The sequence below is a fragment of the Euprymna scolopes genome, chromosome 9 (genome assembly GCF_053919585.1).
Source record: "Euprymna scolopes isolate OS-2025 chromosome 9, ASM5391958v1, whole genome shotgun sequence".
Classification (NCBI taxonomy): Eukaryota; Metazoa; Mollusca; class Cephalopoda; order Sepiida; family Sepiolidae; genus Euprymna; species Euprymna scolopes.
Genome location: NC_136490.1, coordinates 159811841 through 159954596, shown reverse-complemented (window position 1 = coordinate 159954596; position 142756 = coordinate 159811841). Strand labels below are relative to the sequence as shown.

Below are 142756 nucleotides of genomic sequence, written 5' to 3'. Positions count from 1 at the left end.
TTATTCATAATTTCCTAGGCTACTCTATTTATTCATAATTTCCTTGGCTACTCTATTTATTCATAATTTCCTAGGCTACTCTATTTATTCATAATTTCCTAGGCTACTCTATTTATTCATAATTTCCTAGGCTACTCTATTTATTCATAATTTCCTAGGCTACTCTATTTATTCATAATTTCCTTGGCTACTCTATTTATTCATAATTTCCTAGGCTACTCTATTTATTCATAATTTCCTAGGCTACTCTATTTATTCATAATTTCCTAGGCTACTCTATTTATTCATAATTTCCTAGGCTACTCTATTTATTCATAATTTCCTAGGCTACTCTATTTATTCATAATTTCCTAGGCTACTCTATTTATTCATAATTTCCTAGGCTACTCTATTACTTCCTAATTTCCTAGGCTACTCTATTTATTCATAATTTCCTAGGCTACTCTATTTATTCATAATTTCCTAGGCTACTCTATTTATTCATAATTTCCTAGGCTACTCTATTTATTCATAATTTCCTAGGCTACTCTATTTATTCATAATTTCCTAGGCTACTCTATTTATTCATAATTTCCTAGGCTACTCTATTTATTCATAATTTCCTAGGCTACTCTATTTATTCATAATTTCCTAGGCTACTCTATTTATTCATAATTTCCTAGGCTACTCTATTTATTGATAATTTCCTAGGCTACTCTATTTATTCATAATTTCCTAGGCTACTCTATTTATTCATAATTTCCTAGGCTACTCTATTTATTCATAATTTCCTAGGCTACTCTATTTATTCATAATTTCCTAGGCTACTCTATTTATTCATAATTTCCTAGGCTACTCTATTTATTCATAATTTCCTAGGCTACTCTATTTATTCATAATTTCCTAGGCTACTCTATTTATTCATAATTTCCTAGGCTACTCTATTTATTCATAATTTCCTAGGCTACTCTATTTATTCATAATTTCCTAGGCTACTCTATTTATTCATAATTTCCTAGGCTACTCTATTTATTCATAATTTCCTAGGCTACTCTATTTATTCATAATTTCCTAGGCTACTCTATTTATTCATAATTTCCTAGGCTACTCTATTTGTTCATAATTTCCTAGGCTACTCTATTTATTCATAATTTCCTAGGCTACTCTATTTATTCATAATTTCCTAGGCTACTCTATTTATTCATGATTTCCTAGGCTACTCTATTTATTCATAATTTCCTAGGCTACTCTATTCATTCATTATTTCCTAGGCTACTCTATTTATTCATAATTTCCTAGGCTACTCTATTTATTCATAATTTCCTTGGCTACTCTATTTATTTATAATTTCCTAGGCTACTCTATTCATTCATAATTTCCTATGCTACTCTATTTATTCATAATTTCCTAGGCTACTCTATTTATTCATAATTTCCTAGGCTACTCTATTTATTCATAATTTCCTAGGCTACTCTATTTATTCATAATTTCCTAGGCTACTCTATTTATTCATAATTTCCTAGGCTACTCTATTTATTCATAATTTCCTAGGCTACTCTATTTATTCATAATTTCCTAGGCTACTCTATTTATTCATAATTTCCTAGGCTACTCTATTTATTCATAATTTCCTAGGCTACTCTATTTATTCATAATTTTCCTAGGCTACTCTATTTATTCATAATTTCCTAGGCTACTCTATTTATTCATAATTTCCTAGGCTACTCTATTTATTCATAATTTCCTAGGCTACTCTATTTATTCATAATTTCCTAGGCTACTCTATTTATTCATAATTTCCTAGGCTACTCTATTTATTCATAATTTCCTAGGCTACTCTATTTATTCATAATTTCCTTGGCTACTCTATTTATTCATAATTTCCTAGGCTACTCTATTTATTCATAATTTCCTAGGCTACTCTATTTATTCATAATTTCCTAGGCTACTCTATTTATTCATAATTTCCTAGGCTACTCTATTTATTCATAATTTCCTAGGCTACTCTATTTATTCATAATTTCCTAGGCTACTCTATTACTTCCTAATTTCCTAGGCTACTCTATTTATTCATAATTTCCTAGGCTACTCTATTTATTCATAATTTCCTAGGCTACTCTATTTATTCATAATTTCCTAGGCTACTCTATTTATTCATAATTTCCTAGGCTACTCTATTTATTCATAATTTCCTAGGCTACTCTATTACTTCCTAATTTCCTAGGCTACTCTATTTATTCATAATTTCCTAGGCTACTCTATTTATTCATAATTTCCTAGGCTACTCTATTTATTCATAATTTCCTAGGCTACTCTATTTATTCATAATTTCCTAGGCTACTCTATTTATTCATAATTTCCTAGGCTACTCTATTTATTCATAATTTCCTAGGCTACTCTATTTATTCATAATTTCCTAGGCTACTCTATTTATTCATAATTTCCTAGGCTACTCTATTTATTCATAATTTCCTAGGCTACTCTATTTATTCATAATTTCCTAGGCTACTCTATTTATTCATAATTTCCTAGGCTACTCTATTTATTCATAATTTCCTAGGCTACTCTATTTATTCATAATTTCCTAGGTTACTCTATTTATTCATAATTTCCTAGGCTACTCTATTTATAATTTCCTAGGCTACTCTATTTATTCATAATTTCCTAGGCTACTCTATTTATTCATAATTTCCTAGGCTACTCTATTTATTCATAATTTCCTAGGCTACTCTATTTATTCATAATTTCCTAGGCTACTCTATTTATTCATAATTTCCTTGGCTACTCTATTTATTCATAATTTCCTAGGCTACTCTATTTATTCATAATTTCCTAGGCTACTCTATTTATTCATAATTTCCTAGGCTACTCTATTTATTCATAATTTCCTAGGCTACTCTATTTATTCATAATTTCCTTGGCTACTCTATTTATTCATAATTTCCTAGGCTACTCTATTTATTCATAATTTCCTAGGCTACTCTATTTATTCATAATTTCCTAGGCTACTCTATTTATTCATAATTTCCTAGGCTACTCTATTTATTCATAATTTCCTAGGCTACTCTATTTATTCATAATTTCCTAGGCTACTCTATTTATTCATAATTTCCTAGGCTACTCTATTACTTCCTAATTTCCTAGGCTACTCTATTTATTCATAATTTCCTAGGCTACTCTATTTATTCATAATTTCCTAGGCTACTCTATTTATTCATAATTTCCTAGGCTACTCTATTTATTCATAATTTCCTAGGCTACTCTATTTATTCATAATTTCCTAGGCTACTCTATTTATTCATAATTTCCTAGGCTACTCTATTTATTCATAATTTCCTAGGCTACTCTATTTATTCATAATTTCCTAGGCTACTCTATTTATTCATAATTTCCTAGGCTACTCTATTTATTCATAATTTCCTAGGCTACTCTATTTATTCATAATTTCCTAGGCTACTCTATTTATTCATAATTTCCTAGGCTACTCTATTTATTCATAATTTCCTAGGCTACTCTATTTATTCATAATTTCCTAGGCTACTCTATTTATTCATAATTTCCTAGGCTACTCTATTTATTCATAATTTCCTAGGCTACTCTATTTATTCATAATTTCCTAGGCTACTCTATTTATTCATAATTTCCTAGGCTACTCTATTTATTCATAATTTCCTAGGCTACTCTATTTATTCATAATTTCCTAGGCTACTCTATTTATTCATAATTTCCTAGGCTACTCTATTTATTCATAATTTCCTAGGCTACTCTATTTATTCATAATTTCCTAGGCTACTCTATTTATTCATAATTTCCTAGGCTACTCTATTTATTCATAATTTCCTAGGCTACTCTATTTATTCATAATTTCCTAGGCTACTCTATTTATTCATAATTTCCTAGGCTACTCTATTTATTCATGATTTCCTAGGCTACTCTATTTATTCATAATTTCCTAGGCTACTCTATTCATTCATTATTTCCAAGGCTACTCTATTTATTCATAATTTCCTAGGCTACTCTATTTATTCATAATTTCCTTGACTACTCTATTTATTTATAATTTCCTAGGCTACTCTATTTATTCATAATTTCCTAGGCTACTCTATTTATTCATAATTTCCTAGGCTACTCTATTTATTCATAATTTCCTAGGCTACTCTATTTATTCATAATTTCCTAGGCTACTCTATTTATTCATAATTTCCTAGGCTACTCTATTTATTCATAATTTCCTAGGCTACTCTATTTATTCATAATTTCCTAGGCTACTCTATTTATTCATAATTTCCTAGGCTACTCTATTTATTCATAATTTCCTAGGCTACTCTATTTATTCATAATTTCCTAGGCTACTCTATTTATTCATAATTTCCTAGGCTACTCTATTTATTCATAATTTCCTAGGCTACTCTATTTATTCATAATTTCCTAGGCTACTCTATTTATTCATAATTTCCTAGGCTACTCTATTTATTCATAATTTCCTAGGCTACTCTATTTATTCATAATTTCCTAGGCTACTCTATTTATTCATTATTTCCTAGGCTACACTATTTATTCATAATTTCCTAGGCTACTCTATTTATTCATAATTTCCTTGGCTACTCTATTTATTTATAATTTCCTAGGCTACTCTATTTATTCATAATTTCCTAGGCTACTCTATTTATTCATAATTTCCTAGGCTACTCTATTCATAATTTCCTAGGCTACTCTATTTATTCATAATTTCCTAGGCTACTCTATTTATTCATAATTTCCTAGGCTACTCTATTTATTCATAATTTCCTAGGCTACTCTATTTATTCATAATTTCCTAGGCTACTCTATTTATTCATAATTTCCTAGGCTACTCTATTTATTCATACTTTCCTAGGCTACTCTATTTTTTTCATAATTTCCTAGGCTACTCTATTTATTCATAATTTCCTAGGCTACTCTATTTATTCATAATTTCCTAGGCTACTCTATTTATTCATAATTTCCTAGGCTACTCTATTTATTCATAATTTCCTAGGCTACTCTATTTATTCATAATTTCCTAGGCTACTTTATTTATTCATAATTTCCTAGGCTACTCTATTTATTCATAATTTCCTAGGCTACTCTATTTATTCATAATTTCCTAGGCTACTCTATTTATTCATAATTTCCTAGGCTACTCTATTTATTCATAATTTCCTAGGCTACTCTATTTATTCATAATTTCCTAGGCTACTCTATTTATTCATAATTTCCTAGGCTACTCTATTTATTCAGAATTTCCTAGGCTACTCTATTTATTCATAATTTCCTAGGCTACTCTATTTATTCATACTTTCCTAGGCTACTCTATTTATTCATAATTTCCTAGGCTACTCTATTTATTCATAATTTCCTAGGCTACTCTATTTATTCATAATTTCCTAGGCTACTCTATTTATTCATAATTTCCTAGGCTACTCTATTTATTCATAATTTCCTAGGCTACTCTATTTATAATTTCCTAGGCTACTCTATTTATTCATAATTTCCTAGGCTACTCTATTTATTCATAATTTCCTAGGCTACTCTATTTATTCATAATTTCCTAGGCTACTCTATTTATTCATAATTTCCTAGGCTACTCTATTTATTCATAATTTCCTTGGCTACTCTATTTATTCATAATTTCCTAGGCTACTCTATTTATTCATAATTTCCTAGGCTACTCTATTTATTCATAATTTCCTAGGCTACTCTATTTATTCATAATTTCCTAGGCTACTCTATTTATTCATAATTTCCTTGGCTACTCTATTTATTCATAATTTCCTAGGCTACTCTATTTATTCATAATTTCCTAGGCTACTCTATTTATTCATAATTTCCTAGGCTACTCTATTTATTCATAATTTCCTAGGCTACTCTATTTATTCATAATTTCCTAGGCTACTCTATTTATTCATAATTTCCTAGGCTACTCTATTTATTCATAATTTCCTAGGCTACTCTATTACTTCCTAATTTCCTAGGCTACTCTATTTATTCATAATTTCCTAGGCTACTCTATTTATTCATAATTTCCTAGGCTACTCTATTTATTCATAATTTCCTAGGCTACTCTATTTATTCATAATTTCCTAGGCTACTCTATTTATTCATAATTTCCTAGGCTACTCTATTACTTCCTAATTTCCTAGGCTACTCTATTTATTCATAATTTCCTAGGCTACTCTATTTATTCATAATTTCCTAGGCTACTCTATTTATTCATAATTTCCTAGGCTACTCTATTTATTCATAATTTCCTAGGCTACTCTATTTATTCATAATTTCCTAGGCTACTCTATTTATTCATAATTTCCTAGGCTACTCTATTTATTCATAATTTCCTAGGCTACTCTATTTATTCATAATTTCCTAGGCTACTCTATTTATTCATAATTTCCTAGGCTACTCTATTTATTCATAATTTCCTAGGCTACTCTATTTATTCATAATTTCCTAGGCTACTCTATTTATTCATAATTTCCTAGGCTACTCTATTTATTCATAATTTCCTAGGCTACTCTATTTATTCATAATTTCCTAGGTTACTCTATTTATTCATAATTTCCTAGGCTACTCTATTTATAATTTCCTAGGCTACTCTATTTATTCATAATTTCCTAGGCTACTCTATTTATTCATAATTTCCTAGGCTACTCTATTTATTCATAATTTCCTAGGCTACTCTATTTATTCATAATTTCCTAGGCTACTCTATTTATTCATAATTTCCTTGGCTACTCTATTTATTCATAATTTCCTAGGCTACTCTATTTATTCATAATTTCCTAGGCTACTCTATTTATTCATAATTTCCTAGGCTACTCTATTTATTCATAATTTCCTAGGCTACTCTATTTATTCATAATTTCCTTGGCTACTCTATTTATTCATAATTTCCTAGGCTACTCTATTTATTCATAATTTCCTAGGCTACTCTATTTATTCATAATTTCCTAGGCTACTCTATTTATTCATAATTTCCTAGGCTACTCTATTTATTCATAATTTCCTAGGCTACTCTATTTATTCATAATTTCCTAGGCTACTCTATTTATTCATAATTTCCTAGGCTACTCTATTACTTCCTAATTTCCTAGGCTACTCTATTTATTCATAATTTCCTAGGCTACTCTATTTATTCATAATTTCCTAGGCTACTCTATTTATTCATAATTTCCTAGGCTACTCTATTTATTCATAATTTCCTAGGCTACTCTATTTATTCATAATTTCCTAGGCTACTCTATTTATTCATAATTTCCTAGGCTACTCTATTTATTCATAATTTCCTAGGCTACTCTATTTATTCATAATTTCCTATGCTACTCTATTTATTCATAATTTCCTAGGCTACTCTATTTATTCATAATTTCCTAGGCTACTCTATTTATTCATAATTTCCTAGGCTACTCTATTTATTCATAATTTCCTAGGCTACTCTATTTATTCATGATTTCCTAGGCTACTCTATTTATTCATAATTTCCTAGGCTACTCTATTCATTCATTATTTCCTAGGCTACTCTATTTATTCATAATTTCCTAGGCTACTCTATTTATTCATAATTTCCTAGGCTACTCTATTTATTCATAATTTCCTAGGCTACTCTATTTATTCATAATTTCCTAGGCTACTCTATTTATTCATGATTTCCTAGGCTACTCTATTTATTCATAATTTCCTAGGCTACTCTATTCATTCATTATTTCCTAGGCTACTCTATTTATTCATAATTTCCTAGGCTACTCTATTTATTCATAATTTCCTTGGCTACTCTATTTATTTATAATTTCCTAGGCTACTCTATTTATTCATAATTTCCTAGGCTACTCTATTTATTCATAATTTCCTAGGCTACTCTATTTATTCATAATTTCCTAGGCTACTCTATTTATTCATAATTTCCTAGGCTACTCTATTTATTCATAATTTCCTAGGCTACTCTATTTATTCATAATTTCCTAGGCTACTCTATTTATTCATAATTTCCTAGGCTACTCTATTTATTCATAATTTCCTAGGCTACTCTATTTATTCATAATTTCCTAGGCTACTCTATTTATTCATAATTTCCTAGGCTACTCTATTTATTCATAATTTCCTAGGCTACTCTATTTATTCATAATTTCCTAGGCTACTCTATTTATTCATAATTTCCTAGGCTACTCTATTTATTCATAATTTCCTAGGCTACTCTATTTATTCATAATTTCCTAGGCTACTCTATTTATTCATAATTTCCTAGGCTACTCTATTTATTCATAATTTCCTAGGCTACTCTATTTATTCATAATTTCCTAGGCTACTCTATTTATTCATAATTTCCTAGGCTACTCTATTTATTCATAATTTCCTAGGCTACTCTATTTATTCATAATTTCCTAGGCTACTCTATTTATTCATAATTTCCTAGGCTACTCTATTTATTCATAATTTCCTAGGCTACTCTATTTATTCATAATTTCCTAGGCTACTCTATTTATTCATAATTTCCTAGGCTACTCTATTTATTCATAATTTTCTAGGCTACTCTATTTATTCATAATTTCCTAGGCTACTCTATTTATTCATAATTTCCTAGGCTACTCTATTTATTCATAATTTCCTAGGCTACTCTATTTATTCATAATTTCCTAGGCTACTCTATTTATAATTTCCTAGGCTACTCTATTTATTCATAATTTCCTAGGCTACTCTATTTATTCATAATTTCCTAGGCTACTCTATTTATTCATAATTTCCTAGGCTACTCTATTTATTCATAATTTCCTAGGCTACTCTATTTATTCATAATTTCCTTGGCTACTCTATTTATTCATAATTTCCTAGGCTACTCTATTTATTCATAATTTCCTAGGCTACTCTATTTATTCATAATTTCCTAGGCTACTCTATTTATTCATAATTTCCTAGGCTACTCTATTTATTCATAATTTCCTTGGCTACTCTATTTATTCATAATTTCCTAGGCTACTCTATTTATTCATAATTTCCTAGGCTACTCTATTTATTCATAATTTCCTAGGCTACTCTATTTATTCATAATTTCCTAGGCTACTCTATTTATTCATAATTTCCTAGGCTACTCTATTTATTCATAATTTCCTAGGCTACTCTATTTATTCATAATTTCCTAGGCTACTCTATTACTTCCTAATTTCCTAGGCTACTCTATTTATTCATAATTTCCTAGGCTACTCTATTTATTCATAATTTCCTAGGCTACTCTATTTATTCATAATTTCCTAGGCTACTCTATTTATTCATAATTTCCTAGGCTACTCTATTTATTCATAATTTCCTAGGCTACTCTATTTATTCATAATTTCCTAGGCTACTCTATTTATTCATAATTTCCTAGGCTACTCTATTTATTCATAATTTCCTAGGCTACTCTATTTATTCATAATTTCCTAGGCTACTCTATTTATTCATAATTTCCTAGGCTACTCTATTTATTCATAATTTCCTAGGCTACTCTATTTATTCATAATTTCCTAGGCTACTCTATTTATTCATGATTTCCTAGGCTACTCTATTCATTCATAATTTCCTAGGCTACTCTATTCATTCATTATTTCCTAGGCTACTCTATTTATTCATAATTTCCTAGGCTACTCTATTTATTCATAATTTCCTAGGCTACTCTATTTATTCATAATTTCCTAGGCTACTCTATTTATTCATAATTTCCTAGGCTACTCTATTTATTCATAATTTCCTAGGCTACTCTATTTATTCATAATTTCCTAGGCTACTCTATTCATTCATTATTTCCTAGGCTACTCTATTTATTCATAATTTCCTAGGCTACTCTATTTATTCATAATTTCCTTGGCTACTCTATTTATTTATAATTTCCTAGGCTACTCTATTTATTCATAATTTCCTAGGCTACTCTATTTATTCATAATTTCCTAGGCTACTCTATTTATTCATAATTTCCTAGGCTACTCTATTTATTCATAATTTCCTAGGCTACTCTATTTATTCATAATTTCCTAGGCTACTCTATTTATTCATAATTTCCTAGGCTACTCTATTTATTCATAATTTCCTAGGCTACTCTATTTATTCATAATTTCCTAGGCTACTCTATTTATTCATAATTTCCTAGGCTACTCTATTTATTCATAATTTCCTAGGCTACTCTATTTATTCATAATTTCCTAGGCTACTCTATTTATTCATAATTTCCTAGGCTACTCTATTTATTCATAATTTCCTAGGCTACTCTATTTATTCATAATTTCCTAGGCTACTCTATTTATTCATAATTTCCTAGGCTACTCTATTTATTCATAATTTCCTAGGCTACTCTATTTATTCATAATTTCCTAGGCTACTCTATTTATTCATAATTTCCTAGGCTACTCTATTTATTCATAATTTCCTAGGCTACTCTATTTATTCATAATTTCCTAGGCTACTCTATTTATTCATAATTTCCTAGGCTACTCTATTTATTCATAATTTCCTAGGCTACTCTATTTATTCATAATTTCCTAGGCTACTCTATTTATTCATAATTTCCTAGGCTACTCTATTTATTCATAATTTTCTAGGCTACTCTATTTATTCATAATTTCCTAGGCTACTCTATTTATTCATAATTTCCTAGGCTACTCTATTACTTCCTTATTTCCTAGGCTACTCTATTTATTCATAATTTCCTAGGCTACTCTATTTATTCATAATTTCCTAGGCTACTCTATTTATTCATAATTTCCTAGGCTACTCTATTTATTCATAATTTCCTAGGCTACTCTATTTATTCATAATTTCCTAGGCTACTCTATTTATTCATAATTTCCTAGGCTACTCTATTTATTCATACTTTCCTAGGCTACTCTATTTATTCATAATTTCCTAGGCTACTCTATTTATTCATAATTTCCTAGTCTACTCTATTTATTCATAATTTCCTAGGCTACTCTATTTATTCATAATTTCCTAGGCTACTCTATTTATTCATAATTTCCTAGGCTACTCTATTTATTCATAATTTCCTAGGCTACTCTATTTATTCATAATTTCCTAGGCTACTCTATTTATTCATAATTTCCTAGGCTACTCTATTTATTCATAATTTCCTAGGCTACTCTATTTATTCATAATTTCCTAGGCTACTCTATTTATTCATAATTTCCTAGGCTACTCTATTTATTCATAATTTCCTAGGCTACTCTATTTATTCATAATTTCCTAGGCTACTCTATTTATTCATAATTTTCTAGGCTACTCTATTTATTCATAATTTCCTAGGCTACTCTATTTATTCATAATTTCCTAGGCTACTCTATTTATTCATAATTTCCTAGGCTACTCTATTTATTCATAATTTCCTAGGCTACTCTATTTATTCATAATTTCCTAGGCTACTCTATTTATTCATAATTTCCTAGGCTACTCTATTTATTCATAATTTCCTAGGCTACTCTATTTATTCATAATTTCCTAGGCTACTCTATTTATTCATAATTTCCTAGGCTACTCTATTTATTCATAATTTCCTAGGCTACTCTATTTATTCATAATTTCCTAGGCTACTCTATTTATTCATAATTTCCTAGGCTACTCTATTTATTCATAATTTCCTAGGCTACTCTATTTATTCATACTTTCCTAGGCTACTCTATTTATTCATAATTTCCTAGGCTACTCTATTTATTCATAATTTCCTAGGCTACTCTATTTATTCATAATTTCCCAGGCTACTCTATTTATTCATAATTTCCTAGGCTACTCTATTTATTCATAATTTCCTAGGCTACTCTATTTATTCATAATTTCCTAGGCTACTCTATTTATTCATAATTTCCTAGGCTACTCTATTTATTCATAATTTCCTAGGCTACTCTATTTATTCATAATTTCCTAGGCTACTCTATTTATTCATAATTTCCTAGGCTACTCTATTTATTCATAATTTCCTAGGCTACTCTATTTATTCATAATTTCCTAGGCTACTCTATTTATTCATAATTTCCTAGGCTACTCTATTTATTCATGATTTCCTAGGCTACTCTATTTATTCATAATTTCCTAGGCTACTCTATTTATTCATTATTTCCTAGGCTACACTATTTATTCATAATTTCCTAGGCTACTCTATTTATTCATAATTTCCTTGGCTACTCTATTTATTTATAATTTCCTAGGCTACTCTATTTATTCATAATTTCCTAGGCTACTCTATTTATTCATAATTTCCTAGGCTACTCTATTTATAATTTCCTAGGCTACTCTATTTATTCATAATTTCCTAGGCTACTCTATTTATTCATAATTTCCTAGGCTACTCTATTTATTCATAATTTCCTAGGCTACTCTATTTATTCATAATTTCCTAGGCTACTCTATTTATTCATAATTTCCTAGGCTACTCTATTTATTCATAATTTCCTAGGCTACTCTATTTATTCATAATTTCCTAGGCTACTCTATTTATTCATAATTTCCTAGGCTACTCTATTTATTCATAATTTCCTAGGCTACTCTATTTATTCATAATTTCCTAGGCTACTCTATTTATTCATAATTTCCTAGGCTACTCTATTTATTCATAATTTCCTAGGCTACTCTATTTATTCATAATTTCCTAGGCTACTCTATTTATTCATAATTTCCTAGGCTACTCTATTTATTCATAATTTCCTAGGCTACTCTATTTATTCATAATTTCCTAGGCTACTCTATTTATTCATAATTTCCTAGGCTACTCTATTTATTCATAATTTCCTAGGCTACTCTATTTATTCATAATTTCCTAGGCTACTCTATTTATTCATAATTTCCTAGGCTACTCTATTTATTCATAATTTCCTAGGCTACTCTATTTATTCATAATTTCCTAGGCTACTCTATTTATTCATAATTTCCTAGGCTACTCTATTTATTCATAATTTCCTAGGCTACTCTATTTATTCATAATTTCCTAGGCTACTCTATTTATTCATAATTTCCTAGGCTACTCTATTTATTCATAATTTCCTAGGCTACTCTATTTATTCATAATTTCCTAGGCTACTCTATTTATTCATAATTTCCTAGGCTACTCTATTTATTCATAATTTCCTAGGCTACTCTATTACTTCCTAATTTTCTAGGCTACTCTATTTATTCATAATTTCCTAGGCTACTCTATTTATTCGTAATTTCCTAGGCTACTCTATTTATTCATAATTTCCTAGGCTACTCTATTTATTCATAATTTCCTAGGCTACTCTATTTATTCATAATTTCCTAGGCTACTCTATTTATTCATAATTTCCTAGGCTACTCTATTTATTCATAATTTCCTAGGCTACTCTATTTATTCATAATTTCCTAGGCTACTCTATTTATTCATAATTTCCTAGGCTACTCTATTTATTCATAATTTCCTAGGCTACTCTATTTATTCATAATTTCCTAGGCTACTCTATTTATTCATAATTTCCTAGGCTACTCTATTTATTCATAATTTCCTAGGCTACTCTATTTATTCATAATTTCCTAGGCTACTCTATTTATTCATAATTTCCTAGGCTACTCTATTTATTCATAATTTCCTAGGCTACTCTATTTATTCATAATTTCCTAGGCTACTCTATTTATTCATAATTTCCTAGGCTACTCTATTTATTCATAATTTCCTAGGCTACTCTATTTATTCATAATTTCCTAGGCTACTCTATTTATTCATAATTTCCTAGGCTACTCTATTTATTCATAATTTCCTAGGCTACTCTATTTATTCATAATTTTCTAGGCTACTCTATTTATTCATAATTTCCTAGGCTACTCTATTTATTCATAATTTCCTAGGCTACTCTATTTATTCATAATTTCCTAGGCTACTCTATTTATTCATAATTTCCTAGGCTACTCTATTTATTCATAATTTCCTAGGCTACTCTATTTATTCATAATTTCCTAGGCTACTCTATTTATTCATAATTTCCTAGGCTACTCTATTTATTCATAATTTCCTAGGCTACTCTATTTATTCATAATTTCCTAGGCTACTCTATTTATTCATAATTTCCTAGGCTACTCTATTTATTCATAATTTCCTAGGCTACTCTATTTATTCATAATTTCCTAGGCTACTCTATTTATTCATAATTTCCTAGGCTACTCTATTTATTCATACTTTCCTAGGCTACTCTATTTATTCATAATTTCCTAGGCTACTCTATTTATTCATAATTTCCTAGGCTACTCTATTTATTCATAATTTCCTAGGCTACTCTATTTATTCATAATTTCCTAGGCTACTCTATTTATTCATAATATCCTAGGCTACTCTATTTATTCATAATTTCCTAGGCTACTCTATTTATTCATAATTTCCTAGGCTACTCTATTTATTCATAATTTCCTAGGCTACTCTATTTATTCATAATTTCCTAGGCTACTCTATTTATTCATGATTTCCTAGGCTACTCTATTTATTCATAATTTCCTAGGCTACTCTATTCATTCATTATTTCCTAGGCTACTCTATTTATTCATAATTTCCTAGGCTACTCTATTTATTCATAATTTCCTAGGCTACTCTATTTATTTATAATTTCCTAGGCTACTCTATTTATTCATAATTTCCTAGGCTACTCTATTTATTCATAATTTCCTAGGCTACTCTATTTATTCATAATTTCCTAGGCTACTCTATTTATTCATAATTTCCTAGGCTACTCTATTTATTCATAATTTCCTAGGCTACTCTATTTATTCATAATTTCCTAGGCTACTCTATTTATTCATAATTTCCTAGGCTAGGAGGATATTCCGTTGAGTTTTGACAGGCCATCACCCAGGATAAAAAGGCCCATCAAGTTGTTTACACACCAGACAGGAAGGGGTAAGCATGGTGCAAACCTTCCTCCTCTGGTGGTGCCACTCCAGCCATAACAGCCCAACTAGTATCAACCATCAGACCTTGATAGAAATGCTCTTGGCTCTCTATCTGCATTATGTGCACCAACTAAAAAAAGAAAAAATAAGAGGCTTAAAAGCTCAGTCCTGGGATGTTGCATCTTCTTGAACAATACCGCTCCAGAAGATATCTCACTACTGATGCAATTCTCTATCTATATAAAAGCCAAGTACGTCCAAGGATGGAATACTGTTGCCATATCTGGGCAGGAGCTACTAAAAACAGCCTATCCTGCCTTGACAAAGTACAAAATAGACTTCGTGGCTTAGTCGGGGATGCCCTTTTCTGCACCCTGCAACCTCTCTCCCACAGAAGAGACGCTGCGAGCCTATCCTTGTTTTATCGTTATTTCCATGGCAGGTGCTCGTCTGAACTCCAATCTCTGGTCCCTCCTCGCCAATCTTTCACGAAAAACACCCGTCTAGCTGAATCCACTATGTAAAATTTCCCCCACTCTATATCTGTGCCTAAATCAAAACGCGGATTCCATGAACAAAGCTTCTTTCTTAGAACTGCACGCCTGTGGAACTCTGTTCCATCTGCCTGCTTCCCACCGGACTACAACTTGGATGTCTTCAAGTCCAACATTAACAAATTCCTAATGAACTGCCCCCACTTCATCAAATCTCCACACTAACGTAATGTACTTGCAATAACCATTATCCCTGAGTGGCTTCCGGGCCTTGATAAGTGGTGATCACTGTGTAAAAAAATAAAAAAATAAAAAATATGTAAAAACAAAATCTTTAATCTAATAGATTCAACACACTCTATACCAATTTCCAGCCCCTTGCATTGGAATTTTAGGAAGATTTCCAGGAAATGCGCTTTAATGCTCTTGTACTCCCTTAATGAAAATGCCTCCAACCCACATGACTAGCAGTAAAATCGCACCTCTTCACTTAGATGTCCATAGATACTGCAAAATTTTCTACTCTAATAGCTTCTTATATCAAACTATGTGTCTTTGGAATTCTTTTTCCTGTTTCCCTGACGCTATTATCCTACAGAAATTTAAATGTAATGTCAACCGACATCTCACTGCTAAAATCTCCACAGTCCCCTGTTTGCCACAATCCCAAATAATAGACTCTTACATTTCAAATTGCAGTTTGACTTGTTTGTGATGAAAAAGAGTAATATATATATATATATATATATATATATATATATATATATATATATATATATATATATATATATATATATATATATATATATATATATAAAATAACAATTAAAATTAAATTTACCAAAATGATCCAAGATGGTAACACTAAAGTATATTATAAATATTTAAGAATTAATATTTATAAAGTAATCTCGACCAGATGTAAAAGCTTGATAAAACCAAATAGGAGATAGAGCTTATGTTAAAAAAACGCTTTGAAAAAGAGTTAAAAACATATTTAATCTGAAAAGGAAACACTTAATAAGTGGATAGTCCTTAATCTGCGGTGTTTCGAAGAAATACTTTCCTTCTCATCAGAGGGTAGAAATTAGCAAAATACGGGATCGGATTTTGCATACAAAAGTATTTGATGAAACTGCAAGTAAGTCAAAGATCTTACTTGATAACAAAAAGTGAAGCAGAGGGAATAGGGTGAAGGAAAAGGTGATTTCACGTGAATGGATAGTCTGGTGAAAGGTAAAGTATCCAATGACACAATCCGATCCCGTATTTTGCTAATTCCTACACTCTGATAAGAAGGAAAGTATTTCTTTGAAACTGAGGATTAAGGACTATCCACTTATTAAGTGTTTCCTTTTCAGATTAAATATGTTTTTAACTCTTTTTCAAAGTGTTCTTTAACATATTTTATTAACTATTTGCTCTTATATATATATATATATATATATATATATATATATATATATATATATATATATATATATATATATATAAAATTATTACTATTATTATTTTAATATCTACAGACATTCGTATTTCATCTTTTCAAGAATTAGCAGTGCAGGGAGGTTACAATTACAGCTGATTGGGAGATCCAAACCTAGCCACAAAGCCATCTCTGACTGTATTAGCAAGGAACAAACCACACGGCCAATGTTAACTACAAGAAATTCAGTTGAAATTAACATTTATATTAAAGCGTAAATGTCAAAGCCGAGCAAGAGTGATTTTATGATTATAACATCATGATCTGCGCATGTAAGTTTAAGTGACCGACTTTAATTTAACATGAAAGTACTCAACAATAAGAACCGAGTTCTTAAATGTGCTGACATAATTATAATTTATTTTAATACCTACAGACACTAGTGTTTCGCCCTTTCGGGAATCATCAATGTGGGGAGTAACGATTACAGTCAGTTGGGATATATATATATATATATATATATATATATATATATATATATATTTGTCTTACAAACCAAAAATATAATTTAATAAGCCTGAAGAGTCCTAGAGTGGATGAAACTCGGAATATTCAGTGTAGCTTAATCGCCATATATATTTTATAAATCATTATATATATATATATATATATATATATATATATATATATACTCCTATAAATTCGTTTTACTTTTGTGTGTATTGATATTCATATTAAAAACCCTCTTTTCTGGAAAAAGAAAATACAATTTTCTTATATATGGGTTGTGGAATTGCATTCACTAGCAAAAGATCTAGCTAATTTGCATATTCTTTTAAACATTCATTTTGATTAATTCCCTATTAGTTTTTTTCGGTTTTCTTATGGGATGATCATCTTTAGTTAACTATTACGTGTAATTATATTCATGCAGATATTCTACATGATTTATACTTGCATAATATTTGCGTAAAAAATTTACAGTAAACACAAAATTGTTTCCATATATATTTATGTATACGTATATATTTTTGTTTACTCTATAAAAAGTGAACGTGTCTGTGTATCTGTGTGTGTGTCTGCGTGTGTGTGTGTACATTTTCCTACGCTATAACTTTGTCAATTTTCAGTCTACAGACTCGAAATTTGATATACAGGGTACTGAGATTTGGGAAAATCTTTGTGATCGGTTTTCGAACAGAAATTTGGCTGTTAAGGGGTCAAAGTTCAACGATTTGACCTTTGAGAACTCTACCAAACTCCTCCGCAAATTTTGGGTATAAACAATTGAAATTTTAAGGGGAAATGTTAAGGGGTCAAAGTTCAACGATTGCACAAACTCCTCCGACAATTTTTGGTCTAAACATTTGAAATTTTAGATATAGGTTCCTTGGACATGAATCTAACTTAATAACTTGATTTGAGCCCAAAACAATAAATTTTAATGGGTCATAATAGGGGTCAAAGTTAAAAAAAAATTTGAGCTCTGCAGTCTCTACCAAATTACTCAGATAATTTCTGTTCTAAACATTTGAAATTTTACATAAAGTGTATTAAGAGATAGGGGAAGCCTTTTAATTGATTTCGGTCGAAAATTTTTAGTTACCAATATATTAATGTATGTATGTATGTTTGCATGTCTGCCTAAAACTTTCGACACAGGCGACGGGTTTTTACAAGATCAGTATCGTTTTGAAGTGCGACCTTTCAGATGACAAATATCGAAAAATTGGCTAAAAACATTAATATCTTCACCTTCAACTGGGCACTTTTCTATGGGGTGGGGATCGCTTTCTTCGGCAATATTTTCGAAAGTCATCCTCTCCTTTCGATTGTCTAGCGTTAATTTAAGCCTACGTCACTTTCGGTTTGGCAGTGGTCGTAACTGCAAAGACGTCAGGTTTTTTTCCCCATTGTTTTCCTCCTTTGTGGTACGGGTTCGAGCCTGCCTTCTACTACCACTTCTTTTTTTTTTTTGCTCAACATACACATCCAAACACTCGGGCAATGCTGGGCTGAAAAGCTAGTATCTATATATATACATACTAACAGTTCAGTCCGGCGTTGCTCGGGCCCTATGTTAATAACTTTATATGCATACTAGCATTTCAAGCCGGCGTTGCCGTTGTTTGGAGGTGTATGTTGAACACAAAAAAAGTAGTAGAAAGGCAGGCTCGAACCCGTACGGCGAAGGAGGAAAAAGGCGGGGTGAATAAACCTGACATATTTGCTGTTACGACAACCGCCAAACCGGAAGTGACGTAGGTTTAAATAATGTTCATCCAGCCCTTAAGTTTATGGTAGACAAGGAAACGAATTCTACTCTTCCGTTTTTGGATGTTTTTGTGTCCAAGACATCCTCGTGTTTTCTTACTCCTGTTTATTGTAAACCAACCTTTACCGGTCTCTATATGCGTTGGGACTCTTTTTGTCCTACAAACCAAAAATACAATTTAATTAAGACTTTAGCACATAGGGCCTTGATGATTTGTTCTAAAGTTAATCTTGATGACGAGCTTAAATTTATTACTAAAGCCCTTTGTAACAATGGTTATCCCTTCGATATTGTTGAAACTACTATTAATAAGAAAGTTTCCAATTTTATAAACCTAAAGAAATTGTAGTTAATAGATGTCCTGTTTACCTACGTCTACCTTGGCTAGGTAACATCAGCGACCGATTTGCTAAGCAAATTTCTTTGTCTCTGCAACGGTGTCATTTTGCATCGAATTCACGTGTTGTTTTTTTCAACCAGACCTATGTTGTCGTCCATTTGCAATAATTCTATTATTTATTTATTTAAATGTAGTTGCAGTGCGCACTATATACTACTATAAGATTAGATTTCCGTTTGAAACAACATGTACCAGCAAAGATTCGTTATGCAAATATTTCACCCTCGGATATTCTGAATAATACCTATGGTTCTGCGATTTGCGACCACCTTATAAATAACCATGCGTATGCTACGACTTTCAGTGCTGACAAGTTTATGATCTTGAGTAAGTCGCACTCGCCCTTTCATTTGAAAATTCTAGAGACTATTTTTATTAAGTCTTTGAAAGATTTTCTCTTTGCAAGCAAAAAGAAAATCTTTTAGAACTTAATTTAGTCTCTATGTAATAATTTTTCCCCCGCTTATTTTTCGTTTTTTTTTTTCCTCTCCCCACCATATTCATTACCTTTTTTTTTTTTATCGTATTTTCCTCGATTTAGCGAGGAACGAAACCTGGTTAGCTAGCCTTTATTTTTATTTTTTATTTAAAAAACTTTTTAAAAATCATTATGTTGATTGGTCTGTATTTAGCCATTATATACATATATATTACATTAAATTTAGCTTAAATTTGCAGTTTTTGAAAAAATTACAAGTGCGGACTTTTTTTTTTGCTAGCACTGTATATATATATATATATATATATATATATATATATATATAGTCAGGTCATGTCATATGTTACTGATACCATGTAACCCAGTACTACTTGCCTCATGGTCAGGTCACCGGCGACTAAACTGGTTCCCCCACCAAACTTGTTTGGTGAGGAGGGTGGCTAGTCTCCCTGAAGGATTAAAAGCAAGACCTTTCAAAGGGCGAATGGACCGTGTGTGTTTGTGTGTATGTATGCGTGTGCTGGGGTGGAGAAGCAAATGTCTGATTAAAAAAAAACATAAAGCGGGAGACCAGTACCCGCATTAAGCTGGTCTGCAGTTTAATTTGTTGCTGGCTATTTTGCTCTTGCTTGTTGCTGGATCTCAACATTTTGAACTGAGAGAGAGACTTAGCTGCCGTACAAAGCTAAGACTCTGTAACATCATCTGTGTATAGATACTTCCTCAGGCATTTGTCTATTAAATGGTTCTGTGGCGATGGAAGTCATTTTTGGGCTCATGGACTTTAAGTGTCTGAGGGAGTGGCACTCGTCTTAAAGACGTTGCAATCATCATATATATATATGTGTGTGTGTGTGTGTATGTGTGTGTGTGTATATATATATATATATATATATATATATATATATATATATATATGCACACACACACGCACACAAACGCGATTCATCAATGTTTGAAATTTTAAAATACCTACCTTATTTTTATACTTGCTTTGCGAGATTTTCATTCAACTGGACATATCTTTATTCGTGCGGTAACATTTTTCAAAGGTTCCTATTTACAATGCCTCCCCACGGGACAGAGTTAGACATCAGGGTCGTTTTTTTAACGTGGAGAAAAGGAACAAAAATTAAAAATTGTCTCAGTCGTGAAGGACTTCTCCACTGACAGAGAACAAGAAATTGAAGTGCAGCATCTGAAGAAGCGGACAACGATATAAGGGAGATAATTATCGTAAATAACTGAGTGACCTCCCTTGTACCGCAAACTCGACACCCGCCATTTTGTCAATTCTATCACAACATTGATCAGCTTTTATCTTGTTATCTGTAATAGACTTCCAAAGTTTAGTTTTTATCATTTCATTAAAGATTTAATGTGCTGTTCATTACTTTTTCTTTGTTTTTATTGACAAAGGGAACCAATCGACGGAATTGTACTTTTAAAAACGACAAAAATAACGGCGGCTTTATTCTTTGTTTGGTAAGTCTTCGCTATTTATTTATTAAAAAAAAAAAAATCTTTAAAAACTAAAAATATTTGGTACTACTACAGTTTATCGCCGAGAATGGAGACGCCATTTTTTCGGACACCTGTCGTCAAAGGGAGAAATCAGTATTTTAAACTATGAACGAAGCATGATAATGATAATGATAATAATAAAAAAATGAAACTAAATAATAATTACTTCCGGAAAGAAGTAATTACTACGTGCCCAGGCCCAGCGTAGTATAAATATCCCCAACCTCCACATCTTAAGAACGGCTTTCGGAATAAACACCCTCAACCTCGAAAGCCATTCTTAACAACAAGGAGGTTGGGCGTATTTATACTACGCCGGGGCACGTAGTAATTAATTCTTTCCGGAAGTAATCATTATTTAATTACATGTTTATTATTATTTATTATTTATTTCATGCCTCGGTCATAGTTCCTATTTACAATGCCTCCCCACGGGACAGAGTTAGACACCAGGGTCGTTTTTTTAATGTGGAGAAAAGGAACAAAAATAAAAATTGTCTCAGTCGTGAAGGATTTCTCCTCCACTGACAGAGAACAAGAAATTGAAGTGTAGATCTGAAGGACAGATACTACACTTTGATCTTGACCCGAAGGCCAAATCCATGACATTATAGTTTAAAATACTGATTTCTCCCTCTTATTTTGACGACAGAAAAATGGCATCTCTATTTGCAGCAATAAACTGTAGTAGTACCAACTATTTTTTTAAGCATTAACTTTTTCATTCTTCGTTGTTAATGTGTTTCTGTTCTATTTTCTTTAGAATAGCCCCCCCCCCTGTTTGTCATCTGTTTTGGATCATAATACACCACGTTGCCAAAATAATTGTTTCTTTTATTCAGAAATTAATTTCAAATTTACATTTTAAAGGCTTTAAAATTACATTCGAATCACCTATGGACGCTTACACACCTATTATATATATATGGTGACTGCCACTTCTTTACAGAAGACGGCCAACCCTCACGATACGATGGCGTGTGAGTGAGTCCGCATATGATTCCACATAGCGCCACCCGGCCTGCACAGTTTGCCGCATATTCTGCAGGATAACCTTGTTGGTGACCGCCCCCCTCCCTCCCGTGCTCCCAGTTCATGTCCCGCGTAGGCCTGCCTTTGACAGGCACACCCTGCCGCATATCCCGCACGAGTACGCGGGGTCGAGATCAAAGTTCTCTGTATCCTCTCGCTTTCGTAAGGCTCGCTTTATAGTGGCGTGCTCAACTCTCAAAACCTCAAAATTCTCACATCCCGCGTAGACGTAGTGCCTCCAACTTTCCCGGTCTTCAGCCATCTCTTCCCACCTTGTTATTTCTATGCCAAGTGCCCGCAGGTTTCCCTTAACTACATCTTTGTACCTTTTCCGAGGTTTGTGATTGGGTCGTTTGCCACATTCAAGCTCCCCATAGAACAATTGCTTAGGTATCCTATAATCCTCCATTCTCACTACGTGACCCGCCCATCGAGTCTGGTTTCTAAAGACTCGAGCCTCTATGCTGAATGTGCTCGCCTTCTTGAGCACCTCTTCATCGGACAAGAGAGCTTGTTTGGTGACATTAAATATCCTGCGTAGGCATGTCTGGTGGAATCTTTCCAGAGCCTTGATATGACAGCGATATGTCGTCCATGTTTCCGAGGCATATAGGAGGACAGTTAGTACACAAGTCTCGTATACCTTTATCTTTGTTTTGAAGGTCAGGGCTCTATCTGCCCACACTCGTTTTTCGAGATTACCAAAGGCCTTACTTGCCTTATTGATCCTTCCTAAGATTTCCTTATCAAGGGTTCCGTCGCTCCGTACTGCCAAGATATACAAAGTCATCAACGGTGCCCAGTTTCGTTCCATTTACACAGATGACCGGTTCCTCGTAGCGGCTGTTTGGAGCTGGGGTGAACATTACCTTGGTTTTCTCCAGGCTAATTGTGAGGCCAAAGGCAGTGCACGCCCTGGAGAAGCGGTCCATGATGCCCTGCATATCTTCTGCCGTGTGTGCGACGAAGTCTACATCGTCAGCATACAGCAGCTCTCTGACAATTGAGTGAAATGTTTTCGATCTGGCCCTGAAACGAGTAAGGTTGAATAACTTGCCCGTTGTCCGAAATCGAAAGAGCACTCCCGTTTCACAGTTTCTAAATGCGAACGCGAGTGTTGTTGCGAAATAGATTGAGAACAAGCTTGGAGCTAGAATATCTCCCTGTTTAACCCCGTTGTCGATGGCAATGCCCTCTGAAACTGTGCGTTTAGCTGGAGACGCACTTTCATGTTTTCATGCAGTTGTCTGATCATATTTACGAAACCAGGTGGACATCCATGTTTCCCCAATATTATCCACAGGGCAGTTCGGTTTACAGTGTCGAAGGCTTTTTTCAGATCTACAAATACCTGGTATAGAGCTAGCCTTTGTTCTTTGCATTTTTCCTGTATCTGACGGACTGAGAAGATCATGTCCATTGTGCCACGCCCGGGTCTGAACCCACTTTGGGCTTCGGGCAGTACTGAGGGGCAAATATATTCATTTAGTCTGTTTAGTAGGAGTCGGGCAAATACCTTACCGACTAGCTCTAACAGACTTATACCCCTGTAGTTCCCACATAGGACTTTTTGTCCTTTTCCCTTATACAGTGGGATTAGTATCGCGTCGATCCAATCTTGGGGTACAGGAGACCCAGACCAGACCTTGGATATCAATCGGTGTACTTCAGCTGTAATTTGATTGCCCCCATATCGGAGAATCTCGACAGAAATGCCGTCCAGCCCCGGCGACTTTCCCGTATTTATCTCGCTAATAGCTTTGCTGATATCATGTTGAGTCGGGTGAGCCAGCATCTTTTGTCTGATTTCCTGCTGTGGCAGATTCCTGATGACTTCCTCATCAATAGTTGAGGGGTTGTCGAACAGATCTCTGAAGTGTTCTGTCCAGCACTGCATGATTTTGTCCGGGCTCCTATTTAGCGACGCCCCATCCTTTGATCTGAGGGGAACCATCACTGAGGATTGAGGCCCAAATACCTGTCTGATAAGGTGGTACATAGTTTTTGCATCTTTGCTATCCAACGCCAGTTGCACCTGGTTGGATATGTTCTTCCACCATTTATTCTTCATGCTTCGTATGTTGCGTTGTAGCGATGCTTTCGCTTCCTTGAACTCCTGCTTTAGTCTCGGCCGGTCCCTTTTGGGCGCTTCGAGCATTTTCTGGAGTGCATTATTTTTTTGCTCTATAAGTTCATTGATTATGGCATCATTTTCGTCGAACCAATCTTGATTCTTTTGTTTCACGACACCTAGTACTTCACAGCTGACACTGTGTACGGTCGACTTAAATTTCTCCCATGAACCATCGTAGTCCGCACTTCCGAGAGCGACTTGTAGTTCTTTCTGCACGGCCTTGGACTTTAGCTTACCTGTGGCTAGTCTTTTGGGTGGCTGCGCACCTTGTGACCGGAATCTTCTCCTAATGTGGAGTTTCAGCTTGGCTCTAACAAGCATGTGATCCGTTCCACAGTCCGCACCCCTCATCACGCGAACCTTGCAGACATCCTGAATGTCTCTTCTTCTGGTGATAACATAGTCCAGGATATGACCGTGTCCAGAGCGAGGATGAAACCATGTCGCTTTATGGGCGGCCTTTTGCTGTGAGAACGTATTGCATATCACCAGCTCAAATTCAGAGCAAAGCTGTAAGAGGTGAAATCCATTCCTATTTGTCTTACCCGTACCATATTTTCCCAACGGTGACCAAATCTCATGGTCATTTCCCACTCTAGCATTGAAATCCCCCAGCAGTATTATTTTATCCGCTTTCGGGGTTGAACATAGGGCTGCTCGTAACTCCTGGTAAAATGTAATGGTGTCTTTTTCGTCCCTGCAGAGCGTGGGAGCGTAGATGGAATATACGCTACCGAAACGATTTCTCCCTATGGGTGCTCTAAGGTACATAATCCTATCAGACAGCGCGCATGGCTGTTCTAATCCTTTAACTAATTCGGTTCGGATGGCAAACCCCACCCTACCGACCCTCCTTTCCCCCTCCGGTTTTCCCTTCCAGAAGAAAGTGTATCCACCTCCCACTTCGGTTAGCTGATCTTCACCACTCAGGCGGGTTTCAGCCAGAGCAGCGATATCAATCCTATACCGCTTAAGTTCCTTCGCGACGATAGCCGTTCGTCGCTCAGGGTTAGAAGAAAAAATATCGTGGTCAATAAGTGTTTGGACGTTCCAGGTCGATATCATGAGTCTTTGTTTGTTCTTTTGGGTATTTTTCCTGCTTTAAGGAACAGCCACCAACCGCAGTAAGCTGGCCAGCTCGGAGATGAACAGGCAATTTTTGGGTCACCTTTTCTAGACCCCTCCCTATAGAGAGGGTGAGCAGTGCTGTCCTCAAAAGGGCTGCTCAGACACTCAAGACCTCGCCGAAGCAAGCTGCTGTTCATTCAACTAAACAACGACGTTAGATGGGTCGAGAGTCGCACACGTGTGGAGTCATGACTGTCCACTTCCAGCTTGTTAGGCCTGTGGACGTCGCCATTTGTCAATCGCCATGTGACTTTGTAGAGGGTTGTCTGTACAGAAGATTACCGTGTTTTACGCTTGTACGACACGTAGAACACGCTCTTTCTCCACTAAGCCAATAACCAGTGACAGGCTAAGCAAGATGACTGATTGGCGGAGTGGAGTGCAGGTTTACTTTCAGAGTGTCCTTCTCCTAGACAGATGGCCTAACAAGACCTACGGGTCCATCTCTCCGGGTGGGCTTAACCAGCGCCTGGGCACCAAGCCAGGGATTTCCACGGCCCCGCACGGCAAAATTTTTTTTTTTTTTTTTTTTTTTTTTATTATTTACACATATACACATATGTACATAATAGCAATGGTGCTAGTTGGCCGTTGACCCCCCAAAGAAGGGTTCATCCGCCCTTTGAAAGGTCTTGTTTTTATTGTTTTTAATCCTTCAGGGAGACTAGCCACCCTCCTCACCAGACAAGCTGGTGGGGGAACCGGTTTAGTCGCCGGTGGCCCGACCATGTGGCAGGTAGTACTGGGTTACATGGTACCAGTAGCATATAGCATGACCTGACATAATTATATATATATATATATATATATATATATATATATATGTATATGTATATGCATTAGCAATAGAGACAACAAAACGAAAAAGTGGCCCAGAAATAAATACATAACAAATAACTGTTACCAAAGGCAAGATAAATTACTCTTTCACCTACCTGGATAAGATCTTTTGTGTTTAAACTTATTTTAAAATGTTTATTTCCTTTGATTTAAGTAGTGTCGAGTGCTTAAGTTTGAACGAGGACAAAATGGTTGATATGAGACGGTCATCTGAGGATTCTCAATAATCGCTAAAAAATCGAAAACTAAACAAAATGCTGATAAGAAATCACATAATAAATGTCACGGTGATATATACATATATATATATATATATATATATATATATATATATATTTTTTTTTTACCACTTTTTTGTATATACTGCGAAATACTCACGTGTGAGTTTGTTTGTTGTTTTTTTTTTTAGGAATCGCAGGAATCTGTCTGACTCTGAAACAAATATTGCCCACACAAGAAAATTCACCATATTTTATACCCCAGAGGCATACATGTATGAAAATGAGTTGTCTCGCTTTTGGTCCAATTGTGCACGTGCCACCATACTGTTCATCTTGTCACATTGTCTACATCCTTCCTGATCTCTGATCACAGCATGTGTAAGGTCGTGCTGGTAATCTTTGGCGTGTGCTTCATCGCACAGACTTTTCTGAGGTTCTGTCTATTTCATGTTGTGTGTCGGCCAGACAGTGTGATATACCCAGTATCATCTGAAGTCTCGTCATCTGCTCCGCCTGATGGAATGATATTTTTCTGTGGTCCTTTACATAATGCAGGATGCCATCGACAATAATGGCTTGCAGGATAATCACCTGTTATCCTTCCTTTTTGGAATTTGGACATGCATCGATAACAAAGTGGCTTGACCCATACTGGGTCACCCAGATGATACTGGTTTTGTGTTGAGGCCAGTGACGTGGACACTGGATCATATTCCTTATCCTAACCTAATATTTTTAGATCTCATTAGCAGGTGCAGTTCTTGATTATGTATCGTCCTTAGGCACAACTTTGTACCAATACATTGCTTCCTGACCAGAGCACCTCTTTCTAGCTGCAATGCATTTAATATGACGGCGGCATCATTCTGCTATGCCATTGCCTGCTGGCATGTAGGCACACCAAAACCACAGGCGCACTTGCCAGTTAGCAGAAAACTCCCTGAATTCCCTACTAGTGAATGCAGTGTTGCTGTCAGCAGTTCCTGCAGTGGGCCACGCTCAAAGAATATTGATTTGAGATGCTGAATAATATTTCTGCTATCACAACAATGGTCGCTAAATGTTGCAATTGGTGACTGTCAAGAAGTGTTTGTTGTTAGAGTGGGTTATATCTATTTCAAGCCTTTGCCAATTAGCTTTCATCACTAATCTCCATTTTGTCCAATGGACTGGGGCTGGATTAATTGTGTGACATTCTTCACATGCTCTAATAACTGACCGCGCATCAGCTTTGGTAATCGTTAGGCAAACCCGCTGGGCAAAATACATTGTACTTCGGATGCCTGGATGTCCGTGTCCATGATCTGGCTACTTGTCATTTCATCATTCCTTGTGACATAGGTACAGGCTTAGTCACAGATTTCATCCTCTTAAGCCATCTTTGTGATACCCAGATTGTGGGGTTCGTCAAGTTCTGGCTCAACAATATCAAAGCAACATCAATGAACAGTCCATACTCTTCTACCAGCAACTTTATCATCTCTGGAGCAACCTTTCACTGGTGGACTTTGTGCATACTCTGATCTTTCTGGTGAGCACGTCCATTCTTTTCAACCCGTCTACAATAGACATTACTGTCATATTCCAGTAAACGTTTTAGGTTAAACCTTCCTTAAGCTACAATGCCGAAATAGCTTGTGTTTGAGTGTTTTTGTTGTCTCTTACTTCTTCCCCCTTCTCTTTCTTTTGAAATGGACACAGAAACACAAGAAAATCTTCTGTCTTTTATGCCCCCCTCCCATGCAAATGAGTACAGGTCTCGCTTTCAGTCCAGTCGAGTATGTGTAGTGCCATGTCTGCATTGACCGTTATTCTAAAGTAATACAATAACACAAAATAAAACATTATTATCTGAACGTTTATTAAAATAAAATTAAGAAAAATTTGCTTTCCCAAAAAAAAAAAAAAAAACCCACTTTCCAATAATAACTGTCCAAAACTTAAAAATCATACATTTTCATATAATGACAAATTTCATTTCAGAATTTTCTTAATTCAAAAGAAAACCTCATTCTCTCCAACGGTTTACTTTGGTAAGCGCAACTGCTATTGAACAACAAGCATTTCATTGCTTCAACATCATAAATCATAAATGGACAAAATATATAAAGCTTCCAGAAACCATTGTAATTGTGTAATAACCGCAGCTAAGAGTAGGTCTGTTGAGATGATTAGAAAATGCAAGTCACAGAAATTAGCAACTCTTGATTTCTGGAAAATTTATAATATTGTATTGAGCAATAGACAACAATCATTCCATCCACCATGTTTGCATCTCAGCTGATAAAACTCAACTTCTTGCCTAATCATCCTTAAATTCTACAAACCATTCTCTTTCTCTCTTTAATTACCCACTACACGTGGAAACCACACCAGAGAATCAGATCATCACCCCTGGATGTTATTTAAAACCTTGACACCTTTGAAGCATATGGACCAGGTCCTTATAGTAATAAAGAAATGCTCCACTGAGCTAGCCCCTATCCTCTCATACTCTATAACAAATGCCTTGCTGAATCTTGCTTTCTTGATAAGTGGAAAATTGCCTCTGTGGTTCCAGTTTTTAAGCACTCTGGATTAATCGATAAAATTATTGTGCCGTATGTTTCCTTCTGCACTTGACTGAAGTCTTTGAATCAGTAATTAATCTAGTGATAGTCCACCACCTTGTTTTTCTGACCAGCAATAAAGATTTAGTCAATCCTGCAGACTTTGTGTCATCTCTGAATGCGTATACTATACACTAGATAAGGCAGATGAAGATATGGTTGCAGTACTTGGTATATCAAAGCCTTTGACAAAGTTTGGCATGAAATTCTTTTCAGGAAAAAATATTTGTATGCTATTACTGGATAAATATTTAATATAATCAAATGCTTCTTAGCTAAAATAAAGAACAAAGTAATTATTTAAGCAGGGTTGCAGAGTCGGAGTCAGATAGCGTCGGAGGTTTTAGCTGGAGTCAGTTGGAGTTGAATTTTTTTATCCGACTCCGACTCGTTAAGTCCAAGAAATTTATTTTGTTACATGGTTTTCCTAGTTGCACAATTTAGCAGTTTTTGTATAGTTTTGCTTTTATTTTTGGAGATATATTTTGTACTGTACTGAAATGCTTCTACTTCAAGATATTTTAGTCCATCGGATCACTGCAAATCCTGTCTGGACAGCTGTTTTTGTTTTGGTTTTGATGTCACACAGGATCAATGACAATTCTGTCTTTGAGTGAGATCACTATGGATTACATCAGATAATAATCTGAAAGTTGTCCAGTTTCTAAATCAAATGGAATTTGGCAATTGGATTAGACCGGGATCGATCCAGAATTACCCCATTATCTCCAAAAAACGGGCCTAAATCAACAAGAAGCAACTCATGCTACTATAAACCCTTTATAGCTTTTTCCTGTTTTTCTTTTGATCCCCTTTCCATTAAGGCAATATTATCTTTTCAAAAATTTCTTCTCTGATGAGAAGCATTTAGCTTCGAAATGCCATGGCCTAAAGAGGTTTCCCTATCCCTAAATATTGTATTCCCTTCTGAACTGATAGCATAATAAAATTTCATTGTAAATTTTTTATCCCTTTGTTAACTTATTCTATAAAGCTTGTTGAGTTTATATGTGAGTATATTTATCATACAAGTGAATGTTAAACGTAAAAATAATATACCTGAAAAGTAATTATAAAATGCTGAATAGGTGTGGGAGGCTGGTATATGGATCTGCAGAATTTCCATATAAGAGTCAAAGAGTGGGAGTCAAAGATATCAAAGGAATTGGAGTCGGCATCCTAGGTATTCTAGGAGTCAGACTTTTACCATCTGACCCCACAACTCTGCATTAGAGGCTTGCTTCGCTTGTCTGAAAATAGATAGACTACGAGGACATGCAGATTTTAATCAGGGTTCGACCCATTATGTCAGACGAAAAAGGAGACTTGATGATATTGACTGCATAGCCAGTTCAATCTGGTACAAACCCTGCTACAACTGGTGCATGTGTTGTGAGAAAGTTTCAATCGGATATTGCTCATATTGTGATGTTTGGGTTTCCACTTAATGGTACCCAAACGAAATTTGTTGAGTCATTCAACAACGAAAGGCTACACATCTTCACACTGCCTCAAACAGATATTTGTCCTCACCAAATCTTTCTCAACAAAATGACCTGGATGCTAGAGAAATGCTTAGTTTTCATTCTCTCAAACAGGTGAACCGCCCATGGAGCAACGAACGATGAATTACAACTAGTCAAAATGGATGCTTGGCCCAAATAATCTCACAAGCTATTGTGCCAATATCAATGTAGAAGGTTAAAATGGGTTGGTAAAGGTACACAGCTTTAGGTGTCAAAAGAGTAATTATATCATCTCCTAGTGTTCACGAAATGAAGAGCTAGTCTCTCCCCAAATGATTTAAAGAAATTTCTCCCGTGTTATTGAAGTTCTGATTAATGAGTGCAAACATTAATACATTTACGAGATTTGTGGTTTGTTGTGACTGTGTGAATCCTTTGAGTCTACAGAAGATGGAAATCATCTCTATATTAATAAAATAGCGTGTGTGTTATTTATTTTGTGTGGCATGCTTACATCCGAGTGACTGTCATTTAATTGTTATGGACTTCCAATTCTTGTAATAAATAATTTTATAAGTTTTTGGTTTCAATTATAGCTGATGGCACTCAAGTTATTAATTTTTTATAAATAATTTTACTGAGAGTTCTTCACCAGTTTTGTTTTCAGTTTTGATTATAGCTGATGGTACTCCAGTAATCTATTTTTTTTTATAAATAATTTTATCAAGAATTCTTCAGAATTTTGGTTTCAATTCGATTATAGATGAAGGAACTCAAGTTATATATATATATATATATATATATATATATATATATACTTTATTTTTTTTATAAGTTTTGGTTTTGGTTTCGATTCAAGTCATATGGATATATTTTTTAATTTTTGAAATCACAACTTTATAACATAAAAATCGATAGATCATTAACTCTATAATAATATATACGAAATCTGCAAGAATTAAAAGATCATATTTAAGCGTGCTTTACGAGCGGGCTTTGCTGTGCGTCCCTGCTAGCTTGTATAAATACATTTGCAGTTTTAACAAAAAAGCTACAATAATATCAGAGCGTCTCCATATATGCTGAACATCTACAGAATGCCAACATCAATATATTACATATGAATGAGTTCCCTGTGGAATTTCCACAGGCCCCGCTAGTAACACATGATGGCAACATTTTTGGTTGTCATTGGACAATCACACGCACAATGGATGATGGAGATCCCATAAAAACTGATATTCTACTCCTAATCGTGAACAGTTGGCAATTAAGCTTTGACCTACGTATTGGTATCAACACAATCAAACTGCTTGGTGGAGTCAACGTCAACAAGTTTGATGAACTCCCATTTTCAACAATGAGTCATCGTATTCGCACTGCAATCAAAATGTAATCAAATAAAAAGTAATTTCTGATTCACTTGGATTCAAGTTTCAAGATGGAAATAAAGTATTTTTAATTCATTTGCACTTTTAAACCAAAAGAAAAACTAAAATTTTCCATTACGCCCCTATTATAATAAAGAACCAAATATTTAATCTATTTATATATATCTATGAAAATGAGAATATATGTGTGTGAGGACAACTCTCAACTTATATGCTCAACAAACTTTTGAAATTTGGTATATAGGATATTCAGACACGTGGAAAAGTTTTTAACCAGTTTTCATGTGAAAAAAAGGTCTCCTCAAGCCATTCAGTTCAGGTTACAAACAGGGCACCCCAATCTATTACTGGACGGCAACTTTTAGAAAAAGTAAAAAGCCATTGACAGTAAGGAAGTTATAGAAAAATATGAATAAAAGCAAAATTAAATAGTGGCAGGCTGGCACCCAGGATAAAAAGGCTCCTACACCAGTCACGAAAAGGCAAATAATGGTATAAAACTTTTCTATCTCTGGAAGTGGAACTCCAACCATGACAGAGGTCAACCAGGGTCGGCCATCAGGCCTTAATAATTGCTGAGAATAAGGTGTTGCTGTTTTGTTACCACTAGTCAAAGTTTGAAAAGTGGAGCAAAACATTAAATCAATTCCTGGCATAGAAAATAAAAGAAACTGACCTCCATGAATATATATATATACTAGCAGATGAACCTGGCGCTGCCCAGTATTAAACATAACATTAAATTCCTTTAAAAAAAATAAAGTGAAAAAAACCCCAAAAAACGGAAATAAACTGAGACATGTGCATGCAAGTATTATGTTTTTCTAAACGGTTCACTTCTTGTTAGTAAAAAAAAAAATACTCAAGCTGAGATCAAAATCCAAGCCTAAAGACAGTGAGTCAAGTATGATAACCATTAGGCCAGCTTGCCACAATGTTTAAAAAGTGCCTGCAAACCTACTTCTTCTTAACATGAGAAAGATATCATCTGAACGATTCACGCATGTGCAGTCATGAAACAGTTTACAAACAGATAAAAATCCAATGATCCCCAAGTACCAATTTTTCAATTTTTAACCCTTAGTAGCCCTTTTTTCTGGATGAAAACTGATTAAAACGTTTTCCACGTGTCTGAATATCCTATATAATAAATTTCAAGTCTGTAGATCCAGAATTTATTGAGATGTGTCCTCATACGCACATATTCTCACTTTTATATGCACAGACATGACAGAAACGAATAGACATTCATAGAAACAGTTTATTTCAATAAACAGAATTTCTAGAACAAAATCAAAAATTAATGGACAGAAATTTAAAAACTAATACTTGGTTGACATTCCCTTTGCTGTTTTAATGCAAGGATCCTTATGGCATTGATTAGTTGACAAATATCATCTTAAGGAATTTCTTGCCATGTCTGACACAATAATGCTAAAAGTTCAGACTTAGAAGATGGCTTCCTGTGATTTTTGCAAAGATTCCGGTCTAATATGCCGCAAAGATTTTCAATTGGGTTTGTATCTGGGGACTGACTTGACCATGGATATTTATTAATCTCATTTTGGCTCAACTAATGTGTCACCCGCGCAGAATGATAAGGAGCTGTCTTCCATAAATAGGTTGGTTCATTTTACCACTTGAGAATATTGGTAGGAGTCTTTCATGTAATATTGAAACATATTTAGCAGACTTAATGTTTCGTTTGCACTCTACCAGGTCTGAGCGACCATCACTGCAAATTGCATCCGATACCATAACCGAGAAATCCTCATGTTTCAGTGTTGATTGCAGTCTTTTTAAGTCAAACTTTTGCTGAAGGAGCCTCCATACCCATACCCTCCCACTGTCAAGAAATGATACAAATTATGACTCATCACAGAAAATGATATTGGTCCAAAAGGTCATAGGTCACTCCATCATCTCACAAGCCCAATCTTTTCTGTGCTTGATATTGGCAGGACGAACAAGAGGTTTCCTTTTCACAGCTCTACCATAGAAGCCCAACTTGTGAACATACCTGACAGCTGTTCTGAGACTGGCACCAGCTTGTGTTGCAATGTCAGACATTTTGCACTGAGGATCCTCTTCAACATATCTTTTCACAAGACGCAAGGTTCTTTGCGAGGGCGTGAGATAACCTGAGTGAGGCTTTGTGCACTCTTTGTTTTCTCTTGTGAATTGTATGATCACTCTATGAACAGTAGAAAGGAGTATTGAAAAATTTCCTGGTATTGTGAGTTGACTAAGACCATCTTCATGTTGACCCATGATTCGTCCTTGCATAAATTCTGATAGGTCTGATGCTCCTTTGGTTCATAGCATGCTTCAGTATTGTTAGATGCAATTTTCATGAGATACTCTAAGTTATTTCAGCATTATTCTTATCTGAAATGTAAATAAGCATATATTAATCTTAGGAAAAATATTTATTTATGTGTCTATATATATATATATATATATATATATATATATATATATATATATATATATATATATATATATATATATATATATACCTCATATAAAAATCAAGTGTTGGGTTCAGAAAGGAGTTTCTTGATTTCTGGGAAGTTACTGAAGTAAAATACAAACAAAAGAGAAATATAAGTTTTTGAATACTTACTAGTGGTCTTTCTATAAATGGGTGATAACTTGACACGAGGATGCTTTGCCCATACAAGTAAACTCTGATCAAATATTTCAAATAACATTGTATCCAAAGAAACTGAAGATCCCCTTGGCATGGCTACATACTGGCTCATACAAGAAATGGTGCAACTTCTAGTGATGTTTCTCTCAATAAATGGCACTAAGCTGAAGACTCCACCTCATGAAGAAATCAAGTGTTGACACTAGGAAGGGACCTTTAATTTATGAGAATTTACTGTCATAAATTTTGTATATATATATATATATATATATATATGTTAAATACAGACCAAAAAGCATAATGAATTTAAAAAATAAAAAATGAAAATAAAGGTTAGCTAACCAGGTTTCGTTCCTCACTTATCAAAGCTAAATCGAGGAAAATACGATTTAAAACAAACAAAAAAGTCATGAATATGGCGGGGGTAGGAAAAAACCCAGAAATAAACGGGGGAAAAATTACATAGAGACTAAATTACGTTCTAAAAGATTTTCTTTTTGCTTGCAAAGAGAAGGTCTCAAAGACTTAATAAAAAAGGTTTCTAAAATTTTCAAGTGATAGGGAGAGTGTGACTTACTAAGGATCATAAACATGTCAGCACTGAAATTCGTGGCACACGCATGGTTATTTATAAGATGGTCGCAAATCGCAGAACCATAGGTATTATTCAGAACATCCGAGGGTGAAAAATTTGCATAATGAATCTTTGAAGGCACATGCTGTTTCAAACGGAAATCTAATCTTTGCGATGTTTGCCCAACATAGTGCGCACTGCAACTACATTTAAATAAATAAGTAATAGAATTATTATGGTGGTGGTGGGGGGGGAAGAACATCTTTGCGAATAGACAGCAACATAGGCCTAGTTGAAAAAACAACATGCGGGTTCGATGCAAAATAACACCGTTGCACAGACAAAGAAATTTGCTTAGCAAATCGGTCACTGATGTTACCTAGCCAAGGTAGACGTAGGTACACAGGACATCTATTAGCTATAATTTCTTTGGGTTTATGAAAATTGGAAACTTTCTTATTGATAGTAGTTTCAACAATATCCAAGAGGTAACCATTATTACAAAGGGTCTTAGTGATAAATTTGAATTCGTCATCCAAATTAACTTGAGAACAAATCATCAAGGCCCTATGTGCTTAAGTTTTGATTAAATTATATTTTTGGTTTATAGGGCAAAAAGAGTTCCAACACGTATAGAGACCTGTAAACAGAAGTAAGAAAACACGAGGATGTCTTGGATGCAAAAACATCCAAAAAACGGAAAATTAGAATTCGTTTTCTTGTCTACCGTAAACTTAAGGGCTGGATGAACGTTATTAAGGGACACAAAAAAAGCATCCGCATTTGTCTCGTTGTCAAATAAGCAGAAAGTGTCGTCAGCGTAATGAAAATAAATGTCTGGTTTATGCAAACCAGACAATAGACCCACTTCATGAAAAACCACAAAGATATTAGCCAACGCTGGTCCCAATGGGGAACCCATGGCCACACCATCCATCTGTCTGTATATAATATCGTTGAAACTGAATTCTACCAACATGGTGGCGAATTTCATCAATTCTACAAAAAATATTTTCTGGTAAACAATTAACAGAACAATACGAATTTATGAAAATATTTAACCCTTTATTCGCTTTCCTCCATTTTTAATCAAATCAATCAGTCTCCTATCAACAGAGGATGTTAATGTATGCACTTGCTGAGGTGTGATTTCAGAAGATACCTTCTTGATTCTCTCCCAAATGTCTTTTTTACTATGGAATTGATGCCCGTTTTCGTAAACCTTCCTCTTCAAAATCGACCAGAGGTTCTCTATCGGATTCAAATCCAGGCTCTGAGGTGGCCAGTCCATCAGACGTTCACCAGAGATCCCCTTGTCTGAAAGCCAAGCTTTTGTGAACCGAGAAGCATGGCTTGGAACATTGTCTTGTTGCATAATTAGATTCTGGTTGAGAGCATCATTTTGTGAATTCCACCAGGGCAATAAATTTGCTTCCAAAAACTTGCAGTAGTTCACAGAATTCATTTTGACACAGTCAGGGACAAGAAAAGGACCAACAATATCACTTCCAATAATACCAGCCCAAATCATCACTCCTCTCTGTTGACGTCTGAATCGCAAGCGTGGGCTATTGCCTTTAAGAAGCCATCCCTTGGCCCAACCGTCGGGCCGTCGAGGGTTGCTCTGGCCTCGTCAGTTCAGAGAACATTTTGAAAATTGTTTTTCAAATATTTAGTGGCCCATGCTAGTCGCTTCTGACAGTTTATATTACTCAAAGGAGGACATTTTGTCTGTGTTCTCTGGTCGGCTATCTGTTTCAAAATCCGATTTCGGGTCCTTTTAGAGATGCCAGACACTCCTGCATGGTCGAAAATAGCTTTGCTTGTGCTGTGTGAGTTTGCTAGCAAACTCTTCTTGATTTTTCTAATATCTCGTGGTGAAGCCACCTTTGAGCTACCACTTTTATGCTTTTTTCTTCCATCTTTGTCGTCAATGACGAAATGTTTCACAGTTCGATGATCTTGTTTAAAAATTTTAGAAAATCCAATGTAGATTTTTTTGCAGAAAGAAATGTAACAATTTCACCCTTCTCCCTATCTGTCAACATCTTTCCTTTAGCCATTATCAATAAATTAAGATTACCTGCATAAACTTTTGGCTCACCTGAAAAGTGGAAAATGTCGAACTATTATTAAATTCTGGCTTTTATCGTAAAATGTAGTGATGGAATGAACCAGAATGGCAACCAGCAAATGATGGAAGAATCCAAAATGAAAAATAAAGCAAAATTAATAAAGAAATTGAGAAAAAATAAGTCTACAAATTCTTTTTACCCCCCCCCACTGTATGTATATATATATATATATCAAATAGAAAATTAAAATTTTGCAAAATGAATGCAAACTAGATTAAAAATTCGAACATTTATTGTTTGATACATATTGACTCATCTATTTTTAGATTTTGATTCTTCTGCATTCGTCCTCATACATGCTTTTCCACGTGGTATATCCTTTGAACTTATATACCTATATATTATTTTCTAAATATAGGACTTCCTCCTTATAAAGTTTTCAATTAATGTGCTGACCAACAAAATTATAGCCAACCAATTACTGTTCATTTTGCTAACTATTTTACTGCTGAGAAGAGCTATTCTTTGAAACTTTGTAGATTAAAGAAATTTTCATTATGTATCCTTTGTATTGAACAACATATGTTTTAATTTCTTATCCACTTTGTATTAATTTTGCAAAATTTAAATTTTCCATTTTATGCAAATGCTTTATCTCGGGATAAAATATATATATGCATCAGTTTTTCTAGCATATCTCTCTCATATATATATATATATATATATATATATATATATATATATATATATATATATATACAGTCCTGGTCAAAATCATAAGACCAAAATGAAAGTAAGTGTTTACGCATATTATCGAATTTTTAATCAGACAAATGGTTGAAACCATTGCCAAAAGGGAAAATATGATAAAAAAAAAATGAAATCTGCTTCATGAAAACCTTAACCCTGATCTAATAATTTTTTTTTAAAAAACAAACATTTTCACCTGGTCAAAATAATAAGACCACTGATAATTTATCTAACAAAAGGCAATTATAAATTACTAAAAAGGGTCTCATTATTTAGTCTAGCCTCCATTATTACGAATTACTTGCTGGAAAATCCAATTTCTTCCACACAGATGTGGACATTCAGTCCTGATAGAAGCATTTTCTAGCATCGAAATGTACTTCAATGATGTCTGCTGGCCTTTCTCTACTTGCAACTTTAGGGTCCCAGCTGACGAGAAAGCACCCCAGATCATTAAAGACCCTCCTCCACTATGCCGAGTTGAAAAAGTCACTTTGGGCAAATTTTTATCATGCCAATAGTGTTGAAATCCATCTGGACCATCTAGATTAAACTTTTTCTCATTGGAGAAAATTACATTTTCCCACTTTTCTTCATCCCAAGTCTGGTATTTGGCAGCATATTTAAGTCGGTTAGTTTTGTGCTGTTCAAGAAGACGTGTTTTCTGCAGTCACTTTAAATGATTGAAACCCTTCCTTTTCAGATGCCTTCTGATGGTTTTAGGACTACATTCTGCTGCTGTTTGGCTTTTCAATCAACTTGAGCTCATACTGGAGTTTTTTTTTAAACTTCTGATACGCCGATCCAGTGATGGGGTTATTTTTTTTGGTCGACCTGGACCCTTTTGTGGCCATATGGGTCTGGATTTCTTAAAAAATTTGTGATGACCGTTTTGCTACGATTCACTTCATTTGCAATGGATCTATGGGGGAGTCCACCCCTATTAAGCTCAATGATCCTTCCTCTCTCAAACTCTGATAATGGTTTCCCTTTTGCCATTTATAATTTAGTAAGATGTTTTTTATCCACTAACAAGTTGCTTTTAGTAACATAGAAAGCTTTTCGTATTCATTTTTTCAAATCTAGCCGATTTTATTAAAGTGGTCTTATCATTTTGACCAGGTGAAAATGTTTGTTTTTTAAAAAATAATTATTAGATCAGGGTTAAGGTTTCGAATGAAGCTGATTTCATTTTTTCCATCATATTTTCCCTTTTGGCAATGGTTTCAACCATTTGTTTAGTTAAAAATTCGATAATATGCATAAACGCGTACTTTCTTAAGTGATCTTATGATTTTGACCAGGACTGTATATATATATATATATATATATATATATATATATATATATATTTTGTGTACAGAAAGTTGTTAGTTGAGACAGATCATTGGTACCGTCGGTTTCAAGCCCGAAAATAAGGCCCGTTTAAGGTATCCTTATCAAGCTCTCTTCAGCCAATATTCGTCCCTACGAGACGAAGACGAATATTGGCTGAAGAGAGCTTGATAAGGATACCTTAAACGGGCCTTATTATCGGGCTTGAAACCGACGGTACCAATGATCTGTCTCAACTAACAACTTTCTGTACACAAAATATAAGTACGCTCTTAAAATTTGGATTTTCCTTTTAATTGAGCACTCTGCTGGAATTCTTTTTCCAAAAAAAACTAATCATATATATATATATATATATATATATATATATATATATATATGAGAGAGATATGCTAGAAAAACTGATGCATTGAGTTTTGGTTTGTTTTAATCAGAAAAAAATGAGTTCGAAAAATCAATTTTTGAAAAGACATGAATTAGTTTTTTCTACTGCATCTCTCTCTCTTTCCACCTAACAACAAATATTTCTTGCTTTTACCATAGTCTATGCAATCAAACCATTAAAAAAAGAGAAATCGCATTCGTTAAAAATTAGGTGAAATTCATTAAATGTGAGTATGTAGCATTTCAACATAATCAGTTTTTATTGCATCCAGTTCATAAAAAACTTTGTACACATAAACATTGGACGGACATCACTTTTAATGAGATGTAATTATTAAGGTTTTTATGAAGACTGTAATTTCAAAAATTACTCAAATACGCAATCTAATCATCCATCCACCCCCTCAACATTTTTTTTTCTGCCCCTGGTGTGCATGTACTCTCAAGACTTGACATTGTTTTTAAATAGTCATAGAAATTGATCCATTGGATTATTTGAATATTACTAATATTATTAGTGGAATTCACTCTATGTGGGTTGAACCGACTTCCTTGAAAAAGGAAGGGTCTAGGAAATATTCACAAAAGTTGCATGTGTATTCTGGTTATAGGAGATATGTTTTACCAGTTCTTGCAGGGAAGTGTTGATGTCCTGCATACAGAGCCTGGTATTCCTACATGATCATCCATCTAATAATGACCAGGCTCAACGTTACTTAACTTTGGTGATCTAACGAGAACCGTTGTGTCAATATGATTATGTCGATATTGTATGCTATCAATTGTCCATGAATTTAAACTTAGTTTCATTTGACGTCATATCAACTCTTTTCAGATTATTTAATATCGAATTTAAAAACTTTGGGAAATATTTTTATGCCTAAAATATTTTTTCATGGTTAAAATTTCGATGTACTTCATTTCATGTTGTAATTTTTTAATATTTGATTAAGTTTGTATTTTATTTGTCAAATTTAAATTTTTCTTATTTGGTTTATCACATTTCAGTTTACCATTTTCATTGGTCTGTCATACTCTGAAATGGAATTTTTGTTAGTCTGTCACACTCCAGTTTAAAATAGGATTTTTGTGTCTGTCTTACATTAATTTTCATAAGTCTGTCATACACTACTTTGAAATAAAATTCTTGTTGGTTTGAAATAGCATTTTCATTGGTCTTTCATACTCTAGTTCGAAATATCATTTTCATTAGTGTGGCATACACCAGTTTGAAATAGCATTTTCAATGGTCTGTCATATTTCAGATTAAAATAGCATTTTCATTGGTTTGTCATACTTCTTTTTAACATAGCATTTTCATTGGTTTGTCATATTCCAGTTAAGAATAGCATTCTCATGGGTCTGTCATACTCCATATTTATTGGTTTGTCAGACTCAATTTTGATATAGCATTTTCATTGCTGTGTCATACTAGAATTTGCAATAGCATTTTCTTTGGTCTGTCATAGCATTTTTTATATTACTATTTTATTATGTTATGTAATGTTCAAGTTTTTCTTATTATTTTGTTATTTATTTATTAATTTTGTATTCTTAATCCTCTTTCTCTTATACTAGCCTGGGTGCCCGGCATTGTCCGGGTGTTTGGAGGTGTGTGTTGAGCCAAAAGAAACCCAAAAAACAAAAATGTGATAGCAGGCAGGCAGGCTCGAACCCGTACCGCGAAGGAGGAAAAGTATGTGAAAAAAAAAAAAAACTGTGACATCTTTGCTGTTGCGCCCATCGCCAAACCGGAAGTGACAAATGTTTAAATTAAGGCTAGTCAATCAAAAAAAGGGGATGACTTAAAAAAAATATTGGCAAGAAAAGTGCCCAGTTGAGGAGGAAGGAATTAATGTTTTTAGCCAATTTTTTGATATTTGTCATCCGAAGGGTTGAGCTTCAAAAGGATACCGATCTTGTGAAAATCCGTCGCTTATGTTGAAAGTTTTTGCGAGACATGCAAACATACATACATTTAAACAGACAGGTGAGATTTATATTATAAATTACTGCTACTACTGCTTCTGTCATTCCTCTCCATCTCAATTCACCTTTTCTTTCATCATCTAAAACATTGTGTACAAACAACCAAGCATGATTACCAGAGTTTTAGTATTATACTAAATCACCCATGAACCATCGGATCAGTATTAGTATTATTTAGTGTTTCCTTTTCAAATTGAATATGTTTTTACCTCTTTTTCAAAGTGTTTTTTAACAGATTTTATTAACTATTTGCTCTTATATATATACTAGCGAGGGGTACTCGGCGTTGCCCGGGTGTTTGTAGGTGTGTGTGGTTTTGGGTAAATCAATAGGGGGGGGTGTTAAAATAAAAAATGTTTTGGTAGGTAAGTATGTGGATCAAACCCGAACCCTTGAGGCAAAGTTGGAAATTAAAGTGTGAAAAAAAAAAGAGTGTGATGTTAACCATTGGGCCACAGTGAGATGGTAACGGAAACATGTTTGAATTTATTTAATTACTTGGATTTGGCAGGTGTACGTTTTAATGACTTAATGAGGTGAACTTTTGACTGCGGGCTAGCATTTCATTTAGTGCGGGAATGCTTTTTTTTTTTTTATTTACCCAAGATGTTGGGGGTAGGAGGTAACAGCTCCCCTTGTCCAAATTGAATAGCAATTGTTTGATATATGGAAAATATTTCCACATTGATCAAAGCTGGTTGCTTTCGGATATTTCCACCGATAGACGGAAAATACCGCCAGAATTAGTGTCGTTTTTATTATAGAAAAAAGACTAATCCACATGCGGCGAGCGACAAATGTTGAATATTTATCTTCCCAAAGTCGAGCAAATTAAATAGGCAGGCGAGCTCTGTTGTTAGCTCTGAGATGTTACGATTTATATGTTATATAAAAAGTTTTAAAAAGTTGTGAACCGACCGACCGCTTCTCTGAAAAAAGCCTTTTGTAGACATACAGAAAAAGCGAACACACATACACACATATTTTCGCTTTTTTTATATATATATATATATATATATATATATATATATATATATATATATATATATATAGGGAATATTTTTCTTTTAAGTATATATTGTTAAATATGACGGGGACAAGTTATCTCTTTATTAGTTTGTTTGAATTCTTTCTAATTTCTGCGTTTTGTAATTTTGAGCAAAAACTGACTGTTGTATCTGCCATATTCGTTTATATTCGTTTATATCCCTAATAATTTCGGATCTGTCTGGATCCATCTTCAGGGTTGCTGATCAAGTAAAAAACCTGGTGTTTAGTTATTTATAAGTAGTTTTGATGGGAATCACATGATAGTAAGGAACAACTGAGGATGTACTAAAATGTGAATAATTATTTTTAATAAATAAATATTTTTTAAGATCCATAAATATTTGGTGTGTGTTGTGGCACCTTAACACATTCATCAGTATGGGTGATGAAACTCTAGCACTGATCAAACCTCAGATGCAAATATCACCAGATTCTTACAGCAAGGTTTTTGTGACAATCTGACTTCAAATGTGAGAGAAACAAGTTTGATATTTTTATTTATAATCACAAATAGTTAAAAAAAAATATAAAAATTAAATAATTTTTTTTTCATATAGTTTTAATGGTTAAAAAACCTCCAAGACTATATATATATATATATATATATATATATATATATATATATATATATATATATATATATATATAAAATGTAAGTCTTTCTTTTTTAAATTCTTTTTTGACTATTGATGGTTAAGTTTTATTAGTTTATGGGGAAACTTCAAGAGAGACTATGCATAAATCGACATGTAGTCATCGAAGATAGGTGCAACAAATTTTACAGAACAAGAGTTTTGTCAACTCTTCCGTATGGATCAAAAACATGGAATATATACGATAGTTGTTAGATATTTGCTCACCTCACCTTTGCCCTCGACACAAGGAAAGAAAACAATTAGAAATCACAAGATCACCTTTAAACTTCAACGTAAATTTTATTAAAGTAAAAAAAATCCAAATTGCAAAAGATGTGTCATCTTTAGCTATCTGCCGGACAGGGCTGGTAACACCCTGAATGGGTAGTAATTTATGGTTTATCTTCGCGTAATGCAGGATACAAAACTCCATGCTGTTTGAAAAATAGCTGCAACAGGTCGATGAGTTGATGCCTTCCAAAGATGAATGACGCGAATCCGGTAGACCTCATGAAGTTCACTGTGAATAACTGTCGGAATGGCGGACAAAGGACAGGTCAAAATGTAGACCTTAATTTCGTCTCTGAAAAACATATTTTGTAACGATGAAAGTCAATCAAACCGAAGAGCACAACAGTGGGCGATGAATATAATATTTCGCCCAACATAAAGGGTGTTTGCAAATGATTACATTTTAACCTACATTAGGGCATTAAACGCGAATGAGACAAAGTAAGTTTTCGTACGTCCATTCGAGCTGTTGTCTACGCGAAAAAAAAAAAGTGAAATCAATTTTTTTACTTCAGTTTTTCAAGAAGATCCAAACCAGTTTTATTCATTTAAGAGAATAGGCTTTTTTGTGTGATGAGATCGTCACAGAAGAAATGTCTCTCCCTCTATCATAGTAGCTACTGTTTCTGACAATACCCTTAATATTTTTTTTTATTCATAGGATATATATTGCAACGTTATTATTTAAGTTTTTTGATCTTGCTATTTTTTTTTGCTAGCTGCTTTGCTTTTAAACTCTTTGTTTACCTCAAGCAAAGCATATTACCACTTGGTACATAGGGGGATACTCTTTGAGATCATATCTAACAGAGGACTGTGGAGAGTTGAGCAGTGAAATGTGTGTTCACATTACATCTGCAGATTAATACAATCAGAGAAGCAGGAAACGGGGAAGGAATTTCAGAGTCTAGCTGTCTGAGGAAAGAAACTATTAGAGTAAAAGGATTTCTGGCATCTAGGAACCTCAGGAATGAAGAGGTAGGATTTTGCTGCTTGTTGATTAGTCACGAGAGTATGTACACTGGGGGGCGCAAGTGCTCTGAGTTCATCTGAGCACATTCCATTAAAGTAATTGTAAAACAGGCACATGAAGGCAATACTGTGGCAATGGGACAGAGGTTGAAGCTTAGCTGATAGTGCAGGGCCTATTAGATTTCTGCCCTAAGTTTGTCGTTGTTAAGTTCAAGAAGCACTGGGTTAAAAAGTCTTGCATAACACAACTGCAAACCATTATGAGTAATTTTCTCCCCACAACACCATTAATAGTTCAAACAAAAAAGCATTAAAATGGTCAGCGACGCCTGCAACATGTCTGGCACTTTACTAACAATAGAATATCATACTTTGTTCTAAGAAATATTGGATCAATGATGTTATCCAAAAAAACCTGTTTGAATTTAATGAGATTTGGTTTTGAACTTTGTGCATTAATGTTTGTATTGATATATATCAATCATTTTTGTATGCCTCAAGCTGTCACCGATCCTATTGAAGATTGTATTGTTCGGTTTACTGACCAGTCACAGATCAGGTTTGTATCACGACCTCTGTAAAGCAGGCCTGTTCAAAAAAGTCTTGTTTATCTGGTGATGTCAAAGCTGTTGGTGATAAGTCACACCTAAGTAAATAAAGAAGACACTTCAAAAAGAACTGCGGTACACTACATGTGGACATATGAGGCTGGTAATTTCTCTCTTAAATTATTTAATCTTTGAACCATCGTTTGTATTTAAAAAGGATACTGTTGATATATCGGCATTGCTTGACTTTGTAAGTAAATATGTAAAAAATTGCTTTCATAATTAAAATAAGAAATGAATTTCAGCCTTTAAAATCGACGAGACAACGCAGAAACAACACAATTTTTGTTTATCTTTTTATTTTTTGGATTAATCTACATATCTATAAAAGTGAGAATATGTGTGTGTAAGGACACTTCTACACCTATATACTCAACGAATTTTTGATCTACAGACTTGAAATTTGGTATATAGGGTATTCAGACACGTGGAAAAACTTGTAATCGGTTTTCATCTGGAGAAAATGACTGCTAAGGGGGTAGAAATTGAAATGTTGGTACGTGGGGGGGGTCATCGGATTTTTATTTGTTTGTAAACTGTTTCACGAATGTACATACGTAAATCGTTCACATAACAGATTACTTATGTTAAGAGAAAGTAGGTGTTAAGTGTTGAGACATGTTGAACAGAGTGCAGTCTCGATACTGAGTGTGAAGTATTTTCCAGTAACAAAGATGGTGGCCAAGAATCAAATGCGGTCCGTGACGTAGTTAACGGCGAACTGACTGAATCTAAAATTCGACAATGTTTATAGTAACTTTGGAAGATTTTCATTAGTTGGTTAGTACAGCCGGTGGTTATAAAAACGATTGGCGAAATCATTGGTGTTATACTCCATGAGGAGTCAAAAACATTTTACAGTAGGTTTGAACACGTGTCAAACTGGCTTAATGGTTATCATACTTGGTTCACTGTTTTTAGAGTTTTTTTTTACTTACAAGAAGTGAAGTGTTTAGAAAAAACATGATACTCGCATGCACATGTCTCAGTTTTTTTCCGTTTTTCTTTTGCGTCATTTTTTTTTAAAGGAATTTAATGTTACGTTCAATACCTACGATATTTCTGTTTATAATAAATAAGAAATCTGTATTAATTAAAATTTAATATTTATGCGTATTTTACGACCGGGCAACGCTGGGCGGCCTGCTAGTATTGAATAAAGTTCAGTTTCATGAAAAATCGTGTTCCTTATTTTTCTCTTTTTTAATGCAACTTTAAACGTTTCTAATATTTTTTAAAAAGCTCTCATTTATTATCGACAGTCTGTTCGAAAGATCTTGATTGCTTACCACGTGCATGTTATTTTTCAGCGAACAGGCCTGTTTTACAAGGTTGTTGTTTGCATTAAGAAACAACTGTTTACTTTGACAAGTGTCTGTTTTTTGTCTTCTTTGAGAGTACCTGTCTTCACTTGTCTTGTTAGCCACGTCCCCACCCCGCCCTCCCGATCACCAATTATGTTATTTTATTTGCAATTGATAAACACATAAATAACTCTGTTTTGTTTTGTTCTCTCTCCTTTTTGATGAAATTTGAACGTCTTGCTGTTTTTTTACGTTTTTTTTTACGTTTTTTTTATTTATATTTTTTTGACAAAATGACAAAACAAACAAAAGGGAAGGAAACGCTGTTGTAATTGTTCTGCTCTCTGATGAAATATAACAACGAAAAGAAAACAAATGACAACCTCTAATCAATATGTCATGCATCAGTCATTCCCTCAGAAGAAAACCTCATTTAATTCACATAACCTCCCCCAGTGTTCGCCATTGGCTTCTTGTGGTCAACACCTGCTTCCACCTGTGTTTTTAATTGTTCTACGATCTTACACCTAGAACCATTTAACAAGGCGCATATCATATTTTTCTGATGGTTTTTGATCCGCCCTCTTATCTTTTTGACTCCCCATCCTTCCCGCACACACCGACCACGTGTTTGTCTTTTTTTTCATATTTATTTGTCATGTGTCCAGTAATTGACTCTCAAATAATCCTATTTATTGACAGCATTGAATGCTTGCAACAGATGTAATATTTGCTGATGTCTGTTTATATCGAGTTCAGACAAAATAAATGACCCCTTTGAAGTTCGCATTTTCAAACATCATATGTTTTGCTCAAGTACAAAGTCATACCGATTGAATAATAGATGACGATATTTCGGAGATGAAGTGTTATAATTGTAATATTAATAATAAACTAACGCAGCTGTTTGGAAATTCAATGGTTGGTTTCTTCAATAGAATCTTTTGCAAGGTTTGAATGCGATGAAATGTAAGAAGCTTAAATGATAGTTTTAGTTTATAATAAACTAGCTGTTTCTATCCGGCGTTGCCCGGGAATCTTTTTGCTTTCATTTTTTCCCCCTTATTACATCACCCTTTTTTTCCTCTTTTTTTTTTAATTTCTAATAAGAAAACATATACATTTCTAGAAAGATAATTAAATGAAATTTTTTTTATTTAAAACAATGTTTCAAAATAAAATGGATCAGACTTCTAATGGAATGTGGAAATTTAAATCCTGATAATATTTTCGATTTTTTTTTTTTTAACTAAACCATTTTTTACGGAATCTTTAAGAGTTAAAGATGCATGCCTTTTTCCCCACAAATGATTATTTTTAAATAGGATTTTGAAATTACGTTTCTGAATTTTTCAGATGAGAATTTGGTCTTTTTTGGTCTACTGTTCTCATCTCGAGTGTTATTTTCACAATGTTTCAGCTGATATGACCCCCGACCTTCTTCAAGTGTGTTTTGTCAAACTCTAGAATCTTTCTGTTGAACTCTGGAATCTGCACAGAATTTTGAATGAAACCCTTTATTTGATCCATGCCTTCTTTATGTCAGCCATGACTGGGTAGAAGTCTAAGTGATGCATAATTATATTCTGAGTATAGCCCACACTGAGATTGAACTTTTAACCCCCAGAAAAGTGTCCCAGGTGAATTTTACTAAGTACTTTATCTGTTATGCCACAAGTCTTTCCTTCAAAATTTCCTGCAGATTTCTGAGTTTAACAGAAAGATTCCCGAGTTTGACGAGATACAACTGAAGAATGTTGAAAGTGACATTGGGCGAAATGTATGAAGGGCGTGCAATAAGTAATGTCCCTGACCCACTTCCCATAGCAGTAGAGCAACGAAACTTGGCACAGTTATTAGTCTTTCTCTACATAGGAACCATCCAGAGTTATGCATTTCTCCCATCGTTTGATGCAGCTCTGGAGACCGTTTCTGTAGAACACCCAGGTTGGTCCTCCAACCACGACATGACTTCAGAAATTAAGGCTGCATCATCTGGGAAACGCTTTCATTTCAAAAACAACTTCATGGCTGGGAAGAGGTGAAAGTCAGAGGGTGCAAGGTCAAGAGAGTAGGGCCATGTTTGAATTCACGATGCCAGCATTTTACAAGGTCATATGATGGGGCATAATCACCATAAGTTTCTTTCATTTCATCAAAAGTCTCCTGTGGTGTGCGTCCGTTCAAATACAAAAACCGCATTACTGCTCGACATTCAACAGGCTCCATTTCACACCTGACTCAGTTCAAACACCTGTAAAACAGAAACCACAATTAGTTCAGAGCTGTAATTTGCCACATAACCCATAGAAATAAATCATTACACATACAAAATTTCAGCTAGATCAGACAACTGGAAGTGGGTCAGAGGCATTACTTATTGCACGCCCCCTCGTAGTAAAAAAAGAATACTTGGAATTTTGAAACTTGAATTCATTATATTGCTTTTAATTTATTCATTATATTGTTCACATAATGGGTGATAGCCCAATCTTAGAGGTGACAGGTTCTTCCATTACAACAACTTACCCAGAGCGAAATTCTTCAGTTTGAATTTTGCTTACTACCTTAGCTCTTATTTCTGAGTAAAAACGTGTAAGTCCCCTTCTTTTTCTGTTACTCGTCTTTCTTGCATTTAATGGCATGTTTGGCTTTTTTCAGATCAATTTTTAGCTTTGCTGTTACTATCATTGGTATTTATGTATTTGTGTGGAAGGTTTTATTTTAAATGTGTCGTACAATACTTTCATCGGAATTTCGTTCTTTCCACCATTTCAATATATTGGGGTCTTAATTGATTTACATATAAATTTCTGTCTTTTCGTCGTATAAAATCATATTATTCATTCTTTAGTAACATTATTATCTTCACAAGATGTTTTGCCAGTGTGATAGTTTACATACAAAACTTTATCATCTTGTAAGTTAAATTTTTTCCTTTGTTCTATTTGAACAAGTTTTCTTCTTCAACAACCATCTATTAAAAAGTGATCACACCTTATGTTGAAACGTCATCTAAATCGCTGATAATTTTCCAACTATATTTCTATTTAGTGCTATCCTAAAAATAGTAAAAAATTTCTGAATATTTTCTCATCAATATCCATTTTTTAATTTATTATTATTATTACTTAAAAATATCAATGAACCTTTCAACCTGACCATTAAATCTTTGGTTATAAGTCAGAGGGTCATATGTTGAATTACCAATAAATTTTTCGAGTGAACATTGCCCCATTATCACTTACTATGGCCTCTGTTATACCGAAACTGCTGACTACTTTGTCTAAAGCTTTTATTAAAGTTGTCGTTGTAGGGTGCTTATGCTTATAAACTTTTTAACATTTTGAACAGCTTTCTATTTTTACTTGATAGTAATTTCCTTTCAGTGGATTTGTGTAATCAATATATATTTGTGTCCATGGAACATGAGTTTTAGGCCAGGGTTGAGTTTTTACACATGGTGTTTAGGCTGCTAATTGACAATCTTTGCAACATTTAACAACAGCCTCAATATCCTGGTCCATCTTTAGTCAATATGCGTGACTTCACATCAATGCTTTTCATCCTAGATATTCCAGGATGACCAAAGTGAAAGTTTTTTAAAACCCTTTTCCCCAAAACACAAGGGATGACTTCTCTGTCTACATATTACGGTGTATCATCATAATGTTGGTATTATGAGAGAATAAAGTTCAAAGAAAGAATTCCTAACCGTTATGTTCTCCTCACAATTCTTGGTATCAAACCCCAGCGCACATCTGTCAGAACTTACTTCTGCCAAAAAGACCCATGCTCTCTTTCTCTGTCTGCCTGTCTGTCTGTCTCTCTCTCTCTCTCTGACATACAGGCTTTTTATTTGAAAAACCGACTGCATCTCATTTGCATATTTCTCCCATATTCTCATTTCCTCACATGACCACCGGTCTATAAATAGAAGCGGCCATTTTTTTTTCCTTTTCCTAAAACAGACGACACGTTATACAAGGTCAGGTTTGTACTGCTTTTTATTCACAATCACAAATAAAAAAATGGAGACGCCCTCACTCCTTTTGCTTGTGTTCGTGACACCAAATTTTTTTTCCATTTATACTGAAATCATATTTTCATTATTTCCTTTTTTTCTTTAAGTGCAACAATCACTGTGTCTTGCGTTTCAACCTTGATAACCCATCCACGTGCTGTGACAAGTGAAGTTGACCGACCTTGCTGATAAATTCTCATGAAACATTTATTGCTAATAAGATAAGCAAAAATTTAATTCCAAAACAATAAGTTGAAAAAATTCAGCTGGTGAAAACAAAGCAGATTACAAAGGTTAACTGGGTGTTTTTGATGAATTATCGAAAGATAGATTCTCACAGAGAAACATTCTCTGATAAATGGGGATTTTGTAAAGAAAAGAGATAAGAGGAAAAAGAAAATATATTAATTTACAATTCTCTCTGCTTTGAAAAAGAGAAAAAAAAGGAAAACTTATTAAATTATAATTTTTATATGCAAGAGAGGGGACTAATACTTCATGTGGTAGAGGAAAATTACATATGATTATTAGAAGGAAAAGGGGAAATAACATAGAGAAGTCATTGAGGTAGATATGGTAATTACAGAGGGAGAGAGAGGGGGGGGACAAATGATGCACCTGTAAAAGCAGGAGTTCTGTCTGGAATGATTGGGAGTCTCCTTCGCAGTTCCTAAAACATCCACACTTGCAGTTTGTCCGAACTCGAGATTGAATCGCCTACAGAACCTCGCCCCAACGAACTTAATAGAAATGTTAAATTGAAAACAAAATACTCTAATCAATCCAAAACATGTTTCACGAATCAGAAAAAATAGTATAACTATTCATTTTCTTTTTATACAGACTATATATATATATATATATATATATATATATATATATATATATATATATATATATAAAAATATATAAAATATATTGAATATTTTAACCAAATAAAAATGATTACCAATAGCTTTATTATTTTTTTGTCTTATTCGTATTTTGAAAGTGATTTAGTTTTTCACAGATATCAGCAAACCATGCCTTTTTAGTGACGAGGATGTTTAGCTGAATGGTGAAATTTTGTGAGAAAAGAAACCGCTAGCAATGACCATTCACTGACGACCAACCTCGAAGACATGTTGGAGAGTGAAGGTACTGTTGTTGTATTGCCAAAAAGCTGTTGGTGTGAAAATTGTGTTGTCACACAGGTTTAGTGGCCTTTACATTTTCTGCAAACTGACGATATATGTATGGTTCCAGGATCCAGTGAATGCTTAAATACATTTGAGACTAGTTGATCCTGCAGTTGGGGATCATATTTTACTCATAATTCAACTCGATTGCAGATAACAGTCAATGAAAGAGACAAGGTTACATGCACAATATACCATTTTGAAATCATAATCCAATAAAATGATATTCATCTTAATAGCCTGTTTGTGGTGTAAGTTGGTAATCCTTTTTTTGATGCAAAAATTGACAAGTGGTTATATTCAAGAAATGCTTGCAGCTTCGTTTTATTGTCTGGTGCTTGCATATGCTTTATTGCTTCACATCTGGTAGGGTTGTTTTTTTTTCTTCTTTATTTATTATTTGTTCTAGACATGATATTTTATCTTAGCAAAAATCACATTTCTTTAAGAAAACCTTAAACCTGTATTTTTACTTTTGATGAGAATATCGTCCAAATATACCACCCATGCCACCATGAAATATAACTCTTTTACTCGTTGCTACTCATAAAAAAACATGCTTGTCCAAGTAGTGAGCTATATCACGTGACGACCGTTTTCTTTTCAAAAAGGAAACGCTGAAGTTTATTTCAAGCAAAATCAATTCTTATTTGCAATCACGAAGGACGTATTTAGCAGTTAAGTTATGAATTTGTAATATTTTTCTTTTCTAGATGCAAGTGCTAATATTATATTTATTTCAGTTTTTAATCTTTATCTTCATTTCATTGTTTTATTGTGTAGGTGGTTTCTATCTGGCAAGTTCATTTAGAATATATAGCAGATATCTTAACTGTAGTTTCTGAACATATATACCGTTCATTGGATAAAACAGGGGAGGGTAGAGCGGTGGCCCTTGATATATCTAAGGCTTTTGACAGGGTATGGCACGATGGTCTTCTAAGGAAAATTAGATCATATGGAATCACTGGAAGAATTCATAATGTAATTAAATCCTTCTTAAGTAATAGAAAAATCAAAGTTGTCCTCGACGGACATACATCCAAACAATATGACATAAATGCGGGAGTACCTCAGGGGTCTATCCTTGGACCTCTATTATTCCTGATATTCATAAACGACCTCCCTGATAATATTGTTTCGGAGATGGGTATATTTGCCGATGACACCACTCTCTATAACAGATATGAGGGGAAAACAAATGAACACATATCCAAGAAAATGGCAGAAACACTAGAAGATGACCTCCAATCCGTAGTGGAATGGGGACAAAAATGGTTGGTCACATTCAATGCTGCTAAGACTAAGCTTGTTTCCTTCAATAACTACAAGAAACCTTCTCTACCACCAATAGCAATGGCCAAGAACACATTGCCTGAAAGTACTTCTTTTAAACTCCTCGGCCTAACGTTTACAGGGAATATGAACTGGAATAGATACATTGAGAGCATTGCCAAGGCTGCTGCAAGGAAGGTTGGCTCCCTCTACCATGCTAGAAAACTACTTACGCCTGCCAGTATCCTATACCTCTATAAGGCAACCATTCGCCCATGTATGGAGTACTGTTGTCACATCTGGGCTGGTGCATCTGCTGCTTGTCTCTCGCTCCTGGACAGGGTTCAAAAAAGAGTCGCCAGCCTGATAGGTCCTGAACTGTCATCTAGGCTTCAACCTCTGTCCCATCGACGAGATGTTGCATCCCTCTGCCTGTTCTACAAATACTTTAATGGTGAATGCTCTGACGAACTGCAAACACTTGTACCTCCCCGACGTAACTACCCCGACAAACCCGACAAGCTACTAAGTCTCATCCCTTTACAGTAGAGATCCCTAGGTGCAAGAAAGCCTTTTACTCCAATAGTTTCTTCCCCAGAACTGTGGGTCTTTGGAACTCCCTTCCGGGATTCTGCTTTCCCAACTGCAATGATATGCAGAAGTTCAAGTGTAATGTTAACAAACATCTTTCTACTCTTCTCCCTTCATAATGACCCTGCTAATTAATTCCCTAATAGTAGCCCCCTGCTTCAAAGTGGCACTGTGCCTTGTTTGGGGTGAAAATTGAATAAAAAAAAAAATATTGTTTTATTTTTTTATAATAGATTTTTCTTGTCCATATATGTTGTTTATATGTTCCAAGTTGATAGCATAAACAGATTAGCCAATTGTATCCATTTTCAGTTAGTGAGAGGGGAATCTTTCACCATACCTTCTCAGATGGACTTTATTAAGTACATTACTTACTATATATATATATTTTTTTTTAATGGAGAGTAGACAATGCATTGTGGATGCATTATGGGCAGCTCCCGTTACTCTCGCTTCTCTTTATCGTCACTCATTCCTCATATTTTAATGAGTGATTTTTCTAACAAAGGGAGAAGAAAAAGCTGTATTCTAGGTTGGTAGTATTTTGCGTGAACAGCTGCCAGAGATGTCAGAAATTTTCTGTTCCTATGTCTATCCTTGTAGCCATGTCACTAGTATGGGTGCTGAAGGTAAACGTTTTATCTGGGCTGACGTTATTCGCCTAATAGGGACCCGAACCTTAGATTAACCACTAAGGAGGATGTCCTATCAGCAGGTGCAAAGTACTAGGGCTGCTGTATTGCCATTTGGTGGATGGATTCTGGACATGCAGTAGCTTCTGGTGGGGCCTCTCGATGCCATATTAGTTATGGCTTTATCTTTTCATGTGCTACAAAAAAAATATTTTCTTCATTTCTATTTCTCTCTTACTTTCCCTCTCTGGTCTGCTCCAAGCAAGTCTGTCAACCTAGTTCACAAATCCCCAAACTCCACTATGAAAAGTTTCAAGAAAAAATACACGATTAAACCCAGATCTCCAACTTCTTACATAGACCCCCACTACCATGTCTCCTCCAACATCAGGGGTCTAGATTCTAAGCTTTCAGAGGTTGAAACCCAATTACAGGAGACTAAACCAGACATATTATTTCTAAGCGAAACTGGCATTGGACAGACTATTTTAACAGGGTTGTTTTAATCTACCCCCCCTCCACCAAAATACACCTCCAAACACCCGGGCAACGCCGGGTAACCCCGCTAGTTATACATAAAAAGACAAGATGGTTACTCACAGTGGATAGCGATTAAGAAAAAACGTTCACAGCCCTCTCTTTCCCTCTGTTTCCTTTTCTCCACGTTAAAAAAACAACCCTGGTGTCTAACTAAACCTAGAACCCCATCCTCCTACGTAGACCCCTACTACGTAGACCCCTACTACCATATCTCCTTCTCCAACATCAGGGGCCTACGTTTTAACCTTCCAGAGGTTGAAACCCAATTACAGGAGACGAGACCTGACATATTCTTTCTAAGCAAAACTGGAATAGGGCCGACCACCTTCCTAGATGAGTTCATAATTAAAGGATACTCTAATTTACCTTCCAAATCTGACCCCCAAGATCGCCATGGGCATGGAATATGTGCCTCTATAAAAGATGGCTTTCCATATGGTAGGGACATCTCCAGAGAAAATCCTAACTTACCCTATATGTGCTTCCGGGTTGCACTTGCTTACACCACCACATTTATATTTGCCCTCTATCGCCCCCACAACAGTGGAGTTACTATCTTTAAGAGTATATCTGAGAAAATTGACCACATACTGTCTGCTCATCCTTCGGCTAACATTCACATTTGTGGTGACTTCAATGTCCACAATGAATGGCTGACCCACTCAAACAAGACCGATGATGAGGGGAGGTTCTGTCATGATTTCTCCATTGCTTATGACCTCACTCAGATTGTTCACAAACCCACCCGTGTGTCCGACACTGATGGCCAGTATGCAAGTCTCCTAGACCTCTTTCTCTCAACTTGCCCTGAACTGTGTACAGCTTCTGTTCTGTCTCCACTTGGATCTTCCGACCACTCTGTTGTATCAGTAAAGATAAAAATGAAATGTAATAAATCCTCAGATGTATCTCTCCATCATACAGTATATCGATACTCTATGGCTGACTGGGATAGCTTCCGTACATTTATATCAGATCTACCTCTCCGTTCCATGTTTAAATAGGATGTGTCCTCTATAGTATCAGACTTACGGAATGGTTAATAGGTATAAGGTATAGACCATTTCATACCCTCGAAAAAATTCTAGCAAAAACCTAACAGCCAGATGTGGTTCTCTTCAGAATGTGCTGCTGCCATTGCGCACAGAAATCACTTTTTCCATTGCTTCCAATGTAATAGATGTACTGAGATTAAAGCTGCTTTCAGGACTGCCAGCAACCACTGTAAAAAAGTAATAAAGAACGCTAGAGAGTTGTATGCTCAGTCCGTCAAATCAAAGTAGCTGAGCAGCGGCTTGGTACCCACCAGTTTTGGCAAATAGCAAACAGGATCCTGAACAGAAGTGTGTGTTCTATCCCAACTATCATAAATTGACCTAAGTTAATCTCGTCAGCATCAGACAAAGCCAAACTCTTTGCCAAGAACTTTGCAGCTAATTCTACCCTTTGTGACCAAGGCCACCAACCCCCAATATTTCCTTCTGTATTAGAAAACACACTATGTGATATACAAATATCTGTATGTGATGTTGTCAAGCTAATCAAAAACCTTAATTCCAGTAAAACAACCGGCCCTGATGGTATTCCAATTATAGTATTCAAAAGACTTCAACCAGAACTAGCGCCCATCCTTACAAAACTGTTTAAACGTTGTCTTAAGGAGAATTGCTTCTCATCACTCTCGAAAATCTCATCAGTATGCCCTGTATTTAAGAATTCAGGTGATCGCTCATCCCCCTCTCAGAACAGGCCAATAAGTCACCTGTGCGTCATGAGTAAGTTGCTGGAATCTGTGTTAAATAGAGAAATAATCAACCATCTCATCAAAAATAACCTTCTTAGTGACACACAATATGGTTTCCATTCTGCTAGATCTACAGCAGATGTGCTTGCAGTTATATCTCATAGGATTAGCGAATCTCTTGACGGAGGCTACCTTTCTAGGGCAATTGCTCTTGACATATCAAAGGCTTTTGATAGAGTATGGCATAAAGGTTTAATTGCAAACTACGATATAACTGGAAATGTCTTCTCAATTATTAAATTATTTCTCTCTGATAGTTTTATAAGAGTAGTGGTTGATGGGCAGAAATCAGAAGCTCACAGTATTAATGCTGGAGTCCCTCAGGGGTTCATCCTGGGTCCAACTCTCTTCCTGATCTGTATTAATAATCTTCCAAATCACATCCTTACATCATTCATAGACATTTATGCTGATGACACTACCATCTATGGTAACACATCTAAGACCGTAAACGACCAAGTTCTCTGATTCTCTCTGCTTTGATCTTGAGCACGTGGTACAATGGGGAAAGAGGTGACTTGTTACTTTTAATGCATCTAAAACCAAGCTTTTATCTTTACATCATCAATGCTCTGATCCCCATCCGGCATTAATAGAAATAAATGGCTCTCATCTAGGGGAGCCCTCATATTTTGACAAGCTTCTGGTCTTGACCTTTATTCCTGATCTTAAATCGAACATGTACATCAAATCTGCTGCCAAGCTGCTGGAAAAATGGTGGGATCTTTCTATAGATCCAGTAGATATCTCACTGCTGATGCAATTCTCTATCTATATAAGAGCCAGGTACGTCCAAGGATGTAGTACTGTTGCCACATCTGGGCAGGGGCTGCTAGAAAGGACTTATCTTGCCTTGATAGAGTTAAAAATAGACTTTGTAGCCTCATAGGGGATGTCCTTTTCTCTTCCCTGCAACCTCTTTCTCACAGAAGAGATGTTGCGAGTTTGTCTCTGCTGTATCATTATTTCCATGGCAAGTGCTCGACTGAGCTCCAATCTCTTGTCCCCCCCCCTCGCCAAACTTTCACAAGAAACACCTGTCTAGCAGAAAACACTATCAATAATTTCACCCACTCTTTATGTGTGCCTAAACCTAAACGTAGATTCCATGAACAAAGCTTCTTTCGTAGAACTGCAGGCCTATGGAATTGTCTTCCGTTTTCCTGCTTTCCAGATGACTACAATATGGTTGTCTTCAAGCCTAATGTAAACAAGTTTTTCATGAGCCATTTCATATAAGTTAACAAATTTCCCGAATTTCCATTACTAACGATTACTATATTATCCAATTTCTACTGTACACTCTTTAACCCTTATCCTCAAGTGGCCTCTTGGCCTTGATAAGTGGTGATGCTCATGTAATAAAAAAAACCCTCAGTCAACGTGGTATCCACTATTTGTTGGAATAAACTTAGCACTAACATCAAGCCAAAAGGTAGTCTTTTTAATCCGTATAATTATTTGTGCATATTAACCGTTAAATAGTTTGTGAATTGTTCAGCAAAGCTCACTTGCAAATACGCCTCTAACAGATCAATATTTTGTGAATATTCTTCCTCTATCTAATTTAGAAAATATATCTTCTGGGGTAGGAAGTGAATAATTATGGTCTTTTGTACAATCATTTAAATCAACTGAAAAATCAACACATACTCTCTCAACTTATTTCTTTTCTTCAAATACACTGTTGGAGTTGTCCAATCAAAATAATCAAATTTTTAAATCACTCCAATCTTTTCCTATGAGTTCAATGACGACAATGTTTGCTTTAAAAACTGGCTTAACCTTGTCTTTCAATTCAAATGTAACTTCAGTTTTTTTACAGCATCCAAGTCTTCTAAAAATACTTCTTTAATTTCCTTTTTATTTGATTTGCAAATGTCTGTAATTGATTTGCTTTTTCCGTATTCAAACCTCTACAGAACGTAATCATCAGCTTTTCCCATAGGTTTAAATCATAATCAAATTTGTACCGAATAAATTAGTTTTACGTCCTGTCAACATGTAGATATTCGTTTTGTGTTTTATTTCTCAGGTCACATTTGTTAAAGAAATTTTCCGAATTTTAATCTTTTTCCTCATACACCCCTGGCTATTCTATTAGTAATATATAACTTATGTCGACATGTTCTGTTTCAAGTTACCTCATTAATTAATGACAAGTCACTTTCGGTGTCCAATAAGAATATTATTTTCTGTTTATTTATTTCCACGTGTATTTTCTTTTGTCATGGTTATTACTTTCTTTTTTGGATGCAATTGAATAAAATTTTTCCCGATTTTTTAAAATTTATTTTCTTATGTATTCTTGCTATATCACCTTTCCAGTTGCAGTCATAACAATTTCTGTTTTTGAAAAATACATACATGTATGATTTTTTTCCCTCTGCATCCTCTTTTTTCTGCTTTACAATATTCAGGCATTTCTGGCAAGTTTGGAAAATATTGTCCCATTAGACAAAATGTCTATAATTTTCCCCAAAGAAAACTCTGTTTATTTTTGTTTATTTTTTTTTTTCGGTAGGATATAATTTGAGTATTCTTTATTGCTTGATTTCCTCTTCATTCGATCATGAATCACTTGTATGAAATGCTGGGAAAGTTTCTCCATCCATCGGTCTACAATAGAATTCAACGAGTGAATTTGAGAAACTCTCGGCGGAAAATATTCTAAAACCAAATATTTTCTGCTGTTTTAGAACTTGATATTGGAGCTTTAACTGTTGCTGATTTTTTTTTTGTTGTTTTTCCAAGTTTTGTTGTTTTTGTGGTTATTGTTGGTAGTGCAAACTTAACAATTCAGTTAGTTTTTTTGTAATCACATTGATTTGCTGAGTCAAATTGATTACTGATGATTTGTTGGCATTCGTTTCCCCGATATCTTTCTATTAAGAATTCTTTCTAGAAGGATATTGGGTACTTATGGGTTAGACCGCAAGTTGCACTACACAGGTTTTTTGAAAACTCCACCAACAATTCTATGTTTATTATCTTTTTTACCCCCCCCCCATCAGCTGTTCACTTTAAGCAAAAATAATAATGTAGAATCTCATTGTTTTAGGGGAAGGGGGAGGATAACTACCGATTTTCATGTACTTTTATAGATAGATATAATTTCTTTTTAATTTGACAAACATTTTAATCTTCTCCCTTTATATATTGTATGCAAGATTTTGATAAACTCGTGAAATTTTCATCTATATCTTTATCTTCTGCCATTTTTCCCTATTTATTTATTTTTGCAAGTTTTACCGGTGTCATTTTTATCTGCATCAATTTTATCTAAATAATCACTTTTTTCATACCAGACAGCATTTTAAGGACATGCAGCTAATTTTGTTTTGCCATGTTAATGTTCCTGAAAAAAATTTTAGTATAAAATATATCATTGCTAAGAGTCATAAAAAAACATGTCTCCTTCCTACTGCTAACCCCAAGTCTGGTGTTACGTAATTCTTATTCGAAGGGGACTGCTGTTATTTGTTGCTGTTCATATTTGTGAGAGTCTTAGAGGAGTCTTAGTGGTCTTGTGTTGAGTGTTCATATGTCTTAAGATGTTCATGTTGTATTAGAAAATCTTAGTAAGAGATTAGTCTTAAGATGTTCATGTTGTAAGAGATGGAGACATTGGTGAGATATAGAGACAGAGTACATATAAAGAGAGAGAGAGAGAGAGAGAGAGAGAGAGTTCTGTATATATATATAATAGACAGGTACATGTTACTACAAGAGAACCAATTCAATGAGAGGAGATTTATGAATATCTTGATAGATAGACCGAGAGATAGTGCATTTGACATTTACGTTTGACAGTTGTGCATATAATATAAACACGTTACCTTTCTCGTTGTAATGATGAACACAGAAGACGCAGATACACAAAGATGATGACGTCCTTTATTCATGACCGGTCCATGATTTCGTGTGAGGAATTCAAAGTTTTTTTACATGGTTACTTCTAAAACCCTCCTCGCTTCCAGAGGGTGCCGAAAATCGGTCTGAATCTCTCTGCTCCTCTGATCTGACTGATCTAACTCTCTCTAACTAACTTCGAACTCTTTCCTATATTGAAAACTCGTCACGTCATCGCATGATTAAACATGTGCTCATAAAGCACGTTGCATGTCATGCATCACGTTGCCGAACTTGACATGACCCCAAGTTCAGTAACCTATTTTTCCAAATAACATTTTTACAAAATATGTTTACAATTACAATTGACGATTAAATTCCTTATTTAAATTTTCACAGAAACAAATTTCATTATTACATTCCTTTTCCATATACAGATATGTAAGCTAAACAATTGCAATTTCTTATTTCAATAACATTCTGTATCTATTTTAACTTATGATTGGAATTTTCAATTCCAAATCTAGCGTCGCAAGTTCGAATCCTTGACTATCCTATTTCATATTTATATTTAACGAATTCCCTATTTTTTTCTTACATAAAAAGGGGGCCAGCCCTTTATCACGTAACACTGGTTGGTGATATGAAAAATAAAGTGATTACATTTAGTTTTATGACTTTGCCGATCAGGCATAAAGTTAGTGGTAAAAAATTTAATTAACTACTTTAAACAGGTAGAATGGCCCGGAAATAGGTGATTATTTTATGCTAAATTAAACTATCCCCACCACTCTAAATTCTAAAGTAATCGTTTTCTTGCTTTTTTTTCAGTGTGTTCGCTTATAACCACCCCAAATAAAAAAAAAACAAATGTAGAAACTTTTAAATATAGATATTATTCATTTTTTAATTTGATAAACTTTTAAACTAAAAAAATGAGTAAAAAAACGAGACAAAATGATAAGGTTGGATGCCAGCGAACGTATAAAAAAATATTAAAATAAAAAATATTTATTTTTCATTCAATAAAACAAATTCTACATCATAATTAAAAGGTCCAGATTTAACCTTCCAAAATAATGCTTTCAAAAGATGTGATTAAATCCTATTCAAATGTTCTCCATTAATGTATTGTATCAAGGATTTTGATAAACTCATTGTGAGATTTTCAACTATATTTTTCACCTGTGCCAAAACTGAAAAAGCAAATACAATGAAACAATTATTTCAGAGAATGCATACGCAGTAATCAAATGGCGACAGCGTCAATCCGTCATTTTAATAATTAAGGCGTCATGTAGATGTCTAGCAAATAGGTTCAACAAGAAAGTTGAACATTTCAAAAGGTTTGCTAAGAGAATAGGCATAAGTGAATTCTAGAATATTTACTTTGGTGACTGTAATTTACCAATACAAAAAATTAGACTCAAAGAATTAATGCTAACTCTGGGAATGGGAATCCTAACTTTGTAACATTGCGTGGCGGCGTTACACTTTACTTCAGTAATTCATAAAAATAAAATTGGAGAAAAAAAAAATAAAAATTCGGTATTTTTTTTTTTTTTTTTTACCAAAAGTTTTTATTACTGTTACTGTCCCGTCTCGACACCATTTAAGTCTTTCACCATTGTCCATCTCGCCTGGTGTACACTTTTCTACTTCTCTCTCCGATTGCATTCCGGCCACAGCCGGCTCAGTCTCATCCTCAACGTCCATTTTCTTTGACGTCCACTTTCCCCCCAAACACATAGGGCATTTTTTCTTTTTTTTTCTTCTCGCACACACTTCCTAATTTGCATATGCGTGTTTTTCAGCTACTGCTGCTGCTAATTTCTTTGCAAGCCAGCCATCCTTTGCTACTGCTGATATTTTCACATACGCTCATATGCAATATGTTACAACTTAGTGTTATGTTGTAAATAAACAATCTCCTAATAAATAAGTGCAGTGTGTTTTATTTATTATTGTCAAGGAAAAAATTAAAAGAATCGTTTTGAGAATCAGAAATAAGGCTAAAATTTTTCTGATTCCAGTATCGATTCCAATATCCCTAAAAGTTCTGATGTTTCTGATTCTAATTAATCAGGGCAACAAAAGGGAGTTTTTTTTTTTCGTTGATTGATGTGACAATGGATGAAACATAGATGCACTACTTCACTGATGAGTCTGCCGAGTGTTTGTTTGTTTTTTGAAGTGTTCAAAATTGTAGTCTTTGATGCTGAAACAAGTGAAAAACTGGAAAAGTCTGAATCAAAACGAAGTCGATTTTCAACATAAAAAAAAAATAATGAAAGAAAAATAAAAAGACTCACCGCATGTTTTTTTTTTTCTTTATGACAATGTATTTTCTGGCAAAGAAAATCAATGAATTTTTAAAAGTATCTTACAAGAAAGTTGAAACTTCATTTATTTTATTTCAATAAATTATCTTTGTTTTTATTTTATTTTTTAATATAATCACTAACTGCTTTTTGCAGAGTTTTTTTTTTTTTTTTTTTTTGGCATTTTATTTTTAAGGTGTTTGTACAGTTTTTGAAATGGACAAAACACGATTTGTTTAAGGTTAAGATAAAAGATTCGTTTAGGGTTAGGGTTAAAAAGAAGCAGTTCGCTTTTTATCTGGTTTATTAAACAGATTTCTGGTTTATTAAACAGATTTCTCTCTGCCAGGAATGTTAAGAGTTACTCAATTTATGGGTAAATTTGTCATCTGTTTTTGGCGAACCACTATATCTTTTAGCTGTTTATGTAAATGGCTGCTCAAACAAACAGTTTTGTCTTGTTCAAAAGTACCAAATTTGCTAATTTTTAATTGACAAACAACCTGTGATAATAACCTGGTTTTGCAGTGTGTGTGTGATTGGCCAAACATATACAATTACAGACTATCGAATCTACTAAGGCGAATTAAAATCCTATTGGATTTATTGTGGTCATATTTTCTCACCTGCGTTTCTTCACAACTAGAGCAACCTGTTTATATTTTTTGTTTGGATCAGATTATTGTTCTCATCTTGAATGTTATTTGTGCGACGTTTCGGTCGGTGTAGCTTTCAACCTTCATAAGGCATGTTAGTTGTTGTCTTGGAAAAGAAAGAAAAGTTACTGGCTCTGTAGTTATTTTTGTATTCTTGGAATTGTTCTCTGTTTTTTGACAGTGGTTTCATATGTGTGAAAAAAATTTGGTTGACAAAGGGGAGGCAACTGTAATAAAGATCGCCATTATTATTATCATGTACAATTTTTGTTTTTCCTAGAATTAGAGGTTCCCAAATGTTATTAATTTCTAAGCTTGGTCTGTTTAGTAATTTTTCTTTTTTTAACATATGTGCTGCTTCTTTGAGTCGTCTGACCCTCCATCTTGCATCCCTGCCAATTATTTTGACCTCGTTCCACAAAGATAATTGTATTCCTTTTACTTTCTGTCTCCTTTCTCTTTCAAGACAACAACTAACATGGCCGACGACGGTCGAAGGCTACACTGACCAAAACATTCTGCAACTAACACTCGAGATGAGAACGATGGTCCAATCTAAACTAGTAATAAAAACAATCAGCCTTCATCTAAAATTTTTTTTATATATATATAACCTGTGTTCAACTAATCCTTTAAATACTAAGTTGCATCCATTTTGTGCACTAACAGTGACATAAAGCTGCTATATTTCAAGTTCATTCAACTTAACGCAATAGCATCACCATATCATTTTTATAGGCTGTTTATGTGTATGCGATTTATAAGACTAATTTCTTTATTGCTTTGCAAAAGGAAATCAATTTCAAATGGAGATTTGGTATCTGTTTGAAGCCCAATCTATACTATTACAATCTTTAAATAATCAGTTCACAGGGGAAAGTAATGTAGTATCTGTTCTGTTGTTATAATACCGTCCTCTCAAGCAATGACTCCTCCTCTTTTGGCGGGGGGGGGTATAAGATAGTGTGGTATCTGTTGTGTTATCTTCCTAGGCATTTTCTCCTTCTTGGAGGGCTAGTATAGTATACGTGCATTTGCCATGATATCATCCTCCCAGGCATTACATTATCCTTTTTGTAATAGATGTTCTGTTGTCATATCATTCTCTCACAGATTATTTTCTCCTTGATTATTGTTTTTTTTTTGGGGGGGGGAATAGGTAATATTTGTTTTTGTTATTATGATATCAGGCATTATCTTCTCCTTTTGGATGGCAGTGTAGTATATGTTCGTTTGTTATATATACTTATAAAAATATGCTACTAGATGACATATTTTTTGTTAGTTTTATTATTTGTTATTGTTTTTTTTTTTTTTAACTCATTAATTATTTTAATATATACTAGCTTAAACTATATCCGATGGTGAGGCCCCAGCTTGTGGGCTTTGGGGAGTGTGGAGCCACCCTTTAATTGCCATTGCGTGGTAGTACCTGTTAGGGTCCCAACTATGGGTTAAATAGAAACCGACTTAAAAAAACAAATATACTCTATCAAAAAATTGTTCTTCAAAATCACTGGATTTGGCATTAAATAACCCAAAAGGGTTGATATGCCGTAAAACAAAACAACCAACCAACCAAAAAATATATACTAGCAAGGAGACCCAATTTTGTCCAGGATTGGATGAGGATGAACAATGATCCACACTTCCAATATTTTTATTGTCATCATGACTCAGTGAAATCGCCCATTTTTCAATCAAATCGATCGATTTCCTGTTCGTCAAGGACCCACCCTGGTGCACTGGGAGGAAGTGTCACATGCTTCCTCATAGTGACTTAGTCCACAATATATCTACATTGCACTGTAAAGAATTTACCGTTGATTTTATAAACTAATTTTTAATAGCTTGAATTAAAGTTAAAAATGCAAAGGTCAAGTATCATGGTTAAATTGTACAAGACGTGCATGAGGAAACCGACCCGGACTCGAGCACCATGAAGGAGGCCAACCAGATGGATCACTCCACCCACTAAGAACGGCCATGCACCACCATCCACGAATCAAGAAAGAACTATCAATCTGTCAATCCTATCGGTGTCCAGACTGGGTGAGTTCTCCCGTGTTGAGTCAAATTAAGCAACTTCTGGTGGTGCCCTGCCGTCAATTCCTTAAGTTTCAAGTTTGCAACCCTACTTCCCCGGAACCTGATTTCGTTTTGCGAGGAGGGGTGATGGCGATTGCGATGCTGCTCATGCCATGTGCCCGAGTTCATGACGACAGTGGCAGCAACAATGATGACGACAACCGTCGGTTGCAGTGAGCAAAAGAAGTAAATGGAAGTAGAAGGAAGGTGGCGGCTGCTGCATGATGTTATCGGCAATCTCTCTCACTTACATTGATTTCGAACCTGCTGTTGATTTTATATGCCGGTCTCTTCTGCTTGTGCAGTGATAAAACTTTTCAAAAGCATGTGTGATGTTTAGCTGTATAAAGGTGTTAACTTTGCCCAGAATCGGACTGTTCCATTTTCTTATTTGAATTTTTTGCGATTATTGATTTTCGATACTTATTGCATGCCTTCTGATACAAAACCTATCTAAGAACACTCCCAGAGATATAATGTGAAATTTTAAAATAATCGGCCCAGCTGTTTTTTTTTTTTTTTTTTATACGGTGGTCACCACTTATCAAGGCTCGGAAGCCACTCAGGGATAAGGGTTATTGCAAGTACAGTACGTTAGTGTGGAGATTTAATGAAGTGTTCACTTAAGGGGGCGGTTCATCAGGAATTTGTTTACGTTGGACTTGAAGACATCCAGGTTGTAGTCAGGTGGGAAGCAGGCAGACGGAACAGAGTTCCACAGGCGTGCAGTTCTAAGAAAGAAGTTTTGTTCATGGAATCCACGTTTTGATTTAGGCACAGATAAAGACTGGGGAAAATTTTTGACAGTGGATTCAGCTAGACGGGTGTTTTTCATGAAAGATTGGCGAGGGGGGACCAGAGATTGGAGTTCAGACGAGCACCTGCCATGGAAATAACGATAAAACAAGGATAGGCTTGCAACGTCTCTTCTGTGGAAGAGAGGTTGCAGGGTAGAGAAAAGGGCCTCCCCACTAAGCCATGAAGTCTATTTTGTACTCTGTCAAGGCAGGATAGGCTGTTTTTAGCAGCTCCTGCCCAGATATGGCAGCAGTACTCCATCCTTGGACGTACTTGGCTTTTATATAGATAGAGAATTGCATCAGTAGTGAGATATCTTCTGGAGCGGTAGAAGGATCCCACTATCTTTCCAGCGACCTTGGCAACAAACTTGATGTACGTGTTCCATTTCAGATCAGGAGTAAAGGACAAACCCAGATGCTTATCAAAACATGGGGCTTCTCCTAGACGAGAGCCATCCATTTCAATTGATGCCAGATGGGGATCAGCGCGTTGATGATGTAAAGATAGGAGTTTGGTTTTAGATGCATTAAAGGTAATCAGCCACGTCTTCCCCCACTGAACCACGTGCTGGAGATCAGAGGAGAGAGAATCAGAGAGAACTTTGTCATTTACAGCCTTTGATGTGTTGCCGTAGATGGTGGTGTCATCAGCATAGATGTCAACGAATGATTTAAGTATGTGTTTAGGGAGATCATTGATGTAGATCAGGAAGAGAGTTGGGCCTAGGATTGACCCTTGAGGGACTCCAGCATTAATACTGTAGGCCTCTGATTTTTGTCCATCGACCACAACTCTTATGAACCTATCGGAGAGAAATGATTTAATGATTGAGGAAACATTTCCAGTTATACCGTAGCTGGAAATCTTGTGAAGTAGGCCCTTATGCCATGCCTTGTCGAAGGCCTTTGATATGTCAAGAGCAATTGCCCTAGAAAGGAAGCCTTTGTCAAGAGATTCACTAATCCTGTGAGATATAACCGTTAGCACATCTGCGGTAGATCTTGCAGAACGTTTAGGAGTCCATAGGGAACAAACTAACACAGACACAAACAAATTACCTTTTACATATAAGTAGAGATATGTATAAATATACGTAGCAATAATAGGTAGTAATAAATTGTAAAAAAGAATATACAATAATATGTATTGATTAATACGAACATATAATGATAGGTAGTAAGATTTTAGATCTAAAAACAAAATGTGCTTAAGACTCCTAAAATTCGTACTAACATTGTCGGCAAGAGCTTGTGGCATAGTTGATAAAGTAAAATTCAGTCGTTACACTCTTCTAGAGGTTGAAGGTAAATATAAGATACAATTGCAAATTACTTAAGCTTTCTACCCAGTCATGGTTGATGGAATGAGAGCATGCTACCTCTGTGGATTAAATAAGATTCCCGAGTTTGACAAAGTACACCTGAAAAAAAGCCAGAGGTTACATCGGTCAAAATGTAAAAATAAGATGAGAACACTAGCATGACAAATTCAAATACAAGGAGTCTTTAATAAGTTCCCAGACATTTTTGTATGCACAATTTTATTGATAGTACATACATGAAACACTAGTCTCCTTCAAAGTAATCTCCTCCGGCTGCAATGCACTTACAACAACTTCTGGAAGATTCCATGGAAATCCTCTTGTATAAGTGCATCAATGACCATTGTCACAGTCTTTTTCATCTCCTTAATTGTCTCATAATGATAGCCTATAAGGTTTTCCTTGAGCTTAGGGAATAACCAAAAGTCATAGGGAGCAAGGTTTGGACTATAAGGAGGGTGATGAACTGTCTTGATGCCCATCTTGGTTAAATAGTCCGTGACAAAGATGGAACATCCTTGAGACAAACTTTGCCCAAATCTTCTGCATCTTTAGTTCCTTGTGAATAATTATGTGAACAGTTCCCACACTGACATCAAGCTGTACACTTATTGTCTCTAGAGACACATGATGGTTCTTATCCTTGAAATTCTGTATTTGGCCAATCAACTCTGGTGTTCTGACTTCCTTACTCCTCCCACACCTCTCATCGTCCCTCACAGATTCCCTGCCTTCCTTGAACCTCTTATGTCACTCAAAAACTTATACTTGATTATGCAAGATGGCCCAGAAGCAGTCTGAAGCATTTCATACGTTTCTGTGGCATTTTTCCAAGTTTAAAACAGAATTTTAGTGCATATCGTTCTTCTAAAGTGTCCTTGTTGCCAGATTGCATTTTTGAAATTCACCAGCTGTGATAATCAGGCTTTAGTAGGGTGTATTCCAATTCCTGGTGTGGCTGTTTATTTGAACTTGAAATCATAAAAATTGGTCAGTCATCTCATAAGATGTACAGCTATAATATATTGAATTTTCAAGAATCTATGACAATTTAAATGCATATAAAAAAAATATGTCTGGAAATTTATTGAACACCCCTCATCTGTGTGTGTGTGTGTGCGTGTGTGTGTGTGTGTATTCAACTAATATAGTTGTTTTAACTTTAATAATTATCATGTTCAGGAATATTGTTTCGCTTTGTTGACATGTTAAGCGATTGTGTTCAAATTTTCCATTTTCAACCTGTAATGGTATTTGACTTTATTTTAAACAAGTTGTAGTCCATTTATAAATAACAAGTAAAAAAACAATATCTCCCCCCCCACACACACTATGATCATGCAAAGTTATATATATATGCTAACAGTATAATATAGCATATATATATGCTAACGGTTATATCTCATAGGATTAGTGAATCTCTCAACAAAGGTTTCCTTTCTAGAGCAATTGCTCTTGACATATCAAAGGCCTTTGATAAGGTATGGCATAAAGGCCTACTTCACAAGATTTCCAGCTATGGTATAACTGGAAATGTTTTCTCAATTATTAAATCATTTCTCTCTGATAGGCTCATAAGAGTAATGGTTGATTGGCAGAAATCAGAAGCCCACAGTAGTAATGCTGGAGTCCCTCAGGGGTAAATCCTGGGCCCAACTCTCTTCCTGATTTACATCAATGATCTCCCAAAACTCATACTTAGATAATTCGTTGACATCTATGCTGATGACACTACCATCTATGGCAACACATCAAAGGCTGTAAATGACAAAGTCCTCTCTGATTCCCTCTCCTCTGATCTTGAGCGTGTGGTACAATGATGGAAGAGGTGACTGGTTACTTTTAATGCATCTAAAACCAAGCTTTTATCTTTACATCATCAACGCTCTGATGCCCATCTGGCATCAATTGAAATGGATAGCTCTCGTTTTGAGGAGGCTCCATGTTTTGACAAGCTTCTGGGTTTGACCTTTACTCCTGATTTGAAATGGAACATGTACATCAAATCTGTTGCCAAGGTTGCTGGAAAAATGGTGGGATCCTACCGTAGATATCTTACTACTGATGCAATTTTCTATCTATATAAAAGCCAAGTACGTCCAAGGATGGAGTACTGCAGCCACATCTGGGCAGGAGCTGCTAAAAACAGCCTATCCTGCCTTGACAGAGTACAAAATAGACTTCATAGCTTAGTGGGGGATGCCCGTTTCTCTTCCCTGCAATCTCTCTTCCACAGAAGAGACGTTGCAAGCCTGTCATTGTTTTATCGCCATTTCCATGGCAAGTGCTCGCCTGAGCTCCAATCTCTGGTCCCCCCTCGCCAATCTTTCACGAAAAACACCCGTCTAGCTTAAACCACTGTCAAAAATTTTCCCCACTCTTTATCTGTGCCTAAATCAAAATGTAGATTCCATGAACAAAGCTTCTTTCTTAGAAGTGCACGCCTGTGGAACTCTCTTCTGTTTGCCTGTTTCCCACCTGACTACAACTTGGATGTCTTCAAGTCCAAAAATTTCTGATAAGCCGCCCCCATAAGTAATCCAATATATCAAATCTCCATTACTAACGATTACTACAATATTATCCTATTGATTACTGTACATGCAATAACCTTTATCCTCGAGTGGCCTCCGGGCCTTAATAAGTGGTGACTCCCGTGAAAAAAAAAAAAAAAATTAATTTCTCCATATTCTTTTTTAAGGTCATATTTTAAAGATGAATAAATTTGCATAAAAATGACTAAAATGTTAATATTTATCAATATGAATGAATGCAAAAGTTTTTTTTTTTTTCCATATTTGAATTATTCAGACTTGATTTGGAATTATTCAGATTCTGATTTGGAAACTTATTTTCATTTTGCTTTTACCTCTGACCTTCTTCTGGTGTACCTTGTCGAACTCAGGAACCATTCTGTTGAACTTGAAAATCTACACAGCATTTTGAATTGAGCCCCTTATTTAATTCACGGGAATAACATTTCATTCCGTCAGCCATGGCCAGATAGAAGTCCTAAGTAATTCGCAATTGTATTTTAAGTGTCGCCCACACTGAGGATTGAACCTTCAACTTCTATAAGCGTGTAACTTAAAACTGATTTTTATCAAGCACTTTATCCACTGCACCACACAAGATGAGAACAATTTGAATCCAAATGATACAGATTTTTTATTTCGTGTTTACAACAATTACAAATAAAATGTTTATTTACATTCTTTTTGTTTCAACAATTTCAAGTAGCGAAATTTGCAAAATAATAGCAAAGCCATGTAGTGTATCATAAATCGTTTAGAATAAAAAATATTGCTTCAACATTAAAATAATCTCAAAAGAATTGATTTGTCGTAAGAGACAAACGAAATCTAACTCGGTATTCATTTTGAACATCTTCAAGCATCTAGTTTTTTTTTTTTTTTTGTAAGGAACACTTGACAGCTTGTACTGAAGCTAATTAGCCCCTAACCCTTCACCCCACCCCACCCGATCCACATTGAGAAGTTAATTGTTCTCCAGCCCCACCACAACTACCCCTGTTGATATTGTTGTTAAATGGATTTGAACTCTAGTGTCATAATCAATAACAAACCGTGTTTATCTTTGCTTGGGTGTCCCATATCAGCACAAAAGAATGTAATAAAAAATTCAAGCCACACCTGAAAGATTTGAATATTTATTTTGTTCCAATTAAATACTTACTTTCCTCTATTCGGTGCTCATCTATTGTTCATCTGATTGTTTGAACAAATACGAAACATGTGTTTTATTTGAAACAATTATTTTCTTTTGAGCAAACTTTATTGATGATTGGTTTTGATTTTTTTTTTGGAAACAGCTCAATGCACTTTGCAGCCGGGTTTTCTTTAAGCTGTCACACCCATTTCAAGATCGCTCCCTAATCATGACAACTTTCTGAAGCAGAACACCTGCATATTCAGCAACTATTAAGAATAGGTCAATAGTTCAACATAGCGTAGAATGTCGGCTCATCTAATTGGCGATTTTTTTTTGTTCAATTATGTTTTTTCGCTAATTGTTTACTCTTAAAGTTCCTTTAAATTAGAAAAGATTGTGTATCGATTTTGTTCAATGAAAAACTTTCATTTTATTCTTTGTTAAATAGACAATTTAATTCCTGTTTAAGAAACTTCCGTCAGAAGAATGTAAACTTCAAAAAAAGATTTTTTTTCATAATTTTGTTCCAGCTGAATATGAAGCATCCTACTGGATGCCAGACATTCACCCACTATCTTGTACATCATAATCGAGAGATCTTTTTAAGGTTCTAATTATATTATTAAGTACAATTGTTTGTATGCCTCTTGCACTTGGTTCACTGGGTATATCTGCCAGGTAGTTTTTGAAATTCTTTTTCATGAGTCCGGTTACTCTTTTAATTGCTGGGATGATGGAGATTGTCCTAAAATTTAAATTTGTTTTCATAAGACTTTGGTATTTTGTTATCTTTTCCCTCTCGGGTCTGTTTAATCCAGCATCATTACAAACACTAACTTCTACTAAGGCTGTTTCTTTCTCTTTCTTATCTCATATAACTGTTTCTTGTTTAATAGCTTGGATTTTCTAGATATGTAATTATAGAAATTGCATAGTTATAGTGGATTGCGTATGACTTTTTTCAACTGTTCTTTCTGATATATGTTCCCAGGACATGCTGCTGCAGATGGTTCAATGGAGATATTTACACACTCCATTGTATCTGAATATCTTTACCAACAATGTTTTAGAATAAAGTTCTTTTGGGCAGAAGGTGGTCATATTGATCCATTTTGATATAAGAGTTTTATGAAGAATCATCTTTGGAGTGGAAGGGTTATTTGAAGAATCTCTGGGAGTGGAGGGGTTATTTTGAGTGGAAGGGTTCTATGAAGAATCACCTTTCGGAAGTTAGTTGGGTATTGAGATCTGCATGCCTGAAAACTATCGGATATGCATTTAAGTTAAATGCTTAAAATGAAATAATACACTTCCATTAATTATCTCTCCTCTACTGCAACGATTATCGCTTTTCTCGGAGGTTTAGTCAGCAAGACAGATCATTAAAATAGTAAAATATTTAACAGAAAAACAAAAAAAAAAATTATCATGTTGATTGATTATAAATTCACTTAAAATTCATTGAATACAAACGTATAAATATAATCTTCAGGGGACTTGAATTATCCAACTTTGAAGAATTCTTCGGATATAGTAAAGATGCTATCTTGCCAAGATTCTAACAACCTGTTCTATATGTATGTTTTTTTAGCTGAATAAAGCCTTAAGTATATGAAGATATTTTAGTTTTGATGATAATGAATATTTTTTTTCCTAGGATGAAAGTCAGTTTAACAAGTTTTATAATTAAATTGACTTGGAAAAAAAATTATTGTCTGGTTTCCATTATAAGCAATAATTAATATTTTGAGTCAGCTACTTCTGATTCTCGTGTTTTGATTATGTACTGAATGAATGACTTCTTTTTGTCTAAAACAAAATCATATTCATACAGTTCTATAGGAGCAACGCGTATTATATTATAAAAGTGTTATTTCCATAGGAGAAATAGAAACACTAATATTGAACATGGAGTGAAAAGTTAAAATCATAAAAATCTAATACAAAAACTTTTTTTCTCGGTAGATAACATGGAAGCATTTATTTCCAAAACATTGTCTATATGGCATAATCTCATTGACACACTAGTTCTTATTAGATTACTGAAGTTAAGCAATGTTGAGCCTGGTAATTACCAGATGGGTGACCATTTGGGAATACCCGGTGCTGTATGTAAGAAGGCATTGACATGTCCCTGAAAGGACTGCAAGTTATTTTCTTTAACTGGGATGTACATGCGACTGGAGATTGCTTGTGAATTTGATATTTCCTAGAAACTTCCTTCTCTGGGGAAAGCTGGTTCAACCTGCATAGGGTTTAAACTGCTGGCTTTATTGTGCAATAGTCGTAGTTATCCAACATTGCCAGGCGGAGTTATATTGCTGTTGAAGAGGTTAGAAAAAATATTCAAAATATAGTCATAAACTCTACTAAAGTAAATAGTATAATTAACCCAATTCTCCGAAAAATCTAAGACTGGTAGTAGTATGATGAAGGCTATGGCTTAGCATCAACCATTGTGATGCCAACAGGAAAACAAGACTCTGTGGAATGGCCTTCTCTTTACAAAGGCCATGGAAGGAGAACACATGTGGAAAATAAAATAATTAATAAAATTATCAACCAATAAAATTTGTATACAATTTTAATTTGCATATATTTAAAAATGTATTATTTTTTTGAATTGATAATAATTATCAACCAATAAAATTTTTATACAATTTTAATTTGTATATATTTAAAAGTGTATTATTTTTTTTAATTAATAAAATTATCAACCAATAAAATTTTTATACAATTTTATTTTGTATATATTTAAAAATGTATTATTTTTTTAATTAATAAAATTATCAACCAATAAAATTTGTATACAATTTTAATTTGCATATATTTAAAAATGTATTATTTTTTGAATTAATAAAATTATCAACCAATAAAATTTTTAAACAATTTTAATTTGTATATATTAAAAATGTATTTTTTTGAATTAATAAAATTATCAACCAATAAAATTTGTATACAATTTTAATTTGCATATATTTGAAAATGTATTTTTTTTGAATTAATAAAATTATCAACCAATAAAATTTGTATACAATTTTAATTTGCATATATTTAAAAATCTATTATTTTTTTGAATTAATAAAATTATCAACCAATAAAATTTTTAAACAATTTTAATTTGTATATATTTAAAAATCTATTATTTTTTTTAATTAATAAAATTATCAACCAATAAAATTTGTATACAATTTTAATTTGCATATATTTGAAAATGTATTTTTTTTTAATTAATAGAATTATCAACTAATAAAATTTTTATACAATTTTAATTTGCATATATTTAAAAATGTATTATTTTTTGAATTAATAAAATTATCAACCAATAAAATTTTTAAACAATTTTAATTTGTATATATTTAAAAATGTATTTTTTTTAATTAATAAAATTATCAACCAATAAAATTTGTATACAATTTTAATTTGCATATATTTGAAAATGTATTTTTTTTGAATTAATAAAATTATCAACCAATAAAATTTGTATACAATTTTAATTTGCATATATTTAAAAATGTATTATTTTTTTGAATTAATAAAATTATCAACCAATAAAATTTTTAAACAATTTTAATTTGTATATACTTAAAAATGTATTATTTTTTTTAATTAATAAAATTATCAACCAATAAAATTTTTATACAATTTTATTTTGTATATATTTAAAAATGTATTATTTTTTTAATTAATAGAATTATCAACCAATAAAATTTGTATACAATTTTAATTTGCATATATTTAAAAATGTATTATTTTTTGAATTAATAAAATTATCAACCAATAAAATTTTTAAACAATTTTAATTTGTATATATTAAAAATGTATTTTTTTGAATTAATAAAATTATCAACCAATAAAATTTGTATACAATTTTAATTTGCATATATTTGAAAATGTATTTTTTTTGAATTAATACAATTATCAACCAATAAAATTTGTATACAATTTTAATTTGCATATATTTAAAAATGTATTATTTTTTTGAATTAATAAAATTATCAACCAATAAAATTTTTAAACAATTTTAATTTGTATATATTTAAAAATGTATTATTTTTTTTTAATTAATAAAATTATCAACCAATAAAATTTGTATACAATTTTAATTTGCATATATTTGAAAATGTATTTTTTTTAATTAATACAATTATCAACCAATAAAATTTGTATACAATTTTAATTTGCATATATTTAAAAATGTATTATTTTTTTGAATTAATAAAATTATCTACCAATAAAATTTTTAAACAATTTTAATTTGTATATATTTAAAAATGTATAATTTTTTTTAATTAATAAAATTATCAACGATTAAATTTTTTTTTTTTTATGTGGGGGTCACCACTAATCAAGGCCCGAAGGCCACTCAGGGATAAGGGTTATTGTGTGTACATTAATCAATCAGATAGTATTGTAGTAATCATTAGTATTGAGGGTTTTGATAGAGTGTCTTACTTAAGGGGGCGATTTGTCAGGAGTTTGTTTATGTTGGACTTGAAGACGTCCAAGTTGTAGTCAGGTGGGAAACAGGCAAGTGGCAGAAGTTCCACTGGCGTGCAGTTCTAAGAAAGAAGCTTTGCTCATGGAATCTACGTTTGGATTTAGGCACAGATAAAGAGTGGGGAAAATTATTGACAATAGTTTCAGCCAGACGGGTGTTTTTCATGAAAGATTGGTGAGGGGGGGATGAGGGATTGGAGCTCAGACGAGCACCTGCCATGGAAATAGCGATAAAACAAAGACAGGCTTGCAACGTCTCTTCTGTGGGAAAGAGGTTGCAGGGAAGAGAAAAGGGCATCCCCCACTAAACCACAAAGTCTATTTTGTACTCTGTCAAGGCAGGATAGGCTGTTTTTAGCAGCTCCTGCCCAGATATGTCAGCAGTACTCCATCCTTGGACGTACTTGGCTTTTATATAGATAGAAAATTGCATCAGTAGTGAGATATCTTCTGGAGCGGTAGAAGGATCCCACCATTTTCCCAGCGTCCCTAGCAACAGATTTGATGTACGTGTTCCATTTCAGATCAGGAGTAAAGGTCAAACCCAGAAGCTTGTCAAAACATGGTGCCTCCTCAAAACGAGAGCCATCCATTTGAATTGATGCCAGATGGGGATCAGAGCGTTGATGATGTAAAGATAGAAGCTTGGTTTTAGATGCATTAAAAGTGACCAGCCACCTCTTCCACCATTGTATCACGTGCTGAAGATCAGAGGAGAGATAATTAGAGAGAACTTTGTCATTTACGGCCTTTGATGTATTGCCATAGATGGTCGTGTCATCAGCATAGATGTCAATGAATGATTTATGTATGTGTTTTGGGAGGTCATTGATGTAGATCAGGAAGAGAGTTGGACCCAGGATGGACCCATTAGGGACTCCAGCATTAATACTGTGGGCCTCTGATTTCTGCCGCTCAACCACTACTATTATGAATCTATTGGAGAGAAATGATTTAATGATTGAGAAAACATTTCCATTAATACCGTAGCTGGAAATCTTGTGAAGTAGGTCCTTATGCCATACCTTATCAAAGGCCTTTGATATATCAAGAGCAATTGCCCTGGAAAGGACACCTTTGTCAAGAGATTCACTAATCCTATGTGATATAACTATTAGCACATCTGCTGTAGATCTTGCAGAGCGGAAACCATATTGCGTGTCACTAAGTAGTTTGTTTCTGTTGAGGTGGTTGACTACTTCTTTATTTAATATGGATTCCAACAACTTACTCATGACACACAGGAGACTTATTGGTCTATACTGAGAGGGAGATGACTTTTCACCTAAATTCTTAAATACAGGGCATAGTGATGAGGTTTTCCAGGGTGATGGAAAGCACTTCTTAAGGCAACGCATAAACAGTTTTGTAAGTATGGGGCAAGTTCTGGTTTGAGCTTTTTCAGCACTATAACTGGAATGCCATCAGGGCTTTACTGGAATCAAGGTTCTTGATTAGCTTGACGACCTCACGCACAGATATTTTTATGTTGCATAGCGTGTTGTCTGTTATAGTAGGAAATACAAGGAGTTGATGGTCATTGTCGCATAGGGTAGAATTAGCTGCAAAGTTCTTGGCAAATAGTCTGGCCTTGTCTGATGCTGACGAGATGACCTCAGGTCGATTGATTATAGTTGGGATAGAATGCACATTTCTGTTCAAGATCCTGTTTGCTATTTGCCAGAACTGGTGGGAACCAAGCTGCTGCCCAGCTACTTTGGATTTAACAGACTGAACATATAGCTCTCTTGCATGTTTTATTACTCTTTTACAGTGGTTGCTGGCAGTCCTGAAAGCAGCTTTAGTCTCAGTACATCTATTACGTTGGTAGCTATGGAAAAAGTGATTTCTGTGCGCGATGGCAGCAGCACATTCAGGGGAGAACCATGGCTGACTGTTAGGTTTTTGTTGGAATTTTTTGGATGGTATGAATCGATGTATGCCTATAATTAATCATTCAGTCAGGTCTGATACTATAGAGGACACATCTTTTTTAAACATAGAATGCAGAGGTAGGTAAGATATGAATGTATAGAAGCTATCCCAGTCAGCCATAGAGTATCAATATACAGTACGGTGGAGAGGTACGTCTGAAGACTTATTACATTTCATTTTTATCTTAGCTGCTACAACAGAGTGGTCAGAGGATCCCAGAGGAGATAGAACAGAACATGAACACAGCTCAGGGGAAGTTGTGAGGAAAAGGTCTAGAAGGCTTGCATATTGACCGGATGTATCAGGCACACGGGTGGGTTCGTGAACAATCTGAGTGAGGTCATAGGCAATCACAAAATCGTAACAAAACCTCCCCTCATCATCTGTCTTGTTTGGATGGGTCAGCCATTCCACATTATGGACATTGAAGTCACCGCAGATGTGAATGTTAGCCGAAGGATAAGCAGACAGGATGTGGTCAATTTTCTCAGATATGCTCTTAAAGATTGTAACTCCACTGTTGTGGGGGCGATAGAGGGCAAATATAAATGTGGTGGTGTAAGCTAGTGCAACCCGAAAGTACATATAAGGTAAATTAGGGTCTTCTCTGGAGATATCCCTACCACATGGAAAGCCATCTTTGATGTAGGCACATATTCCATGCCCATGGCGATCTTTGGGATCAGATTTAGATGTTAAGTTGGAGTAACCTTTAATTATGAATTCGTCTAGAGGAGTGGTTGGCCCTATGCCAGTTTCACTTAGAAGGAATATGTCCGGTTTCATCTCCTGTAATTGTGTTTCAACCTCTGGAAGGTTGGAACGTAGACCCCTGATGTTGGAGAAGGAGACCTGGTAGTAGGGGTCTACGTTGGTGGATGGGGTTCTATGTTTATTCGTGTTTCTTTTTTGGAGATTTGTCATGATTGAGGTTTTGGGGTTTGTGGAGTAGATCGGTAGACTTGGTTGGAGCAGGAAAAAGACGGAAAATAAGAGAGAAAAAGACAAGAATTTTTTTTTTTGTGACATGATAAGGTAAAGCCGTAACGATTACCCACTAATATGGCATTCAATTTTAATTTGCATATATTTAAAAATGTATTATTTTTTTGCTTGCTTTTCAGTTTGTAATTTTCTGTCTCCAAGATGTCGACTGAGGAATTAATGTCTGATGTATCTTATAAGAAACATGGTTTGGCCATTTCTGACAGATGGGAAATTGTTTGGAAGCTCACCAACCTCGTGATGGCTATATTTTTTCTTTTGGCAGCCTTTGTCAATGTGAGTTGATTTATTTTTTATAAAGTTATGCTTAGATGTTTTTTTTATGTACTGTTAATTCACTTCTGAACAAATTCATAGGTCATTATGAAATTTAGAACACTTCTGCTTGCTAAAAGGATATGTAATGTGGGCTATATTTAGTTTAAATTTTATGCAAAGAAGGTAAAAAATTGGGCAGAAGCTTTTTTGTGAAAATCCAGATACCTTCGATAGAAATGAATCCAGATACCTTTGATATAAATGAAATTTTAGCAAAATATATTAGAAGTCAAATAATTCCCCAAATTTCAGTTTGGTTGAGTTATTTTAAAGGATTTTTAGAGTGCAAAATATAAGGCAAAAAGCAAACAAACAAAACAATGAATGCTTTATAGAGATTATAATGTAGTTTGGTAGAACTAGTGGACCAATCAAGAAATACTGGAATGTGCAAACTTATCCATGGTAGTTCTAATTCAAAAAAATCTAAGACTGTTAGTAGCATTATGAAGACTACGGCTTAGTATCAACTATTGTGATGTCAACAAGAAAACAAGACTCCGTGGAATGGCCTTCTCTTTACAAAGGCCATGGTAGAAAGGCATGGGTGGAAAATAAAACCTAACTGATTTATGTAACTCCCTTTTTTTTAAATAGCTTGAGACAAAGCTTGAAGCCACTTGATGTAAAGAGCTAATAAGAATAGAAGAGGATTATCATAAACACAGGAGATGACTATTAACTTCAGTCTTGAAATATTATTATTTAGAATAGTATTTAAATTTTTTTTGCTTTTATTCACTTAAAACAAGGTGTGTTGCCACTGATGTGTAAGAAATTACTTTGAAAGGAGTCAAATTTGTAAGGAAGCAACTCTGGTAGGGATGTAAGATGTCGTAAGATGTTTGTTCACATTATATTTAAATTTCTGTATCGTGGTATGGTCAGGGAAGCAGGAGACCGGGAGGGAATTCTGAAGTTTAGCTTTTGAGAGAAGAAATTATTAAAATAAAAGGTTTTCCCAGATCTCGGAATCTCTAAAGTGAAGGGGTGGAATTTAGCTGCTTGTCAGGTTAGTCAGGAGTATTTATGTTGAGGGAGCACAAGTGCTACAAGTTTGTCAGGGCGCATTCCATAAAAATACTTGTAAAACAGCTACGGGGATACAACATTGCAATGTGGTGTTAAAGATAATAATATTCCTTTTGAAATAATAAATACTATTAAGAAAATAATGACTTTTTTCTTTTATAAAAGTTATTGTCATTGTTAAATAAATATTTTTTTAAATAAATCAGACAAATATGTTTGTTTAATTAAAATTGTAGCATATTAACTCTTCTCTTACCGTCAAAATAATTAGCTAAATGTTCTTCAAATCAATAAAACATATTTTTGTACTGTTTGAAGTCAATTTTGGAATCTTAAAATGTACAAAGTGAAAATTGTTTACCTTAGCAAAATCAAACTAATCACAATATGTGTAAAAGGTGATAACGTATGCACCTGCAATGCATTAACATATTAATTTTTCATTGATTTTTTTTTTCGTTACAGCATAATGACAATGATTGGTACATTTGGATGGTGAGTGTTTTTTTATGATTCTTTATTTGTTTTTTGTTTCCCTTTAGTTTGGATTTTGTTAACAAAATAGATTTACAAGTCAGGCATATAATTATATTTACAAAATAACAAGTTTTTAATATGCAATGGAAAATTTTCAGGGAATTTTATTTTTCTAATTTTTTCTGCAAGTTTTGATGTAGAGCAGTTGAGGTTGTAGGGTCAGTTGGCAGTGGAAGGACAAGAAAACATGGGCTAAAGAGGGGTAAATGAAGACCTGACCAGAGATAGATTAGGTCTAAAATCAATTTCTAAACAGCATCTAATACATGTAAGCATGTAAAATAGACTTTAAATGGAATATGATGATGATGATGATGATGATGATGATGATGATGATGATGTAGTATTTGTTGATCGTTAGCATGCAGTTTTCATCTCTTTAGCAATATGATAACACTTTCTGTATCATGGGACAATTGTAATCCAAGGAAACATTGGAAGAGGTAAACAAGGACGGACTTGAAAGAAAAAGGGGTACATGAAGACCTGGTCAGAGATAGGTTAGTTTGGAAGTCAATTTGTAAAAGCTGTCCAACACATGCCAACATGTAAAACATGTAAAAAATCAAATGTTATGACCATGATGAACTTGTTGTTGAAAATGAATCATGGTTGTTGATCAGATGAGGATCGACCACATCACAAATCTCCAAATGCTTTAACCATCTCGTCAACAACAACAACAACAACAACAACCCGGAGCACTTTTTCAATCTCCACATGTCGAACGCACACGGATATTTCTACAAAATCAAAAACACACCAACTCGCATGACTTTTGGAAACAATTTTTTCGTGCTTAGAATTGTTTGAGTATAGAACATAGTGCTGATGAAAGTGTTGGATGCTGAGACACTGCATCCTTTAAATGTTCGATACGTACTGTCGATCCCCCATACCTATGTGTGCACTTTTGCTGAGTTTTACTACATCCGAGCAGAACTTTTCACACTGAATTTATTATAATGAAGGATCAGCTGTCACCATAATCTTTGTATTAAGCACAATAACTAAAGTTTTAGGCAAACTGCCCAACACAAATTCTTTTGTTCATAATCAACTCAGTCATGGGTGACAAAAAAGGCATTGGTAAAATTTCTTCCAATACTAATTGCAATCTTTCCGACATCCTGCAAATGTTGGTTTTACTTATTTCAGGTAACAATAAACACCAAGAGAATTGCAGGTAACCAAATCTAATCAACACCAAAAACTATGCAGATGAAGAAATAGACAACAAAAGAGATTAAACCAGTAATCGATTGCTCTTACAAAAGCAGCCTTCTTCACACAAAACACCTCTTTTATATGTACAGAACATAATCCCAAAGTTATGCAGTAGATTTTCCAAATATCCAGTGAGGATATTCACAAAAATTCTGTGATAAATAGATTTAGTTTAATCGATTTTATTGATAGGAACTTTAATTCTTTTCTGTAATTGTTATAAAGATGCATTTAAACTACATCACTTTATAAGTTTAGTTTTAATGGGACACAAAAATAATGCATAAAGCATCCATTGTGCACTTGTGTAATTAATATACATTTTAATCAAATAAATAACTCCATTTATGATGTATTACTGTATTTTTTCTGTGAGCACTAGTAAGCCGCCCAGCATTGCCCAGTCATAAACTATGCTTAAATATGATATTTTAATTAGTGCAAATTTTGTATTTATTATTATAGAGCAAATTTTCTATTGATTATTACGTTGTACCCAATATATATAATAATAATGATTTCAAATGTAAAAAAAAAAAAAAATGGCTTTGGTACCATCAATCTGAAACAAAGCATTCAGCCATAGTCATTATTCAGTATTTGTCTTTATTGTCTGATCTATTGCTAAATGGATCAAAAAGGCTAAAAATTAACCAACTTCAAGTTAAAAATGTACATGTATGCATGCTCAGAAGTTAGTCAATTTACTTTTGTCAAAATCAACTTTTTTTTTTTTTCACACACACAGACAAGGTCACATATATATATATATACTCCTATAATTTTTTTTATTGATATTCATATTAAAAACCGTTTTTTCTATGTATTTAAAAAGAAAATACAACTTTATTATATCTGGCTCGTTGAATTGCATTCATCTGCAAAAAATCGAGCTAATTTGCATATTCTTTTAAACATTTATTTTAATTAATTCCCTATTAGAATTTTTGGTTTTCTTCTGAGATGATCATCTTTAGTTAACTATTACGTGTAATTATATTCATGCAAGTATTGTACATGATTTATACTTGCGTAATATTTGTGTAAAAAGATTATAGTAAACACAAAACTCTTTTTATATATATTTATGTATGTGTTTATATATTTGTTTAAAAAATTGTGCCTACCAAACTCCTCTGTCAATTTGTGATCTAAAGACATGAAACTTAATATGTAGGGTATTTGAACACATGTGAAACTTTATATTTGTGTTTTAGCCGAGGAAAATCGGTGCAAAACTGTGAAAAAATAAAGAAATGGAATTTGACGGCATTACGAATATGCAAGCATAATGTAATATCTATTGGTTCATGTTTTAACTTTTAGTCTTGCAGCAAACATGTTTTCATAGCTCAGGCATTAATGTCAAAGAAAAAAATAAATTGTAAGCTAAACGTTTTGGTTTTGATTCTCAGTGGTAGTGCATGGGTTAGTTTTTAAAACTTTTAAAATCATTACTATATATTTGGTCCAATATAATATAATAATACATATGAAATCTGCATTAATCAAAGTATCATATTTAAGCATATTTTATGACCGGGCAATACTGAGTGGCCTGCTAGTATATATATATATATATATATATATATATATATATATATATAATGGAAAAGAAATCGATTTACAAGGAAATTTATTGTTCAGCAGAATACTCCAAGAACAATTTTTAAGAAATCCTTATTCCATGGAGTTTTAAAGAATATTATTCATCTCTTCAGGGGAAAAAAAGATATTAGCAAATAACCGAGCTAAGAATTTGCTAGTTATGGCATTAAATGAAATCGCTAAATCAGATCGTTTTTTACTCTTGAATTATTTGCATGTGTCGGCTGATATTGAAATTCTGACTATTGTTATTTAAAAACAAAACTTCCTTTGTTTCTTGGATTTACTATCGAGTGAGTCTTAATACATTCTTGACCTTCCATATTTGGTTTATTTTTCTCTTTTTCACATATTTAAGCCAATATGAACATATTTTTTTTGCATTTTACGATAAACCATCATAAAGTGCTGTTTCATTTAATGTCATAACCAGCTAATTTTAGCTCAGCTCTACTAATAAATTGCTTATATGTTTCTTTCCTCTGAAAAGAAGAATAGTATTCTTTGAAACTCCATGGAATAAGGATTTCTTAAAAATTGTTTTTGGAGTCTTCTATCGAACAATAAATTTCCTTGTAAATTTTAATTTACAGTTTTGATTTCTTTTCCTTATGACAAGCTCTACTTCCTATTGTGTTTGTAGTGAACTTTTTTATATGGTTGGGATTACTATATTAATATTTATATTAGTTTGAAGTTTACATTTGCTTTTATCAAGTAAACTGTTCATTCCTATTGCCTGAATCGATATATATATATATATATATGTGTGTGTGTGTGTGTGTGTGTGTGTGTGTGTGTGTGTGTGTGTGTGTGCTAGAACGTTTCCATCCTTAATTCTATGCAATTATGCACAATGTAGAAACTATGCATAAAAGAATTAAACCTAATAGTGAAATGAAACCAATCATCCAATAAGAAAGCATAAAAATGAATAATTAATTAATGAACACTCATCTTTCAAAGGAATATGCTCACATATCTATGGCTGAGTATATTAAGAAGTTTATTTTAATAATTTTTAAATGGAAAAAGTTGGCTTTTAATATCAATGTCAGGGTAAGAAAAAACTTTATAGGTATATAGATAGATAAATCATACATCACTGTTTCTGATATATGATGAAATTATAATAGAACCTCATTGTATATCCATTCTCATATAATTTTCTTTATGCTAACAAATTATCTATAAAAATGTAAATATTTCACTTTAGCAGAAGAAAACACAAAAGTTCAGAACAATATTCTGTCAGGGTACAAATTCTCAGTAAACACTTTTTTCATAACTCCATTGTTTTTCTGATGATTAAAAATTTCTAATAAAAAAATTTAACTGACATTGATTGTATTGTTGTATCACTGTCTAATTTGATCGTCGTGCGACACAATTTTCCTTTCATTTTATAAATCCCCAGAATCAAAGATCTGCCGTTTAATGCACTCATTTTTTGTGCAAACTGACCATCAAACAAACAATTTGATGGTCAAAATCTAATCATACCAAAGTCACCCACACGTGATGCATGTCGTTACACGAGTTTTTCTAGATGTACCTCATCTTCTGCATATGATCTTAAAGAAACAAAATAAATTGATTGTTTGTGTTATTTGGATTAATCGAACGCCATGTTAGATATTGGGAAATATCAACCATGGCTATTCATACACCAGAAGAAGGTCAGAAGTTACATTGACTGAAACGTTGTGCAAATAACACTCAAGATGAGAACATTAGTCCGAAGAATCCAAATAATACAAGTTATCATTCCCCATCTAAAAAAATTCAGCCGATTGCAGTTTTTCTTTTGTTATTTTTGTTTCAAAGAATGAAGTTTTTTTGCAGTGGCTGAATAAAATACTGTTGAATCTAGTTTGTGCATATTGGTCTCATATTTTCTTCTAGCGGCCATGTGTGGTTTGAGGTTAACAATACAAGAACTGTAGGACAAGGCAGATGGACTATGATGTGTAAAAGTCCATTTAGATGGCGAGGCTATTTATGTTGTTCAGAAGTTTTGTTATCTTAGTGATATTCTTAGAGCACAAGGTGGAGCAGGTGTTTGTGTGCATGAAATGCAGTCAGTTCAGTAGACTTTTGCCATTGCAAACCCGTCCAAAAATCTGTGTCTGTAAAAACGAGTAGCTCTACTATTATATAAAAAGAAACTTGTATGTGTGTGTGAGACCAATGGACCAATTTTTATGAAATTTCACATGAAGATACTATATCTGCTTGGCAGTGTTCTTAGATATGTTTTGTATCAGAATGTCTTCGATAAGTATCGATAATGGATAGTTGAAATAATCTGATAAAAGAAGAAACAGACGATTTTGACCAAAGTTAACATCTTTACACAACCTAACATCACAAGTGCATTTGAGAAGTTTTATTACCACACAAGTCATCAAATAAGCAGTAGATTCTTTGATATGACAGGGGCACATTCGAAATTAATGTTCCTATTTCATTTTAAACTTAAATTCAAGCCATTATCACCGTACAAGCAACAGTAGATTCTTTGATATAACAGGGGTGCATTCAAAATGATGTCTGTTTAGAGCACAAATGATGCATGATACTTGACTTTTGCATTTTAAACTTTAATGCAAACGATTGTATATAAAAATAATTTTATCGAATCAACAGTAGGTTATCTACCGTGAAATGTAGACTACCATTTACTGTGGACTAAGTTACGGCAGGGAGGCATGTGAAGCTTCCTCTCGATGATGGGCTCCCAACTAGAGCAGGCAATCACTCGATTTTATTGAAAAATAATCAATTTTACCGATTTTGATGACAATAAAAATATCGGAGTGTTAAGCGTTGATCATCATTCAATACCAGACAAACTCGGGTCTTCTTGCTAGTTCAGAGAATAAGTGTTTTTTTTTTTGTATAAATTTAAAAAGAAAATACATAAAAATAATTTTATTAGTGAATACATGTGGCTGCTTGTGTTCTATTGGGTTGAATGAAAGAGCAATGGTCTGTATAATTGAACGACTTTGACAATTGAAGTATGAGCTTGATTAAAGAGAGTGTTTTTTTTTATGTTTAATTAAATTCTCTCTATGGAAAACCCTATCCGTTTTATAGAAAAAAAATTATGCATGTGTTATGTAGAAAAGGATAAAAAAAAAAATGAAGTCCCTTAAAAAATTATTTGGTCACGGATAATTAAAAATACGTTTGCACCATGCATAATCTATTATGCATTATACACGATGAACGGCTTGCATCATTGCATGAATATGAAATATTAAATAATAAGTTTGATGTAAGGAAAATAAATTTAATTACACGAGTTTGTGATTAAAGGATACTCAAGCTTAACATTAAAATCTGATCCCCCAAATCGTCATGGGTATAGAATATGTGTCGACATTAGAGATGACTTTCCATGTGACATCTCTAAAGAAGATCCAAAATTGTTCTATATGTGCTTCCAGATAGCACTTGCTCACAACACGGTATTCATATTTGTCCTCTATCGCCACTCAACAGCAGAGTTATTATCACTGAGAATATCTCTGAGAAAATTGACCAGATCCTGTTTGCGCATCTCTCGGCTTACATTCACATGTGTGGAGACTTCAGTGTTAAGTGACAAACCCATTAAAACAAGACGGATGATGAGAGGTTCTGTCATGATTTCTCCATTGCTTATAATGTAACAAAGATTGTTCACGAACCCACCCATGTGCCCAACACTGATAAACAGTATGCAAGTATCCTTGACCTTTTCCTTACAACTTGCTCATCCTCCATTCTGTTTCCACTAGGATCTTCTGATCACTCGGTTGTCTCAGTTAAGATAAAAACAGAATGTAATAAGTTCTCAGATATACTTCTATCGTACAGTGTATCGATACTCTGTGGACGACTGGGATAACTTCTGAACATTATTCTGTGTTCCATGTTTTAAAAAGAACGTATCTTTTATAATATCAGACCTAGCTGACTGGTTAACTTCATACTCTCCAAAAAATATCAACAAAAACCTAACAGCCACCAGAATGTGTTGCTGTCATTGCACACAGAAACCACTATTTCTATTGCTTTCAACACAATAGATGTTCTGAAACTAAAGCTTTTAGTTTAGGACTGCCAGCAACCAGAATGTGAGAGGGTTGCATGTTCAGTGCATCAAGTTAAAAATAGCTGAGCAGTGGCTTTCCATGAGTATTAACAAACGGTCCTGAACAGAGGCGTGGCGTCTATCCCAACCATCATAAATGGACCTGGAGTAATTTCGTCAGCATCTGACGAAGCCAAACTCTTTGCTAAGAACTTTGCAACAAATTCTACCCATTGCAATCAAGGCCGCCTACCCCCCGGTATTTCCTGTGATTGAAAACATGCTATGCGACATACAAATATCTATGAGTGATGTTGCGAAGCTTATTAAAAACCTTAATTCCAGTTAAGCAACTGGCCCTGACGGCATTCCAATCATAATGCTCAAAAACCTTCAACCAAAACTAGTGTCCATACTTACAAAGCTGTTTAAACATTGCCTTAAAGAGAAATGCTTCTCAACAGCTCGGAAAACTTCATCAATCTGCCCCATATTTAAAACTTCTGGAAATCTGTCATCTGCCTTTCAATATAGACTAATCAGTCTCCTGTGTGTCATAAATAGATAGAGAAGTAGTCAATCACCTCAGCAAAAATAACCTACTCAGTGACATGCAATATGAGTTCCGTTCTGCTAGATCTACAGCTGACGTGCTTACTGTAATATCGCACAAGATTAGTGAATCTCTTAATGGGGACTTCGTTTCTGAGCAATTGCTTTTAGCATATCAAAGGCTTTTGATAGAGTATGACATAAAGGTCTACTTCACAAGATTTCAAGCCACAGATAGCTGGAAATGTCCTCTCAATTATTAACTCTCTGATAGGTTTTTAAGAGTAGTTGTCGATGGGCAGAAATCAGAAGCTCATAGGATAACATCCTGGGCCCAACTTTCTCTGAAATCACATTATTAGACATTTATGCAGATGACACTATAATCTATAGCAACACTTCAAAGGCCAGCAATGATTAAAACCTCTGATTCTCCCTCTTCTGATCTTGAACATGTGGTGCAATGGTGAAAGATATGGCTGGTTAATTTCAATTCATCTAAAACCAAGCTTCTCTCAACACTCTGATCTCCATCTGGCCTCAACTGAAATGAAAGACTCTCACTTGGAGACCATCTATAGACAAGCTCCTAGGACTGACTTCTACTCTTCATTGGAAATAGAACACATACATCAAATCCGTTGCCAAGATCGCCGGAAAACATGGTTGGATCATTCTACCGCTCAAGTAGATATCTCATTGCCGATGCAATCCTCTGCCTGTATAAGAGCTGAGTACTGTTGCCGCATCTGAGCAGGAGCTGCTGGGAGCATCCTTTCCTACCTTAACCGAGTTCAAAACTAGCTTCGAAACCTAGTAGATGATGCCTTTCTCTTTCCTGCAGCCTCTTTCCCTACAGAAGAGACGTTGTGCGCCTGTCGATGCTCTTTTGTTATTTTCATTGCAAATGCTCATCTGAGCTTAAATCTGTGGTCCCCCTTTGCCAAACTTTCACAAATAACATTCGACTAGCTACACTCACTATCCCAAATTTCCTCCACAAGAAGGAAAGGCTTGTATTGTTAGTTAATGCGTATCAATTGGAACTTGTTGCCTACACAAAAGCCGATAACAGGTAGGCTGGTTATGGATACAGGGCAAATAAAGGGCAACAAAAAGACTTGCTTTGTGAACGATTTGTATATATCTGACTATGTTTGAATGGATTGGCGTTTATATATCTATTTTTTTCCAGATCGAGCCACCTTTTGATGACAGCTTCTATGTCATCACTCAAGCAGGTTTACTTCCCTCACTTGTAGCAGCTGTCCAGTTTGTTGTGTGTGGGGTGCAATGTTCTTTTTTATTTCTCTCTGAGAAGAATGAAATAATATAAAAAGAAATAAATCATTTTGAATTGGTCTAACATGAATTCAATATTTTTATTCACGGTTGATATTTTTTTTTCTATTCACAACAAAAGATAAGGATTTATGTTTCCATTGTAATTGTTTGTTTTCTCATCTTTCATAATTTAATTATATTTCAATATTGTAGCATTTGTAGATTTCTCCTCTTGTATGCATATGTAGTTGAAATATCTGTTAATGCCGGGTTTCTTAAATCTCCCTCTTCTAAATTTTGGTGCTTTTTTGGAACCTTAACCAAATCAGACTTTCGCCAAACTAAACCTAAAAGTTGGGTTAAGGTTAAGAAAACACAGTTTGGTTCAAATTAGCAACATTTCAACTCTGTTGGCATCCTTGATGTGTTCTTAAACAATAGTGAGATCCAAATCTGGAAATTTTCGGATTGTCTGGAGTCAGTCACTCATCCCTTTGTTGCCAGAGTGGGGGTACAATAAACCCAGGTTGATTTGACATTGGGGCTACTATAATAATCCTTTCGCTTTTAACTAATGACATAAGCATGATATAACTGTAACACCAAATTAGATTTTGTTTGATTAAAATAAATACATATTAAATACATTTGAAGCCAAAACAATGCATTATTACTAAATAAGCAGATATTTATTTTGTTTGAAATTATATTGAAATTCATAAATATATTTCGAAGATACACTTCATCTTCAGTATGTTTTTCTTTCTTTTTTTTTGCCATGTTGTTGTTGGAGCATAGAATCAGTTTACTCCCAACAACCCAAAATATTGGCCCCAAAAATGTATGTTTATATGTTTTAAGTTTATTAGTTTTCTTTTTTTTCCATCAAACTGAACTGTAAAATAAATTAAAACAAAAATATTAATTATAAAAATTAAGTATATGCTATCTATTCTATTGGATGGAATTGGATTGGGCTGGCTCAGGATAGTCGTCCCTCAGTTGTTGATCGAATGTTATGCTGACCAAACACTGACCAACATCAAATCAAATAAATTTCTTCTATAGAATTTAAAAGAAAGAATTATCTCCCTTTAATTGTTTCAATTTGTTATATACCCTTGCATTTGCTTCTAATGTTATATACTCTTGCATTGGCTTCTAATGTTATATACTCTTGCATTGGCTTCTAATCTATATTAATATTTCTTTTGTTTTCTTTTCTATATTAATATTTTGTTACCAATGTTTCCTTTTGTTTTCTTTTCTAGCCTGTTTATCTACTGCCAGCTGTCTTAACGATTCCTATAGCGATTGATACAACCATCACAGGTAATGTTAAATATCTGATCTCTGTGCAAGTTAAAAGAGTTACTTTAACTCCTTATTATGAAAAGAAGTGGAAATATTCTTAAGATGTGACCATTCAATTTTCATGTTTAGCTTTGAAAAGGTTATTTAAGTGTCACCGATTGAAAGAGTCTCTTATCGACATATGTAGTTGCATTTAAAATTATATTTTCAAACTTAACTTTGACAGACCAACAAAAATGCTTTTTCAAACTTAAGCATGCCAAACCACTCACTAATAGAGCCTCTTATAGATGGTTGTATTAATCTAAAATTGTTATTTCAAACTTAAGCTTGAAAGACTGACAAAAAGTACTATTTGAAACTGAATGAAAGGAGCACATGGGTAGCACATGTGTGTTATGAGCAAATGTGTACTCACTGCAATCGTGGGGTATTGCTGGTGAGCAATCAAGTAACAATTGTATTAAATAAAAGGCTTTTGTACAAATGTGCAGTCATCATTCTTTTTAGCTTCTCATGTATCTGTGGCTATTAATCTATTGTTACATTGTTTAGCGACCGTTAGCCTTCTGTTAAATTCAGGGCGAATAAAACATTTGTCTGAAGACGCAAAGAGACTTGTTGGTAGTTTTAAAGGCTTTATTGGGGAGAGAAGTTTGTTCACATGGAGAAAGACCAACAATATTTTCTTAGAGAGATAAGCTAAAATTAATTCCTTATTTAATTTCTTTACTTAATTAAGAATCGGTCGACAAACAGTCTCAAGGTGATTCACTTATATCCCTGCGTTAAGTGCACGTTTTGTCTCTTGCTTCGGAAACTTGAGTCAAGCATGTGACGCAATTTCTATCTCACAATTCGGGACCTACTTCTAGTGTGTTTTGTCCAAGAAGCTGACCTCTTAACCCCTATTGCCTTACTCACCAGGTGCACTAGGTCCATCTCCATTTGCCGCTGGGTCATCCTGACATGTACTTAATGAAACACTCTCGAAGTTCATACTAGTTGACATAATTTCTACTTACCAGCATAGGCCCCCAATATATAACAGATTGACAGAAACTCTTATAGATATGGTTGGCTGCCAATAAACTTATCTCTTTTCATTACATCTGTTGTGAAATTGTATTATTTAATTTCAGAAAAAAAGGTTATCCCAAAAAACTGGAAACTTCATACAATTGTGAATTGTATGAAGCTTTAGATAAAGATGAGCATAGATGAAATGCAGTTTGGGTTTTATGCCTTGGCAAAGTCCCACTGGTGTTAATATTTATCCTAAGTCAAATGCAAGAGAAATACATTAATAATCATAAGTAATATGTTAATAATAATTAGAATAACCTGTGTTTTGTTTTTGTAGATCTGAAGACAGTTTGTAACATTGCCAAGAGAAGTTGGTGAAATCGTGTTATGATTAATAAAACATTTACTTAATAGCTTTAATGTTAAAACAAGAGTACATAAGCATTCTGTATTGAATCTACAGAAATTCTCTTGTTAGAATTTACAGCATATTTTATAATACAAGCTTTAATGTTATATTGGAAGTATGCTGGAGTACTGTACAAAACCATCTTTTAAATTTAGAGGGCAAGGACGTTTTTGCCTCCCTAGTTTCTCTTTCTCCCAGAAGAGACATTGCAAGTCTATCTCTGCTATATAATTATTTTAGTAGTAGGTGCACAATTGAGCTTCAACCCGACGGTCATCCTGTAAAACATTCACAACAACTACTCATCTAGCTATAAAAACCAATCGACAATTCCCCTCATTCTCTATCTGTGCCTAAAATTAAATGAAATTTTAACTTACAGAGCTTCTTTCCTAAAATGTTTCACAAGTGGAACACAATACTGTGGGGCTGCTTCCCAGCTGACTATAATGTGGTCATTTTCAAGTCTCATGTAAATAAGTTCTTGTTGAGCCATCCTCTTACTTAAACTCTACCCAAGTTCCACTGTGACTGATCGTCACAGTGTTGTCTCACTGTCAACCTAATGTTAAATACTGGTAGGGCAACGCTGAAAGATGTGCTAGTCAGCGATTATTTTGATCGTTATAATATTTGTAAAAAAGAATGTTATTATAGCAAAATAAATATCTACAAATAAATTATTTATGTTAAGATGTTTTCATTAAAAAATTTTAGAACAGAGAGAGAGAGAGAGAGAGAGAGAGAGAGAGAGAGAGAGAGAGAGAGAAAGAAATAGTCTACAGACAGTGATGGCTCGTAGTAAAAGGGGATCAGAATCTGTTAGTTTAGGACCAGTTTTCCAGCTTCCAATGAGGAAACATTGGTAAATAAAATTGCTGAGAAAACAACTTGAACTTTGTAAATTTATTGAGATGAATCTTCTTTGCAGCTTTTCAGAGGATCCATCAAGTAAAGACCAAAGACAGACTATGTATGTTTCTATGATTAGCCCGATGTTACAACTCTAGAGAACTGTTATCTGTCCCTTTCTGTTGTAAATGTTACATATCCATTGTTAAACTGTATCTGTTGATATATCAACACTGTCGTAAGTGTTATACACGCATCAATTCAACAAACGATAGAGAAACTAGATTAGTCGAACACATATATACACATGTCCTTTAGGTGATCGTGAGACGTATATACAAACATATACATACATTCATTAGAAGAACATTTTATACCACTAGATGATGCTCAAGTTTAGACACACGTACATATTATATACTCTGCCAGCATACAACATTAACACTCATTAACTCTTACCAAAAAAATTGCGTCTGAAAATTGCATTGCAGAATATATTGATATTTCAACATTAAAATCTTTCATATCATTTGAAATTTTCGGACTAAGTTTCTCATCTTGAGTGTTATTTTCACAATATTTCCATCAATGTAACCTCCAACCTTCTTCAGGTGTATCTTGTGGAAGTCTGGAATCTGTTTGTTGAACTTGAGAATCTGTACAAAAATTCAAATGAACACTTTATTTAATTCATCGGAGGAGGGAGTAGTATGACTGGGTAAAAATCTGAATCAATTTGCAGTTGTATTTTGAGTGTTTTCCACATTGAGGATTGTACCTTCAACCTCCAGCAGAGTGTAACGTACTACTGAATTTTACCAAGTATTTCATCCACTATGCCTTGAAACCTTGCGAAAAAAACACTCAAGATAAGAACCGTATTCTGAATAATCCAAATAATATGAATAATCAATTCTTATGCAAAAAAAATTAAAAAAACATCAAATCTTCCATTTTTTTTGCAGAAAACAAATACTGGAAAAATATTGCCCTTGTGCATTTGGCAATGTGCTGTGCTTTTTGCATTTATCAACTTGTGGTTTTGTTTGAGGTTTATTCTGACAATTTTTCAAATCCTTTACGAGAAGAAGAAGGCCGGTAAGTAAACGTGAACCGAGGGGGGAGTTGTGCACCATTTTTATGGCTTCGTTCAGTATTTGAAACAAAGCATCCTCGATTGTTTGAAAACATTTTGGTACTTGTACAGAATTTGAACCTAACGTAACTGTCCAGCTTTGTTCAGAACATGACATCATGCGCTCGGGTTGAATGTAATCTGACGCAAGGCACCAATCAATGCACAACAAAGAAGCAGACAATCTTTGGGGAAAATATTGGGGAAAAAAAATCAACTGGACCAGCCGGGAACTTCTCGACAGCTATCTTTTTGAGTTTATATAGAAACAGAAATTTGGTAATGATCCTTTTGTCTCCATCTTAAACCATATATCGGAAAGCTACCCAGTTGGGTTGGCAAGGTTTCTTCCACATCTGCTGTCTTTTCTCACCCTACTTTAACAGCGTCTGATGCGACCGTGGAAATGTCCACCCAATCTTAATGGAATATCCTGACTGTCTTAATTTAATCAGCCTCATCCTACATGAAAAAAAAAAAATAATCATGAAAAAAAAAAAATAATCATGAAAAAAAAAAATAATCATGAAAAAAAAAAAATAATCATGAAAAAAAAAAAATAATCATGAAAAAAAAAAAATAATCATGAAAAAAAAAATAATCATGAAAAAAAAAAAATAATCATGAAAAAAAAAAAATAATCATGAAAAAAAAAAATAATCATGAAAAAAAAAAAATAATCATGAAAAAAAAAAATAATCATGAAAAAAAAAAAATAATCATGAAAAAAAAAAAATAATCATGAAAAAAAAAAAATAATCATGAAAAAAAAAAATAATCATGAAAAAAAAAAATAATCATGAAAAAAAAAAAATAATCATGAAAAAAAAAAAATAATCATGAAAAAAAAAAAATAATCATGAAAAAAAAAAATAATCATGAAAAAAAAAAATAATCATGAAAAAAAAAAATAACTAACAACAAAAAAAGTTTACATTAATTACAAAAAAAGAAATAAATGCAAAAAAAAACACATTAAAAGAGTGCTTTTTTTAAAAACTTTGTTAAAAAAATATGACCAAAATAAATTGGTTTTCTCATTAGTTTTGTTCGACCCCAAAATAAAATGGTTGAAAAAAAATACAACTTATTTTTTTTTTTTCACTTAAAAAATTTATTGCAAGAGTAAAACAGAAATTGTCACTGTAGGTTGCTGTTTCTTTTTTATTTTTGTTTTGTTTTTTCTGGTGATTTTATTATATATATATATATATATATATATATATATTTTCTTCAGTATTTTCCTTGAGAAGCGTTGATATGCTTTGATCATCGGTGACAGCTGGTGGTTGATGTCATGTTCTGAGCAAAGCTGAGTGGCCAGTTAGTTATGTCTGGTTTGACTTCTCTACAAGTACCAATATTTTTGTCTATCGAAATTAACGGACAGTTATCTCAAATGTATGTTTTTGGTTGATCTAAACAAATGCTATTTAATCGACAATCGAAATAATTTGTATTTTGTGCTCTTGAATATTCTTCTATTTTTTGAAAATTATTCAATCTCTTTGTTTCAGTCCTGTTTCCCTTCCTGTTGGAAGGAGTCCTCTATTACTAGTCTCAGTCTTTTCTATAAATACTATTATGGCAGATGTGTTCTTTAGAATTGTCTGATCTATTCCCTGCTTCCTTTGTTCCAGCTCGTTTAATCGTTGGTCTAGTGGTATTCGCCAATTCACTGTTTATACAGCTTCCTATTCCAGTAGCTTCTTTCCAAAATCTGCAAGCCTGTCAAACTCTCTTCCTGCTGACCGTTTTCCTCCTACATATAGGCTTGATCTTTTCAAGAGGCATCTCCTGCCTTTCTGATAAGTATCTTTCATTCTTTTTAGCTCCTTACATAAAGTGGCTTCACGCTTTGTCTGGAGTGATTTCTATTTAAAAATAATCGATATTCATTCTCTCACATTCCTCCTATCACCATCACTCCCTCACACTCACTCTTTCACTTGATCTCACATTTATTAGATGATAGTTGCCAAATCTGTAATATTTTTTCCCTTATATGTTTTAAAGATCATTACAATTTACAAACCAGTTTGTAATTTTTTTATTTAACAAGACAAAAGTTTAAGAATATTAATTAACAAAATTCACACAAATATACTTGATGTGTGTGGGAGTGTTCTTAGATAGGTTTTGTATCGGAATGCCTCTGATAAATATCAAAAACTAATAATCGAAAAAATTTGATTGAGGAAAGAAGTCCGGTTTTGACCAAAATTAACATTTGAGAAGTTTTATCATTGCACAAGCAGAAATTTAAATTATTGTTTTAAAACAGTTATGTCTTCTTTTTGGAATGTTGAATAGAAGATGGAAAAAAATCAAATTCTCACAATTATCTTATTTCAATTCAAACAAGGCCGAAAAGCTGCCGAAACAGATCGTGATAACAACAACGTGTTTGGCCTTGGAACCCCTAGTGAAAGCACAACGCAATGGTGGCTTAAGAAATTTTGTGGCGGTAACAAGAGTCTTGAAGATGATGCGCCACATGACGGCCATCAGATGTTGACAATGATCAATTAAGAACCTTAGTTGGAGCCAATCCATGCACAACTGTTCGAGAACTTGCTTCTGAATTAGATGTAACATATACAATGATTTTCAACCACTTGGGAGAGATTGGAAAGACAGAAAAACTTGATAAATGGGTGCCTCGTGAATTGAACAACAACCAAGAAGCGCCATCTTCCTTTCTTTTACACAACAAGAATGACCCGTTTCTCGACCAGGTTATGACATGAAAAGTGGGTTCTTTACAATAACCAGTGATGCTCAACTTAGTGGTTAGACAGCTACAAATCTCCACAACTCTTCCCAAAGCCAGATTTACACCAAAAGAAGGTCATGCTGACTGTTTGGTGGTTTGCAACCGGTCTCATCCATTGCAGTTTTTTGAATGCAAGTGAAACCATTAGAGGAGAAGTACGATTAATAAATAGATAAAATGTATCAGAAACTTTGAGGACAACACTCAGCATTAGTCAATGGAAAAGCACAAATTCTTCATCGCTACCAGAATGCAAGATTTTATGTTACTGGCATAAATACAGGTTTTGCATTGGCAAAAGCATGTTGATTCTGACAGCATTTATTTCGATCAAAAGATTTTTGTTTGAACTAAGATATGTTACTCTGAATTTAAGTTAAAAACTACAAGAACTTGTCAGCCTGATATAATAACCAAAGAGAGAAAGGGGAAAAAATCGACTTTCCTTTATTATATAGATGAAAATTATTGAAATAAAAGTATAAGAAGTTAAGATTTTTGATCAAGAAAACTCGGGGGTCATTATTTTGGGACAAATTCTGAGTGTGCTCTGAAGAGTTTAAATAAGTTACCAAAATATTTTAATGTCACTTTATTTGTATTCCAATATTGTACCCAATCGATGCTGAGTACATCTCGGCATTTTATCTCCAAAATTTTATATGATAAAATGTAAAAAAAAAAAGATAATAAAAAGGTGTTTTGAACTGGGAGAAAACAAACAGAAGGTTGCTCTATTAAACTCAAGCAATACTAGTTCTTCCCGCTATTTTTAAAAAAAATTAACATCAAAGTGATGAATGAAAATTTAAAGTTTTTAAAATTTGAGCTTCATGTAATATTGTAATTTGACTGTAATCTTATTTAAAAGTTAAATATATTTTAGTATTTATTGATAACTAAAAACAATTTTTGATTTTATTTTTACCTTTAGAAGAAAAAGCATTTCTTAGTTTTTATTTTGTCAATCATAATTTAATTATTAAAAAAAAATTTATTAAATTTTTATGAAACTATCATGATTATTTTTCCTGCATTTTTATGTCTGTATTAATTATTGATGTAAATCTTTCATATTTTTCAGTGAAGTTGCTGGTCTTCTCATCATCGTCATCTGGTTAGCTGTCTGCCGATTCATGTCCCTGCCAAGGTAATAGTGTAGGTATCTTCTTTACATGTCTTATTTTTAAAAAAAATTTTTTGTGCAGTTTCAAAAGAGACAAAATATAGAAATATATTTTTTCATTACAAAGTGTGATTAGTTGGCATATTTATTGGAAGAAAATATCTTTTTGCATTTATTTTTAATACTATTAATTATCAAGTTGAAGTAATTATTTGAATATAAATACATTTAAATATTGCAAATAAAAAAAAATATATATATATATATATATATATATTAGTTTTCGATGACATTATACAAAGTCAAATTGAATAGCCCATTGGTATTATTTTGATTCTTCGGATCACTGTTCTCATCTTGAGTGATATTTTGACAATGTTTCAGTTGATGTAACCGTGGAACTTCTTCAGGTGTATCTTGTCAAACTCGGATACCTTTCTGTTAAACTCTGGAATCTTTCTTTACAAGGATACAAGGTGCAGTGGATAAAATACTTAGTAAAATTCAGTTATAAGTTAAACTCTTCTGGAGGTTGAAGGTTCAATCCTCAGTACAGGCAACACTCAAAATACAATTGCGAATTACTTAGGACTTCTACTCAATCACGGCTAACAGAACAAGATCATGCTACCCCCATTGATTAAATAAAGGGTTTTATTAAAAATTCTCTACAGATTCACAAGTTCGACAGATTTCCGAGTTTTAGCATGTATTTTATGTCATTACAGTATGCGGTAATAAGCATTAGCGAAACAAACATTGAACACAGATTTTTAATGTTTTGTATTTTTCAACATTTATTTTAACTTTCTTTTTTTTTTCTTCCAGTCTTTGGCTTGAACTGAGGACCACCAAACTGTTGTTCATATTAACGCTCAGCTTGACCTTTGTCCCCCTATTCACATGGTCACTTTGTTATGTTGGTGACTGGCACAAAAATCTTGGACACTGTCAAGGCATGTTCTCTTGAAGACACTTGCTAATTCCTTGCTCATTATGAAGCACAATTATGGACACAAGTTTACATTTTTGTTATACACTTAAATACAAAACTATTCTACTCCATGTGAACCAATGTTTAATATATATATATATATATATATATATATATAGAAAATAAAAAAGGAACAAACCGTATTATGTGTTCACCAACGTTTCGTCTTTATTTCGAGACTTCCTCTGGGTGAATCATCAGCATAAATGTCTCCACATGATCGAAATAAAGACGAAACGTTGGTGAACACATAATACGGTTTGTTCCTTTTTTATTTTCTCTATTTTGTCGGAATACTATTTCCATTATTTTCATCATATATATATATATATATATATATGACTACTTCAATTAATCACATAATTTAATATACGAAAGTATAAGTTTATACGTAAACTTTAAGTATTTACTTCAACAATGCTCAATACATAGGTAGAGCTAGGTAATAAGTTAAAAAATATATATGGCAATTAAGCTACATGCATAAGCCTGACAAATCCTAGTATGGGTGAAACGCAGAATATTCTGTGTAGCTTAATTGCCATATATATATTTTTTTAATTCAATATATATATATATATATATGAACTTTAAGATGAGATAAAATAAATATTGGTATGATATATGAATTTATTTGTCTCAAGCCAGCAGTAAACTTGCAAACTTTGCTGCATATTAAACAGATTGTTTGGTTCAAATTACATATATATAGTACTAATAACAATATAAATGACTTACATCAACATTGCTACTTTAAAATTCTGATTTGTTTATTAATTTTGAAACCATAATAATCCATGAAAAACTATAAAGAGATGATTAGATTGAAACCTTGACCATGGCATAGTATATATTATTATTATTATTATTATTATTATTATTATAACTCCTTTACTTTTCGTAGTATTGAGCACTTTTTTTTTTATTTAATATGTACTATTTACCAAAATTACCTCAACCAACCAACTTATAAGTGGCTTTTATTATAATATATGCTAGCAGAGCTACCTGATGTTGCCTGGGGGCATGGATACCAAAAAAAAAAAGAGTTAAAAAAGAGGTGTGTGCAACATTTTTCTTTTAAGATTTCTTTGTTTCATTCTACACATTCTCAGTCATATTATGTTTTTAACATACCTCCCCCCGACTAAGCCCCCCCCTTCTCTCTTTAATGACTGATTCAATATAACAGAAAGATGAGATCAGAAAATGAAGCTAAACAATAATAGCACACTGTAAATGTTTGACCTAGTTTCAATGCTGTTTGTGAAACAACATTAAAACTAAAATAAATTTTATATTCTTCTGACTCCACTTCAAGCATACATGAATTTTTTCTTGTTTCTCCAAGTGTATGAATATTGCAGTACTTTCTTTTATCATGTCACACTGAATCTGATGATGTAAGGTTTATAAGTGCATCTTGTATAGTTTCTGACTTTTAACCAAACACATGCACACACAGAATTATGACTTTTAATATAAAAAGTAATAAGTTTTTTAATCATAAATCCTTTAGTAACTTCGTCATTTACCATTTCTTTGATGTATTTTTTTTTACAAAGGAGTCACAACTTATCAAGGCCCGGAGGCCACTTGAGAATAAGGGTTAATGAGTGTGTGGTGTCAATGGGAAAAATATTGTAGTAATCATTAGTAGTGGAAATTTGGTACATTGGATTACTTAAGGGGAACGGCTCATCAAGAATTTGTTTATGTTAGACTTGAAGATGACCATATTGTTGTCGGAAAGCAGGAAAACAGAACAGAGTGCAGTTCTAAGAAAGAAGCTTTGTTTATGGAATCTACGTTTAGGTTTAGGCACAGATAAATAGTGGGTGAAATTATTGATAGTGTTTTCAACTAGACGAGTGTTTTTTGTGAAAGGCAAGGGGGGACGATAAATTGGAGCTCAGACGATCACTTGCTATGAAAATAATGATAAAGCAGAGACAGGCTCGCAACATCTCTTCTGCAGGAAAGAGGTTGTAAGGAAGAGAAAAGGGCATACCCCACTAGGTTACGAAGTATATTTTGAACTCTATCATGGCAGAATAAGATGCTTCTAGAAACTTCTGCTCAGATGTGGCAACAGTACACAATCCTTGGACGTACTTAATTCTTATACAGGTAGAGAATTGCATCAGAAGTGGCATATCTGAAGTAAGAAGGATCCTACCATTTTGCCAATAGCCTTGGCAACAGATTTGATGTATGTGTTCCATTTCAGATCAGGAGTAAAGGTCAGAAGCTTATCAAAATATGAAAACTCCCCAAGACGAGAGCCATTCATTTCAATTGATGCCAGACGAAGATCAGAGCGTTGATGATGTAAAAGTAGAATCTTGGTTTTAGATGTAGTAAAATTAACCAGCCACCTTTTTCCCCATTGCACCACATGTTGGAGATCAAAGGAGAGTGAATCAGAGAGAACTTGGTTGCATACAGCTTTTGAAGTGTTGCCATAGATGGTAGTGTCATCAGCATAAATGTCTCCACATGATTTTTGGATGTGATTTAGGAATTCATTGATGTAGATCAGGAAGAGAGTTGGGTCCAAGATGAACTCCTGAGGGACTCCAGCATTAATACTGTGAGCTTCTGATTTCTGCCCATCAACCACTGCTCTGATGAACGTGTCAGAGAGAAATGAGTTAATAATTGAGAAGACATTTTCAGCTGTACTGTAGCTGGAGATCTTGTGGAGTAGACTTTTTGCCTTATCCATTTTTATATATATTTTGTTACTGCGTCTAGTTTGTAATATGTGTGTCAGAGATGAGAACAGAGAAGAAAAACAAGACGGGTGTCCAAGCAAAGAAGAAAAAGAACTGAATGGAAAAGATTTGAAACACATATTTTAATTACAAACAACCACTACTGCTTGTAATTAAAATATTTGCTATTAAAATTAATTATAAGTGATAAAACGAATGAACTGAATATCTATTGTGTATAATAATGCTCCCTATCATGGTTGCCAAATTAAATAATTTTTGAATTTTTATTTTTAACTTAAATTTTAAGAAAAATTAGAAATGTGAGATTATATGGTTACAATCGGGGTATAAACAATTTTTTGCCCTAAAAATTGGATTCATAAAATGAAAGATATAAAAACCGGAAATTTTCTATCCTGATTGAATTGCATCCAAAAAATTTTTGCAGATTATTTTTTTTTATATGAGTGTAAAAAGATGGATGAAAATATTGTTTATAAATAAATATAATACTTTTTTATATATTGTCATGCATTTTTTATTTTACGTTTTTTGTTGTACATTTTTTTGTTTCTTTGTTCTTTATATTAAAAAATCCTAACCATTCAACCGGATATTTTCTCGCTCATCTTTAACTACCACAATCACTACCACTGACATAATAATATTCGGTTTAACATCCATTTCAATGGTTGGCATCTTTAAAAACATATATAAAAACACTATTGATAAATAAAAATGTACAACTTTTGTCACGTTTGCATTATATATAATCATGTTCAGTCAGATTTTTGTAAAAACAATGCATTGTTGAAGGCATTTACACCTCTTTAATGTAAATACACCTGACAAATTCGACAAACTGAAAAAATCCCTTCTTTATAATGTAGAGAACCTTAGATGCTGGAAAGACTTCCACTCTAATAGTTTCTTCTCCTATTTAGTGTCTCTGTCGACTTGGTCTGAAATAATAGCCCCTTGTATCCATATGGCACTGTGCTTTGTTTGGGGTGAAATAAAATGTAAAAAAAATTTCCCTCTGCCCATCAAATATCAAGGATGTATTATTTTTATTATTTTTTTCCAAGTATTTTTGTAATTTTCGTTGTAAATATAAATTTGTGTTTGTAAAGTCAATTCATTTTATAAATTATTGTATTGTTTGTATTCAATAAAACTTAATGAATAATATATATATATATATATATATATATATATATATATATATATATATATATATATATATATATATATATATTATGTGTTTGCATGTTTTAATTTATTTTATTTATATTGTTACATATGCCCAGGTAATGTTTATAATCTTTGTAAAGTCTAAGATATCAACTTTCGGGCCGGGATCAAAGTGTAGTATCTGTTCTGCAGATGCTGCACTTAAGATAATTTGTACCAGTCGATGGAGGGGAAACCCTCTATACTGGGACAATTATTATTTTTGGTAACCAGAGTACCCCCTTTCTGCCTACTTTTAGGGGAGCTGGTTTTTACCCCACATTAAAAACGGCCTTGTGCCTAATTTGCTTTGGTGGGGAAGCAAATAAATACAATAAACAACATATGCTTAGATAATGTTTACAATCTTCGTTAATTTTATGGAATACCAACTCTACTATTTTAAACAAAGAACATATATTGTCATATGTTAGTGTCCTAACATGTATGTATTATGTAACAACCTGTTACATAGTCATTTAATGTTGTTTGCTTACATGTATTTATAATATATCAATTCATCCTCATGCAGTGTATATTGTGGTCTATACTCGTTATCAATATATATATATATATATATATATATATATATATATATATTTCTTTTTTTTTTTTAATTTTCTTTCTTGGAAGATTGTAATGCTGGGTATGGGGCAACCAAACCAGCTGCCAACATTGCTCTGCTTTTTATTGAAACCAACCGAGAGCTCTTTTTAGTATCCTCGTTGTTCCCTTAAGTACAATTGTCTGGATTTCTTTTGCACTTGGTTCACCAGGAATATTAGTTAAGTAGGGCTTCAGGTTCTTCTTCATAAGCTCTGTGGTACCTATAATAACTGGTATGATTGACATCTCTCTAAGATTCCAGTTTCTTTTCATATCATATATGAGACCTTGATATTTTGTCTGTTTCTCCCTGTCAGCTCTGTTCAGACCGCCATCATTAAGGACACTCTGTCTGACTTATTCCATATAACTATGTCAGGTTTCAAAGCAGCATTTTCAAAGTAGGTGGCTGTAGGGATTACATAGTCGTAATGTATGCTATATAAGTCATTTCCAACTGTTCTTTCAGGTTGATGTTCCCAGAACTTACTGCTACACTGGATGTTTAATTTTTTACAGATGTCCAGTGGAGGTACTTTCATACTCCATCATGTTTCGCTGTGTAGTAGCCGTCCCCCAAAACAACCTTGCAATTTGATATCAGATGACTCACACTTTCCAATTCTGTATGGCAGAACCTGCATTTGTTGTCATTATTGATACCTGCCATCTTCTTGAATGCATTGGTCATCAATCCCTAATTTTGATCAATGTGCATGTAACATGTATTTATACAACAAAGAATTCAATAACATCAGACTTGTGTAGCGTACAGACAAAGCTGTACTAGATTTTTATGTCTTGGACTGTAACATCCTCTTAGCTCTCAGAACTTAAAATAACAATCTACCACCAAGTGAATCTTTCTGTAACTAAAACAAAACTCCCCTACCCTTTGATTCGGTTGTTAACCTACTATAATCAAATATTATTTGACATTTGAGGCCAACTCTTGTTATTGTCCCAACCTATTATTGCTATCGTAAATTCTTAATTTAGATCGATTGCCATTTTTTTTTCGCAATTCCATTCTTGTCACTTTTGTTTATTGTTTGACAGAGAATGATAGGGGAAATTGTTCACCAAGCAACACAAAGGACATCTGAAATAGGATGGTTAATCAAGCTGTGGTGATGACTGGGGAAAAGACTGGACATAAAGTTCAATATATTTAAAGTTAGTTTTTTTTTTTTTTTCTTTTTTCTTTTTAAAACATAGGAGTCACCAATTATCAAGGCCGGGGGGGGGGGGATAAGTGTACGGTAGTCAATGGGATAATATCGTAGTAATCATTAGTTGTGGAAATTTGGTTAATTGGATTACTTAAGGAGAGTGTTCATCAAGATTTATGGGTAGTTTTAGGAGTGGTATTGAGTTTTGGAGTTTGTGACTGTTAGTGTTAGAAAGATTGAAGAGCTCAGAGTCTATTTCAGATGGAAGTAGATTAGGTTGAAAAGAAAATCACTGGGGAGTAAAGCTAGTGACGCACTACGTTTGGGGTTCCTTTCTGTATGCTATATGACAGTATCACACATCCACATACAAAGGTCAACTGAGTTATATAAAGTACTCATGTTGTTTTTATCATAACACAGCCACAAATGTGATCATCTTGTCACACTATGCAACATTTGTAACTTTAGAAATTATTTTCCAATTCTTGTAACAGAAGATGATTTAACTGCTTTCTTATTTTTAGAAACATTTGCTAAATATGTGACCGATTAAATGCCACGTTCATATACCATGGAGACAAATGTCAAAATTCATATGGTGGGAAACAAAATAAAAAAAAGAGAAAAAAGCAAAGGAAAAGGAAAGAAAGAAAAAGAACTGTGTTAAATACTTGTAGAAGTCATAAAAGGGATTGATGAGAAATTGTTTGTTTTTTAAATAAAACTTTAGAATCATAACCTTGGCAATAAAACTAAATTGACTTGATGATAAATTAGTTTCGCAGTGATTTGTGAAATAAAAATTGGCTGAAATTGATAAAAACAATGCTGGCTTTTTATTCAGCCATGATAAACACTTTTCACTGATGATGGTCTGTCCGGAAAATCTGCTGTAAGCTAATCTCAAGGGTGACATTTGGCTATCTGTTTTCTTTAATTATTATCATAATCAGAATGTTAGAATTTTGACTGACTTCTGAGGTTGGACGCCGTTGACCAAATTTTCTAAAGTGTGTTAAATAAATTGATTGTTAGAGCTGAACAAAATGACTGCACGCGTCCACTGAAATAATTGTTGAGTAATTATCTATCAATAATATTTCCCATGAATGAGTTTTTGATAGCATATTAAACATAAGAATTGTGATTTTGGGGACCAGCCAAAAAAATGAGGTTGGGGTGGGGGACCTCTCATTCATGGTAGCAGGGAGAGATGGAAAATAGATGAAGAAGAAAAGAAGACTTAAAGACTCATTGTGCACTCATGGTCTTGTAAAATCGGGATTTGTATTGGTAACTTAAGAAGTCATTGTGTTGTCGAGAATTATGAATTAAATTCTATTAATAGATGGGTGGCATCATCTCGCAGCGAATTCTCCATATAAATCAAGTTATGTCAGCTTCAGAGACTTGCTCTGCTTGCCCACCAGCTTTACATTAAGAGACTTTCAGACTTACGAGGGTTGAAATGACTAAACTTGACTCAGCTTTGTTCCCTGCTGACACCACATTGTTGAAAGACTGACTCTTGGATTTAGAGTCGAAATTGCTAAACTTGAAAATTTTCTATACTTTATCAAAGAGTGCCAGCCATACACCAATATTAAGAGCCTAAATTAAAACTTGTGAAGAATCAGAGTGTATAATTTTTCAACCAATACTTATTGTTACTTTATCCAAAAAGACCAGTCGTCGAAGTGTTATTCTTTCTTCTTTTGATATGATCTTCGTGACCAGTACTAGACGATTTGCCCTTTCAATTTTTTTACAATGTGGGGGAAGTGGTGATCCATCGGACTAGACCTTTTAACACCCAAGGCCTTCACCAGAGTGACCGCCAGACACTGAGTGACCAATCAGGACCCAGAATGGTTAAATTTGATATCACTTTCCGTACGTCGTGGTAGGGGAGTGGAGTATAAATATATATCAGATAAAGAATGTTTAGTCAATAATAAGATTGCATAATTTAGTTTATTAATTATATTTTGATGAATTCATAAATTTAATTATAGTAGAACCCTGGGATACGGTGGTCCTAGCATACATTTTTTTCAAGTCACGATATGGAATTTCTGGCCTCTGATTACGGTATTTTCCCCGCCTTACAGTGTTATTTATAACGTTATTTGATTATATACATGTGTATTATATATTGTACTGTATTTTGTTACTAATTTTTAATGCCATATCCTGGGGTTCTACTGTACTTCAATACTTTCTTTTTGTTAATTGAAATAATTTAATAATGTTTAATGACAAAATTTAATTCTAGTTGTTTTTTCTTTATAAAATTTAATGAAATTTAATATTTGTATTTGACATATCATTCTGGCGGAACTGACTTCCCCCATAGGAGGAAGTTTCATGGGAGTATAAAATTCAGAAGTTGTCCTCAGTCGCATGTCGATGACGATGTAAAGTTTTTGCATTTCTTGCAGAGATGTGTCGATGTCTTCTTATATACAATGCCTAATATTGCCAACTAGTCACTCATCGGGCTCAACTTTGCTTAACTTCAGTGATCTAACAAGAACAGGTGTGTCAACATGATTATGCTGTATATATGTTCAAGTATAATTCACTGCAAGAAGAAATATGGTTACAATCTGGATATTAACGGTCAGGAAAGAAACAGTGTAGATTTTAACCAATGCAAGTTGGAAGTATGTTTTAACAAAGACAAATTGGAAGTAGGTTTTAATCAACACAGATTGAAGGTAGAGTTTAACTAACACAAATTGGAAGTATGGTTTTAACCAACAAAAATTGGAAGTATGGTTTTAACCAACAAAAATTGAAAATATGTTACAACTAATGCAAATTAGAAGTTGGTTTTAACCAACACAAATTGGAAGTATGGTTTTAACTAACACAAGTTGGAAATAGGTTTTAACCAACAAAAATTGAAAATATGTTACAACTAATACAAATTAGAAGTTGGTTTTAACCAACACAAATTGGAAGTAGATATTAACCAACACAAATTGGAAGTAGATATTAACCAACATAAATTGGAAGTAACACAGGTTGGACGTGAAAAGATCTATTAGCAAATACAATGGCAAAAATGGAGCTGCTCTGCTCTGTACTATGGAATTTGTAGCTTTCACTTAATTTTCAAGGCCTATTGTGTTGAGTTAGGGTTTGGGATCCAGTTTGTAAGTTAACTATAGATATGTGGTAACAATAGAAACAAACATCGTTGGGAGTGTGGATAGAAGGAGCCACGCATGTTACAACCCCAAAAAGCATTTACATAATTCCTCCACAATGCTGATATCAAGAAATCTTATTGGTGCGTTAAAGTTGGATTATAAAACTTGATGGCTTCTTTCTATATATTCAGTTATGTCCTTTGTTTCTGGTGGATATTCAATATGGCGTCCGGTCAACAGTAACACATGTTTATCCTATGTTATAGCAAATACTAAGTGAACTATGTCATAAGTGAACTAACACTCTGAAAATTACAGTAATTTGTTAAATCTTATTCACACAAACCAAGCATATTGCCATTTGGATGTGAGGGGCTACTATTTGAGACAATATCGACGGAGACATTATATAAGTAGTTGAGCAGCAAGATGCCTGTTCACATCATATTTAAATTCCATCATGTTAGTCAGGGAAGCATGATACAAGGAAGAAATTCCAAAGTCTGGCAGTTTGTGGTGAAAAACTATTAGAGCAGAAGGCTTTCTAGCATCTAAGGATCTCGACAGTGAAAATGTAGGATGTTTGTCGGGTTCTGGGATATTTACGTTGAGAGGCACAAGAGCTACAAGTTTATCAAAGCACATTCCATAAAAATATTTGTAAAACAGGCACATTGCAGTGATGGGACAGCTGTTGGAGTTTGATTGATAGTATATAACACTTATAAGATTTGAGACTCTTTTTGGGACCCTGTTTAAGAGAGAGAGAGAGAGAGAGAGAGAGAGAGAGAGAGAGAGAGAGAGAGAGATTAGTGGGAGATGTACCATCCAAGATGTGGCAATAAAACTCTTGTGGCTTTATTTTACAGTACTTTGACGGAATGCGTTCAGACAATCTTATAATACTGGTAAACCATTAACATAAAAATATCCAACTAACCTGATAAGCAGCAAAATCGCACCCTTTCACCATAGAGATCCCAAGATGTTGAAAAACTTTTATTCAAATAGTTTATTTTCCCTGACATCTTGCCTTTGGAATTCCCGCTATGCCTCTTGTTTTCTGACTCTACCAACATGAAGAAATTTAAACATGCAGAAATTTGAACAAACATCTTGTTGCACAATTTTCCACTTATGTTGCTTATTATAAATCTGGCCTCTAGATGTCAGAACGCCTTCTACTCTGATAGTTTCTTCCCTTGAACTGCGAGACTTTAAAATTTGCTCCCTGTTTCCTATTCTCGATTATACTAATATAAAGAAATGTAATGTGGACAGACCTCTTGCTGCTCAACTCCCTACTTCATAGTGTCATTGTAGTTATGGTCTCTAATTCATAGTAGCCCTTTGTGGTCAATGTGCTTTGCGGTGAATAAGAGTAAAAAAAAAGGACGGATTAATTTGTGCTTACAAGTAATACACTGAAATATGCTTACACATATGTAGACACACGTTTGCCACATCTGAGCTGGTACATCTACCACTAGTTTCTCATTAGACAGTCTGCAAAAGAGTCTCGAATCGAATAAGTGCTGCACTATCGGCCAACCTCTCTCCCATTGTTGTAATATTGCATCCCTGTGTTTTACAAGTACTTTAATCGAATGTGGGTACTAGTGCAGAATTTGAACCAGACATAACTAACTTTGCTCAGAACATGACGTCATGCACTCGGGTTTGACTGTAATCTGACGTAGGACGCCAATCAGCCAAAGGAGCAGACGATCTTTGAGGAAAATATTGAAAAAAAAAAAATCAATAAATTAAGTGGTGTACCATGACGAAATCCTAAGGGAATATCCCGGCTGTCTTAATTTAATTTAATTTAACAGAAAAAAAAAACGGTTGGCCATCCCCAACCGACAGGGAAAAAATGTTCATGAAAAGAAAAAATAAAAAAAGTTTACTTTACATTAGTTACAAAAAACCAGAAAAAAAAAATGCCCCCCTCGCCCCCCCCCCCAAAAAAAAAATTTTGTTAAAAAAATATGAAAAACACAAAAAAAGTGTTTTTCTTATTTTGTTCCATTTTGTTTGACAAAATGAAATTTGTTGAAAAAATACAACTTGTTTATTTTTTTCACTTAAAACAAAATTGTTGCAAGTTTAAAACAAAATTGTTACGGTAGGTGTTTTTTTTATCATATTTTTTTCTGGTGATTTTATTATATTTACATGTTTTTTTCAGTATTTTCCTTAAGTAGCGTTGATATGCTTTGATAATTGGCAACGTTCGGCGAAAACTGGCGATTGACGTCATGTTCTAAATAAAGCCTTTAAATTAGATAGTTACGTCTGGTTCAACTTCTGCAGAAGTACCGGGATGTGTTCTGATGAGCTCATAGGACTTGTGCCCTCATTGAGTTCACACTCCCAACTAACCCCAACAAGCACGAAAAAAAAAAACACTTTTTCTCTACTGAGGTTCCAAGATGCAAAAAAGTCTTCTAAGTTTTTTCCTCAAGTTTTTAGACTTCGTAATTCTCTCCCTGTTTCCTGCCTCCCTGACTGTACTAATGTGCAAAAGTTTAAATGTAATGTGAACAGATATCTCATTGCTTAATTCCCCACAGTCCCCTATTAGACAAGACCCCAAATAATAACCCCTTCCAGTGCAAATGGGAATATGCCTTGTTTGCGATAAAAAAGAGTAAAAAAAAAAAGAAAAAAAGAAAAAGAAAAAACAAACATATTTAACAGAATTTGTATTGAAAAAAAAAAATAGGAACAATTGTTAAGAACGACGTGAAATCAAAAATTGAAAAAGGTGGTGCTTTTCAGTCATGGGTATCCATCTATTAAATCAATTAATGGTTGCATGCCGGTCGTCACATGTGACTCCACATATTAAGAAAAAGCGACCCACAACAAATATTTGAAAAATAACCGCAAGCTAAGGGTTAATGAGTATAAGGTGGTCACTGAGAAAACAGTGAGGTGATCATTATTAGGAGGAATTGGATGGATTTCGGCCCAGATAGGGTTTTGTTTAGAAATTGTTGATAATGGTTATAGCTAGACGATTGTTTTTATGAAAGTTTGGCATAAATTGAAGCTCAGCACTTGATTCATATTTTCAATATTATTTCAGAATTAAATATACCTTAAAAAGGTTGGTATGCTATAAAACAGGTATATTAAATCAAACCAATTTTATTATCTGCTCAATTAGGCTCTGCTTGATTTTATTTTCACATGCACTTAATTATCTTTGGCTTTATGGCCAGCTTTGTATATTCTCTTTACTTCCTCTTCTGGAGGTTAAACACACGGTAAGATTAGACACAAGGTCAAGTGTGGTTTTGAAAAGAAAGCCCTCTAGGATTAGCACGTTTTGGCTTGCAAACAATGTCATCCTCGCATATAAGTAAAAATAAATCGATAGTACTGCAGTTTCACAGGACTTCTGTAGGTGCCACCATTGATTTTATTTAAGATATGAATTAATTTTTATAGACGGGTATTATGCCCAAGAGTAGAATTATTTGGATTGACTCCATATTTTCAAATGAAACAAACCATCCATCATTGATGTCATTGGCTTTGCCGTCTTTCACTTATCAGATGTGTGAACGCTTTTAGTAAATAATTGAATGTTGAGCTAAGTAGTTTGACATGCCAATGTTTATTTATTAACCTATGTTAATTTATTTGCTGATCAATTAAATTGAGCTTAGGTATTTGGGCAATGTCAAAACATTGTTAATTGACTGCCCACATAGCAGCAACCAGATAGCGCAACGGTTAAAAGCTCCGACTGTCATTTGGGCGGTCAGGTTTCCATCCTGGCTTGAGGTAGTTGCTTGTCTAGTCACACTGATGAGCACTGTGAAACAGCGAAACAGTACTGTATGTGGATGACTATATATATATATATATATATATATATATATATATATATATATATATATATATATATATATATAATCTTAACAAGTTATTGCGGCTTCATGGCATTACCGGCCCTCAAAAGTGCACTATCTGATTTAGACCAACTATGCATATATAGTATTCTACAGACTGTTTCGTTAAATATATAGTCGCTAATGGCATATCAATTCACCAGAAGTGTGGCTTATATATTTATCAGATAAAATGTTTAATTATATCACAGCTCGTCAGTGTGGTGAGATTCAGCATAAAATATATAACACATACAAATAATATGTATAATAAACAAAAACTAAAACTTAAGTAAAAATTTGGAATTAGATTCTGCAAATTAAAAATTTACAATACATTTATAAGGAATACAAAGATTTAAAGTTTAAATTTTATAAATATAAATATTATTTTGCTAACTACGTTTCCTCTGAGGATATGAGCCATTCATTTTTAATTTACAGTATCTAGTTCCAATTTTTTACTTACACTATTATTCTATCTAGTATATTGAGCCTTTTCATTTGGTTGGGATTGACTTATAAATATTGATACTAATATTTATATGGACTTGAAGTTTACAGTATTATATAATCTGTAATCTGAAATTATTTCTTTATTTTCTCTTGAATTTATATATATATATATATATATATATATATATATATATATATTGAGATATATATATATATTGATATATATATATATATATTGAGATATATATATTGATATATATATATATATATATATATATTGAGATATATATATTGATATATATATATATATATATATATATATATATTGAGATATATTGATATATATATATATATATATATATTGAGATATATTGATATATATATATATATATTGAGATATATTGATATATATATATATATATTGAGATATATATATTGATATATATATATATATATATATATATATATATATATATATATATATATATATTGAGACAAGTGTTATTAAAAAGTATGGATTTTTTTTGTTTCACTATTTTCTTTTTTACCTTCTCTAATCTCCAAATAATTATTTTGCTTTTTTTCTCAAAATTGTTTAGTTTGGATCGATAAGTTTCTTTAGCAAGCGCTTTCGATAGGAATACTTCCATCATCCTCAGGCATATTGCGTTATAAAAATTATGTTTTTAATTATATATATACATGTTTTTGTCACAGTCACGTGGTGGCTAATTACTAGTTAGGTGGGTGGACAATTCTTTTTTCTATACATATTTAAAATTTAAAATTTATACCATAGGAATTTCAAAATACTTTGACTGTACTCATAATTAATACTATTTATTTGAGGTTTCTTTGTCTTAATATATAATGCCACAAGCACTTTTAATCTTAAAATATTATTTTCCTATTTTAATTGGAATTTATTATTGAGATGAATATTATTTATATTAATTTATTTATTGCGGACTATTATTCTCATCTTTATTAGATATTGTTTCACAACGTTTCGGCCAACTATTCCTCTGGCCTTCGTCAGGTTGTTAACCACGACAGATAGGAACTGCGAATCTCCTAACTGCATTTTCATTCGGGACCTGTGGCGCAGTTGATAGAGACGTTGAATCTCTATGGTTCCATATGAGAATTGTTTGAAGATAGCGGTTTCAATTCTACCCAAAGCCGGCCAGAGGCTTACTTGGCCAAAAAAGTAGTGAGACGACAACAACTACGGATGGCAGTGATTGCTGTGAATGCAGTCAGGAGATTTGAAGTTCCTATCCGTCGCGGTTACCACCTGACGAAGGCCAGAGGAATAGTTGGCCGAAACATTATTTTCGTTTGCAAGACCTTAGTATTCTCAACCCTGATTCTTCGGAATTCAGAATGATAGCAGACATGTTTTCCCAAATGCTGCGATATTGAACTAGAGTCGGAGAGGTGGAGAGTTAGTCTTCGTGGCAAAAATATGCATATGTATAATTAAAAACATTATTTTTTCTAATTAAGCCAGCGATGAAGATGACATGCTGTTTTCTGTTCCTTTTTATTTTTCGATCTCACTTGACTGGAGATCAATTTTTCTTTGGATTACTGCACTGTCCGAAAAAACATTTTCCATTTTTTCAGCTGCTTTGAAAACTTTCCAATCAAACTATGATTATTAACATAACACTAGATTTAATTTTGGACTTCATTCTCTTTAAAAAATTATTTTCGCCTTTCGGATATCCTTGAGAGAATCTTCATGCAAATCTAAATATTATGCACGGTTTGTTTTTATGTTTTCTACATATCCAACATTTTTTATATCCAACATTTTTTTATATCCAACATTTTTTTATATCCAACATTTTTTACATATCCAACATTTTTTACATATCCAACATTTTTTTATATCCAACATTTTTTCACTTGTTTTTCTTTGCAATTTATGATTATAATAAATTGCGATTTAATTTAATACCATAACCAGCAAATTTTAGCATTGCTACAAATATAATTTGCTGATTTCTTTCTGTCCTCTGACGATAAGAATAATAAGAATAGCATTATTTGAAACTCTGCGGAATAAGCACATTGTAAATTGTTTTTTTGAGTATTCAGTCGGACAATAAATTTTGATTGTAAATTTAAACATATATTGTAGAATTATATATGTCAACTGAATTAAAGGAATAAATTATAAGATGGTGAACATCATGAATTTTGGAATACAACTTTTTGTCATTTATTCTCTCTCTCTCTCTCTCTCTCTCTCTCTCTATATATATATATATATATATATATATATATATATATATATATATATATATATATATATATAATAACCAGAGCTCTACATACAATTATTTAGCTGCTCTACAGTTCATCAGCATAGCTTGACTGCGTTAGGTCTCGAACCTCTAACCATAGGTTCTCTGGTCGAGTATGTATACCATTATGCTACGGACTCCTGCTGATATTATTTGCTCTTTTTATCGCTTTTAAAGTTATGTCAATTTTTTGTTGTTGATTTTTAATTATCGCTAAAACTCTAACAACAAATAATCGACATATCCAGTAAGAAGTATTATTTCTTGCTTTAATTATATTATTATCTTTATCGGCCTCTCTTTGAAAGAAGAATCCTTCATCGACATCACTTCAGATGGTTAATCTTTGATCTATTTTCATATCTACGAGCTCAACTTGTCTGAATTTCGCAGCATTTGAGATTTGAAATTCCTTTAACACAACACTTTATTATTTTTGGTTTCGTTTTACTTCAGTCGAAATTCTCAGAAGTAAAGCCCCCCCCCCTTCCTAAGGCTAACACGCAATCCTCATATGAGGAGCATCGATATGAATGAATATTCCATTAAATTTCTGATTTACTGCGCAAACACTGAGTTAGTAATGAAGTTGAGAACGTAATTTTCCCCTCCTTAATTGACCATTTAAATATATTGAGGTCTTTTAGTCTGACTGAATTCCAGAACAAGAATTCATCTACTCTGGTGGAGTATCCAGCTTCTTGCTGTTATTTGAGGTAACATCACTTGGAAAAGGTGCATCATTCCTCGTAAAAGCTAGAGTAGGAGATCCTAGTCTATAGGTAAGAGGAAAACAGTCAACAGACAGAGAGTTCTACAAGCTTGCATGTCTGAGAAAAAAACTACTAGAATAAAAATTTGTATTACAATGTGATATCAAAACAGCGAATTGATGGAGACTACTTTCAGTAGTAGTTTCGTTTGCTCGATAAAGCACTGGACACCAACCACTGGGATTCCGTTTTTCAATCTCAGTACGTCAAGCCATACTGATGAGTTGTAGAATTAGCAGGTTATTCGTGATGTTTTAGTTTCAGTTTACAAATACTTTGATGATTTCTTGGGGGGGGGGATGAAAGTGACTCAACATTTCCTTCAAAATTCAAATGTCTTTGATTTGTATGAAATGTAAATTATATAAAAAAATCTGTTTATCTCCCTTTGTGGCGTTTCTAATACCAGGCGTCACCAGATCACCTTGTCATCAGGTGCTGCCATTGTTTGAATCCGCTGCGTCACCTAAGCAGGTGGGATGATGAAGTTAATTTGAAACTCGTGAGTTACTTCTCCAGGAAATTAAATAAGCACCAGAGGATGCACTCGACTATCAAAAAGGAGCGTTGGCCTGGGTGTACAGCGTTTTGACGTCTACATAACAGCATCGCGGGTGTTGACAAACGTATATGTCAATCACAACCGTTTGTATTTTTGGATCGAATAACAACTGCAAACTACAGAATTAGAACCTAATATTGCAGGAATACAATTTGGAGATAAATTATGCCAGGAGCCAGGATAATCAAGTGGCAGATGCACTGTCAAGATGTTGAGCTGGAAAAATATTGAGTCCGTACTCATAAAGAAAAAAACAAGTAAGAAAAGTAAGAAAGATTCGTATCTTCCTTGTCGTTTTCTATCTTTGAAATGGGAGGGTGTGGCATTTTTACATCGGGCATTACCAGATCACCTTGCCATCTTGCAACAATTAATTTAACCTTTTTCAGATAACACGTAAGCATGCGTGAGGGAGAGATTCGCTTGTGAAAAAGAGGAAATTTTCACTTCTGAAAGCAGCAGCAAAGATAAAAGAAGTCTTCTGCAGTTTGCATCACCGAGAGAAAGCAAGAGGAGAAATTGTTTCGTGCTGAAAAACCGACAATGTCTGACAGAAAGGAAATGACTGTTTGAATTAAACGCGATAAGCGAGTTGTGAAATGAATCAACCATCTAGACGAGAATTTTACTTATATATGAACTTTCCTATCTCCAAGGCGGGAAGCACAAGGCCTCAAGTTTGTAGTACTACCTCTGGAATCAAGTATCAATGGGAAGATATTTATCTCAAACGATCAAATTATGAATTTGGTGCAGCTCAAGTTGGAAGTACGCACCCCACTCACAAGGTTACCCTGCAACACGAGGTTGTGTTTTTGAGAGCCATGGATTTTACTTGATTAAGTTTTGTGAGCCATGAGTTCGATTGAACTAAGAAAGGCACAAGGCCTCAAATCTTGTGAGTCGTGAAAATCATTCTTTATTAAAGAAAAGAAGAAATAAGAAAAGATAAAAATAATAAAAAGATAAAATAATAAAAAAGAACAAAAGATTAAAGAGAAAAAGAGAGCATCATGGATGGCATGAGGTCATCATATGTGAATATTCCTCGTATGAATTTAACACCATTGAAAAGCTCGGTGGCGTGTTCATTTTTATTCTCTATTTCTGACATGGTTTTCTATCCTCCTAATTATCTTATGTTGATTTTTTGTTCTTTTGTTCAATGGCTGCTGGATCAAACTATAATGACTTGGTCGATTTGAATTTTGCTTCACTTTCATCTTCATGTTCTGACTCGATGAGTAATCCTCCTAACTGATGAAATTATTAAATCTAATGTCCTGAGAACTTTAACCCTGCCGTGCTATTGAGACTTTTAAGAAACTTTCATTTTCACCTTTGCTTTTCTTTTCAGTTCTATTGAGTTGTTGGTTTTATAAAAATAACAAATCGAAAAAATTATAAAAATTGATTCTTCAGATTTGTGTCCTTCTTTCCATTTCTGCCTTTGTTGAACATTTTTGCCTTTGTTGAACATTTTTGCCTTTGTTGAACATTTTTGCCTTTGTAAAACATTTTTGTCTTTGTTGAACATTTTTGCCTTTGTTGAACATTTTTGCCTTTGTTGAACATTTATGCTTTCTTACTGTTGTGAAGGAACATAACTGGCTATACACCGGTTACAAACTGTATATATATATTGGACTGTTTGGCAGACAGCGGCAGACAAGCAGTCGCAGTAAGACGGATAGTCTTACGTGTTGATTATCAGACTTTCTTCCCCATACTTGTTACTATGTACTTCTATTTACCTTAGGCGAGCAGCCTTACGTTTCTGTATTATAAATAAACCCCATTACACATACCACTCGGTGTAACTCACGTTTGTCTTTATTTCCTAAGTATTTAGGAATATAACAATGGCGACGAAAGGATGTTCTTTCTCTTAACAGAGATAAATTACCGTACCAAGGACTGTGTACAATGCAAGGATTTTTTGTTTTACGAAAAAAACAAACTACACAAGGATTTTTGACCACGTGCGTCAATGAATTTAAAAATTTTTCCTACCTAAAGTAGCGAAAAGTACGGATTTTTCTTCGTAAAGAACTCACAAGAAATTATAGAAACATGTTCAAGGTAAAGTGGAATTTATATTTATTTTGACAAGTAAAAAAAAAAAAAAAAAAAAAAATGGTCGCAAGTTGAATTCGAAACTACACTAAAGGATTACGAGTTTCGAAAGAAAAAATATAAATACAACGACTATTGTACCATTTTATGCCACGTGGGAACGGCAGCCATATATTTTTTTTTTTTGGAAAATTAATTGTTTGTTATTGCCTTTATATAAATAATTGGAACTATTTGTCGTGGGAAGTAAGAAATATTTTGTGTATGAACTTACGTTGTTGAAAAAAAAAAAAAAAAAAAAAAAAAAGAATTATTTTACAAAGCCTGTTGAATTACTATGGATGAACTTTGTTGAAACGTGTTGTGTCTGCATATTGCTACTAATTTACGATATACGTAAATTTACGATTTTTCTTTGGAATTATTGTGTAGAATTCGAAAAGACATTTTTGTACTAGAAGCTAACATGGAACAATTAGCAGAGTTAACTAAGGCTCTAGCCCTTAGCATCCAGGAACAGACAAAAATGACTCAACAATTTTTAGCGCAACAACAACAACAACAACAAATTCAACAACAACAGCTACAGCAACAGCTGCAACAACAACAAGAAAGAACACAAAAAACTTTAGAGGCACAACAAGAACAAACAAACATACTACAACGACAAATGTCGACACAGCAAAAGAATTTAGAAAAGCTAATTCTAACGTCGACCGGGAAGAAGACTAATTTTTATGCCGAGGGTATTTCAAATTCACTAACGGAATTTCGTTACTCCCCGGATACTGGTGTTACTTTCCCTGCATACTACAGAAGATACGAAACAATTTTTACGAAAAGATGTTTAGACTGGACCGATGAGGAAAAAGTTACCCTGCTACTACAAAAACTGGGTACTGATGAAAACACCAAGTATGCAAATCTAATTCTACCAAAAAAACCGGAGGAGGTTTCGTTCGAGGAAACAATTAGTACCTTGTCGAAAATATTTGATAAAAGGGATAGCCTATTTCACTCTAGATACAAATGTTTGAACATTCAGAAGGCAGAAGCTGAAGACTATCTAGAATATGCTTGCACTGTGAACTGTTTATGCGAATCATTTAAATTGAATGAAATTTCCGCAGACCAATTTAAATGTTTAATCTTTGTACAAGGTCTCACAGCACCAAGGGACAAAGATATACGTTCACGGATCCTAACAATTATGGAGGCGGATCCTAACATAACATTGCAAAAAGTCACTGAAGAGTGTCAACGTCTGATTAACATAAAGAAAGACAACACTCGCATTGAAGAGAAAAATATTTTTAAGGTGCAGCAAGTAAAAAGGCAAGGGACCACAAGAAAGTCCAGGTTCCAAGAACACAGGATCCTTAAAGGATACAAAGACCCAAAGCTAAAGTGTAAATGTTGTGGTAGTTTAAGACACAACAATAAGACCTGCTGGTTTAGGAACAAAATATGTTATGAATGTGGTCTCAGAGGTCACAAGGGAACATACTGTGCCCAGAAGAAAAGACAAGGGACCGATAATGTAAATACGCTTCGCATGAATAAAGAAAAAAGCTGCGAAAGACGGAAATATGTTGATGTTCGGATAAATGGACATCTGGTTACATTGCTTCTGGATAGCGGTGCAGATATTAGTATTATAAATGAAGATATATGGAAAAGGATAGGTCGACCTGAATTAACGAAAACCAGAAAGACGGCGAGAAGTGTGTGCGGCAAAAGATTAGAGTTCAAGGGAGAATTAAAATGCAAAGTGACATTCGCTAACCAGACTCATAAATCCAAAGTGTACGTCGTACCAGGAAAGAATACATGCCTGTTTGGGGTAGATTGGATTGTCCTGTTTAATTTATGGGAGAAACCCATAAATTCGTTTTGTAACGTTTTAACTGCAGAAAAAGCAAACCAAAGGGAAGACTTCCTGAAGGATTTGAAAACTGAATTTCCCAATGTTTTTGCCGAAGGACTAGGACTCTGTATTAAGACAGAGGCAAAATTTGAATTAAAGAAAAATGCCACTCCAGTATTCAAACCTAAAAGGAATGTGCCTTTTTCAGCGATGGACGCAATCGAAAAAGAGTTGGATAGACTTCAACAACTGGAAGTCATTGAAAAAGTTAACCACACAGATTGGGCAAGTCCAACCGTGTATGTAAAGAAAAAAAATAACAGAATAAGGGTCTGTGGAGATTTTTCAACGGGTTTAAATGACTGTCTATTGGACCATAATTATCCCCTTCCGTCCGCAGAAGATCTGTTCTCTAAGCTTAACGGAGGAAAAATTTTTTCTAAGATAGACCTCTCAGATGCTTACTTGCAAATTAAGATCAGCGATGAATGCTCCAAATACTTAGGCATAAATACTCATAAGGGCATTTTTAAGCTAAAGAGGCTTCCTTTTGGATTAAAGGTTGCTCCTGCTATTTTCCAGCAAATTATGGACACGATGCTGGCAGGGTTGGAATTTTCAATGGCCTACCTTGACGATATCCTAATTAAAAGTGAAAATTTGCAAGATCATAAGAAGCATGTAAAAGAAGTATTCAAAAGAATACAGGAATTTGGTTTTAAATTGAGCCCAGAAAAATGCGATTTTTTTATGAAAAAAATTAAATATCTAGGTCAAATAATCGACAAAGAGGGTCGAAGACCGGATCCACAAAGGACTGAAGCAATTGAAAAGATGCCTGCTCCAGATTCAGTGACAAAATTAAAATCGTTTTTGGGATTAGTTCAATACTATGCAATTTACATCCCTAACATACATAATTTAAGAGCTCCTCTTAACGAGTTACTGAAAAAGGGTGTTAAATGGAACTGGAATAAGGAATGTGAATCTGCTTTCCAAAATATCAAAAAATGTCTACTGTCAGACTTAGCATTGGCACATTTCAATCCAGAAAAGGAACTAATACTAGCAACGGACGCCAGTGATTACGGTGTTGGCGCTGTATTACTTCACAAGTATGAGGATGGTAGGACAAAAGCTATCGCCCATGCTTCAAGAACGTTGGTTGCAGCGGAGAAAAATTACAGCCAAATTGAAAAAGAGGCGCTGTCGATAATATTTGGAATTACAAAGTACAATCGATTTCTCCATGGACGATCTTTTATTTTGCAAACCGACCATAAACCCCTACTTACCATATTTGGATCAAAGAAAGGCATTCCCACACATACTGCGAATCGATTACAGCGATGGGCTGTAACCCTCTTAAACTATCAGTTTAAGATGGAACATGTATCCTCAAAAAAGTTAGGACACGCAGATGCATTATCACGGTTGATCCCTAAAAGAAGCGAAAGTTTCGAAGAAACGGTAATTGCTGCGCTTAAAGACGAAAGTGAATGTACAAGTTCAATGTGTAATATGATACGTGAACTTCCGGTAACTTTCGAAAAAATAAAAAAAGAGGCAGTAAATGACATTTTCATTAAGAAAATGAAAAATCAATTGGGATGGATAAAAAAAAATAAAAAGGTAGATCAAACAACGCCTTTTTCCATCTGTGAAGATGTGCTCATGTATGGTGAGAGGATCGTAATTCCACTAACGTTACAGAGGAAAATTCTGAAGGAATTTCATACAGGTCATCCGGGCATTTCGAGAATGAAATCCCTTATGAGAGGATATGTGTACTGGCCTGGTATGGACAAGGAAGTTGAAAAATGTGTCAAGACATGCAGAGGATGTCAATTAGCAGCTCGAGATCCTCCAGTAAAAACGACGCCATGGCCAAAGACGGACCTACCCTGGTCACGTCTGCATATTGATTATGCGGGACCTATAAATGGTTATTTTTACTTGATTATTGTAGATTCTTTTTCAAAATGGCCAGAAATATTTAAGTTTAGACATCCAACAGCAAAAAACACTGTGAGTGCGCTTAATGAAATTTTTAGCCGTTTTGGAGTGCCAAAAACCTTAGTGAGCGATAATGGAACAGCATTTACTGCTCATGAATTCAAAGAATTCTGTGACTCACTAAATATTCTACATATGACAACACCTGTGTACCATCAACGATCGAATGGGTTGGCCGAAAAATTTGTAGATACGTTTAAAAGGGCACTTAAGAAAAATCTTACTACGGACACAGACGAACAATGTATTCAAACATTTTTAGCAATTTACAGGGTGACACCAAATCCTAATAATAATGTCAATTCTTCCCCGGCTGAGCTAATGTTTGCAAGAAAGATAAGATCTGTCTTCGATAGGCTGCTACCAGAGAAAAAGAAAGTTTTCAAAAAAGAAAACCTTAATACCAAGTGCTTCTCCCCAGGTGAAAATGTATATTTCAAAAATTTTCAAAATGGACGAAATCAGTGGGTTGAAGGTATTATCAAAAAAAGGATTGGGAGCATGGTCTATACCATCCAAGGATTAAGTTTTGTCTGCAAAAGACACAGAAATCAAATACGTCCCAGACTGTCTCCAAATGTGGAAGAGACACCAATGGAAACATTGTGCGATATTTTTGATATACCAAAACCAGCGTGTGTACCGCAAACAATGAATATTTCGCCTGAACCGACCATACGGGCTGGACAGAAACCTTTACCCCGGGTAACGCTGACCAGAAGGAAAAGCGCAAGAAAGAGAAAAGTTACCAGGAGATTAAGCCCTGACCCTAAAAGGAAGAGGTATTTAAGCTAAAATCAGGAAGATTTCAGCTTCAGGGGGAGGTGTTGTGAAGGAACATAACTGGCTATACACCGGTTACAAACTGTATATATATATTGGACTGTTTGGCAGACAGCGGCAGACAGCGGCAGACAAGCAGTCGCAGTAAGACGGATAGTCTTACGTGTTGATTATCAGACTTTCTTCCCCATACTTGTTACTATGTACTTCTATTTACCTTAGGCGAGCAGCCTTACGTTTCTGTATTATAAATAAACCCCATTACACATACCACTCGGTGTAACTCACGTTTGTCTTTATTTCCTAAGTATTTAGGAATATAACACTTACTAACCTGCCCGTCTCATGCCCTTGTTTATCTAAAGAATAGAAATGAGGGTTACAAGTGAATTAGCCCATACCCAGGCTTGGTATAATTTTACGAAGCGTTTTCCCCATGGATTTTTGAACTTGGTGGGATAAAGCTGGATGGCGCATTTTCAATGGTGGTCTCCCCTGTCTTTGACTAAGCTGGAACATAGCGGATCTACATACTAATCTTCGTGCAAGGACTCAGGCTAATCAGAGAGCCCAAGACTGGATTAGAAAGGTTACACCTCCCATTGCTGGATGATGTGACACAAGGGTCAGGAAAAATACGATTTGTAAAGCCAGCGCTCTAGAAGAAGAGCATTCTGGCTGGTAAAAATACTTTGGCAGCTTCGTCAATATTACCCGTAGGACTGCCTCAGGTGATTAATAATAAACTAACCTCTTCTCAAAGGGTGATTTAAAGTGACATGTAGAAGAGAAATATTTGAGAAATTCGGCATTGACAGGTACTACATCTATCTATCTATCTATCTATCTATCTATCTATCTATCTATCTATCTATCTATCTATCTATCTATCTAACTCCATAGCACACACGGATGAACTACTATTGGTGCTATTCAAGTTGAGAATAGATTGCCTTGAACGCACCTTATACCCAGGACATTTCCAGAATTGTTCCGATCGTATATTTTCCCATCAACCCATCCATCATATTATTGTCATTGTCCCCTTTCACTTATCAAATCTGTGAACGCTTTTAGTCAATTTATGATGAATGGATTAGACAAATATGGAGTAGCTTGATGTGTCGGTAAGTTAGACTTTAATAGCAACTAATGTGGAAAGGACAACGAGTTCATGAAATGTTGAAACGATGTGTTAGAGTAATTAATTATTGTCATCAACAAAGCTAAAACTAAAGGTGACTATGTTTTATAGATGAAAACTGGACTATTTAGAGATGCAAGATGCGCATCTATAAATATATTAGTATGAAAACGCAACGTAGCATAAAAAAAAACGAAACTTCTGATAAAACCAACAATCATGAAAGGGTTTATTTCAGGGGCAGAAAGTTCTACATTATTTGAATGAGGAAAAAGAAGAGTTGAAAGTTCTTTGGGCTATCTAGGGTCGACTAGTAGTTATCTTCGGGCGAAGATCGTCTATGCTATGACGTCCAGTGGACAAGGACAGGAATAGGTAGATAGATATGGCCAGCCTTGTATATTTTATTTAGTTCCTTTTCTGGAAGTTATACACAAGAGCAGGTTAGACACAAGGTCAGGTGTGGAGAATTGCAACGGTGATATGGAATCAGTGGCTCGCAGAAAATAGCACTCTGTACAGTGATATTAATTGAGAAGGTCTAGAATGGTTGGAAGAAGTGTAAGGCAAGGTAATATGGACGTTGACGTGAGAAATGGTGTTGGAGTGGGGACTATAAAGAAAGACTATAAGTTCTTCACATAAAAAAGTTGAATAGACAGATTTTTCACTATGGTTCTTCTCAAGATGAACTGAACAACGTGCATAACAACTTGTGGCTTGTCTATATTCTGCACAATCGAAAACTAAGTACCCTAAAACTGTGACGTCTTTTGAGTGTTTTTACAACGAAATTCATAGCATGTCACTTCACATCTTTGAAAAGGGATTCAGACTCATTTCGAATTGCTATGTTGACTTGCTGGCCGCTATCATCAAGTGCTAGTTGGAAATGATGGCTACGAGGAAGTCATACATGTGAAAGCAGGACAGTTCCATTTGACCCCTGCACACACACACACACACACACACACACACACACACACACACACACACACACACACACACACACACACACACACACACACACAAACATCGACTAGTTCTCATTTGAATACGATCTATTTGTGTTGAAATTATTTTACGAGATCATGCTAAGTTTTGGTTGATTTTTCTTTTATATATATATATATATATATATATATATATATATATACTAATTTATTTATTTATTTATTATTGTAAAAAATATATATATTATTATTATAAAAAAGTAAAATGTTAGATAATGAACATTATTATTGTTTTGCAATTGTTATGTAGAAAAAGGTTTGCAGAGAGGATGTTGTTGTAAACAAAGAAATTTTAGTAAAATATTTTGGTTAACTTAGAACAATCACAGAAAGAATGAAGTGATAAAGAAAATATGATTCAAAAAGTAAAAAGACGTTAGTTGAATTACGTCATAGCAAGGAATTGTTACATACATACAAGAGAGTTTAGAGTTCAAAAAGAGGCAGAGTTAGAGAGAAGTTTAGACGGACGAAGAGAGTGTTGGAGACACCTGTCTTCCCCTAACAGCTCCATTTATCAACACCTTGTAGCACATGAAACCCTTCCAAAACAAATTTCGAAACAGATGAATAAAAAATACCGCTATTTAAGCCGCCTCACGTTATAATCCGCGCCTCCCAATCATTGAAGCCCTATTCACACGCATAAACAAACAGACCTTCGATCAGGCTCAGTATGAAGGGGAAGGTACGCTTAAGTGCTTTTAATGATTTTAAACGATTCTAATCGATTTTTCAATCAATTCATCAAACACAATTTTTAATTCATCACTCTCCTGAAGACGACTCATGGATGTCGAAAACGTTCGCGACTGTGCTGTTTCTTAATTTATCTTTCCAAGTCACACACACACACACACACACACACACACACACACACACACACACACACACACACACACACACGCACGCACACACACGCACACACACACACACACACACACACACACACACACACACACACACACACACACACACACACACGCACACACATTACAATTTATTCACACACGGGTGTTTCTAAAAATATCATTTGCGCGGGCATTACCGCATTCACCCAAACCAAAACCAAACCAAACCGTTTGGGGTCAAAAAGCAGGACTCTTGAAAGTAGTAGTAGTAGAAAATACTCTCATCGCCAAAAATAAGAATATTTGACCAATCAGGGCTCAATAAAAAAAAAGTTTATTTCTGCCAGTTTCTAAAAATATAAAGGGCAACAATTTTTTTTTCGGTAGATAAATAGATAGATAGATAGATAGATAGAGAGAGTGAAAGAGAGAGAGAGACGACGCGGTTAGCACGCACGCATGCATGCACGCACGCATGCAGAACTAATACAAGTAGTACACATCGCAGTCTATATCATGCACCAAGAAACATTGCTTGACTCTCTCTTTCAAGCATCTCGTCCACAACATTTCGTCTATTTCTTTTCCTCTCACACTCCCAATTCCTTACTTTCTTTCTCTCGTCCTTTTTGTACAAACTGCAACATTTGCACACAAAAAGTAATTTCTTTCCTTTTAACGTAAATAAACAAAAGTTTATTTTATATTATTTTGTAGTGTATTTCTTTTTCATTTATTGTTCGGGAGACTTATGCAAAAAAAACAAACAAAAAAAAAAAACAAAAAAAAAAACAAAAAATTGGTGACCCGACTTTGAACACTCCGATAATAATTAAAATAATAAACAACAACAACAAAAAAAAAAGAAGAAAATGTGATTACAACTTTCGGAAACACACTATCGTTAAATATGCCAGCTTTTGACTCGATTAACGTCAAATCCTGGTTTGTTCAAATCCAGGCATTATTCGATGCGAAGCGAATAACCTCCCAGAGAACACTATATTGTTTCTTAGTAGAAAAACTACGATTGGAGGTCGGATTTACTTGAAAATGTTTCCGGATGACAACCGATACGAAAGACTCAAGGTAGCGATTTTAAAACGGACCGAGGTCTCTAATGAAACAATGCTGCTAACCTTTTCATGTGGGTTGAATTAGTAGACTGTACCCCATCGCAACTACTATGGCACATGCAAACCTTGCTGAGAAACACAAAATGTCTGAGAACATTATGCGGAACTTATGGATGGACAAAATACCCGCTGCCACTACACAAATCCTCGCACCTATGACAGAGGAGACGAAAACGGAAAAACTAAATAAAATCTTCTGAAGCCACAGGGTAAACACTATTCGACCGCAACCAACGCAAAAAGAGACGAGGAATTGAACGAAACAACTAAAGACTTACTTCCACAATAAATGACCAGGCTATAGAAAACGAAGTGATAATCATAATAAAACAAACAATTATTGTTATTATCACAGAAGGTTTGGTACTAAGGCGAGACGCTGTATAGACCCTTGTTCTTTTAACAACACGAATCTGGGAAACAGAGATTCCAGCCAGTAGAGACGGCGACTGTTGCTAGATTTTCGACAAAAGGTCGTCTGTATCCACGACAAAATTCATGGATATAATTTTTTTAATAAACACTGGAGCTGAAATAAGCGTTATACCACCAACACAAAATCAGGAGACTACGCCACAGTTCTATTATCTACAAGCAGTTAGCGGTACCAAAATACTAATTCACGAAGAGAAATCTCTGAATATTAATCTCGGTATGCGACAGAATTTTTCGTGGAATTTTACCATAGCCAGCATAACATCACCAATATTAGGAGCATATTTTTAGCCAGATTCAACATGACTAATCACACACTGATAGACAATCAAACCAAGATTTCGGTAAGAGGAATCACCTTGAGATACCAATCTACTGGAAACCGTCGGTCACTAGTGTGACCAACTGTATTACACAAATGTTCTGGGAACGGCAACCAATGTACGTTTGCCAGCAGGGAGTTACCTGGTCGTCATTTGGGACCTTTTTGCTCCCCTGGTGGATGACTCTAGCCCCGTCAGTGTTAATAAACAGTATTCTGGAAAACAATAAAAGATACCTCAGTTTTTTTGGTTTTCTTTTCTTCGTTATTGCTCATCTCCGGTCACAACGGCAACAGTTGAGGAGTATGTGTGAGTTTCTTGCTTTTTTTCCTACCAGCTCTCGTCTGTATTATTATGGGAAATCGAATAGTGACGTACCTCTTGTTGGGCTAATCATTCCTCGAGGTGACTTCTTTCTATTGGATTCTGGCTGAGAGGGGTAACCGCCCGCGTCTTGATGTTTAAGGCAGATAAACAACACGCAACACAATTGTAATATATATAGGCATCTTAACTATTTTAATTTACTAAATAAATATTCACAATATTTTTTACAATTTAAACAAAACAATTCATAACAATAAAACAAAAACGGCTTAACTAACCCTTGCTATTCTTAACTAGTGCTGGGGAAGAGGGGCGCCGCTCTCCTCTTTTACGGAGGGACAAAGTATACTGTATATGCTGTCGAAAACGAAAATAACCCCCCCCCAAAAAAAAACAAGCCCTGATATGGATGTGCGTCAGAAGTAGAGATGCGTAATTTAATTCCTGACAAAATGCATTGAGAATGTTAGTTACTATGTAGAAAAATAAATTCCAGAGTACAAAAGTCGCTCGTTCTTATGATATCACTTCCGTCTTCGGAGCTCTTCAATTTTTGAGTTAAAAAATAGGAGGCTTAACTTTTGGAACAATTCTCGTATGCACACACACGCACGCATGCACGCGCTCGCGCGTATGTGTGTGTGTTTGTTTGTACTGTGTGTGTGTGATAAATTGCTAATATACCGAGAGAGAAGAAAGAGAAAGAGTATACTGTTACTGTGTGTTACTGCACACAGAAGTAGGGGAAAAGTATCATGTGTGCACGTGTGTGTGTGTGTGTGTGTGCGTGTGCGTGTGTGTGCGTGTGCGTGTGTATTTGAATATGAGTTATAGTTTTTCGATCGATTTTCGTCAGAAATAACGGATTACTCGATGAGATGATAAGTAATGTCTGTGGCCCTAAGTGACGCTCATATTTTACGCCCGGCTTGCTATTTAAGAGCGACAAATCTGGCGTAAATACAACAGTGGTGGACTTAATCGGAATAAGACGATCCAATGGAGAGAGGTATGCAATTAAAAGACCGCCCGGCGACCCCTCGGCCCGGGGACCTTACCTCTGACGAGGCGAAACACCGAATGAGTTTTGATTTTTACACCGAAAGGCTATAATGGAAACTATGGCGGACAAGAGTGTCTAGGGAAATCTTGGAATGGCGACCAGCAGCGGACTGGCACAGGCGGTCGGGGGCCACAAAGGTGCCGTCGGAGGGCCTTTGTGCGCTCAATAATGACTCACTCAAAATACTGAGAAGCGTTTATGATATTGGAATTGGCAAGCTGCCCAAATTCATTTGAAATATTTCGATGGAGCCCCTATATATATATATATATATATATATATATATATATATATATATATATATATATATATATATATATATATATATATATATATATATATATAGAGAGAGAGAGAGAGAGAGAGTATAATATAATATATATATAGAATATAATATATATATATATATATATATATATATATATATATATATATATATATATAATTTAAAGGAGATTAGAACAATAGTCTAAAGAGCTGAGTGTATTTCAATGTAACAGTGAAATTACTAGTTTAATTAAAATACAGGAAAGAGAAAGTGCTCGTTGTAATTTATATATATATATATATATATATATATATATATATATATATACTAGCAGGCAGCCCGACGTTGCCCGGTCATAAAATACGTTTAAACAAGATTGTTTATGCAGATTGTGTCTGTATTATTATAGAATCGATTCTCTATTGATTATTATATATTACTAAGAATAATTTGCCCGGTGGGCTAATTCGTAAAAATAAATAAGTAAATAGATGAAAACTATAAAAAGAAGAAATAGTAATGCTAATATCGTGCATCGAATTCCGTCTATGCTTATTTACAATATCATGTTAGCTGATATTTGGGCTTAATGATGAATGCCTTAGAAAAGTCACTTCTGATTCTTGTTTATAAAATATGCAAATGAAGAAATGATTTGCGGCGAGTTTAAATGGTACCCTTCTTTTATCGTAAGCTGAACTCATTAATAATAAAAAAAATGTATGCCCGGGCTTCAACAAGAGATCATTCGATCTGCACGCTATATCTCCAGATTATTAATCTGTTTTTTTTTTTTTTAAGAAGAAATGATTTGCTGAAAATTTATTATCTTCTTTGGCCGGTGTAACGTAAAATCTTCCCCAGCCCTGTAAAAATTATGCTTTTTTATCTAAGAGAGAAAAGCTATTTTTAAGATCGGATTTTTTTGATATTCAATACTTATCGGATTTTTTCAATTTTCGATACTTACCCGATGATTTTCTGTACAAAACATATCTAAGAACACCGCCAGACATATAAATTAGCTTTGTGTGAAACTTGCAAAAGATAGGCTCAGACGTTTCGGAACGTATGAGGAAGGAACTCACACACATGCACGAAATGACTTTTACACACGCACGCACACACACACACACACACACACACACACACACACACACACACATATATATATATATATATATATAATATATATATGAGTTCTAGAGGCTCGACTTTTCGTCCGTTTTATGCAGGCTTTCTTAAGAGGGATGGTCAATGACGAGAAGGTCGAATATTTTGAGCTATATATACTAATAGGGAGAGTCTTTATGTAAATTAAACACTTATCAACAAATATACAGTTTATAATGGTTACACACACACACACACACACACACACACACACACACACATATATATATATATATAAGAAAGAAATTAAGAACGGAATATTTAGGTTTATCCTGTATCTAAATTGTTTTCGTTAATACTGATTTTCGACAGATAGGGAGAAGTATGGAAGAAGCCTTTTCTTTGCTTAATTGTATTAGTAGATTGAGAAATGAGAGCAGATTCAATAAAACGACGTGTTTATTTATTGTGTTTTAGGAGAGTCGCATTATTAAAGTCAAAATGACCATCATTCTCTCTAATGTGACAGAAATGAGCATGAAGTGTTTTCATTATTTTTCACATCTCTTTTGTGTTCATATTAAGATTACGCTGCGTTTCTTCTATGTATATTTTGCCGCAATTAAAGAAGGGCATGGAGTATACTCCAGCTTTGATCTTAGTTTTAGCCTTAGATACAGATTTACGGGTTAGATCTTTGATTGTCGCGGAGATTTTTTTTGCTATATTTGGATGACGATGTTTAGATTTTTGTAAAAGACGTTGTTATTATTGTTAGTGTGTAGGATTAATTTTCTGCTATGTCTTTGGCTATTTTGTGGCCTGTCTCGATTCCGGTTACAGTAAATATATATTTATACTTGCCGGGGAAAATCGGTGAAAAAGCGTGAAAATTAAAATAAATAAGATTTTCCAGGTGAGGGTCGAACGATGGCATTACGAATATCCATTCGTAACGTAATAGTTATTGGCTCATGTTTTAATTTTTAGCTCCGCAGCAAACATGTCTTCATAGCCCTGACATTTACGTCAAATGAAAAAGTAAATCGTAAGCTAAAACTTGTAGTTTCGATTCTCGATGGTGGCGCACTAGCAGTGTCAGAAACCGACATTAAAAATGCGTGATAAAAATTGAATAATTCGACCTCCTATCTTTCCAAGCTTATAACTACTTGAAAAATGTAATTCAAACCCTATTTTTTTAAATTAAAGCAGAAAAGACCAAAATTAGAAAATAATAACAGGTTTAATGGCAAATTATGCACTATTTGTTTTTTTTAAATCGTTCTTTTTAAAAAAGATTTGAACAAAATCAACAAAATGTTACTTACTTCGATTATAAAAAAATATATATAAATTCAAAAAAATCACTTACCTATAAAAATACTATTCAATGGGTATTTCCATTCTTCATTGTTAAGAATTTATCCATATTTATATTTTAAATTCCATGTATTAAAAAAAAAAAGAATTTTTAAAAACAACTATTTGAAAATACCGCCATTACGTAAGCATTTTACGGTGTTAGCAAAACGCCTAACTGGTGTTTGTTCTTGTTTTAAACTACAGATGGACAGAAGAACGTAAAACCCACACGTTCGCGTAAGCTGTCTGGCCTTGTGCGTGAAGAAATATGTGTCTTCATATATGGAAAATAGTCATATTTTACTTAAAAACAGTCGATAAATCTTTTTTTCTTTTCTCAAAGAAATACGTGAATTTTTGATTTAATATATTTTAATTCTTTTTTATCGAGTGAATTTGTTTTTAAATATCTAAAAAAAGAAAACATTGAATGAAATAGAAAAAATGTCATCAGCGCCCAATATTTACTTGACAATCTAAGCATAACATAAGCTTCCACTTAAAAAAAAAATCAACGTAGTTTAAAAAAAAGGTTTTACACTTAGGACTTTACAGGTAAATTTCCAAAAACACTTTTCTTTTTTTTTGTTTTAAATTAGAATATTTTATTTATTGATCTTTTATCTTCAATTTGTGGTATATAAAACTTTGGCGAGTAAATTAATTATTTAAATTTTAATAGACATTTCAAAATGGAGGGTGAATTTAAAAAAAACGTTTGTCTAAAATATTACATTTGGTTTATTGGAAAGAGCATGGTTTATTGGAAAGAGCTGAAAATATCGTAAAATTGAACCAATAGAAAAATTTTGATAGATTTTTAAAGTTTAAAAATTGCAAAATATTTAATTCGTAAAATTCAATTGATTTCATTGCGTAAGAAAATGGCTGCATGAAGGCGCGTCGGCACTTTGTAAACACTGTTTTTTTTAAAATAAAAAACAATATTTCTATTATTTTTTAAACAACTTTAATAGTTTATTTTGGAAGTATATTCCATAAAGAAAAACCCACTTTAAAAAGAGAAATTACGAGTTTTTTTTATATTCTATTCGCAGTTTTGTGTTAGGGCTGTCAAAAATTCCCCCAAAATTTTGAGACACCTAATGGCGCACGAGTCATTTAAAAAAAAAACTTTTTAAAATCATTATATTATGTCCAATATAAATAATAAATACGAAATAATCAAAATATCATATTTAAGCTTAAGCGTATTTTACGATCGGACCATGCCAGGCGGCCTGGTATATTTATATATATATATATATATATATATATATATATATATATATATATATATATATATATATATATATGCTATAGTAATGCAGGAAACCGGGTGTTGACGTAATATGATGTATAAACCAAAACAAACAAGTGAAAAGAAAAACACAAAATGTTCATACGTCATCTCACTTCAACAAACAGTTTCTTGCATTGTTATGAACTTCGTATACTCTTACATATTTGTTTTCCACCAATGTTTCACGCAAACTATCTTTTCCTTTATATATATATATATATATATATATATATATATATATATATATATATGTAAAAGGACCCGACAATATTTTTCAGACATTTGGAAAAAAGTACTTAAAAGTGGTTACTAGTGCCAAAATCTTTTGAGATTGTAAGTACGTAGTTGAAGAGTGAAACTCCACTATTAATGCAATCATTTTTTTAGTTTGGCTTTGATAATTTTAGTTTTTTGCGCTTTTTTCGAAAACTTGTGCGACAATATTTTTTAGACATGACAAAATATCCTATTTTATTAAAGCTATGTTCATGTATATGTTGCTGTATGCAAATTTTCTGCTTGTACACTTAGCTGACATCATTAGAATCAATTATCTGTTCTATTCTACTGACAAAACAATTAAGTTTAATAAGGTAAAATGTATCCAAAAGAAGTCGTTTGTTTGGCAAGAAAGAAGCGGGAAGATCACCTCAGCATCAGAAGGATCGCCATGGATTTGAAGCTGTCGAAATCAACGGTCGAATACATGCTGAAGATAACTCCGAGCGGAAAAAGAAGAGAGGTCAGAAAAGATCAATTCGCAAGAGGACCGAAAGGAGAATGAAGAGGACAGTGACACGGCTTTTGACATATGGAGAAAAAGTTACAGCAAGAAAAGTAAAGGAGAAATGTGAATTGGATATAAACGCCCGAAAAGTACAAAGAACGCTGCATAGGATCGGTTTGAAGTATGCAAAGGCTAAGAAAAAAATTACACTAACAAAGAGACACAAAGTAGCAAGACTGGAGAGTGGTAAAATGTGGTTAACAAAGCATGTTGACTTTAAGCAGGTTATGTTTACTGATGAGAAGCATTTCAAGTTTGATAGGCCCGATAGATGGTCTACTTGGCCGAGAAGGGATGAGCATGTTGTACTGAACAAACGACAGATGGGCTGAGGAGTAGTTATGGTTTGGGGTATGATCTTTGCTAATGGAAATATATGGTTGGCGTGGCTGAAAAGACGACAAAACAGCGAAAGCTACAAACAGTTGCTGGACGAGCAAGCCCTACCAAGGATAAGAAAAAAGATGGGGAATTTATTTCGTTCTACAGTAAGGCAATTCAGCATCCATGTGTTTAAACTCATGAAAGAATAGATGGCTAAAGTGAATATGACTACTTTGGAATGGCCTGCAAAAACCCAGATCTAAATTTAATGGAAAATGTTTGGGAAATGCTTGCGTCACTTGTCTACGATAGACCTGAAATAACGAAAGAGGCTCAACTACGGGAACGAATACTTGATGACAAAAAACAACTAATAGAAACACGTAGAGATGTTATTGTACACATGTTTGATCATTATGAAGCGAGATTGATAAAAGTTATTGAGAAGAAAAGTGATATTACATATTACAGACTATTAACAGTTTTTCAAAGATGTCCGAAAAATAATGTCGCGTGTGTTTTGTAAAAAATGATGACAATTAAATATTTTTCCTTACCTAATCGATTTTTTTTCCATTTTTATTACAGGTATTGTCTTTATATGTTTATGCCATTCTATTGAATAAATTTCGCCACTCTATGGTAAGCGGAATAATAAAGTGTGCGAAAAATGTTGTCGGGCCCTTATATGTGAAGAGGGAAGATAGAAGAAGAGAGAAAATTCAATTCTATAAGAGGAGACTTATCGAGATAATATAAAACTCAACAAATTTCAATGGAGCTACCCCTATACCTTCCACTGAATCTTAAATACACAAACTACTTACATTATTTAAAACTATGATAGAAACCCTACTCTCCTTTTTACACTACACTTTATCTTAGAATAAAATATAGTTCCCCCTAACAACATCAATAATTTTATTTATTTATTTCGTTCCTGATGATTCCCTCGCTAGACGTCACACCCCCATTATGTTACCTAGTACCTTCTCTACTCTTCTGATGAGAAGCATTAGGCTTCGAAATACTTTGTTATAAAGAGTTTCCTTTATCCCCCAACTAAATGTATTTATATCTTTATTAAATAAATGAATCATTCTATATTTTCCAATATATAGTATTTCTGAATTAATTTTCCACTCCTATGGTCTCCTATATATATATATATATATATATATATATATATATATATATATATATATTATTTTGCAAACATCCGTGGGGGACATGAGGAAGATTTACAGTATTCTCCAGTCCAGCACTAAACTGTTCCAGGGAAGCAGTGAGGTGATCCTAAACCAAAAAGGAGAACCCATTTCCAATCAATAAGCGCCGCAAACAACAATGGATCGACCACTTCGCCGCGCTGCTCAACCATGATAGCAACACCACACAACTGAACCTGATCAACACCCGGAATACTTACAACTGTGACAGATCTACCACAACACTGGACGAAACCCAAGACGTCATCAAAAGGCTAAAAAAAAACAAAACAAAAAAACAAAAACAAAGTGACCGGAGAGAACGGTATCTCTGCTGAAATCTTTACAAATACACCCTGTTCTTCATCAGATCATCTTCCGCGTGTGGGAAACCAAGATCCTTCCTCAAGACTGGAATGGTGCGGTTCTGCTTCCTTTCTTTAAAAAGGGAGACAAACGCTGCTACAGTAATTACCGTGGAATAAGCATACTCGATATTGCCACCAAAAGTTTTGTTTCTATATTACTTAAGAAGTTTCTGAGAGAACGTGACATCAGAACCAACCCAAAATAAACAACATATGTTGTTTCACCCGAGCGGTGTGGCGTGTACACATACCCACTCTATTCAGGATATTTAGCACTTTGTATTGAATAACTGATACTAATTATCGTATATGATGCTCTGTTATTCTTATTTAATCTCCAGTACAACGCCATCTATTTTGTCTAGCATACAACATGACAAAAGACAAATAATATGATACTGGAGCGGAACAGAACAAAATTAGGGAAATTGATTACGTTGTGAAAGTAATGAAGAAAGTGACTTTCACAAACGGCTGCGCCTCTCTCTGTTCTGTCAGGTGACTGAATGAGGTAGGTAAAGAGAAAGAAAAGATCTTCATTTGTAGAAGGCTCAGTAATATACGTATGGCATTAATTTGCATAAGAAGACAAAAACTGCTATGAAAAGGACAAGTTGGAAGTACAGCGGGCAGTTAGTTTTTCGACAGCTGAGAGAGAGAGAACTGACAGTGGAAATTATAGTTAGATTTAGTCATGGGAAAGCAGGAGTTCGAACAAATATTTTTCTCCATTTAATTTCCTTTTTTTTAAATTCATATACTGTATTATTATTATTATTATTATTATTATTATTATTATTATTATTATTATTATTAATAATAATAATAATAATAATAATAATAATAATAATAATAATAATAATCCCGGGTAACGCCGAGGAAATTTTCTTGTTGAAAATGGTATAAAAATCATGATTCTGTGTTTTTTTTCTCCCGAACAACATTGTCTTTATACATACCTACTCTATCCAGGATATTGCTAAATAGTAATAATAAAATAATAAACTACTGAACTCGTCCAACTAAATTAAAGAAGCCTCCAGAGCACTTCTAAATAAAACCATGGTGAGTTTGTTATTCTCACCACTCTCGCCATATTTCAAGGAGAAATTATGCAATTTTCGGAAGATTTCTAGTTTTGTGTTTGTTTCTATACATATATTTTAGCGAGGAGGGGTCGGTTCTTTTAACCAAGGGGGAACAGTCATTACTTATGATATTGAGGGAGACACATTTCTAAGATGATGAAGAGACACATTACTTAGGTGGGTTTATACACAAAGTTCATTATACAAATACAATTTGACTTTACCTTCGTTTTGAGAGAATGGCACAACACAAGACGGCAGTTACAAAATGATGACACCCTTATTTTATTTATTTATTCGACCGGTCAATGATTTCGCATCAAAGAATTCAAAGTCCTACATGATTTCAACTTCTAACCTTTCGCCTCCAAAGGTGGATTCCTTTTGACCAATGTCAGCTCTGTCTGTCCGACTGTCCGACCCTATCTCGGCTCTGTCTCGGCACTATCTCTTTGTCTCACTAAAACCCCAACTATATTGAGAACTCATCTCTTAGCCATGACGTCATCGCATGGCCAACGTGCAGATCGATCACATGGCCTGGACATGATTTCGTGTCTCGTTCCTCATGTTCGAACATGTGTCCGACTCACGTGTCCTGAACTCACGTGCATACATATCTCCAACAAGAATTCTCTAGCCTATTTTTGGTCTAACATATTTCTTAATATGTTTAACATTTGCTATTGTTCGTTTTCAAATTCCTTATTTTAATTTCATTTTCATAAACAGAATTGAATCATCAAATTCCTTTTTCACAATAACATTTCTAAACAACGAATTCCTTTTCAACAAACATATCTTCTATTTATTTTAAACTCTCCTGAATCATAATTCCAAACCTAGCTTCCCAGGTTCGAATTCTCGGTATCCTATATCATTTTTACTTACTTACAAGAACAGGGTAACAGAATGACTCAACAGTTTTGCTAAATTACTACATAATTTCATTGTTTTCTTTGAAAACAACAATATAATTTTATTAAAAATCCAGGAAAAAAACAACCCCGCAATAAAACCTCGCAACAAAACCTCGCAATAAAATCTTGCCCAGTTAATCCTCGAAGAATAAATTTTTTTTTCTAAATTTTACGTATGAGGGGACGCTGATCCAAAAAATACCAAAGTTGTGGGTTTTTGTTTTGCTTTTTTAAATATTTAGCTGGGCATACAAAATCACATACATAGAAAACTGCTCTTTATATAATAGAATATGTGTGTGCGTGCGTGTACGAATCTGTATGTACGCGTATACCATGCACATATATAAAAGCGTATACACAGATGTAAAGCTATATCCGCATATTATTTCACTTATGTTTTTTATAAGGGCAAAAACCACACGGGTTTAATAGCCGTTGATGCAGAATCTATAAAACTTGGAGAGAAAAAACTCGCACGCTTAGAAGAGATACAGGGAACAAAATCGATAAATGAAGCCACCGAAAAATGAAACGGAGAAAGAGAAAATCAATAAGCAATAAATTACTTATCGAAGGTTAAAGAGAATTTAAAAGTTGAACTCAAGGGAAATGAAGGAAAGCCGACAAATATGGCGGTGATAAAACCACATCATCGGAAAGAGACGATCGATTTAACCAAAACAGAAATACAACATAGAATCAGTAGATTAAGTAAATTACAACAAATATGAAACACCGTGCGCAGCGCACGCACACACACACACACACACACACACACACACACACACACACACACACACACACACACACACACACACACACACACACATATATATATATATATATACTAGCTAGCTGAAAATTGCGTTATTGATCTCTATCTCTACAATTATATAAATGCAACTTTGTCTCTGTGTGTGTGTGTGTGAGTGTGTGTGAGTTCGTTCCTTATAGACTCCGAAACGTCTGAAAAACTTTCTTTAAAATTTACAGAACTTTTAGTGTTTAAGTCTGTGAGTGACCTTAGTTAGATGCCCGGTCGTAAAATATATTTTAATTCATGGCGATTTCATATTTAGAGTCAAAACGGTATTGATTATTATTTTGCATCCAATATATAATAGTGCCCCCCCGCATAGTTCAGTCGTAAAATACCGTTAAATTTAAATTCATGCAGATTTCGTATTTATTATTTAAGCCAATTTTCTACTGAATATCTAATTGTCTCCTAAATATAAATTTTGGAAAGTTAAAAAAATAAATTTGTGAAATTAGCTAGAATAGAAATGAAAACACTTCACGCTCAATACTTAGTCGTTACCGTTTGAGCTATCGACAGATGGATCAGAAAATGTATACAATTAAGCGACTTTAACTGAAAATGTATATTTGCGCACGAGGGAAATGTCAGTTTTAGTATACTTACTACTGCGAACGTCACTTTAAAAAAATTTGACCGCTTGGTGGTTACTTTTATCGGCTAGAAATAAAATCTAATTTGTTCCACGGGCCAAAATCCCATATATATCAAGTTTGTAGATAAAAACAGCAGAGAGTAGTGGTGTATAGACCGTTCCGCACACACAGATAAAGTCATTATATATAACACAGGCACCATACAAACACAAATACTACTGCCAAAATGCTCCAAAAAACAACATATCAACAACCGACAACCCACTACCACATGACAATACTAAAAGATACAACCTCCCACAACAATACGAAAATAGTTACTACCAATCACGTCACCCGACTCAGCCAAGAACCGACTATCTCTTACCCCACCTCACCCACACAAACCACCAACAAATCCCCCTACTTAACAGCCCCCACCGTAACAACCCAATGGAACTAAACCACCCCTATAGATACCACCCAACACAAAGCAATCTTTACAACACCCACCCCCAGTACCCCACAGTACAAAACCGACCCCAAAAATACCCCCACACAAACACAACCAATCCGAATACCCCAGGTACCATCATAACCCATACATCCCTACAAAACGACACAACCAACCTCCCAACCGAATCAACGAAACTAACGACCCTCGCAATCATTTTTTAGGAATCCCTCACAAAATGACAACACCAGACTAGACAACAAAAGACCCAAAGTCATTAACCTATCTACAGAGACACTTACAAAGGACGAAATTGAAGTACTAAAACTAGGCCTCAAATTCTGCCCAACTCCCAGAAGTAACATAGCAGAGTTAAAGATAGACCTCAAAGAATTTGAAAGCAAATTTAGACTCATAGATATACTTAACGACAGTGATAACACAACAGACAACTCTCTAGTGAAAAAACAAATCAACATACTTCCCCAACAAACATAACAACACAAAAGAACTAAATAAATTCTTTGAAACACTCTGGAACCTCAACCCCCAACAAAAAGAAAACCCCACCAGTAATCTAACACGAAAACAAAATCAAGCACTTAAAAAAATCCAACACAATAACAACTTAGTTATAAAGGAATCAGACAAAGGTAGTGCAGTAGTTATAATGAATAAGAACTTCTATAAAACAAAAATTTAAGAATCACTAGGAAACGAAAATTATTACAAACCAATTAGCTCTAACATAGACGACACAACCATATCTAAAATAACAAAACTCTGCACAACATACAATAGTACATTGACTAAAAAAGAAAAAGACTTCCTTACAAACTTCACAACAAAAACAAACATCTTCTATGGGCTACCCAAAATACACAAATCTAACCAGGTAAGACATGCCATCAAGATACAAAAGTCGGAATACATAAGCACCCCAAACCCCAACGACCTCACATTCAGACCCATAATAGCAGGACCATCATGCCCAACAAGCAGACTTAGCAACCTAATAGATATACTATTACAGCCCTTCACCAATCTAGTCAGAAGTTTTGTAAGAGATAACACACACTTCCTTAGCTCCCTACCACAAACAGTAGACGATGGGACTATACTAGCCACATTCGATGTAAGCAGCCTATATAGCAATATCCCACACAATCTAGGAAAAGAAGCTATCACATATTGGATTGACAAACATGCACAGGCTTTACACCCCAGATTCAATAAACAATTCGTGGTTGATAGCATCAACATAATCCTCAGTAACAACTCCTTCCAATTCAATGAAGACAACTACATCCAAATACTAGGCACAGCAATGGATACCAAAATGGCACCGACATATGCCACCCTTACACTCGCCTTCCTAGAAGAGACCCTTTATGAAAGGATAGAGCAAAAGTACGGGCACAATATAAAAACTCTCTTCACAAAATCTTGGAAAAGATACCTAGACGACTGCTTTATCCTCTGGAGAACCTCATGGGGGATATCAAAGAACTCCACACTTTGCTACAAAATCTACACCCAAAAATAAACTTCACACTAGAACAAAGCCCCACAGAACTACCTTTCCTAGAGACATCCTAGTAACAATAAAAAACAACAACATAATCACAGACATCTACCACAAACCCACAGACACTCAACAATATCTCCACTTCAAAAGCCACCATCCTAAAAACTGTCTAAAATCAATACCCTACCCCCTAGCACGTAGAGTCTGCACCATAGTAACATACAGACACCTCCGTTCAACTAGACTGAATGAACTACAAATAACACTGCGGAAAAGAGGATATCCACTACCACTAATACAGAAAGGTATTGAACTGGCTGAAAAAATTCCAATAGACCAACTAAGAACCCAAAAAGAACACAACAAAGAACAAATTTTAGCATACGTCTCTACACACAACACAAACAACCCAGAACTATTCACACAGATAACAAAAAACCTTATCCTCCTCAATCAGAACGACAAACTAAACAACATACTTAAAACAACAAAAATAATAAAAAGCAAACGCCAACCCAAAAACTTAAAACACATCCTAACTTCCTAAAAACTCGTCCCACATACTACAAAAGGGGTTATAAAATGCAACAAACCGCAATGTGGAGTATGTGACATAATAATAGAAGGTAACACATACACATTCAAAAAACCAACACAAACATTCAAAATAAAAAAGATCTAAATTGCACCTCCAGAAATGTAGTATATGCACTAAGATGCACAACATGCAACAAATCCTACATAGGCGCCACCAAAAATTTTAGTAATAGAGTGGCCTTACATAAGAGCAACATCAAAATTGCAGATACCAGACACCTCTATGTTTCAAAGCACGTACACACATACAGTGGAAACAGCTTCAAAATAATGCACATCTTCCAAACAGACAATTATTTTTATTTACTTACACAGGAAAAAAACTTCATCACCAAATTCACTCCTGAACTGAACAGAACCTAATATCATCACACAAAAAACATGAAATGCAAGGTACACTCGCATGCACATCCATATACATATACATATACACACCCACACATAAATCAGAACCGACACATTAAAACACACACACGTGCACGCATACAACCACATACAGACATAACACCCCTATCTCTAATACAACACACTGAACAATACCAACCTTACTTAACCTCGAAACCAACAACACTAGGAAACACCTAGAGCCATAGTATAATATCTGTTCCAACACCTCGCTCCCTCCTCAGTCAGTGGAGGAGAACCCCTCATGACTGAAACAACTATCATCCCTTCTATCATCCCCCTCTCATACCTATACCCCCTCCAATTGCCCCTCCCCTCTGGGGAACAAAATCTTCCCCACACTAGGAACCGATCCTGGGTCTGGCCATACCCATATGGGGAGACAAATAAATA

The 142756-nt window shown here is 34.0% G+C and overlaps 1 protein-coding gene across 3 annotated transcripts; it reads left to right on the top strand.

The window, feature by feature from the left end:
- The first annotated feature begins 21136 nt into the window (after positions 1 to 21136).
- On the top strand, positions 21137 to 99412 carry LOC145284951 (transmembrane protein 220-like). Of its 3 annotated transcripts, none has more exons than XM_080134050.1 (7): positions 21137 to 21351; positions 79146 to 79302; positions 80842 to 80871; positions 90940 to 91000; positions 94235 to 94367; positions 98265 to 98330; positions 99135 to 99412. In XM_080134050.1, exons 2-7 carry the CDS (start codon positions 79168 to 79170, stop codon positions 99274 to 99276), a joined length of 567 nt encoding a protein of 188 aa, XP_079990176.1. In that variant the 5' UTR covers positions 21137 to 21351; positions 79146 to 79167; the 3' UTR covers positions 99277 to 99412. The 3 variants fall into 3 exon arrangements, with proteins under 3 accessions (XP_079990176.1, XP_079990178.1, XP_079990177.1); XM_080134052.1 differs by having other exon boundaries at positions 98265 to 98338; positions 99135 to 99274; XM_080134051.1 differs by lacking the exons at positions 98265 to 98330; positions 99135 to 99412 and adding an exon at positions 96045 to 98245.
- The last annotated feature ends 43344 nt before the right edge of the window (positions 99413 to 142756 follow it).

Bases quoted from the DNA above. Each gene is read 5' to 3' on its own strand.
- LOC145284951 (XM_080134050.1), top strand. From the start codon at position 79,168: ATGTCGACTGAGGAATTAATGTCTGATGTATCTTATAAGAAACATGGT. The intron at 91,001-94,234 runs GTAATGTTAAAT...TTTTTTTTGCAG, and splicing joins GATTGATACAACCATCACAG to AAAACAAATACTGGAAAAAT. The intron at 94,368-98,264 runs GTAAGTAAACGT...CATATTTTTCAG, and splicing joins TTACGAGAAGAAGAAGGCCG to TGAAGTTGCTGGTCTTCTCA.